Genomic DNA, 124,995 nt, shown 5'->3' with positions numbered 1-124,995 from the left:
CAGCACACATGCCGAGTTCTTGATAAGTTAGATATTTAGCACATACAAAAAAAAAGTTTTGATGTAAACTAGTTTCTTACACAGATTTTTACCTCCTTGATAGAAGTTAAGGTTTAGGAAATATATATTAACAAATCTGGTGGCTAAAATAGTTTCATATACAGTACTTTCGAACAATAGCACTTGGTTACAAAAAAACACCACAGTGAGGATTATTGGCACATTAAAAGAGAAATCATTTGTTGATGCGAAAATAACCAAAACAAATAACTGCCTAATAGATTCCTATGTTAAATCTACACCAATGTACAGTTTGTCCATTTTTGACATTTGTTGCGATTCAAGCCATTCCTGTAGACCAAGCCACATGAAAACTGTACACAAGGCGATGAAAAGTGTTAGGAAATCACAATTTTTCAAATGGCAAAATGTGACTGATTTAAATCCGAAGACCCTTCAGAATCTTCTTATAATCTATAGCTACATTTAAGCTGTAAAGTTACCCGCAATATCACACTTAAAAAAAAAAAACCTGATAAAGCACATATGTCAACGGAGATTCTCAATCATCCATGTTATGGTGGTCCCAAAAGTGTTTTTTTTTTCTCCCTTCAAAAGGCAACTGGACTTTGTTTTTTCTTGAAGTCGTTTCGCTTCTCATCCCAAGAAGCTTCTTTAGGTTCTGATTGAAGTCAGGATCAGAAGTGAGTCAGAACCGAAGAAGCTTCTTGGATGAGAAGTGAAACCTCTTCAAGGAAAAACAAAGTCTAATTGCTGTTGGAAAAAGCACATATTGTGCAGTGGTGGGATTCAAGTAATTTAACAACCGGTTCTCTGCCCTAATGATTTATTCCAACAACCAGTTCACCAAACTGCTCAGAAAGTTAACTGGTTCTCCCGAACTGGGCAAACTGGCTGAATCCCACTACTGATATTGTGCCTACCTATTCCTGGCCAGAGATGCATCCAGAGAAAAGACAAAAGAAAAAAAAATGCACAGATCAAAGTGATGGTTAAAGTGCTTCTCAGGTCTGTAATCTTCATATCAAAATAAAACTTTATAACACATTCTTTCCGACTTCTTAAACACTGATTTTATTATCTCTCTCGATTTCCTCTACATAACTTGGGGTCTTCCAGTTATAGGCAGACCCTGGAATTTGCTGGTCAGCCCATGTGATTAACACCACACTGGGGGGGAAAAACTGCTTTACATTTTCCAAACAAGGGGTCAAATAGAAGGATGATCAGGGATACAAGCAAATCGGCACTTTTAGCAGTTCGGCTGAAAGTCACAGACCCGTGATGGCGACTCTGTGGCACGCAGAACCATTTGTGCCGGCATGCGAGCCGCAGGCAAACTTACCTCACTGTGCATGCGTGCGCCTCACAGCTGCTTTTCGGCCTGTTTGAGGCCTTTTTCGGCCTCCCAGAGGCTTGAGGAAAGCCCTTGTGGGCCGAAAAATAGCCCTGTTACGTCACTTCCTGTATTTCTGGAAATACCGGAAATGACAAAACGGACCCATTTTTTGGCCTGCAAAGCCTGCAGCAGCCTTCTTCAAGTCTCTGGGAGGCCGAAAATCAGCTAGGAGGTGCAGTGCAGGTAAGGAGGGTTTGCGCGCGTATGGGCAGGGGACATGGTGTGTGCGTGCATTGCCTTCTGGGGGCTGGCACGCGAGTGCGCGCAAGCACGCACAAAATTTTTGGCACAGGAGCCCAAAAAGGTTAGCCACCACTGTCACAGATGCTGTAGAAAAAGTTATCGAATGGCATCTTCAAGTTTACATCCAAAGATGCTGTGGTTGGCATTTGACCATTAACTCTCTGCTGCCCATAATTAAATTCAGTCTATCAGCAATTTCTTAGAAGTTCAATTTACTTTTGGAAGGAAAGGGTAAAAGACAGAAAATCAAAAGCTTAGGAATGACAGATAATGTCTCTCTTAAATTTTCCCTCTGTTATTACTGTCTGGACCAGTGTTTTTCAAGCTTGGCAATTTTATGATGCATGGATTCACCAGCCAGCACAGTGGAGATGAATTCTGGGAGATGAAGTCCACACATGTTAAAATTTTTGAGGTTGAGTAACTGTGGTCTGTAGATTGGAGGCATCTGAATATGCTGGACAGCTCTTGCTGTCTCTAGGAATCCTGGGAACTGTAGTTCTTGCTGTTCCGGAGCCACAAGTTAAAACGACAAATCCCAGTTCAACTCCCTAAAATAAATTCACAAATGTTCTACGATTGGGTTCGGAAGATTGAAATAAGTCTACCTGAACTTCAGTGTCTCCACCAAAAGCACACTTTCAAAAGGGACAAGAATAAATAACCTGGGCCAATAAAAAATCAAATGAAATGAAAAAAGTGCAATAAAAAAGATTTTTTTTTAAAAAAAAAAAATCAGATCAAATGCATGCTTGAAGAGAGGGCAGGAATTGCTTTGGCGTTCTTTGCAAAAACGGTGTGGATTTTTGCAAATATTGGGTGGGATTTTCTTTTTGCAAAAGATTTGTGTTTGAATCTTTCCAATCTTAAAAATGTGGTTGTTGTCGTTTTTCGTTTAATGACCCCGTAATCCCTTGAAGGGTGGAGTCTGGGCAACTGAATGGAGCTAGCAGAGTGTTTTACTGGCCAGACGCCCTTCCTGTCGGCAATGCGGAGTTTTGTTCAGCAGATATAATCTCATTGTGCTCAGAGAGAGAAATATCTGCCTCTACCCACGATCAAACTCACAGCCTTCCTGATTGTGAGGCGAGAACTCCATCGCTAGGTTACCATACCACTCCAATGTAGCGGGTTAAAAATCTGCCGCTCAAAATAGCTGAGCCTACCTATTTGTGATAAATCCTTCCAAAACAAGCTTTTGCAGATAATCACATTTTACAGACTGAGGCAAATAGCCAAGAAAATAATGCACAGGGCCATTCAAAAAAGCTGTTGGAACGTTGAAACAAATTGAAGGATTTTGATAAATTAAATGGAAGAGTATAGAATTCAACTATCTAATTTGGAGTTCATTTAACCTCTGTTACATTCTGGATATAACAATATCTGGTCCTGTATAGATAAAGGTGAATATGATGCCTGCGGGCGATTTAAGAATTTTATTCATCAAGCAGATCTTCCCATTAGTAGATTGTATTTGATAGATCGAGACAAATGATAAATAGAAGCAGCAGCAGAAATATTTAGATGTTCTCTACTAGCACATCACTTAATGCTATTGTGTCTTTTAAAAACGGACTTCTAAATCCAACAGACTTCTAAAAATAATTAAACATTAGAATTGTTGTGCTTCAGCTTGTTCGTAACGTTATTAAAAATAAACATTTTTGGTCTACAAAATTAATTCAATATACTCTTTTAAGTCTACTCTATTTAGAATCTGAGATCTGTAACGTGTAGCTTTCTTCAACTTAAAAGTACTGCATGCAAAATATAAAGAAAATCCTTGCTAAATAGAAGTATTCCACCTTTATTCATTCGTGTATAAACATAGATTCCAAAAATAAAACACCCAATTTGTATAGGGCTTATTTCAAGTATTCATTTCATTTATTTAAGTATTCATTTATAAATAACTCTGGTTACGAAGGATAATTCTTAGCATAAAGGACTAAGGCAGGGTTAAACGATAAAGCAATATTGAAAGGAAGATGTTCCCCCAGGGATCCTGGTTAGAATAAGGGGGCAATGGACCTTGTGCTCTTTGTTAGTGAGTTGAAATATACTTGTTTTCAACTTCTAACAGGGGGAGGATAAGGGAGGCATCAGACTTTAAAAAAAAAAATTCATAAGGAGACAATAAGCTTTCAAAGGATGCATGACTTGAAACGAAGGCCAGAAAAATTAAAACAATCATTAATACTTTTCGACGCACAGGAGCTTCAACAGAGTCTAGAAAAACAAGAAAGTCAACATAAACAGGAACGTAATTTGCAAAGCGCAGCATGCGGCTTTCTGACAATATTTCACGATTTCAATAACCGGGGAAGCCATGCAGAAAAGAACTATCGACGTCCCAAAAGAAGCAGAAGAGAAGAACATGGAATTATCGCATTTGGCTTTGCACCGAAATCTTTCAAAGGGGCTGATTTCCATGGATCCGTTTTCCCACGTGCCGGATGTCCTACTCTCTCCTCCCCCAGTTTAAGGCTTTAGGCAGGGAAACCAGTAAAAGGCATATATTTAAGGGCAGCATTTTTGTAACTGGACTTAACTTAGTTGTAACACCGGGTTGGCGAATTCCGTGTTGATGCCGCGAAAGGTCAGAATGCGACTGGCATGAAAGCAGAAACCAGTTTCATCCTAAAAGCAAACCTGGTGTCCTTTAGGTAGGAGGAAGGTGGCTGTTCTCAACCAGCTCCCCAAACATGACTAACCCTCTGACGTGAACTGAAAAGATTCCTTTATAAGGAGCCCTGGCAAAAAGTTTCTCTCTCACCACAGGGTAACAAGTCTGTCCGGCAGGGAAATGAATAGTTGTCTGCCACATCTATTCATCTCCGCCCCCTGCCTTTTATCCCCAGAGCTCAGGGTGGGGCTTTGCTAGCAGTGGTGGCTCTTCCGTCCCAAGGACCGGCCCATAGATTTCCACTGCTCTCCTCTCCTCTGCCTTCTGGACCCAGCTGTTCCTTCTCTTCCTCATCAGCCACCTCCAGACCTAGGGGATATTGACTCTCCGAGGGCTGATGGATTGCCCAAGCTCCGCCTCTGTCTCTCTTTCTCTCTCTGCCAGCTCTATTCCCTCTTCCCCCTCGGAGTTCTCTGGTTGCCTTGATATTGACCCTGACTCCCACACCGACTCCTCCTCTGATTTGGCTGCTGGAGGGGCTGGGAGCCGACAGGCCATAACAGTAGCTGGCAAGTGGGATAAGCACTGGGATGCAAGCCCTGCTCTTTTCTCCAGGCCAAAGGGGCGGAGCTTGGGCTTTCATCCTTCCTGTTCGTAGCAGCAGCTGATCTTTATAAAAGATGGGGAGGTTAATTACTTTAAGGCAACACTCTCTCTATATTTGAACTGGAACGGAAAAGCATTCTGAAATATCGAAGTTAGCTTTGATCCAAGAAGAACTATGAATCATAGGTAGGCATGTCTCTGCCCTTTCATTTTCCATAGTTTTGTGTTCGATACAATAAAATGCAAGATAAAAAATAAAGTTCAGCCAATAACTCCTTGACTGAATTTCCAGAAGGCTCAAAAAAAAAAAAAAAAGTCCAAATGTTGAAACGGAATAACAAGAGTTGCAAGGTTTCCAACTCTGTTATTCTGCATTCTGTTGAACAAATGCCTTTTGTTCTGCAAAAAATAAATCACCGCACGTAAAATCCGAAAACTCGGATGGACAGCAAAGTTGAACTGCAAGAATCTGACAACAAAATTATCTTGGGGGCCTCCATGCAAGAAAGTCTATCTCAACTTTCTTAAGAACAATGAAAGCCATCGCACTCCAGTTCATCCTTCTCCGTTCCCTCGCTATGCTTTCGCTCTAAACTGAGTCAATTTGGTTAATTCAAAGCCAAATTGCTTGCTTGGAAGTAATTCTGATGAGGTTCTCACATTGGCTTTTGAGATTTGCAGGACTTTTAAAAGAAGAATTTCTGGCAATCAAAGACTAGGAAGGCACCCGAGAGGAAGCAAAATCTTCTCCAAGGGCCTGGTAATATCCTAAGATCTCAGCTTTCCTTGTCAGTAGTGGGCTGCAACTGGTTGAACAACCGGTTCTGTGAGCGCACACTTCGCTTACCTTCTAGGTCAGCCCCGGTAAGTAGAACAGCTGAGGCGCGGGAATCTGTTGTGCCGCGCAAATCAGCTGAGCTGAGAAAGATGGAAATATAGGACAGGATAGGGCAGGGCCAGCTGATGGTCGGAACTATTGGTTCGCTAGAACCAGTCCGAACTGGCAGTAACCGACCGTTCCTTGTGCAAAGCAATGTCGGTGGGAAAGAATGATTTCTAAAGATAAGCGCCTCCACGGAAAGCAAGCTGCTTTCTCTCTGCACACAACGTCAGTTGTCTTTTTACGAGGAGTATTAACGTTACAATCAGTTTACAATTTCCACCCAAAAAGCTCCTGATTCTTTCCCTCTTTCTCTTTTACTCCTAAGTGGTGGGGTTACGTTTGTTCCCAAGTCTCGGGTTTTCAGGTTAACTGCTTTTATGAATCGCCTGGTTTCTGACTTCGTTGTTCTTTTTGACCATTTTAATTTTTCGAGCTGGTCAACTAAGACGCCACCTCGTCCCTCGACTCTCATCCTGAAGTTTCAAGGAGCTCAGCAAGCGTCCAGAACAGGAACCCTTAAAGACCTCAGAGAGTCACTTCCACTCTGCAAGCTCTTTCCTTCTTGCCAATTCTTCTCGGCGATCACCTAGTGGGTAAGAGGATGTGGGATTTTATTTCTAACCCCCCCCGCAAGGACATGGTTTAAAAAGAGGGAACCATTTCCACAGAGGCAGTAGGAAGGAGAAGCAGACCAGAAGCAGGCCAGTGAGGTCTCATTCAGAGCAGCTCCTTCAGCATCCTCAACCAAGGCTTTCGAAAGATCTAACCGATGGGCAGCCGAAATTTATTCCACGTCAGAGGCGTCGTTGTCGGAAAGGTGGTAATTACTTCCCTTCACCCGGATGTACTCAATATACCTCCCGTCCTCCGATTTGGGAATGCCGCATGTACATAGCGAAGTCTCAAACAAGCACTCAATTTCCTCCAGTTTTTTGCCTTTGGTCTCTGGAAGGCAGCTGTAGAGAAAAATGAGTCCCACGAAAGCAAATCCAGCATAAAGAAAGAAGGCTCCTGGAGTTAATAAACAAACAAAAAAGCAAACAAACAAGTCAATCCACACAGAGTTAATATGTAGGGTTTTTAAAGAAAAGTTTTTCAGACAGTGGTTCTCAACCTGTGGTCCGTGGATCCCCTGGAAGGGGGGAGTCCGTGAAGACTTGAAGAAATGTGATGATTAAATCTTAAGTCTTGGGGGGTCTGTGGCCAGGGTGCTTGGCCACAAAAAGGTATTTAGAAGGGGTCCACGGTGAAGAAAAGGTTGAGAAACACTGTTCTAAGACTTCTCTTAAGATCCATATTTCAAAAATATTACACAGGTGGTTTCGTTCAAAGCATTACATAAAGTCAAGGACACCCCTACAAGCCTAATATTCATTCATTTATTCAATCAATTTCTATATCCACCCATCTCAGTCAATGATTCTAAGCAACTTATAAGTGTGTGTGTGTGTGTATGTGTGTGTGTTCTATACCTACACATCTCTGTCAATGATTCTAAGCGGATTACAATTGTGTGTGTATGTGCGTATTTACACCCACACATCTCAATGATTCTGGATGGCATCTATCTATCTATCTATCTATCTATCTATCTATCTATCTATCCATCCATCCATCTATCTATCTATCATCTGCCATCCAGAATCATTGACTGAGATGGGTGGATGTAGAATATATATATATTCCTTCCTTCCTTCCCTCCTTCCCTTCCCTTCCCTTCTTTCTTCCCTCCTTCCCTCCCTCCCTCCCTCCTCCTTTTCTCTCTTTTTCTTCCTTTCTCTCTTTCTGTTTCTCTCTCTCTTTCTTTTTCTTTTTCCCAGAATCATTGACTGAGATGAGCGGGTGTAGAAATGAAATGAATGGATGGATGAATATAAGTAATCTTCAGCTCATAGCGACAACTGGATGCAAAATTTCAGATGCTACATGAAACAGACATTGAGTTTTGCCCCATTTTACAACCTTTCTTGCCACATTTGTTAAGTGAATCATTGCAGCTGATAAGTTAGTAACCTGGTTGTTAAGTGAATATCGCTTCCCCACCGACTTTCCTCGTCAGAAGGTTGTAATAGGGGATCACGTCACTCCGAAGACGTTGCAACCGTCATAAATAGGAACCAGTTGCCAAGTGTCTGAATTTTGATCATGTAACCATGGGGATGCTGCAACAGTCATTAAGTGTGAAAAAAAAATCACAAATCACTTATTTCAGTGCTGTTGTAACTCTGAACCATCACTAAATTAACGGGTTCTAAGTTGAGCACTACCTATATATTATAGCAAAAAATATTAACAATTGTGGTTAGCCGGCAGCAGGTGCAGAGGGCTGAGGAGAGCGAGGACTCACAATGAGGGGCCAGGACCATTAGGAAGTGAATACCAACTTAAGATACTGGAATGTCCATGAGGCTGAGTTTCAGAGTCTTCAGAGATTGTGGGGGCTGACAGCAGCGATGAGGAGGTTCCCGAGGAGCATGTGCCAAGTGTGTGTGAGCGCAGAGAGCAGCTACAACAGCATGGGTGACTCGGGAGTAAGGCTGCAAGGTAATGGCCCCTCCTTCAAGAAGATAAAAGCCAGCTGTGAATCAGACGTTCTTTGCAGGAAGCAAAGAGGTTTTGAAACTCAGCCTCATGGACATTCCAGTATCTTAAGTTGGTATTTGAAGACTCTTGTGTTGTGAAATATTTCTAATCTGTGATTCTTGGCAGATTAGCACAGTTTTGGTGAGGATTGTGCTTATCAAAGTTAATTAGTTTGCCGCATCCTTTTAACCGGGGATTCGTAAGAATCATTAAAAGGTTTCTGTTCCCTTTGGTTCGTGTTTGTTTTATTGGACAAGGGTTTGGGTCAGAACAACGTTTTAAAACGTGTTAGAAACATTTTGAAACAATAAAGCAACTTTGGTTGCCTAACCAAATAGCTGAAAATGAGAAAAGAAAACCCCAACGAATCCAAAATCAAAATTGTTCTGGGTCTTGTTTTAAGAGGAAAAAATTAAAAAAATATATTACCATAATAGGTCAGATATTCAGCTGTGTGCAAGAAGGTCAATGACACCAAGACGTTGAAAATCCAGTTGACACCGGAGGAACATGCATTTCCTGTACTTCTCGCCCAAAGGGGATAAATTTCAGAATTGATGGTCCAGGGCATCGGCCCCATTCCTTTCAATATGGAATTGAAAAAGAACCGCTTCAGTCATTTAAATTTTTTAATACATTTTTTATTTTTATATTTTAAAAAACATCTCTTTTGGCGAGCAGTGTGGTTCCAGGTTTTTACATTTCAATACAAACATGACCCTAGTTACATATTTATCTTTCATATTCAATTTCATATCACATTATTTCTTATTCTATTTTCCTTTAAATATTCTCAAATATTATATTCATTACACTTTTTTTATTGAATTCCAGTTCGTATCTTATTTCATTTTTCTTAAAATATTCTCATGTCGTTTTACAATGTTATCTAAGATTCTTATTTCATTTCTATATTCATTACTCATATTTACTTTTATCTGTCACATTTGCAATTTTGTTGCATAGTTATTCCATTCATTGTTCATTAGATTTCATCCTAATTCTGATAATTCAAAAGTTGTCCCCTTTAATTGTCGATTCGAGCTTGCCACCCATTTACCTTATACATTCCCTCAATATATTCCCTTTAATTCATTATGAAGATTTACCATAGTGTAGTCATTTTTTAATTACCACATTCTACATTGATAACAATAATCTCCTAACTACTACATATCACACATGCATAAATAGATGATTTATAATGTAATTGAGAAAAAGAATACCACGTGGAATCTGACTTAAAGTCATTTAACTTTTAACAGAGTATTTTTAAATGATCTACCTGTCAGGATTCTGGCAGTTACTCCAATTAAATCATGAGCCTCGAGCCACACTCCCAAAACTAAAGAGGGTTTATTTGAAGTAAACATTCTACATCCAGCACTAACCTGCGCATAACCAACTCTGAGATACGTAATTCACTGTCACCCTTTATCCTGCTTTTCCCCCCACCCCTCTGGGTGTATCATCCAACGAAACACGTCCATAGCCAAGAGTCATCAATCATGCTCTCCAGTTAGTTTTTTACACAGCAGAAGCTTCAGTCATCTAATCAGTCTTTGAAGAAAATATGAATGTAATGTGCTTTCGATTCCACACTGTTGCCTGCTCTTTGAAACTCCCCCCTTTCTTTCTGTTGGCAACTATAAAATGTGTATAGAAAATGTTTTATTAGTTGACACTACCAAGATGGAAAGATAGAAATGATTATCATAGGTAGAAGGTGCTCCGAATTAATATTTGCCTTCTGTATAAATGCACGATGTGACGAATGTTCACCCTAATATCGGTGGTTCTCGACTTGCGACCAGAGTTGAGTCCCAAATACAGTTGTTAAGCAAATCATATGGTCATTAAATGAATGCAGCTCCCCTCCACCCCCCAACCCTGCTGTTGTGTCTACTGTTGGGTTGAAAGGAAGATTCTTAGTCTACAGTAAAGTATATATGACTTTTTTTCTTTATTCATTCATTGGTTTTTATCCACCCTGGAATTGATTACACTCATGGCTTGAAAGCAGAATCTCCTTCCTTACCCTATAAAATAACAATTCTAGATGGACAAGGAGACAGTGTATTCAAATTAAAGGCAGGGCAACCAGTGCTTCCAATTTTATTTTCCCAGAAAAGTTTTTTAAAAAATCACAGACATCTTAAGATTTTTCACCAGGGTTACTGAGTTTTCCCAGCTGATAAACAGCCAATTTCTTTTGGTTAAGGAAAGTCAAGTCCGTCAAATTGGCTTACCTGGAGCAAAGAAAACCAGGTACAATAGGAGTCCCAGCAGCGCGGTCCATGAATAGGGCGTTGGACAGAAGTTGTAAGCCCAAAAGAGGTCTTCAGTTTTGAGTTTGGTTTCATTGGAGCATCTGCAAGATGGATGAAAGAAAGAAAGAAAGAAAGAAAGAAAGAAAGAAAGAAAGAAAGAAAGAAAGAAAGAAAGAAAGAAAGAAAGAAAGAAAGAAAGAAAGAAAGAAAGAAAGAAAGAAAGAAAGAAAGAAAAGGAGGAAGGAAAGGGAAGAAAGGAGGAAGGGAGGAAGGAAGGAAGGAAGAGGAAGGAAGGAAGGAGGGAGGGAGGAAGAAAGAGGAAGGAAAGGAAGAAAGGAAGGAGAAAGAAAGAGGGAAGGATGGAAGGAAGGCAGAAAGAAGAAAGAAAGAAAGAAAGAAAGAAAGAAGAAAGAAGAAAGAAAGAAAGAAAGGAAAAGGAGGAAGGAAAGGGAAGAATGGAGGAAGGGAGGAGGGTGGAAGGAAGGAAGGAAGAGGAAGGAAGGAGGGAGGGAAAGAAAGAGGAAGGAAAGGAAGAAAGGAAGGAGAAAGAAAGAGGGGAGGATGGAAGGAAGGCAGAAAGAAAAATGAGAAGGGAAGAAGGGAAGGAAGAAAGAAAGACAGAGAGAGGGAGGGAAGAAGGAGGAAGGGAGGGAAGGAGGAGGAAGGGAGGAAAGGAGGAAGAAAAAGAAAGAAAAGAAGAGAAAGAAAGATGAAGGAAGGGAAGAAGAGAAAGAAAGAAAGGAGAAAGAAAGAGGGATGGAAGGAAGGGAGGATGGAAGGCAAAAAGAAAAATGAAAGAAAGGAAGAAGGGAAGGAAAGAAGAAAGACAGAAATATTTGAATATAAATGTAACACTCATTTGCAAGAACACAAAATTAGAACAGACTCAATTCATGATTATTAAACCTAACTCTTGTCCTGAAAGAAATATGAATAGTTTCTCTTTACAAGTAGATAATGGATCATTGGGCATGTTCAGTGTAAAATCTCTGGAACAATATCAGAAATATACTTTTATTATGAAATTACTGAGGCAGTTAAAAATCATTATTCCCAGTACTTAATTCCAAAGGCAATTATGTTGTTGTTAAAGTGATGTTTATTTTCTTTTTCAATTGATAGGGAGGCATTTCTGAATTCTGCAACCAATTTAAATCGAAGAACCGAAGGCAAATGTAATTCTTCTGGGATCAACAATTTGGGATTGTAACTCTTCCAACTTCGAAGGGGCTGCTGGGGGACTATTCTCCAAAGCACCAGAAGGGCAGGACAAGAAGCAACGGATGGAAACTAAAGGAGAAATTAATTGTTAATTAAAACAATTAATCAGTGGAACAAGGATGGAAGGAAGGCAGAAAGAAAAATGAAAGAAAGAAAGGAGGGAAGGAAGGAAGGAAAGAAGAAAGAAAGAAAGAAAGAAAGAAAGAAAGAGGGAGGGAGGAAAGAAGGGAGGGAGGGAGGGAGGGAGGAAGAAAAAGAAAGAAAGGAAAGGAAGGAAGAGAAAGAAAGAAAGCAGAAAGAAAGATGAAGGAAGGGATGAAGAGAAAGAAAGAAAACAACTTCCCTCCAGAAGTTGTGGACGCTCCATCGCTGGAAGCTTTTAAGAAGAGATTAAGAAGAGTTATCTCCCTGAAATGGTATAGGGCCGTGATGGCGAATCTATGGCACGTATGCCACAGCTGGCACGCAGAGCCATTTGTGCCATTTGTGCAATGCGTGTGCCTCACAGCTGATTTTTGGCTGGTTTGAGGCCTTTTCTGGCCTCCCAGAGGCTTGAAAAAGCCTCTGAAGGCCGAATAGGCCCATTTCGTCACTTCCGGTATTACAGGAAGTGACGAAATGGGCCTATTTGGCCTGCAGAGGTTTTTTTCAAGCCTCTGGGAGGCCAGAAAAGGCCTCAAACCAGCCAAAAATCAGCTGTGAGGCGCAGTGCAGGTAAGGGGGGGTGGGGGGATTGCGCGCACATGCACAGAGGGCGTGGCGGCGCACGCATTGCCTTCTGGGTGCTGGCATGTGAGCACGCACACAATTTTTGGCACAGGAGTCCAAAAAGGTTAGCCACCACTGGTATCGGGTCTCCTGCTTGAACAGGGGTTGGACTAGAAGACCTCCAAGCTCCCTTTCAGCTCTGTTATTCTTTGCCATTGATGGCTGTATCCTATAGATCAGAGGCCTGCAACCTTAAACACTCAAAGAGCCATTTGGACCCGTTTTCCACAGAAAACACTGGGAGCCACAAAACCCAGGTGGGCATGGCCAACTCAACGTCACTCCCCACCCAGTCATATGACCCACCCAACCCCGCCGTGCCTACCCATGTTTTGTGGCTCCCAGTGTTTTCTGTGGGAAATGGGTTTCTCTCCCCCTCCCTCCCTCCCATTTCTGTTTTTTTTGTGTTTTACCTTCTCAGGCTAGGCAAGGAGTGATGGAGAGGGGAGGGTGAGGGACGTGGCCAGCCAGTAGTGGGATCACCCAACAGGGAGCCAGAGCAGAGGGTCCAAAGAGCCGCATGAGGCTCCAGAGCTGTGGATTGCTGACACTGTTGTGGTTCGCCGGCAGCAGGTGCGGACGGCTAAGGTCTCGGAGAGCGAGGATTCAGATGAGGGGCCTGCGTGTGATGCAGGGATGGGGCCAGGACCATCAGGGAGTGGAATGTTGCCTTCGGAGATTGTGGAGGCTGGCAGCAGCGATGAAGAGGTCCCCGAGGAGCCTGTGCCCAGTGTGCATACACTCAGGGCTGCTCGAAGGAAGGAGAAGCTGCAGCAGCATGGGCGACTCGGGAGTAAGGCTACAAGGTAATGGCCCCTCCCTTAAGAGATAAAAGTCAGCTGAGAGACTGGAGTGCTTTGCAGGAAGCAAAGAAGTTTTTGCACTCAAGCCTTGTGAACGCTTGGACTCTCTTAGTTGGTGTTTGGAGACTCTTTGTGTTTGAAATATTTCTTGGCAACTTTATCTCGTGTTCTTGGCAGCCTTGCACCACCTTGGCAAGGCTCATTCTTATCAGAGACAATTAATTTGAAACAGCCTTTTACCCATGAAGGAACAGAATTCATAAAGAATCATTCAAAGATTTTGCTGTTACCTCTGTTTCGTGTTTGTTTCCTTGGACCAAGGTTTGGGTCAGAACAGACACCCACTATAGACATTGTTGTAAACTTCCACAAATAGCAGCGCATTTTAAAAAGGCCCAGTTCCTTCCCTTGATCATCATGGAAAGCCAAATTTTCACCTTGACGTAAAAATTAAAATGCGGACAATGGGACAGCAACTTTGCGGCGTAAGAGTTAAATTCAGGATTGCTTTTTAGAATTTATTTTTTTTCCCCACAGGTGCGGAGTGATGAATGCAGGCTGATTATCCCTCCTCAAGTATCTTGAAAGAAGCAAAAAGAATACTATAATTGGCCTAGTACATTTTGGAAAGTGCCTTCAGCTGCCCACTCTTTTAATGTTTTCTTGGGAACATAGCAGATTTTTTTTTTATTGCTCCTCGGTTTATCATCTTGCAGTTCCCGTAGGGAATCGAGGCACTGAACAGCTGAACTAAACAAATATTCCTCATTAAAATGGACACTGTGTGTGAAACGCATTCACACAGTAAGTCCAGAACTTGTGAAGATGCCGGGCTGCCACACACAAGAGGAGGTGGGGGGTTCAACTTATTCTCCAAAGCCCCTGAGGAAACAATGGCTGGAAACGGATCAAGGAGAGAAGCAACCTGGAATTAAGGAGAAACTTCCTAATGGGTTTACTGCTACTAAATGACTTGCTCAGTTTATAGCTAATATAAAAATATCATTAAATGACCTAGTAAATTAATATAAAAAGCATCAGAAAGCAGGACAAGTAACAATGGATGGAAACTAATCAAGGAGAGAAGCAACCTGGAATTAAGGAGGAACTTCCTAATGGACAATTAACTGGTGGAACTGCTTGCCACCAGAAGTTGTGGGGGCTCCATCACTGGAGGTTTTTAAGAAGAGATGGGACAGCCATTTGTCTGAAATGGATGGTATAGGGCAGTGGTTGCCAATCAGTGGCCATGGCCCACTGGTGGTCCGCAGAGAAATGTCATCCCCAGAGCACCCCCCAAAGCAATTAATCCAGGCTGCGTGGGAATACAAGGCTATGCCACCCACATGGCCCGCGGGAACCCTCCCTGCCCACTCACTCTTTACCTGGCAACCTTGCCTACTAAGTTGCTATTTTTCCTCCCCCCCACCCGACTATCAGCTGTTCTGCTGTGCCGGAAGATTTGGATTAGCTAGAAAGAAGGAAATCGTTGGATTTCTTACTTTCTAGCTAATCTTTAGATCTTCGGCTCTGCTTTTAAGCAGAGCTGAACCTTCCTTAGGACTGAAGCAGTACAGACTCAGGTAGCCGATGGCAGAAACACAGATCTCTAAGTGAATCTGTGATTCTGTGAGCAACTCAATCTGCCTGCCAGCTTTGCCTGATTTTGGGTAAAAGTTGCTCTATTTTTTTATTTAAAAAATTCAATATTTATATAAATATTTATAATATTTACATACAAGCCATGCCCAGCGAAGTCAAATGACCACCAGGCCACACCCACAAATTAGGCCACGGCCACAGAACCGGTTAAGAGATTTGAATCCCACCCCTGCCTCTGTGTTTGTGTATATGTGTGTGTGTGTGAGAGAGAGAGATTCTCTCTCTCTCTCTCTCCCTCCCTCCCCCCCCCTCTCTTTCTCTCTCTCTCTCCCCCCAACATCAGAAAGCCACCATCAGTCAAAAGTCATATTAGTGGTCCCCAGGATTTAAAATTATGAGTTTGGTGGTCCCTGAGCTCCAAAAGGTTGGAAACCCCTGGTATAGGGTTTCCAGCTTGAGCAGGGGGGTTGGATTAGAAGACCTCTAAGGTCCCTTCCAACTTTTGTTATTCTTTTATTCTTCTGCCAAAGCTCCTGAAGGGCAGGACAATAAGCAATGGATGGAAACTAATCAAGGAGAGAAGCAACCAGAAGTGGTGAATGCTCCAACACTGGAGGTTTAAAGAAGAGATTGGACAACCACATGTCTGGAATGGTATAGGGTCTCCTGCTTGAGCAGAGAGCTGGACTAGAAGACCTCCAAGGTCCCTTCCAACTCTGTTATTCTTTTGCCAAAGCACCTGAAGACAAGAGCAAGAAGCAACAGACAGAAACTAATCACAAGGAGAGAACCAAGCTAGAAGTAAGGAGAAATTTCCTGACAGTTGAGAACAAATAAACCAGCTTACTTCCAGATTCTGTGAAGGGTTTGAAGAAGAGGCTGGACAGCTGTTTGTCTGAAATGGTATAGGGTTGGATCAAAAAACCTCCAAAGTCCATTCCTACTCTGTTACTCTGTTATTTCGTTATCTGGAATAAAGTTCTGCGTGTAAACTAGGTTGCATCAGCAGAGGGATAGAATCAAGATCACGTGAAGTGTTAATACCACTTTATAAGGCCTTGATAAGGCCACACTTGGAATCCTGCATCCAGTTTTGGTCGCCACGATGTAAAAAAGATGTGGAGACTCTGGAAAGAGCGCAGAGAACAGCAACCAAGATGATTAGGGGACTGGAGGCTAAAACATATATAAAGAACGGTTGCAGGAACTGGGTATGTCTAGTTTGAGGAAAAGAAGGACTAGGGGAGACATGATAGCAGTGTTCCAATATCTCAGGGGTTGCCCCAAAGAAGAGGGAGTCAAGCTATTCTCCAAAGCACCTGAAGGCAGAAGAAGAAACCATGGGTGGAAACTAACCAAGGAGAGAAGCAACCCAAAATGAAGGAGGAAATTCCTGACAAGAACAATTAATCAGTGGAACAACTTATCTCCAGAAATTATGAATACTCCAACACCAGAAGCTTTTAAGGAGAGGCTAGACAGCCATTTGTCTAAACATGAAGATTTTTTCAGAGCCTTATTACAGTGGGGGCTCCTGCTTGAGAAGGGGATTGGACTAGAAGACCTCAAAGCTCCCTTCCATCTCTGTTATTCCATTACTCTGCTTTTCTGAATGTTTTGCACGCAGGGTTAACCCTGATACACACACACACACACACACACACACACATTCTGTTCTGTTTGGCCTTTGTAGAGTTAATATATGCCTGCATATAAAAATATTATCCCCCCCCCTTAAGCTCTGAATTTGAATATGATCCCATGTTGGTATAGTGTCGGTCGTTTGATGATTTCGAGGGGTGCAAGTTGGCTCCCAAGGCCAGAGATATGCTATGCAAGTAGCAATACCAGGCAGCTGGGAAATAAATTTAGACAGAAAATCAAACCTATATACAACAGTGTTAAATATTGTAACGAGGAAAGAGCCGTGGGACACGCTGCAACCAGCGAAATCCCATCTACAGAAGCTTGGCCAGTACCCGAGAGAGCTCAGAGGTACTTGTGAACGGAAAGTGTTTGTAAAATCCCACATTAATATTCCTCCGAAGGGCAGGCCTTGGTGTACCCAAGACTTTATGTAAATCGAAACTTCAATGAGGCCATTATGATGAATTGTGGATGACAGAAAGTTGGAAGAAAACCCAAGGATGCATTTATTTCTATCACCCGTCTAAGCTGTGGTCCTTGACTCACAAACGCAACTGAGCCCAGATTGTTGGGGGCAATAGGCTGTCTCTCTAAAGCGCTTATAGAGAGTTGGAAAGCACCATAAAGCAGTATATAAGAGCTATTGCCCTTCTTTCCTTCCTTCCTTCCTTCCTTCCTTCCTTCCTTCCTTCCTTCCTTCCTTCCTTCCTTCCTTCCTTCCTTCCTTCCTTCCTTCCTTCCTTCCTTCCTTCCTTCCTTCCTTCCTTCCTTCCTTCCTTCCTTCCTTCCCTTCCATTCCATTCCATTCCATTCCATTCCATTCCATTCCATTCCATTCCATTCATTCCCTCCTTCTCTTATTCCCTTTCTCATTCTCCTTCCTGGTGGCACAGTAGTTAGAACGCCATATTGCAGGCTAATTCTGCCGACTGCCAGCAATTCGATCCTCACCAGCTCAAGGTTGACTCAGCCTTCCGTCCTTCCGAGGTCGGTAAAATGAGGACCCAGATTGTTGAGGGCATTATGCTGACATTTGTAAACCGCTTAAAGAGGGCTGTAAAGCACTGTGAAGTGGTATATAAGTCTACGTGCTATTGCTATTGTCTCATCTATTGAGTGGCAAGTGCAAGAGACATTTTAGGAAACACGTAGTCTGAAACATTTGTGCTCTCTGAGCTTGGCTGTTTGCTGGCAGATATTTTATTACACAAAAATAGGAAAAATCTGTACTAGTGAGGGTGGGGCTTGTTCTCCATATTCATACAGTGGCTTGCCCCGGCAGAGTTGGTGGCATTCAATGGCATTCACGTCTTGCTTTCTAGATCACAGCAATCAACCTAAATTTAAAATGGAAAAATACAAAATGCTCTCCTGTCTCTTAGTTCCTTGTCAAAAAAAAACCCTCAGTGTAAGTGAATGAAAGTTGGTAAAAGGGAGTTGCAATTCTTTCCCTGAACTATTTCCCCTAAGGATTGCCCCTAAAATAAGATGCTTTTAAAAAGAAAATAACCCATCAGCAACTGTTCGCTAACTTTAAAGTGGTGCCTCGATCCTTCTCAGGTTCTTAATTGCTTTGCTGATCTTGTTTCCAAGATCAATTCCCAGCTTCCTGTCTCCCAGGATCAAAAAGTCAAAATTGCAGGCAGTTGTTTTCCAAACTTGTCACATTTAATTAGCTTCTCCTCTTTAACTGCTGCTGCAATCTCTCCCAAAGTTCAGAGCTTCTGAGCATATTTGTTAAGAGCTGTCAGAAACGGACAGGTCAGAATTTAGCAATTTCCCTCCCAACCTATATTTAAAAAAAACAAAAAACAAAAACTCTGGAGATCGTCAATAAGGTGATGTTTCAGTTTTAAATCAGTGTAGCTGTTGAAAAAGCTGACCTGAATCTCATTATTATTTTGGAATAATCTATATATATAAAAGTGAAATACCATTCACACATTAGCACAAAATCTCCAGAACCGTAAAGCCTACAAACTTGAAATTTGGCATGTATGTTCCTCTTGGCTTCTAGGTGCTCACTAAGAAAGGATTTTTCAAAATGACCATCAGAGCATTAGTATTTCCTATATTATTATTATTAACATGCTCTGATGCTAAGGAGTTCTACTCCCCCTCCCCACCTGAAAAGAAATCTCTTCCAAATACAAAACACCAGAGGAGTTTCAGTTTCACAGCAGCAAGCAGATTTAGTACAGATCAGTTGAGCTAAGCCACGCCCAGGCTCCTTGTTGTCTCCTTCTTGCTCACACAGCAATTACTGTTTCACTTTCCAAACAGCCCTCAACTCTTTCACACACTGACAGGACGCTAGTCAAGATGAATACTGATGGATGCTGGTAGGCAGAGGCAGAATTTCCCCCCCTTATTTTCCTCCCCAAAAAGTAAGCCCGACCACATAGTTTCGTAGAGAAGCAGAGGTATCAAGCTAGTATATTTATATATCTTAAAAACAAACACATTCTAGTATTTTTCACATTTTGCTGTATTTCTGAGTTGGCGCAGAAAGAACATTCTTTGTTGTGCTTTTTTGATGACATTTGATGTTAGGTGTCCAGTTTAGGTCTTGAGATACGATAGAACCTAGAAATTTGAAGGCCTCTACTGTTGATACGGTGTTGTCTAGTATTGTAAGAGGTGGTAGTATGGGAGGGTTTCTCCTAAAGTCTACCACCATTTCTACGGTTTTGAGTGTGTTCAGTTCCAGATTGTTCCAGTTACACCACGAGGCAACTTGTACAACCTCCCGTCTGTATGCGGATTCGTTGTCTCGAATGAGATCAATCACTGTTGTGTCATCTGCAAACTTCAGAACTTTAACAGATGGATTGTTTGAGATGCAGTGATTGGTATAGAGGGTGTCATGCCCCTGTTGGAGTCTGATTCTGAGGGGGAGATTGAGGAGCTGACAGGGAGGGGGAGTGTGGCTCCAGTAGCTGTGGAAGAAACTGGGGAAGGGCACAGTCCAGCTGGGCATTCAGAGGAAGACCCAGGCCCAACCCCTCTTCATCCTAGGGTACGCAGGGAGGAATGGAGAAGGGAGCAATGTGTGTTACGGGGGAGAAAAGGGCCCTGATTCCCTTCATTAGCTGCAGCTGGGAAAACAGGATTTAAAAAGGGCATTTGAGCACAGCACCTTGCTGGAAGCAAAGCATGAATTATCTTTGTTTGTCAAGTCTTATCTGGGTTCTGGCGTCCTCCCAACTGTGTGTGTTTCGTTGTCTTCTGAAGTCTGCAATTCCTTATCCTGCCCTGTCTCGTTAATTGCTGCAGCGTGGTTTGTGTTGGTTTTTATTTATAATCTATATGTACGTTCGGTTCGGATTGAATTTCTTCCCTTGAAAGACTGTTCTTGGGAGAGATTTTTCTCCAGTCAATATAACGGGACATTGGGGGCCAAGTTGGAGGAATGAAAGGGACCTTACCTACTTTTGTGACTTTGTGACTTTTGTGCCACGCCCCGGGTCATCACAGAGGAAGAAGTGGAGAAAGCACACAGCCTTCGGGGGGGCCCTGTGCTAATTCTACAGGTATCAGATGTGATTCTGCCTAGCTTCACCTGCTGCTTCCTGTCTGTTTGGAAGATTATGATCCACTTACAGGTGTGTTCCATTGCTAGGCAATGGAAGTGTGACTGCGGTCACAATGGTGTCATTTTCATTAGCTTTGCTTTATCGATGTGAAGTTTGCTTCGTACTAACCAGTGAACTGTTTAGCTTTCAGTGCACTTATCTCAAATTGATCCGACAGCAGCGCGGAAAGGGTGGATAGGCCCCGCAAATAAAAATAGCATCCCATAAACCAAGGTTTTTAACCCCCTTTTTATCGCCTAAAATCTAGCTAAGATTGAAGGGCTTCTTAGGCCCACCGAAGCTAGGAATGTAATTCCATGTAAGGCAACAAAAATAAATGACTTTTTTTCCACCTGTTTGATTTCCCCAGAATTCTATTTAGCCAACTTATAGCTGCTTAGACACAGAGGCACATTTACTCATGTACAGGCAGCTCCTCCGACTTCCGACAACTGAGCCCCAAAGGCGTGTCTGTCATAAATATGCATCCATCATAAATATGAGTTAGAGGCCAAGTGTCTTGATTTTAATCAGGTAACCTTGAGGATACCGCCATGGTCGTTAAGGAGGAAAAATGGCCGTCTTTTTTTCAAGTGATGTTGCAACTTGGAACGGTCACGAAACGAACTGTTGTAAGTCAAGGATCACCGGCACTATGCAGGTAATCTTTGACTTACAACAGTTTTAGTGACCGTTCAGTCGCAACAAGCACTGAAAAAAGTGAGTTGTGACCATTTTCCCCACACTTACGACCACTGTAGAATCCCTATGGTCACGTGATCAAAATTTGGACACTTGGCCACTGGCTTTTATTTACGACGGTTGGAGTCTGACTCAAAGCCAAGCCGCACTAAAAGCCTCCAATACAGGAAAGACAATGTTGCCAGCCAATCAAGACAAAAAAAAGCCACAAAACAGACAGAAGATATTAGAAACACCAATCAAGCAGAACACAGCAAACTCCAAGACCAATAAACACAGACCAAGACTCCCACCCAATCAGGATGAAGAAAAAACCATTCTGGCACAGCAGTAGGCTAGCCCCAAATTTAAAACAGAAATGGCTGTGAAAGTCTGACTCACAGACGAACACAATACAGAAGCCTGATGATGGCAGATGAGATTCTGCCGAAATGTTGCTACAACTTTAAAAGCACAACTATAATGACGTGGGAAAATACCCGAACAAAGCTAAATACCATATGTATATGTGTGTGTGTGTGTGTGTGTGTATCTATGTATGTGTGTGTGTCTGTCTGTCTGTCTCTGTGTGTGTGTGTCTGTGTGTGTGTGTGCATATATATGTGTGTGTGTGTGTGTGTGTATATGTATATATGTATATATGTATATATGTATATATGTATATAGGTATATATGTATGTGTATGTGTGTGTGTGTGTATATATATATATATGTATGTATATATATATATATATATGTGTGTGTGTGTATATATAAATATATATATATATAAATATATATATAAATATAAATATATAAATGGTTAGTTAGGGTAGTTCTCGACTTACAAACGTTCGTTTAGCAACTGTTTAAAGTTACAACAGCCCTGGAAAAGGTGGCTTATGATCCTTCTTCGCACCTTCTGCTGCTCCCCTCTGGGAGGAGGTTTCGAAGTATCTGTAGAAGAATTACTAGATGCTGGAACAGCTTGGTTCCATAGGCCAAGGTAGGTATCTTGTAAATTTCCGGGATTCTTTCCCCAGATATATGTGTACATTCGAACTAGACTGGGATGTTTCTCTGGGTCATCTATGTGTGTGCGTATGTGGTATGTGCATAAGAGTGATCTTTTGAGAGCTGAATTCAAGGAAATTTCATTTTAATCTATGCTGATTGATGTACATTTAAAATGACAATAAAGTGATGGCTAACCTTTCCACCATCGTGTGCCAAAAGTGTGTGTGCACGCACACGCGCATGCCTGCACCCATAATGCACGCGACACCCCCCACCTCCTGCGTACCATGACCCCCCTATGCACCTCTGTGTATGCGTGGCAGATACCTGACAATCAGCTAGCTGGCAGGAGGCACGCACGCATGCACAGTGGACCTGATCCGGGGCAACGGCTCGCGTGCTGGCAAAGATGGCTCTGCATGCCACTTCCGGCATGCGTGCCATAGGTTCGCCATCATGGTTCTATTCTATTCTACTCTATTTTATTCTATTTTCTATTCTATTTTCTATTCTATTTTCTATTGTATTTTCTATTGTATTGTATTTTGTACTTATTATTCTATTCTATTTCATTCTATTCTATTTTTTATTCTATTTTCTATTCTATTCTATTTTCTATTCTATTTTATTTTATTCTATTCTATTCTATTTTATTCTATTCTACTCTATTTTTCTGTTCTGTTGTTCTGTTCTATTCTACTCTATAGGTTTATTCTATACTTTTGCTCTATTCTATTCTATTCAATTCTCTTAGAACTTAGAACTAAGGAAAAATTTCCTGAGAGAGCAATTAATCAGTGGAACAACTTGCCTTCAGAAGTTGTGAAGGCTCCAACACTGGAAGTTTTTAAGAAGAGATTGGACAACCATTTGTCTGAAATGATATAGGGTTTCCTGCCTAAGCAGGGGGTTGAAGACCTCCAAGGTCCCTTCCAACTCTGATATTCTATTCTGTACTGTTCTGTACTGTTCTGTTCTCTTCTAAACCTCTAGTATGTTCTCTTCTCTTCTATATATCTATTCTATTCTATTCTATTCTATATTCTGTTCTATGTTCTATTCTATTCCTTTCATTTCCATTTCTATTCTTATACTTATTTTTTCTTTTTCATTCTATTTCTATTCCTATTCTATTCCTATTCTATTCCTATTCTATTCTATTCTATTCTAAATTGTGGGTGGCTCCATCACTGGAGGCTTTCAAAAAGAGACTGTCTAACCATCTGTCTAAAATGGTCCAGGAACTCCTCCTCTAGCAGCGAATTGGGACTAGACTAAGACATCTGAGTACCCTTCAAACTCTCTTATCCTGTGTTCTAAGAAGCGTCTTCAGTTCTTGGCTGAGAAGCAAAACATTTTCAAAAAAAAAAACCAAGAAAGACCTGTTGCCTTTGGGGGGAAAAAAAACAACAACTTTCGGGTCAACCATGTCCTGGATGATTGAGAATCTCCATAGATGTTTTTCTCTGATTTTTTTTTAATTTATCTCAAATTGTATCCAGTCCAAAGAACGAAAATTAAATTGTATTCTATATTATTGTCATTTTTTTTTCTATGCTTGAGCTTTAGTTTTTTTTCGCCTTGGGTACAAAAGAAGAATTCTTCCATTAGCCATTACAGAATGAAATTTCTTTCTACCAGAACCGACCTCCAGAATTTGAAAAATGCTATTAGATTCCAAAATGAATTATTCACCATCTTCTGACACAATACTAAAACTCTTTAACATCTCATGGAAAACATGAAATACTACCCTTGACCCATCAAAAAATAACCTTTTCACGTGGTTGAACCAATGACAAGACTTCCAGTGTGCATTCTATTATACCTTTAAAAAAAATTAAAAGTTTAATTGCTTGCACTGTAGCTCCTTGTTTCTCCTTCACAATCAGCTGAAAATGCTATGGATATTTAATAGCACTATGTGGGGGAAGAAAAAAAAAAACACTCGCAAATTGCAATGCTTTCAATAACATATAATCAAAATTATCCTGCATTCAGCAAACGTTTCCTGTGCATCTAATTAAAACTTCTGCACTACCACGTCAAGAGATTCTAGTCTTTCTTCTTTGGTGTGGCCCTAACGAGGACTGACTGACTGAGGAAAAAAAATCATCCCGAAGGTTATTTAATGATTGAAATGAGAAATACAAAAAGAATGACCAAAGCGTCCTGCAATAGAGAAAGGGATGCAGGTGGTCCTCGACTTACAACCTCAATTGAGCCCGACATTTCTGTGGGTAAGGGAGGTTTTGCCCCACTTTATGGGGCAAAACTGGCTACAGTTCTGGCTACAGTTGTTAAGTGAGTCACTGCAGTTGTTAAATTAGTAACACGGTCGTTCATTTGAACCTGGCTTCCCCATTGATTTTGCTTCTCAGAAGGTTGCAAAAGGGGATCACGAGATCCATTCCTTTCTATTCCACATTTTCTATTCTATTCTGTTCTGTTCCATTCCACATTTTCGGTTCTGTTCCATTCCACTCCGTTTCATTCCATATTTTCTGTTCTTTTCTGTTCCATTCCATATTTTGTATTCTATTCCATTCCATATTTTCTGTTCCATTCCATATTTTCTGTTCTGTTCCTTATGTTCCATTCTGTTCTGTACCGTATTTTCTATTCTATTCTATTCCATTCCATTCCAATTTTCTGTTCTGTTCGGTTCTATTTCTTATTCTATTCTATTCCATTCCATTCCACTCCACATTTTCTGTACTGCTCTGTATGTTCTGTTCTATTTCTTATTCTATTTCTTATTCTATTCCACCATTCCATTCCATTCTACTCCACATTTTCTGTTCTGTTCTGTTCTATTTCTTATTCTATTCTATTCTTACCCCTACTCCAATAATAAATTTGATAGATAATTAAATAAATACTGTGAAGATTTACTTCTGAGCAAATGAATGCTAGTGTCATGACTGCTATGAAAACCCCCACTAAAAAAGTGGCATTGAAGCAGTCAGGATTTATTTAAGCAAGATTACAAGAGAGATTGTGTGCAGCATATATATGTACTGCATAGCTAAAGCAATGCATTTATTTCTCTCTATCTGAGTAAAACCTGCCTTAAAATTTAATCTAAGAGCACCATGGAGGAGCACATATCAAACTGCAGTTTTATACAGGGGTGGGATTCTACCAGTTCGCATCTATTCGCTAGAACCGGTTGTTAACATTCTAAGCAGTTCGTAGAACCGGTTGTTAGAAGAAATTACTGGTCTAATCCTGTAAGGAAGGCAGGAAGGAAATATTCTGGTGTTGCTTACAGAAACTGCCTCTCCGTTAACCCTTATTATATTCTTGGCAGGACTAGCACTTCCTGTCTCAGGAACTTCCTTGGAGTTTTCTTCCTCTCCTTTGCTGGTACTTTGCTTGTGTGGAGTGACCATTCAAAGTTACAATGGCGCTGAAAAAAGTGACTTATGTCCATTTTTCACACTTACAACTGTTGCAGCATCCCGACAGTCGTGAGAGGCCAGGCGAGGAGATGCATGCCTCGATGTGAGTGATATTGAGTTGGCCACACCCAGCCAATAACATGACCACCAAGCCATGCCCATCAACTAAGCCACGCCCACAGAACCGGTTGTTAAAAAATTTGAATCCCACCCCTGGTCTTATATAAAAAAATGTTAATGCTGGTTTTTTTTTCTCTACAGATGATATAGAATCACAGTCACCAGAAACAATAACTCAGTAATAAAATTAAAACAATCGATCACCTTTTAACATAATAACAATGCTGGAGTTTCCTGTACCTGCAGCAAACAGACTTTGTATTGATGAAAGAGTTCTTTAAATAGCAGCACTAAACATTGTAAAATATATCTTCGATTGAAAAGGAAGTCTTCTCTGAATTTTGTTACTCTTGCATGACTTCAACGTCAAAGGTAATTAAAAAAAAATTATCTGTCCATCTATCCCCAGTGTGGGTAATTAGCAATAAAGAGGAAACACACTAAAAGTCAAGACATCATCAAATAAGTTGGCAAGTCACAAGATTGCCATGTGCAAAGGCTGCTTTCGGTGCCGTTACTGTATAACACGCCTGCATTAATCATACATCAGCCTTTGAGATGTCTGATTAATTCATATAAATATTAAAAGAGTCAAACATAAAAGCAGTTATATCTTCTTTATATATATATAAAAGCGAAATACCATTCACACATCATCACAAAATCTCCAGAACCGTAAAGCCTACAGGTGTGAAATTTGGCACGTATGTTCCTCTTGGCTTCTAGGGGCTCACTAAGAAAGGATTTTTCCAAATGACCATCAGAGCATTAGCATTTCATATATTATTATTATTAACACGCTCTGATGCTAAGGAGTTCTACTCCCCCTCCCCACCTGAAAAAACATCTGTTCCAAATGCAAAACATAAACAGAGGAGATGAGTTTCAGTTTTACTTTCACAGCAGCAAGCAGCTTTAGGGCAGAACAGTTGAGATAAGCCATGCCCTTGCTATCTCCTTGCTCACACAGCAAATAGTGTTTCAGTTTCCAAATAGCCCTCAACTCCCTCACAGGAAGCTAGCCAGATGAACACCGATGGATGCATTTCTTACAAAATTAAGCCACACAAAAATAACTTACCTGCCCCAAGCGGCTTCCATTGTCGATTTCTTGCTAACCAGAACACAGGACGATTCAATGACACTTGACTTGTTCAGTTTGTAGCAAAACCCACACATTGGATCCAGCATGCAGCCGTTACAATTGCTGAAACGGAAGAAGGAAAACTCATCAGAATAAGCCAGCCTTTTAAAAGAAAAGTGTTAATTAAGTAAGAATGGGAGTTAGCTGGTTTCTCAAAAGGACAAGCCAGAATCTTAAAGAGTCATCAATGACCTCACTTCACTTTGGCCAAAGTTATAACTCAAGTAATTTTTGTCATATGGAGAATATTTCTATAATTTCAATGAATCAATCAATCAGAATAGAACTAGAAGGGACCTGGGAGGTCTTCTAGCCCAACCTCCTGCGCGAGCTATTTTGGTATTACTCTTGCTATTTCTTTTAATTTATTAAAAATGATAGCAAAGAAGAAAAAAAGACATTGAAACTACACTGCTCAAAAAAATAAAGGGAACACAAAAATAAGACATCCTAGATCTGAATGAATGAAATATTATTATTAAATACTTTGTTCATTACATAGTTGAATGTGCTGACAACAAAATCACACAAAAATTATCAATGGAAATCAAATTTAGCAACCCATGGAGGTCTGGATTTGGAGTTAAACTCAAAATTAAAATGGAAAAAAACACAACAGGCTGATCCAACTTTGATGTAATGTCCTTAAAACAAGTCAAAATGAGACTCAGTAGTGTGTGTGGCCTCCACGTGCTTGTATGACCCCCCTACAACACCTGGGCATGCTCCTGATGAGGTGGCGGATGGTCTCCTGACGGATCTCCTCCCGCACCTGGACTAAAGCACCCCCCAATTCCTGGACAGTCTGTGGTGCAACGTGGCGTTGGTGGATGGAGCAAGACATGATGACCCAGATGTGCTCAATTGGATTCAGGTCTGGGGAATGGGCGGGCCAGTCCATAGCATCAATGCTTTCGTCTGAACAGGAACTGCTGACACACTCCAGCCATATGAGGTTTAGCATTGTCATGCATTAGGAGGAACCCAGGGCCAACCACACCAGCATATGGTCTCACAAGGGGTCTGAAGATCTCATCTCAGTACCTAATGGCAGTCAGGCTACCTCTGGCGAGCACATGGAGGACTGTGCGGCCCCCTAAAGAAATGCCACCCCACACCATTACTGACCCACTGCCAAACCGGTCATGCTGGAGGATGTTGCAGGCAGCAGAACGTTCTCCATGGCGTCTCCAGACCCTGTCACATCTGTCACATGTGCTCAGTGTGAACCTGCTTTCATCTGTGAAGAGCACAGGGCGCCAGTGGCGAATTTGCCAATCTTGGTGTTCTCTGGCAAATGCCAAACATCCTGAACGGTGTTGGGCTGTAAGCACAATCCCCACCTGTAGATGTCGGGTCCTCATACCACCCTCATGGAGTCTGTTTCTGACCGTTTGAGCAGCCACATGCACATTTGTGGCCTGCTGGAGGTCATTTTGCAGGGCTCTGGCAGGGCTCCTCCTGTCCCCCCTTGCACAAAGGCGGAGGTAGCAGTCCTGATGCTGGGTTGTTGCCCTCCTACAGCCTCCTCCACGTCTCCTGGTATACTGACCTGTCTCCTGGTAGCGCCTCCATGCTCTGGACACTACGCTGACAAACCTTCTTGCTACAGCTCGCATTGATGTGCCACCCTGGATGAGCTGCACTACCTGAGTCACTTGTGTGGGTTGTAGACTCCGTCTCATGCTACCACTAGAGTGAAAGCACCGCCAGCATTCAAAAGTGACCAAACCATCAGCCAGAAAGAATAGGAACTGAGAAGTGGTCTGTGGTCACCACCTGCAGAACCACTCCGTTATTGGGGATGTCTTGCTAACTGCCTCTGCTTTCCACCTGTTGTCTATTCCATTTGCACAACAGCAGGTGAAATTGATTGTCAATCAGTGTTGCTACCTAAGTGGACAGTTTGATTTCACAGAAGTGTGATTGACTTGGAGTTACATTGTGTTGTTTAAGTGTTCCCTTTATTTTTTTGAGCAGTGTATAATGGACGCAGATCCAATTAAAGATAATAATTTCTGAATTATACAGAATTAGTTGGACAATTAAGAATGGAGAAAGAGAGAGAGGGGGAGAGGGGGGAGAGAGAGAGGGGAGAGAGAGAGAGAGAGAGAGAGAGAGAGAGAGAGAGAGAGAGAGAGAGAGAGAGAGAGAGAGAGAAGAAATTTGGAATTATTCAACGTTAAATATGATGGGCAAATAAATACTGTATATCCCCATCACAATACAGATGGGAAATCAGTGAATATCAACACTGAACTGGCAGAGCACATGTGTTGTTTCTAAATTTCTTTCCACGTGAAAGTCACATGCACAATTTTAAAACTGAGTATTTGGAAACCATCTGCAAACGTTCATGTTTTATTTTTTTTATTTTAACACAGGTTGTTATTTTCATTGCCTGCTCAGTGTCCTATAACTTGAATGAAATTGCTTTTTATATGCAAAAGTGAGGGCAATCCTTGCCTCTTGGTAGCCCAGCTGACCCATATCTGGTGCCCTCAAGGTATGCAGTACAGGTTTAGTGACCATTCGAAGTTACAAACTGACCCATTAAAAAAATAGAACGTTTTCCAAACTTATAGCTGTTGCGACATTCCCGTGGTCACGTGATCAAAATTCAGAAGTTTGGAACTGACTCATATTTATGACGGTTGCAATGTCCCTGGGGTGACATGATCCCCTTTTGTGACCTTCTGATGAGCAAAGTCAATGGGGAAGCCGGATTCACTTAACAACCGTGTTACTAATTGAACAACGGCAGGGATTCCCTTAAACGACTGGCAAAAAAAGGTCATAAAATGGGGCAAATCTCACTTAAGAGCTGTCTCGCTTATCAGTAGAAATTTTGGGCTCAAATTGTATATGTGAGGTATGCAGGAGTGGACTTCAAAAATTTTAGCAAGCGGTCCTCTGGCCAGTTGCTGGGTGGGTGTGCCTATGGTGGGTGCAGGGGTGGGTTTCTACCGGTTCTGTCCACCTCTGTAGAACCGGTAGCTCTGAAGAGCAGCAGACATAGAACCGGTTCTATGTCTGCTGATGTTTTTGCCCACCCACCCACCTGGGCTCTTACCTGATCTTTATTTCCTGATTTTTCAACTTCAGCTGCCGAATGAGGCACAGCTGCAGTTAAAAAAGCAGGAAAAGAGGCTGGTTCAAAGGCTGCTTCTCTGCAAGCAGCCTGCTGATGGCGAGTTACAGGCGCGCGGCTCCCAGCTTGCAGGGAAGCTCGTAAATCCCAAGCCGGTATTTAACCCAGTCGTATCGCACGCATGGGTGGGTGTGGCCTAGTCGGCCTCCTGCACCATGGCGGGGCGTTTTCACCCTCCCGGGCTCCGGAGGATTTCCTCAAGCAGTAGTGGAGGGTGAAAACGGCCTCCACAGGCCCCTGAGGCCCTCTGGAGTTCCTGGGAGGGCGAAAACAGCTTCCCTGGGCTCCAGAGAACTCCTGTTTCTGGCTTTCTGGAGTCTCAGGGAGGCCCATTTTTCTCCCTCCCTGAGCCTCTGTGAGGGCCCTGTACTCTGGCATGCAAAACAGGCCAACGTGGAGACTCCTGGGAGGGCAGGGCGGGGTGGGACCAACCAGGGGTGGGATTTACCGGTTCGCCGAACAGGCTATTAAAAATGATAAAATTAGTGACTTCTGGTCGCGCTTCCGTCGATGATGGACCAGAGACCGCAACTGTGCGCGGCTTTGATCCGTGCTTGCCCTGTTGGTGGGGTCCGTGAGGGACTGAAAACATCTGACCCACCTTGTAGGGGTGGGGGAAGAGGGGGAGATTGCCAGCTGGGTCGAGGGAAGCCACATCTCCCCTCCCTGGCTTGGTATACTCCCCTATTAGACAGGGAAAAGCAGCAGTTTAATGGCTGCTCTGAAGACGGGAAGCTGCCGGGACTTAAGTTTGTGCTGGAGCGGTGAAGTGGTGAGCAGCATGTAACTGGATAAAAGACCTTGAACATTCTTTTGGACAACCCCAAAAAGCAGAACGAAAGAGCCCTCGTTTGGAAGAGTGGTAGTGGCGAATGGGAAATAAGAGGGAAATATAAGGTAAATAAAAAAACCGGAAATAAAAGGACTATATGAAACCAGAGATTAAATTTGGAATAATATACAGAATTGGGCACTAATTAGGCATTGGATAAAATGCTGGACTTATCTGGAATGGACAAAATTTAATGTTAATACTACGGAAAAGAGAATTTTTTTAAAAGGATAAATTTAGCTACCGGTTCGCCAAAACCGGGGTGAACCTGTAGCAGCCCAACCCTGGAGGTCTGGGAGTTCTGGATGGTAAATGTCATGCCCCTGTCGGAATCTGACTTGGAGGAGAAGCCAAACAGTTGACAGGGAGTGGGGCTCCGTTGGCTGTGGAAGAAACTGGGGAAGGGCAAACTCCAGCTGGGCAGAGCAGGGGAGAGGTAGAACAATGGAGAGGAAATTCAGAGGAAGACCTAGGCCCACCCACTCTTCATCCTAGGTCATGCAGGGAGGAATGGAAAAGAGAGCAACATGGGTTGTGTGGCTTATGGTGGAGGAAAGGGCCCTGACTCCCTTCATTAGCTGCAGCTGGGAACGCAGTGTATAAAAAAGGTAAGCTGCATGCATTAAGCTGTTGGGAGCAAACATGACTTTATCTTGTATTGTCGTGGCTTATCTGTGTTCCTGGCGTCTTCCCAACTGTGTGAGTTTTGCTGTGCTTTCAAGTTTGAAATTCCTGCTCCTGCCCTGCCAAACTACTTCAGTTTGGTTTGTTTGGATTTTAAGTTACAGTTTGTGTGTACCTTATTTTGGACTGAATTTTCTACAGTCAAAGGCTGTTCCTGGGAGACTTTTTCTCCAGCCTGAAGAAACCTGGACATTGGGGGCAAAGTTGGAGATAATAAAGGGACTCTTATTGCTTATCTGACTGTGTTGCCTTTGTGCCATGCCCTGGGTGATCACAGTAAAACCTGCTTGCTTTCATTAACAACAAAACCAGTTTTTAGCAAATATTTCTAGCTATTATCTCTGATCTAACAGAAGCAGAGAAAACCAAGAGCAGAATAATATGTGAATAGGATGGGAAGTTACGGAAATACATCCAGGCTTTTGGAAAACAACTATTGCAATTACTCTGCTTTCTTTAATTTAAAAAGCTTTCAGTTTTTGACTCCGGGCAGTTCATGTTTTAAATCTTTTGAAACCCTCTGGATGATAAATAATTTGCAGTGTTCCAGAATTGGCCATGTATTTTATTGATGCTGTGACTATCTGATCTAAATTTCTCTGAACCTTCTATATATATAAAAGTGAAATACCACTCGCGCATCATCACAAAATCTCCAGAACCATAAAGCCTACAAACTTGAAATTTGGCACGTATGTTCCTCTTGGCTTCGAGGTGCTCACTAAGAAAGGATTTTTCGAAATGACCATCAGAGCATTTAGAGTATTTCCTATATTATTATTAATAACACGCTCTGATGCTAAGGAGTTCTACTCCCCCTCCCCACCTGAAAAGAAATCTCTTCCAAATGCAAAACACAAGCAGAGGAGAGTAGTTTCAGTTTTAGTTTTAGTTTCACAGCAGCAACCAGCTTTAGTACAGAACAGTTGTGCTGAGCCACGCTCAGGCTCCTTCCTGTCTCCTTGCTCACACAGCAAATACTGTTTCAGTTTCCAAACAGCCCTCAACTCTCTCACATACTGACAGGACGCTAGCCAGATGAATACCGATGGATGCTGGTAGGCAGAGGCAGAATTCCCCTCCCCCATCTTCCTCCCCAAAAACTAAGCCCAACCACAAAGTTTCGTAGCAAAGCACGGGTATCGAGCTAGTAGAAGGATATTCAAAAATATCTTTTTCTCCTAAAAAAAAAAGGTGTTTTGTATTTATTTCTAAAATATCAGGCGTGTAAACTCTCTTTTGTGTTGAAAACTGGCCTGCTCCCATCCAGCGTTTTCAATTAAATTAGAGGTCTAATAAAGAGAGACATGCTAAAAGCTAGGTTAAGTCCTGCAACCCCAAAACAGCTTTTTACTGCTTAGCTAATTTCAGGATTTATTGCCAAGTCATCCTTCAGCTTTACGCCATGAACTTCCCAATCAAATTTTAATTACATGTTGATGAGAGCAAGGGAAAATGGCTTCAGCGTGCATTTTAAGGCTTCTTCTGAACACCTCTGGGTCAAATCCTTATTTTTTTTTAACCATAAGCTTTTCATTATAAAATGTGTTTTTAGAACTCAGAATAACAGAGCTAGAAGGGACCTCAGAGGTCTTCTAGTCCAACCCCCTGCTAAGGCAGGAAACCCTATCATTTCTTCAAATCGTTGTCAAGTCTCTTCTTAAAAGTCTCCAGTGTTGGGAGAATTCACAACTTCTGGTGGCAAGTCGTTCCACTGATTAATTGTTCTGACTGTCAGGAAGTTTCTCTTTAATTTTGGGTTGCTTTTCTCCTTGATTCGTTTCCATCTGTTGCTTCTCATCCTGCCCTCAGGTGCTTGGAGAATAGCTTGACTCCCTTCTTCTTTGGGGCAGCCCCTGAGATACTGGAAGACTGCTATCATGTCATGCCTAGTATTTCTTTTCCCTAATTTTTTTGTCCTCTGGAAAAAAAGTGACTTGTGACCATTTTATAAGAGCCGTGGTGGTGCAGTGGTTAGAGTGCAGTACTGCAGGCTACTTCTGCTGACTGCCAGCTGCTTGCAGCTTGGCAGTTCGAGTCTCACTGATTCACAGTTGACTCAGCCTTCTGTCTTTCCGAGGTCGGTAAAATGAGGACCCAGATTGTTGGGAGCAATAGGCTAACTCTCTAAGCTGCTTATAGAGTTGGAAAGTACTGTAAAGCAGTAGATAAGTCTAAGAGTTATTTTCCTTCCTTCCTTCCTTCCTCCCTCCCTCCCTCCCTCTCTCCTTCCTCTCTTACTCCCTTTCTCATTCTTCTTCCTGGTGGGGCAGTGGTTAGAATGCAGGATTGCAGATTAATTCTTCCCACTGTCAGGAGTTCAATCCTGACCGACTCTAAAGGTTGACTTAGCCTCCCATCCTTCCGAGGTCAGACCCAGACTGTTGGGGACAATAGGCTGACATTCTAAGTTGCTTATAGAGTTGGAAAGTCCTTTAAAGCAGTAGATAAGCCTAAGAGCTATCGCCCTCCCTCCCTCCCTCTCTTATTCCTTCTCATTCGTCTTCCTGGTGGCGCACTGGTTAGAATTCAGTATTGCAGGCTAAACTCTGCCCACAGCCAGGAGTTCGATCCTGGCTGGCTCAAGGTTGACTCAGCTTTCTGTCCATCCGAGGTCGGTCAAATGAGGACCCAGATTGTTGGGGGCAAGAGGCTGACTCGGTAAAACTGCTTAGAGAGAGCTGGGAAGCACTGGAAAGCGGTATATAAGTCTGTTGCTAGTGCTATTTTCATACTTACAACCATTTCAGCAGCATCAAAATTCAGTTGCTTGGCAACTGCTTCATACTTATGACCGGTGCTGTGTCCCAGGGTCACCCAATCCCCTTTTGACAAGCAAAGTCAATGGGGAAGCCAGATTCACTTAACAACTCTGGCAAGAAAAGTAAAACGGGGCAAAATTCAAAATTCTTGCTTAACAACATAAATTTTGGGCTCGATTGTGGCTGTAAGTTGAGGACTACCTGTATTCTCTTCTATCGATTGGATGAATCTTATGTAAAGTAAAAAAAAATAAAGTGAGGTGCCCAGAAGCACTCCATGTTTCTCTCCTGGGAGGAATTCCTTTGAAAGACCACGTTGATTTAGTAACAACTAAATTGTATGCAATGGTACAGTAATTTCCCCTAAGAAATCAGTTCAGATTCAACCAGAATAGTTAAGCCTTGCCTGAGAAGTTTGTCACTAATATAAGGTCTAAATTTAATGTAAATTTAGTTTAATTGTCTTTTAACGACCCCATAATCCCTTGCGGGGTGGAGTCTGGGCAACTGAATGGAGCTAGCAAGAGTGTTTAATGGCCGGATGCCTTTCCTGTTGCCAGTGTGGAGTTTTGCTCAGCAGATGTATTCTCAGTGTGCCCAGAGAGAGAAATATCTGCCTCTACCTAGGGTCGAACTCACAGCCTCCTGATTGTGAGGTGAGAGCTCCAACTCTAGGCCACACATCACTCCTATTAAATTTTATGTCATGGAGACTATATCAAGACCGCCTCATAATGAAACAGTCAAACTGCATCAAAAAGCAACTCAGTAGAAAAACAATGGACAACTAAATTCTTTTAGGTAGACAGCAATTCATAAGCCTTTACTGGCTTGTATTCATGCCAATCCATAATGTTTACGAAACTGCATACAGCTCAAGCTAATTTCAGCATATTTTAGCAATTACCATCTATGTAGGTACCGATTTTTCCTATTATGTGTTGTATTATCAATAAATTGTATAGCCCTATTAGTAATACCAAGGCTTACTTCCATCCAATGAAGAATAATCAGTCTGACATAGTTGTGAATCCAAGCTTTATTTCTCTCTCTTTCAACTTCATTAATGGATGGCAAACTAAAATCATATTTACGTATGTTGCTAACTGATGTTATGGATGTAATTTCAACAATTCTTGCGGATCCATTAAGATTGCAGGCTTAATTTCTCTGTTGATTTGCTCCATAATTGGAGGTAAAGGTACTTTTAATCATCTGTAGATGATGTTTATAATTGAGGAGTTCACATCTAAGGGATTCCTGCAATTTGCCCTTAAAACAGCACACCTTTGAACAAAACGCAGGCATGAAATTGCTTTCCTAAATTGTGCGGCCAACTTATCACCTGGTTGCTGATTCTGTTTTCGAGCTTAATTTAGTAATGCTGAAGCAATCACGTACCGCAGGGACACAAGAAGCACAAAATGAGAATTATATACTAAGCTTCCTTTAAAGAAATATCATGGAATATTGTAGACTACATTCACAGGGAGCGGGAGTGTGGCTCTGTTGGCTGTGGAGGAAACTGGGGAAGGGCAAAGTCCGGCTGGGCAGAGGTAGAACAAGGGAGAGAGAGTTCAGAGGAAGACCCAGGTCAACCCCCTCTTCATCCTAGGGCACGCAGGGAGGAACGGAGAAGAGAGCAACGTGGGTTGCGTGGCTTAGGGAGAGGAAAGGGCCCTGATTCCCTTCATTTGCCACAACTGGGAGGAGAGTTTAAAAGAAATGCAGGCTGCGTATGGCAGCTGCTAGGAGCAAATGTGAGTTTATCTTGTGTTGACTTTGCTTATCTGTGTTCCTGGCGTCTTCCCAACTGGGTTGAATTATGGCCATTCCTTCACATCTGGAATTCTTGCTCCTGCCTGGTCAGACTAATTACCTCATTTTGCCTTGATTGGACTTATAGTTTTTGTTGACCACATTTTGGACTTGATTCTCTGCAGCCAAAGGCTGTTCTTGGGAGAGTTTTTCTCCTGCCCAGAAGGTAACCCAGGACATAAGGGGAAAAGTTGGAGCTAATAAAAGGACTCTTATTGATTAACTGACTGTGTTGCCTTTGTGCCACGCCCCTTTGGGTCATCACAATAATTTAGCGGGAAGCAAGATTGCATCCTAAACTACTTAAGAAACTAGCAGAGAGACTCAGAACGATTCTGAGCGTGCTGAAGAAAAAAAAACCTTCATGGAACAGCAATAACATGAGAAGAGAAATTAAGCTAAGGCAAAAGATATACATGGTTAAAGAATTACTGTTTTTTGGAACTCTTTAGGAATTTTCTACAAAAAAATGTTCTACCAAACAGCTTTGTAACTATTGAATCAAAAACTGCAGCTTTGAGTATTAGGTTAAAAGAGGTCTTTGTTTTATCATTCTTGGGTTGTTATTACCTCCACTGTGGACACAAAATTAGGATATGTTTTTTTCTAATATTTGAATAGTGCCAAATAAAATATTCAAAGAGATACCAAGAGTGCTCCTGGATTCGTCACTTCCAGAAAACAATGAATCCTTCGGGAGTTCTGCACCCAAAACACTCGACTAATTGTACATTCTTAACTAATGTGAACATTCTGTCAGCTTTGGAAGCCATATTGACACCAAATGCTTCCACTCTGCCACATTTTTGAGCCTGGGAAAATGGGAGGGGGGAATTTCTTGGCGCATACGTGGTTAAGACATAATAGCATTCTTCTTCTCAGTCAAGGTCAGGTTATTTCTGCACCTGGGTGAGGGGATGTCTCAAGTTGGGACGGATGGTGATTGGGACATGTGATGCAATGATGGGTTCAGGGGGTGGGTTTGTAGTTTTTACTTATTGCAAGGAAACCCGGAACTTTCAGATTCAGGATTCCCCAGATGTGCCTGTCATGCCCACTGGAATCTGACTCGGAGGAGGAAGCCAAACAGCTGACAGGGAGTGTGGCTCCGTTGGCTGTAGAAGAAACTGGGGAAGGGCAAAGGCCGGCTGGGCAGAGCAGGGAAGAGGTAGAACAAGGGAGAGGGAATTCAGAGGAAGACTCAGGCCCATCCCATCCTAGGGCATGCAGGGAGGAACGGAGAAGAGAGCAACATGGGTTGTGTGGCTTCCCTTCATTAGCTGCAGCTGGGAACACAGTGTATAAAAAAGGCAAGCTGCATGCAGCAAGCTGTTGAGAGCAAACATGACTTTATCTTGTATTGTCGTGGCTTATCTGTGTTCCTGGCGTCTTCCCAACTGTGTGAGTTTTGCTGTGCTTTCAAGTTTGAAATTCCTGCTCTCGCCCTCACAAACGAATTACTTCAGTTTGGTTTGTTTGGATTTTAAGTTACAGTTTGTGTGTACCTTGTTTTGGACTGAATTTTCTACAGTCAAAGGCTATTCCTGGGAGAGTTTTTCTCCAGCCCAAAGGTAACCTGGACATTGAGGACAAAGTTGGAGATAATAAAGGGACTCTTACTGCTTCTCTCATTGTGTTACCTTTGTGCCACGCCCATTACAGTACCAGTTTACTATCCAAATAAAACAGAACTTTTGAGAAGATGACTGTATTAAAATTATTGGCTGGAGTGGAGGTTTTCTGGAACGCCGACACATTCATTATACCGTATTTCATTTTAGAACTACTGTAGAAACCTCAAAAGGTTTAAGGAGCAAGTGAAAATGACCTACCTGTATTTTGTGCAGGTGGAATTTTGGCCCGACTGGCTTTCGGGGTGAAGAGTGACCTGTGGAGAAGCTTGAGCTGACAGCAAAAAGCCCAAAGCTAAAACAACCAGGGCCACAGTTGTGCCTATAAAACAACAACAAAAACTAGATCAGCTTCATTCCAGAACACTGTACAGAATTCACACATACACATATGTAGGTAGTCCTTGACTTACGACCATAATGGAGCCCACAATTTCTGTGACTAAGTGAAACGTGTGTTAAATGAATTTGCCCCACAATTGTTAAGTGGATCTCTTAACTTAATCACTCTAACTAACAAGAAATTCTCTGCTCTGAATCACATCAACTTCATTGAGGCTGTCAACCTACCCATCTATTAACTATCCTGCCTTATTATTTTTTTATAAAGAAAATTCCAGGCAGCAAACATACCCAGTTGACTTTTCTGACTAAGGCAGGACTATAACTTTCCATCTCCTGGTGATTGGCCCAGTTACCCAGCCGGCTTTCGTGGCTAAGGCGGAACTAGAACTCCCCGTCTCCTGGTGATTGGTCCAAGGTCATCCAGCCGGCTTTCGTGGCTAAGGCGGAACTAGAACTCCCTGTCTCCTGGTGATTGGTCCAAGGTCACCCAGCTGGTTTTCATGACTAAGGCAGGACTAGAACTCCCCGTCTCCTAATTTCTAACCTGATGCGTTAACCACGAGACCAAATCTCTACGGTCCATTTTGCAAGTGGGCTCCTGTTTCTTCCCGCCCATTCTTACAATGGCGCAGGCATACCTGCTAAACTTCCCAAGGTAAGTTTGCGCCGACCGACTTTTTCGACAAGCCAGACTCCCACAAGCGTGAAAATGAAATTAGTGAACGCGGTCAGGGCGGCAAGCCAGATGGCCAGGCGGTCATCTCGGACACCAGACATCTGCATGATGGTGGCACTGTAGTACCTGAAAGGCAAACAACCTTCTATGTGAAGTACATTCTCCAATTCAGACAACGGCGAAGCAACAGATTGCCTTTGTTGTGGAGGGAAACAACAAAGAAACGGTTCTTTTCGGTGACGCCAATATTACGCTCCATCCATCAAGACACAACAAATTTGATCCTTGGAAGATTCTGGCACTCGAGCAAATCAATGTCTCTCTCTCAGCATCCATTCTACGGTTATTATTTCAAGCAATTAGTGAGCATAAGACCGGAAATAGATCTTCAGAGAGAAACTGGGGGGGAGGCATACTGTAGTCATGCAAAATGTGATTTCGTGCCTTCCCCGGATTTAAAAGCATTTCTGAAACCGGCATCTGTATTCTTCACCGTGGCAAATCAAATTAACTGGTCTGAAATAGGAATAGAGAAATGGAACGAGTTCTGACTTAGGTGGCAATAACCATTGAAATAGGGGGTTTTATATAAGTTTGTTTGTTTGTTTCAAATGTATGGCTATCTCTCCATCCATCCATCTTTCTATCCTTCTATCCATCCTTCTATTATCTCTCCATCCATCCATCCATCCATCTTTCTATTATCTCTCTATCTATCCATCCATCCATCCATCCGTCCATGTATCTTTCTATCCATCCATCCATCTTTCTATCCTTCTATCCATCCTTTTATTATCTATCTATCTATCCATTCATCTTTCTCTCCATCCGTCCATTCCTCCATATCCATCCATCCTTCTATTATCTATCTCTCCATCCATCCACCCACCCATCCATCCATCCTTTCTATCTTTCTATCCACCCATCCAACTTTCTATCCTTCTATCCATCCTTCTATTATCTATCCATCCATCCATCCTTCTCTCCATCCATCCATTCCTCCATGTATCTTTCTATCTATTTATCCATCCATTTTTCTATCCATCCTTCTATTATCTCTCTATCTCTCTCTATCCATCCATCCATCCATGTATCTTTCTATCCATCCATCCATCCATCTCTATCCATCTACCCATCTTTCTATCCATCTATCTATCCATCCATCCAACCACCCATTCAACCAACCATTATCTCTCTATCCATCCATCCATCCATCCATCCATCCATCCATCCATCCATCCATCCATCTTTGTCTCCATCCATCCATTATCTCTCTATTCATCCATCCTTTCATCTGCCAATAATTCTCACCAACTTCAGCCACCCATTAAAGTTCTCCTGAATATATACCCCATCCATTTTTTTAGTCCATTTGCTAAATATACCCTTCTGTCACAAGACTCCCTATGCTGGTTTAAGCTTACTGTAGTAGATATACTGGGAAAAAAAACCTGAACAATTATTGTATCTGGGGAATTATCATTCACAGATTTAGCATTTCTAGTTTATTAGATAGCTTGATGGTGGCTATCCAATTACCCAGCACAGTCCAACATGCAGCCAGCTTTCAACCAGGAGCATTTCCAAAATGTAAAACCCCAGAAAATGCTTCTACATATGGAAACACAGTTACTACCCTTTTATGGTCTCCAGTTCCGTCCAACCTAATAATATGTTTGGAGTTATTATCAGCTACAACCGGTCCCTGAACAGTTAATATGTCTACTAAAGATGTTTTCTCTTTTGAGATGTAATGCTAAAAATAACAGAAATTGCAAACCTATGATGATATTTCCAATGCTTTCCACTTGTTTACATATCACGTTGATTGGATGGCATATCTTAATAATGGACTAAATGAAAGGAAGAGTTTAAAAATAGAGATTGAAAATGGCAAGCAGTATCCACAATGACATCAACTAAGGGTTGAAGACAATGCTCATGGCATTTAAGAAGTGATCTGGTACGGGGGGGGAAAACCTTCTTGAGTTTAGAAATATCTCAGGTCAGTGATATCCAATCTTTTGGATTTGTGGACTTCCAGAATTCCTCAGCCAGTAGGATAGCTAAATAAAGATAGGTAATAAAGGTAGATAAATGATAAATAATGGCTGGATGGAGAACAGATAAATAAGATAGCATAGATGGGTAGAGAAGATAGATAATATAGATAAATAACATATAATGATAGAAACATAAATAATGGATGGATGGTTGGACAGGTAAATAACATTGATAGTAGAGATGATAGATAATAAATATGATAAATAATGGATGGATGGAGGACATATAGCATAGATAGGTAAAGAAGATAGATAATATAAATAATGATAAGATACATAAATGATAGATAAAAAAATCAATGGATGGTTAGACGGAGATAACAGTGATAATAAAGAAGATAGAAAATATAAATGATAAGATAATAAATGATAAGATATATAAATAATGGACACATGGTTGGACAGATTGATTGCATTGATAGAGATGATAGATAATAAATATAAACAACAATGGATGGAGGACAGATCTATTTATCTGTCATAGCATAGATGGGTACAGAAAATAGATAATATAAATAATAGATAATGATAGATACATAAATATTGGATGGATGGTTGGACCGATAGATACCTTTGATAATAGAGACGATAGATAATAAATATAGATAAATGATAAGATAATAAATGATAGATAAATAACAGATGCATGGTTGGACAGATAGCATTGATAGTAGAGATGATCGATAATAAATATAAATGATAAATAATGGATGGATGGGAGATAGCACAGATAGGTAGAGAAGATAATAAATATAGATATAAATGATACATAAATGATAGATAAATAATGGATGGATGGTTGGACAGATAGATAACATTGATAATAGAGATGATCGATAATAAATATAGATAAATGTTTGATAATAAAGGTTGGAAAATAAATGTTAGATAAATGATGGATGAATGGATGGACGGATAACAGATTTCATGGATAAATGCAAGTTATGTAAGAACCTGTAATGTGAATGAATGCATACAGAAAGAGTTAGAAAATGACAAAAGGAATGCAATAACATAATATATATATTATAATATAATATAACATAACATTATATAATATATAATACAATACAACACACACACACACACACAGAGCTATCCAAAATGGTAATGTTTTCCTGGTTCATAGATAAAGTGTATAAGAAAACCTTGTTTATATGTGAGTCTCAGAAAAGAAAACAGTGATAAAGATCCCTGATTATTAACAGCTGGGGTTGAAATACAATTGGATTTATCCCCACACGGGAAAAGAAAAAAACAGCTCAGCGAAGGTAGAAAATGAGGGGTGGAGAGACCGAACAGAGGAGGAAAGACTATTGAGAGGCCGAATAAAACAGTCGGAACACCTTAGAAACACATTTTTACAGGGCTTAATGACATAATCAGCTTGGCCATAAGATTTGATAACCAGAACATAGGATTTCTTATGTTGGTGGTTTCGATTCACTCTTTTTCTTCCTTGCTTTTTTTTTTTACAAAGCATGTTTCCTCCCCCCCCCCAAAGTTGTTCCACACAGATTTTAAAAAGAATAAAAGAGCCTATCTTGTCTGCAGACTCATAAGACTAAGAGATAAAAAGCAACAGATTTGAGGCATTGATTCCAAAAACATTTTCCCAACAACCAGATGTCACAGCAGCAGCTTTGCAAATCTCCCACTGCTTTCAGGAAAAAAGTGCAACAGCAATACATTAAAAAAAAAAAATACCAGAAATTCATAATCTGAACAATATATCATCAATACTAGGCTCTATATTGGAAAGTACAACCTCTTAACACCTAGTGTAATTACACGCATCGAGATTCACTGAGTTGTTCCCCCTTGGGATAAGCAAGTTATGAGAAATGCAGGAAAAGAATGAGAAGCAGTGAGCGAAAGAAATTGAAAACAAGAGGTTAGAGAGAAGGAGAGGAAACTTAAACCTACTTTACTAATACAATTCATTATATGTCTCCATGTCTTTCTGCCCTGGGGCCCATCAACAGTGTGCAGCAGCAGCCAAAAACACCAATGCAATCCTAAATTGTGTTAACGGAGGGATACGATCAAGACAATTCCTTGTCTTAAGGAAGCTACTCATACAACTCTATAAAGCCTTTAGTAAGACCACACTTAGAATACTACATCCAGTTTTGGTCACCACACAAAAAAGATGTTGAGACTTTAGAGGCACCAAAACCTGGTTTTGTTTTGTTTTTCAGATAAAGAATTCATTCAATCTATCCATCCGTCCTTATTCACTCATAGACCAATAGATAAAACTCCCAAATTACAATGAAGTATTATTTATTAAACCAATTTATATAGCTGCCCAATTTGTGCCTGGGTGACTCCAAGGGTCATACAACATTTAAAAATTTAAATGATCCATCCAAAAAGAAAACTGTTAAAAGATAGAGCGGAGTAAAGATAAAAATGAGGCAGGGAAAATGTGAAAGAAATTGAGAAGTTTCTCTCCTTTTTAAAATAATATTGAAAACCAGGATCACTCACTGGCTGAATAGTGCTCAGTTCAGAATAGATAAAAGAGTAAAAATTTTTTAAACAAGATAACTAATAATTTAATCATGGAACTCCACTGAAGATATACTGAGGGCCACCAATTACAAAATGTTGTTACGTAAATACAAGAAAATTCAGTTTTACGATCTTTCTTGCCACAGCTGTTAAGTGAAGTTCTTTAAGTTTGTAAATCGGCTTAAATGAATCTGGCTTCCCCCATTGACTCTGCCCGTGAAAAGGTCGTAAAAGAGGATCACACAGGATACCGCAACTGTCATAAGTACATGCCAGTTGCCAAGCCTTTCGAATTTTGATCACGTGATCATGGAGATGCATTGTATCCCAGCCTGCGCAGGGATACAGTAGCCATTTCTATTTTAAAGCCCTTTCATAATTCAGTTTCTTCTGATGCTGTCAGGAAATCGTAGTCCCGTTTGATTTCACACAGTTGCCTTGGCAATGACAAATGCTACAAATCCAGTATTACAGTTTCTCTGCCCAATTTAAAACACGACAAACCCTCCGAAGTTAAATCAAAAGGTTCCTTTTATTAGGAATGCTGGCGGTCCCGCAAAAAGTTTCTTTCGCAGACTAACAAGTCCTGCCATATCTATTCATCTCCACCCCCTGCCTTTTATCCCCAGAGCTAGGGTGGGGCTTCGCTAGCAGCGGTGGCTCTTCTGTCCCAAGGACCGGCCCATAGATCTCCACTGCTCTCCTTTCCTCTGACTTCTGTGCATCTGCGCATCAGGCACTGGATCCAGCTGTTCCTCCTCTTCCTCAGCAGCCACCTCCAGTCCTACTCTTCTGTCCCAAGGACCAGCCCATAGATCTCCACTGCTCTCCTCTCCTCTGCCTTCTGCATATCAGGCACAGGAGCCAGCTGTTCCTCCTCTTCCTCATCAGCCACCTCCAGATCTGGGGGCTGTTGACTCTCCATCTGAGGGTTGATGGACAGCCCAGGCTCCGCCTCTGTCTCTCTCTCTCTCTGCCAGCTCCATTCCCTCTTCCCCCTCAAAGCTCTCAGGTTGTCTTGATGATGATTTAGACTCCCATGCTTCTTCCTCCTCCTCTGATTCAGCTGCTGAAGGGGCTGGTGGCCAATAGGTCACAACAGGGGGAGAGAACTCCATTTCACTCTTGTACACGGTTTTGGGAACAATGGAATAGAATAAGACAGAGAGCGTACTTTGCTTTTTAAAAAATAAATAAGTTCCGTTGGAAGCTTGTCGGAGCGATTTAAAAAAAAAAAAATCAAATGAAATTTGTCCCGCAGAACAGAATACAAGCCTTGTGCGTAATGAGTTGTTCAGTTCTATCACAGCAAAGGCCACTGGGTCCCACGCTTCGTGGATGGCTTCACTTTTATTTTCGAGGATGTGCAAACAGGTTTTACGGGTGAGAAAACCGACCTATCTGGAGAGGCAAGCTTTATCCATCAGAGCGCGCAACAAGAATAGATCGTACCCAAAGATTAAAAAAAAGGAGGCAGCCCTAAATGGAAAGGACTGAGATTGATGTTGGGTCACCTTGTGGCTGATTGATTCCACGAGATTCACACACACACACACACACACCCCCGAGGATAAAGTCTGTTTTATCTGTAGCCTGTCCAAGGGAAGGCATTTTTCTTTTATAAGGCCAAATTCATTCCTTCTGTCAACTCATAAAACATTTCTATGCCTGTTTTAGAGTTGCCATGAACGAGTGGGAGAGAAAATTGAAGGAGCAGTGCAGCAGTCTAAAACCGAAAGTGCATTCCATTCTTATCTTGCACAGATTGTAACTAAGCTACTGGAATTTCTGTCGTGAAAATCCCTAATTGGAGAATGTGATTGGTGACTCTTGGCTATGGACGTATTTTGTTGGAGAATATGAATTATGATACACCCAGAGAAGTGGGGGGAAAACAGGGTCAAGGGTGACAGTGAATTACGTGTCTCAGAATCAGCTTCATACGGGTCATGTCGACATGTTCGCTCCTAATAAATCTTTCGAAGTTTTTGAAGCTTGGCTCGAGGCTCATGATTTAATTAGAGCAACTGCCGGAATCCTGACACCTTCCTTCCTTCGGACAACACCGGCAGTCCTCGAGTTAGGACCACAATCGAGCCCCAAAGTTTACGTTGCTGAGGGGGAACGTCGGTTAAGTGAGTTTGTCCCATTTTACGACTTTTTGTGCCACCGTTATTAAATGCATCCCTGCATCTGTTAGGATAGTAACCCGGTTGTGAAGTGAACCAGGATTTTTCCATGGATTTTGCTGGGCACAAAAGCAGATCACGTGACCCTGGGAAACCGCAGCCGTCGTAAATATGAACCCCTTGCCAAGTGCCTGGATTTTGATCAGGTGATCGTGGGGATGCTAAGCGGTCATAAGTGTGAAAAACGATCCTAAGTCCCTTTTTTCAATGCCATTGTGACTTTCAACAGTCAGTTAACGGTCATGACTGTGAAAAGCGGTCCTAACTCACTTTTTTCAGTGCCGTTGTAACTTCAAAGAGTCACAAAATGAACCATGTTGAGGAACTACATGTGAGTTTCTGCATGCCTTGCCTTTTTTGCTTATCCTGCTCCTTCTCAGAAACCCAATTGTTTCTCCTAAATTGGCTTCTGTTTCTTCAGTTTTTCCTGCCCCTTTATAGTGTTCTTCCAAGGATGCGGAATAGAACAGCAATTAATATATTAAGGAAATGGTAGAATCATGAATAGGTATCAGATTTCCCTAAATCTGGGGGGTGGGGTGGGGAAACAAAGAGAAACAGAACCCAACAGCGACTGTCATTCACCAACTGGACAACAATTCACCTGGAATGTTTCAGGTAGCCCTCAAAATTACGACCACGATGGAGCCCAAAAATTTATGTTGCTAAGCAAAACTTTTGCTCAGTGAGCTTGCCCTGTTTTACGACTTTTCTCGCCGCAGTTATTAAGTGAATCATTGCATTTGTTAAGTCAAGTGGTGGCTAACCTTTTTCGTCTCCCGTGCTGAAAATTGCACTCGAGTGTCAGCACCCAGAAAGCAGTGCGCACGCGCCCCCATGCCTGTGCATGCACACACACACCCCATGCTGTGCATCTCTGCACATGTGCATGTGACCCCCCCGTGCCATGCGGCTCTATGCATGCACATGTCTCCTGTGCAACCCCCCCATGCGCACCAGATAACCGACAATCAGCTGTTGGGCGGGTGGCGCGCACTCATGCGCAGTGGGGCTCTTCTGGGTGATCTCTCGTGTGCTACTTCCGGCATGTGTGCCATAGGTTCGCCATCACGGTGTTAAGTGAATAACCTGGTTGTGAAGTGAATCTGGCTTTCCCATGGATTTTGCTGGTCGGGAGGTCGCAAAATCGGATCACGCGACCTCCGGGACACTGCGACCATCAGAAATATGAACCAGTGGCCGATCATCTGAATTTGGATTAGGTGACCCCGGGGAGGGTGCAACGGTCATAAGCGCGAAAAACAAATGTTGCTTTTTTCAGTGCCGTTGTAACTTCGAACGATCACTAAATGAACTGTTGTTAAGTCGAGGACTACCTGTATGGGGTCTCCTGCCTGAGCAGGAGGTTGGACTAGAAGACCTCCAAGGTCCCTTCCAACTTTTGTTATTCTGTGATTCCATTATTCTGACCTGCAAGAAACAGCAATGTTTCCCGCAAAGAGCTGGAAAGAGCATTTTTGTTAAGGTAAAAGTCACACCTGGCCTTGGGCTTTACGTTATATGTTGCATTTTGTTAGGAATGATAGTCATCTAACAGTTGGGTTGGCAATATATAAACCAGAATAGTCATTTAATACTGTTGTATCTTTAAGAGAATACTGTAATTGTGATTGGCTTGAGGTTTCTCCAACGGCCATAAGATGGAGCCAGAAACCTGGTTTGTTGTTCTTGCATTTTCTGCATTTCCCTTTTGCCTGATCGTCATTCTGCTTGAAGTGCTGTGAGTCTTACAACTGTTCACAAACTCCGTTTACTGAACTTTGTTTATGATACCGGTAAAGAAAAGGACTTCGTTTTTGGATTATCCCTAGGCTGATTGTTTTGAATACTAACTGCTTTAACCGTGTATGATTTGGACTGTTTGTTGGACTTTGTTTACCCGTTTACTGGAAGTAAAACTTACAATTTACTATTCAGTGTATCTGTGTGCTGATTATGTGTTATTCATCACCATTCTCATTATGTTTCCCTGAGTGCACTCATTCTCCAAATGGGGAATACCTCAACACATTTATTTAGAAACATCAGGGGCCATTCACGCTCTGACAGTTCCTTCCCCGCTGGCTATAAAGTCCTTCAACCAATTTGGAACATATGTATCAGGCCCCCCGTCGGAGTCTGAATCTGTGGAGGAAGATGAGCTGGAACAAGAGACGACAGAGATCGAGTGGGCAGCTCCGTTGGCTTTGGAGGAAACTGGGGAAGGGCAGAGTCAGTCCAGGCAGGGCTTTTCTGAATTAGTAAGACCTGCGGACAGGGACGAGCAGGAGAGACAGTAGAAGAGCAACAACCACCCCCTCCTGATCCGAGAGCACGGAGAGAAGAGAGACGGTGAGATCAACGCAGACTGAGCTGGCTACGAAGGAGGAGAGTGCCTCGCCCCCTCCCCCCTTCACAAGGCACACCTGGGGACTGGGATGTAAGGAGGTGCTGGTGGGAGGGGCATTTGTTGGGAACAAGCACTGAATTTGTGGAGCTTCGTGTGCACTTGCCAACGCCTGGAGATTGCTGTGCTCTGTCTTGTAGGACTCGCCCAGTTTGCTTGCTTCACTGAACTTCTTGCTGTGGTTACTGTTTGGCTAACCTGGCTTCCTGGACTGCTGGCCCTGGTTACTGTTTGGCTAACCTGGCTTCCTGGACTGCTGGCCCTGGTTACTGTTTGGTTAAACTGGTTTCCTGGACTACTTGCAGCTAGAGGCTGCTGAAGGTGCATGTGAGAGCTTTGCTCCAGGACTTGTAGTAAACGTGGGGATGTTTGGGGGGCAAAGTTGGAGAAGTAGAGGAGAGTTAGACCTGTTCTCTGGCTGTGCTGTTTTCGTGCCACGCCCGGGGTCATCACAAAATCGTTGAAGAAACAGACATCTTGCGATCCCCAGAACTAAAATTATATTTATTATACTTACTAAGCTTTCGTCAGCCTCTGCTGACATCGTCAGAGTATTAAACTACCATTACAGAGATCTATAACAGACAAGAATAATGAAGAACGAGCCGGGCAGGCCACAAGATCATGGGCAAAGCAACAAATTGCAATAGCTGACAGGTTAACATCACTTCTTAGAGATAAGCAATTCAAGCTGGGTCTGGTAAGGGAGAAAACAACAGGAGTTAAACCTCCATCAATCAACATGACTGAAGCAAAAGCAACAGAGTTAATTATAGGTGGGAGGCGGTTGGAAGAGCCTATTGTGCATGCAAGGGCTAAATTGATTCATGATATATAAAGGCATAGATCTCTGTAATGGTAGTTTAATACTCTGACGATGTCAGCAGAGGCTGACAAAAGCTTAGCAAGTATAATAAATATAATTTTAGTTCCGGAGATCGCAAGATGTCTGTTTCTTCTCTTATATTCATACATACATACATACATACATACATACATACATACAATACACACACACACACACTTTATATCAAAAAGTTACTTTAGTACTTCGCATTGTTAAACCGTTTTGACAATGTTTTCCATCTCTTAAACTGAAAATAAAGGGCGGAATTCTCTTTTAAAAAGTTGAATGATACATACATGACTGTGTTAATACCTGCCAGCTGTTGGAACATCTGCAAACTACAACCCACAATCAGCTGCCTTCGGGTTGGAGGATAGGTCAGCATTCGGTAAATCACCGGTCCAGCTTCAAAAGAAAGAAGAGAAAAAAGTTTTACATTCATTTACGGTTTCAACCAACACCACTTTTCAAATCTTCTTGATATGCAGCTAGTCCTCATTTAAAAAAAAATTAAAACCACAAGCACATAAAGTCACCCAACACTTTGGCATTACCACAGGAAGTTGGGAAGGCATGTTGAAATGACAATACAGGTAGTCCTCAACTTACAACACTCCCACTTAGTGACTGTTCGAAGTGACAGCAGCATTGAAAAATGTGAATTAGGATGGTTTTTCACAGTTAAGGACATTTGCCACCTCCAAAGCTGACACTTCTGACAAGACAAGTCAATGGGAAAAGCCAGATTCACTTAACAACTGTGTTACTAATTTAACAACTTAACATAGCTGTGGCGAGGAAGGCCGTAAGCTTGACACATAGGGAGAGGAGGAATAGCCAACAGGGAGTGAGAGTGTGGCTCCGGAGGTTGTGGAGGAAACTGGGGAAGGACACAGGCTGGCTGGGCTTTCAGAGGAAGACCCAGGCCCATCCCCTCTTCCTCCTAGGGCACGCAGGGAGGAACGGATAAGGGAGCAACATGAATGGCGTGGTCTATGGGGGAGGAAAGGGTCTTGATCCCCTTCATGTAGCTGTGAGGACTGTTTAAAAGGACAAACTGCGCATGGGCCAGTTTGGAGACAAAGAGTGAAAATATTTCTAATTTGTCAGTTCTTATCTGAATTCTGGCATCCTTCCCAGTGTGTGTATTTCAATATCTGTGGACGTCTTCAAGCCCTTATTCTGCCTTGTGTCATTAATTGCTTCAGTGTGGTTTGTGTTGTTTTTTCCTATTTATAATTTATATGTATTTTGAGTTTGAATGGAAGTTCTTCCTTTTTGCAAGTTCTTCCTGTTTGTGGGGGAGTTTTTTTTCCAGTCAATGATAATTGGACCTTTGAAGCCAAGTTGAAGGAATTAAAGGGACTTCATCTGTTTTTGTTGCTTTTGTATCCCACCCTGGGTCATCACACTTTCTGACTTTTCAAACGAATAAAACATAGGTAATGCTAGGCCAGTTAATCGAAGTTAAAGAATAGAAAGCACCCACACAAAAAGAGAGGCTCCGGTGCATTTCAATGGCTTTTAGTCATACACGAGTAAGCAACTACAAGTTGGCCGATTCACAACTCAAAAGACAAACATGAACAGAGAGGAAGTATTAGAAGGAGAACTGACAAACTAATAAAAATGAAATTATGTTGTTGTTTTTTTACAGTGCCCTGATACAGAATGTTCAACGGATGCAGCATCTCATGGTACTGTAGTAAAAATAAGCATTATCACCACTTTAAAAATCGTAAGATTAAAATAGCTGATGGTGTAAATTACAAGTGTTCGTTGCTGCTCTAAGTTCAACACGGCAATGCCGAGGAACTGAATTCTTCTATAAATGCTTCACTTGTGCTTAGCAAATCTTAGCCTGGTCATACCAGATAGCAAGCATAACGTTGTTTAGACTAGCCTGAATCTTTGCGTTCCAGCTATTGCATTACAAATATATTAAAAGTTATTTCTAACGGTGTTCGGTAGGCAGACTTTCAAGGCGACGTACAAGACATTTGGAAAATATTTGCAGGAGAAAATATTGGGCAGAACCTAGGGGCGGAGTTAAGAGAGGGATTAGCCTAGAATCTCTACATGGTCACAAGTTGAATTAAGTCCAAACTCCCTTGAATTCCACTGATCCTTGTCTATCTCTTAGCAGATGCTGCACTGTTATTTTAGAAGATTCCTGTGCATGGGCTTTTAGCAATGAAGCTGTTTCATTGATCTAGTCTTTTGCGACGGATATTTCAAACCACAATCTCAAGAAGCAGAAACCTGAAAATAGAGCCGTCTCTCCGTCTTTTACTAACCAATAAACTCTAAAATATTTCCTCCTTGCTTAAGTACCACCAATTCTGACAATTAGGGTCTCAGAAGAGAACATGGGTGAATTCTTTTGTACCTGGAGCTTTACTATACAAAATATTATGCATTACATTCTACCAAGTCACCTGTATTCATGGGTGTCCCTGCATGGGATAAGAAAGGACTGCAGATTTTATTGTTCTAAAAATATTTTCACACACACACACACACAAAATATTTTAAAACCTGGAGAGAGTACATAGGAAAAATGTTCTTCTTATAGGCTCAAATATAGGTCAGTATTTGAAGGCAAGCCATTACACTGATTGGTTGTTCTTATTGTCAGGTAATTTCTCCTCAGTTCTGGGTTGCTTCTCTCCTTGATGAGTTTCCATCCGTTGCTTCTTGTCCTGCCTTCAGGTGCTCTGGAGAATAGCTTGACTCCCACTTCTTTGGGGCAACCCTTCAAATATTGGAATACAGCTATCATGTCACCCGCTAGTCTTTCTTTTCTCTAGTCTGGCCATACCCAATTCCTGCAACCATTTTTCATATGTTTTGGTCTCCAGTCCCCTAAGAAAAATATCATTTCTCTTCACCAGTGGCGTCAAACTCAAGGAACTCCAGGCTGCACTGGAAATAGCAAAGGACCTACCCATGGTGCCTCTGCCAGTAAAAAAAGAGTTCAGGAGGGCTGTACACGACCCTCCCAGGCTCAATTTCATTGGCAGAGGGCTGCAGGAGGATCCCCCCAGGCCTGCCCGTGCCACCACAGGTGCCCCCGACACAAGTGACGTCAAGCTGGCCATGCCCACTCTGCCCCCCCCCACACCCCCGAGATCAAACACAACCCTGATGCGGCCCTCAATGCAATCAAGTTCGATACCCCTGGCTCTACACATTTAAATGATTCATAACCATTTGCAACTTTCTTCCCTGTTTCATTAAAATGTAGAGACTTTGATTTCCACGACTGGCTGTGCCAATGTTCTAATGTGCCGTAATTCTGTCAAGTACTGTCAAGCGTGGAATTACAAATTGCAAATGTAATAACTCCATTATTCCACTGTGGCTCTGGATTGGTTCTGGTATCAGTGACATGGCTGCAAACAAGAGCTTGAGCATGGGTTTTGTGGGGAACAGATAGGGGAGAAGTGCATTGTGCTCATCTCCTTGTTTCTTTGCAATTATTCAATGACAAAAATAATGACCAAAGCTCGTTAAAGAGAGAGAACCAACCTAGAAGTGAGGAGAAATTTTCTGACAGTGTGTTTTGGTTAGCTGGCAGCAGGTGCAGAGGGCTGAGGAGAGTGAGGAGTCAGATGAGGGGCCAGAACCATTAGGGAGTGGACTGCTGCCTTCAGAGATTGTGGGGGCTGGCAGCAGCGATGAGGAGCTTCCCGAGGAGCCTGTGCCAAGTGCGCATGTGCACAGGGCTGCTCGCAGGAAAGAGCACTGCACCAGCACGGGTGACTCAGAAGTAAGGCTGCAAGGTAATGGCCCCTCCTTCAAGAAGATAAAAGCCAGCTGTGAATCAGACGTTCTTTGCAGGAAGCAAAAACATTTTGAAACTCCAGCCTTGTGGACATTGCAGTATCTTAAGTTGGTATTTGAAGACTCTTGTGTTGTGAAATATTTCTTATCTGTTATTCTTGGCAGCCTCGCACAGTTTTGGCGAGGTTCGTGCTTATCAAAGTTAATTAGTTTGCAGCATCCTTTTAACTGGGGATTCGTAAGAATCATTACAAGGTTTCTGTTCCTTTTGGTTCATGTTTGTTTCATTGGACAAGGGTTTGGATCAGAAGACAGTGAGGACAATTGAATCAATAGAATCAGCTTCCCTCCTGAGGCTGCGAGTGCTCCATCTCTGGAGGTTTTCAAAAACAGACTGAACAACCATTTAACCCGGATGCTTTAAGGTGGCTTGCCTTGAGCAGGGGGTTGGACTAGAAAATCTTCGAGGTCCCATCAAGTTCTATCATCCTAATGCATTCCATTACATAAATAACAGCCTGTTTAGCCACTCAGGAAAGAGAATGATAAAGGAGGTTTTCCCATATTCTTCTACCGTCCTCCTCTACGATTCAGAAATATCTAGCTGAGGTAAGTTGTTCCTAAGACCGTAATTAAGCACACGCTTAGTCCAAACAACTCTTGTTTTATTTCAATGCTGGGAATTATTTTCATTCCCAGCATGTAATGAATCCAAAATAATCCCTTGAGATAAGCACCCACCTTTCTCTCCTTTGAATTGCTGCCAACAACTAAAGTGCCAAATTAACTGGAAAAAAACCAACCGAAGTACAAAGCCCACACAGAGCTTCAAAGTTTAATCTGAACAGAGTGAACGACTTTGCTTCCTGCAAAGGTTTCTCTACCTTTGCTCTTTTTACCTTAGGGGAGGGGCAATCCCCTCCAAGCCTTACTCCCAAGTTGCCCCTTTTGTCTCAGCTGCTCTTGCCTTCTGGCAGCTCTGTGGAAGCGCGCACTGGAACAGGCTCCCCTTGTGCCTCTGCCTCACTGCTGCCAGACTGTGGAGGCTCCGGAGTCAGCACACAACTCCCAGATGGTCCTGGCCCCATCTCTGTATCGGATGCAGGACCCTCATCCGAGTCCTCCCCAGACTCCTGGACTGATCCCTGTTCTTCCCCACTGTCTGATTTCGCTGCCGTCTGCACAGGCTGCCAGTGAACCACAACAAAAGTGAAGTACCAATCTTTAGGGGGCTCAAGGCTAAAACATACGAAGAAGATTGCAGGAATTGGGTATGTCTAGTCTAATGAAAAGAAGGAGCAGGGTTGACATGACAGCAATCTTCCATTATTTGAGGAGCTGCCACAAAAATAGAAGGGGTCAACCTATTGTCCAAAGCACCAGAAGGCAAGATAAGAAGCAACGGATGGAAACTGATCAAGGAGAGAACCAACCTAGAAATCAGAAGAGAAATTTCCTGAAAGTGGGAAAAATTAACCAATGGAACGACTTTGCCTTCGGAAGTTGTGGGTGCTCCAACACTGGAAGTTTTTAAGAAGGGACTGGACAGGCACTGGTCTGAAATGCTATAGAGCACAGGTGTCAAACACAAGGCATGCGTGGGCTGGATTCGGCTGGCGATGTGGTCAGATCTGGCCCGTGGGGTGGCCATCTTGGAAATTATATAGGGGCCGGCCCGCCTGGCTTTGGCTCAATCTACCCAATGCGAAGAGGAAATATGCCAGCATTTTGGGGAGTGGTGTCAAGCTGGCCACGCCCACCTAGTCAGCCATACCCCATGAGTGGCGTCAAGGTGGCTACGCCCACCCAGCCCCCCAAGGTCAACACAGCTCTAGCGCGTCCCTGAATGAAACTGAGTTTGATGCCCCTGGAGTAGAGTCTACTGCTTCAGCAGGCGGGGTTGGACTAGAAGACCTCCAAGGTCCCTTCCGATGCTGTTTTTCTGTTACTTTCCCAGTGCTGTTTTGTTTTAAGCGACTGAGCATAAGAGACGTGATCATTAAATAACGGGAGGAAAAAAAATAAGTTCTTGATGCCTCATCAGCGGAGCAATTGTTATAGCTTTCAAGAGTTGATTAATTCATTAGAGGACTCGAACCCAACCCGTTTACCAGATGTTATTGCAAAGATGGTATCTCTCCCATTTTTTTTTTATTTAAAACATAGCCTATTAAGTTAGTTAGTCATTTTTTTCTTTTTGTTCTTCACAGCTTAGAATGCAGTCCTTAAACAACCTTGCTTTGGAGATTTCAATTATCGTGAACTGCGTGATTTTAAGTTCATTGCCCTCTCAAAACTAATATATATAAATAAATAAATAAATACCAAACTCCCCAATTGCCTTGGCGCACATTGCTGTTCTTGTTGCTAAGATACGTTGGAAAGGGATTTTGTGAAAAAGTGTGGACTGCAATGAGCTCAGGAGCAAATTTTTCGGCTGCTGAGAATATCCTCCACTTCCCCCCCCCCCGCACTTAAAAGCAAACCCTGTCAAAAATTCAAAAAACATGTTTCGAAGAATTATTAAATCGTTTCGCTCATATAGGTCCAGCCATATTCTTTTCGCTGTAAAATGTTTACCTGGGGGAGGGGGGGAGAGAAGGAAAACCTCCTGGCCATAGCTACAAATCAAAATAACAGAGTTGGAAGGGACCTTTGAGGTCTTCTAGTCCAACCCTCCCGGGGTCAAGCAGGAAACCCTGTACCATTTCAGACAAATGGCTGTCCAATCTCCCCTTAAAAACCTCCATTCACGTAACAACTGTGGCAAGAAAGGTGGTATAAAGGGTCGAAACTCACTTAAGAGAAAATTGTGGTCGTAAGTCGAGAACTACCTATATTAAATAAAAGAATTATTTTTAATATTTACACGTATTTAGGTAGTGAGTGCTCCATTTATTTTGCCCAGGTACTCCATCTAAACCTTGATTTTAAAGAAATGACAGGAGAAGTTAAAGGTCTACTAATATCACTTTCTTGGCTAAATTAAATGGTTTAACCTACCCTTAAAATCTTTGCCTTAGCAATTATCAATCTGGCCACAACGTTCAAAGAAGTTTCAAAACTCATCTGACAATGTTTGGATTTATATCTTCTGTTGACTCCATGAACCTCTATATCTAAAAACTTTAAAAAATATTATCAGAGTTTCACATCTCAAGAACAGGAGTACACAGAGGCAAATTTATGCTCAAGCTATACTGAAAAGATTGTATTTTCCATTATCCCCATAAACTGAAAAACTATATTATTTTAAAAAATGTCCAAATCAAAAATGTATTTTAAAAAATAAACTATCTGCAAAGAGACAAATAATTATTGAAGTCATATCATTGTCACTCAATACAGCAAAATGTGAAAGATACCAGAGTATATTTGTTTTTAAGATATATGTGATCGGGCTTAGTTTTTGGGGAGGAAAATAAAGGGGGGGGGGGCAGGAATTCTACCTCTGCCTACCAACATCCATCAGTATTCATATGGCTAGCATCCTGTCAGTGTGTGAGAGAGTTGAGAGCTGTTTGGAAACTGAAACGGTATTTGCTGCGTGAGCAAGGAGGAGACAGCAAGGAGCCTGGGTGTGGCTTAGCTCAACTGTTCTGTACTAAAGCTGCTTGGTGCTGTGAAACTGAAACTGAAACTCCTCTCCTCTGCTTGTGTTTTGCCTTTGGAAAAGATTTCTTTTCAGGTGGGGAGGAGGAGCAGAACTCTTTAGCATCAGAGGAGGAGGAGGAGAAGGAGAAGGAGAAGGAGAAGGAGAAGGAGAAGAAGGAGAAGAAGAAGAAGAAGAAGAAGAAGAAGAAGAAGAAGAAGAAGAAGAAGAAGAAGAAGAAGAAGAAGAAGAAGAAGAAGAAGAAGAAGAAGAAGAAGAAGAAGAAGAAGAAGAAGAAGAAGAAGAAGAAGAAGAAGAAATACTAATGCTCTGATGATCAGTCTGAAAAATCCTTTCTTAGTGAACACCTAGAAGCCAAGAGGAACAGTCCTCTCTGGAGCTCAGGTGGGCCCTCTAAAAGTCATTTCTTTCTCTTGAAAGAGTTCAATCCAGGTTTCTGATATCTGTTTACAATATAAGTAGTCCTTGGTTAATGACGGTAAAGCCAGGCATTCTGTTGCTAAGTGACATGTTCCTAAAACTTAACGTCATGCTAACACTGTCAGGCTCCCAGAATTATTTCTCTTTATTAACAGACTTCCAATCTTAGCCTGTCCTTTTCATCAGTACATGTAGAAGCTCTTCAGAAAAATTGTCACAGGAATCCTACATCTAACAACCAAGGACCCTTTGCCTATCCAATGTCCTTTAGATGCTGGAATGACTTAATCACCATCTATTTATCCAGCTGAGATATCTGAGCCATAGTTCAGCTTACCGATAGTTCTCAAGCTAACAAGTCCAGCCAGCCAGAAGATGAATAGTTGTCTGCCACATCTATTCATCTCCACCCCCTGCCTTTTATCCCCAGAGCTCGGGTGGGGCTTCACTAGCAGTGGTGGATTTTCCGTCCCAAGGACCGGCCCATAGATCTCCACTGCTCTCCTCTCCTCTGCCTTCTGCGCAACCATGCATCAGGCGCTGAACCTAGCTGTTCCTCCTCTTCCTCATCAGCCATCTCCAGACCTGGGGGCTGTTGACTCTCCATCTGAGGGCTGATGGAAGGCCCAGGTTCCACCTCTGTCTCTCTCTGACAGCTCCATTCCCTCTTTCCCCCTCGGAGCTCCCAGGTTGCCCTGACTGCTGACCCTGACTCCCATGCCTCCTCCTCCTTCTCTGATTCGGTTGCTGGAGGGGCCGGCGACCGACAGGACACAACAATGACTTATGACCATTTTTCACACTTATGCGTCCCTGTGCTCATGGGATCAAAATATGGATGATTGGCCAACTGCCTCATATTTATGACTTGTAATTCAGTGGCCCACATAGTCTATGCTTTCTCCTAGAATGAAGAAATTTTTTAAAAAATATAGCCCATTTTAAAATCTAGATCCAAGTTCTAAATTTTCAAGAGAAGGCGGGCCCCAATCAAGCCCCAAATTTTTCCTGCTAAGCAGGCTAGTTGTTAAGTGAGTTTTGCGACCTTTCTTGCCACCTTTGTTAAGGGAATCTCTGCAGTAGTTCAGTTAGTAATAGGGTTGTTAAGTGTCATGCCCCTGTTGGTCTGAATCGAGGAGGAAGATGAACAGCTGACAGGGAGTGGGAGTGTGGCTCCGTTGGTTGTGGAGGAAACTGGGGAAGGGCAAAGTCCGGCTGGGCAGAGCAGGGGAGAGGTAGAACAAGGGAGAGGGAGTTCAGAGGAAGACCCAGGCCCACCCCGTCTTCATCCGAGGGCACGCAGAAAGGAACGGAGAAGGGAGCAACGTGGGTTGCGTGGCTTACAGGGGAGGACAGGGCCCTGATTCCCTTCATTAGCCACACGTGGAAAGAAAGTTTAAAAGAAATGCAGGCTGCATGTGGCAGCTGTTGGGAGCAAACATGAGTTTATCTTGTGTTGACTTGGCTTATCTGTATTCCTGGTGTCTTCCCAACCATGTTGAGATTGCTGTGCCTTCTGGAATTCCTTCTCTTGCCCTGCCGGACTAGCTACCTCATCTTGCCTTGATTGGACTTATAGTAACAGTTTTTGTTGACCACGTTTTGGACTTGATTCTCTGCAGCCAACAGCTGTTCCTGTGAGAGTTTTTCTCCAGCCAGAAGGTAACCTGGACATTGGGGGCCAAGGGACTCTTATTGATTAACTGACCGTGTTGCCTTTGTGCCACACCCCGGGTCATCACATTAAGTGAATCCGGCTTCCCTCATTGACTTTGTGTCGTTAAGTGTTGTGAGAAATGGTCGTAAGTCAATTTGTGGTGCTATTGTAACTTCGGTCACTAAATGAAGTGTCGCAAGTCAAGGACCAATTATATTAGATCAAGGCGGTCAGCCTGCTGCTTTCAAAGGTTAGTTTTATAAGCTTTTTGCAAGCAATTCAGGATTAGGAAACCTACCTTCCTTTCTTTAGCAGATAGCCAGGAAAGAGGGAAGGCAGGAGAGGGAGGGAGGGAGGAAAGGAAAGAAGAGAGGACAAAGCAATTGTCAAAGGAAACAAATCTATTTTTGAGCTGTGAAAATTGCTCCAATCGCAAGAAAAGACTTGAAACAAAACCCTCATATATTCAAAGAGCTTTGCCTTGACCCTACCCGCAAAACACACTGGCTTTGTTCCAAGTTTAACACAAAACACAGGGACACACTTTAAAAACAGCATTGTCCCAAACGTTCCGTAAGTCACAAGCCCAGCGCTGCTGCATTGTTTTATACATTTTCAATGACTTGGTTTTTTTAAAAAAGGAATATTTTCCAGAAGAACCAGTAAATTAGCAGAAGTCGGGGAGAAGCAGAATTAACAGGGTTGGAAAGGACCTTGGAGGTCTTCTAGTCCAACCCCCCTCCCCCGGTTCAAGCAGGAGACCTTACACACCATTTCAGACAAAAGGTTGTCCAATCTCTTCTTGAAAACTTCTCATGATGGAGCATCCACAACTTCTGGAGGAAAGCAGGAGGTTAGACTAGAAGACCTCCAAGATCCCTTCTGTGATGACTCGGAGTGTAACACAAACGTAACAAAATCCAAATGTCCTTTAATGCCTCCAACTTGGCCCCACTGTTCAATAATTCTCCGTTGGAGATAAAATGTACTCAAAAATAGTCTTCAACGAAGGCAATACAGTCCGAACTTAATGAGCAGATGAAGGTGAAATAAAAAACTAAAACAAACTACAGTGAAGGAATTTCCACAACGGACCAGGCTAAGTAATTACCAAATTCAAGGAGATAACAAGACAGAGTCTGTTGAAACGACGCCAACCAAGATAACTTCAGCGCAAAATAACACACGCTTTGCTTCTGGCAACGCTGTGTTGTAACTGTCTCTCTTATATACTAGTCTCCCCAGCTGCAACCAACGAGGAGGATCATGGCCGCTTCCTCTCTCGTAAGCCAAGTTGTTTCCTTCTCCGTTCCTCCCAGCGTGTCCTAGGATGCAGAGGGTATGGGCCTGGTTCTTCCTCTGACTGCCCAGCTGGCCTCTGCCCCTTCCCCAACCTCCTCCCCAACCTCCGGAGCCACACCTCCACTCCCTGTAGACTGTTCCTCCTCTCCCTCAGAGTCCAACTCTACCAAGGGCATGACACCTTCCAACTCTGTTATTCTATTCTATTCTATTCCATTCTATTCTATTCTATTCTATTCCATTCTATTCCATTCTATTCTATTCTATTCTATTCTATTCTATTCTATTCTATTCTATTCTATTCTAAAGTCATTCCACTGATTGATTGTTCTCACTGTCAGGAAACTTCTCCATAATTTCGTAGTCACAAATGCCACATTTGATGACTTGATCTCTGAAGCTGTTATGTTAACTCAACAGATACTATATTTTCCATAGCATACAAAACCCAGCAGAATCTGGTGGTTCATGCTGCATTCACAAGTCCATGCAAGTCATCATTTGACACTTCAGTTTCCAATTCCTAAACCTGCATGGTTTTATATATAATGTATAGACTATAGAATAACAGAGTTGGAAGGGACCTTGGAGGTCTTCTAGTCAACCCCTGTAGGAGACCCTGTCCATTTCAGACAAAATGGTTGCCCAGTCTCTTCTTAAAAACCTCCAGTGTTGCGTCCACAACTTTTGAAGGCAAGTTGATTAATTTTTCTCCCCCTCAGGAAATTTATCCAGACACATAATTATGTGTGTTAAATTTTGCCCACATAATATTGCCATATTTTAGCTCATTACCGAATCTCTTTTTCTAACAAAAGTTCAAAATGTCTGCTTATGATACATTACAAATCAGGGTTGTTGTTTTTTAACCTTTGAAGCAGATATATGCCTGGAGGAATAAAGAAATCGTCGTTTTTACTATTTCAATTAGCTGTCCTCTTTCTAAGACTGTACTTAAGATATCAACATTTTCTTACTTTTCCCCCCCCTTTTGCGAACATTACAAATGTTAAGGCCAGTGGGGAAAAGAATCCTGTTGTCATAACAACAGGAGATAAATACGAGGAAGCCATAACACCTTTGAAGCAAAATGTGAATAAAACTATTTTACCCAGGAATCTGTACAAGGATGTATTATTTACTGCCAATTGCATTTGTTTTGCTAGCACATCAAAGTCCTTTTGTTAGCAATTATTTGCTCTGGTTAAAAAAGGTGAATATATGAACCCGAAGATGCTTTTTTTCAAAAGGCAACTGGCTTTTTCTTTGCTTTTCCTTGAAGATATTTCGCTTCCCATCCAAGAAGCTTCTTCAGTTCTGATTTCTGACAGAACTTCTGACAGAACTGAAGAAGCTTCTTGGGTGGAAAAGCGAAACGTCTTAAAGGAAAAATAAAGTCCAGTTGCCTTTTGAAAAAGCACTTTTGGGACAACCTGGATGATTGAGAATCTTCATAGACAGATGTGCTTTATGAGTTGTTGTGTTTTTTCTTTAAAGTGTGTGGTATTGCAGGTAACTTTACAGCTAAAATGTAGCTACAGATTATAAAAAGATTCTGAAGGGTCTTCAGATTTAAATAATCCAGTTGCCTTTTGACAAAAAAAACACCTTTGGGACAATCCTGACCTGGATGAATGAGAATCTCCACAGATATTTGAATATATGAACATGACCTAATTATTCACTAATAACTGATCTCAAAATACAGCCTCCGATTTACAAGCTACAACTTTATTACAGAAGTTTTTCCAAGATGACTGGCAAAGTGGCAAATGCTATTACCTAGATTTATGTCGCTGGTAGTTTAATGTTCAAGAGCAGACATAAATTGCAAGCAAAAATACACAGAGCTTGAGAATTTTGAATTCCTAAAGAATGCTCTGTTGCTACTCAGACATTATTCCTCATCTGTGTACTGTCAACAGTGCAGCTGTTCTGAGAGTTATGCACTTCGTAAGCTGTTTTATATACCTAGAGTAATAAAAGAGGAAAGAACTCTGCAAGCAAGAACAATGATTTGATTATTGAGAAAGGGTGAACGTGGATGCTAAAAACTTACATAATTTGCATCAATATGGAAATACTGTGAATCCTAATTTTAAATAAATGACAGGGCTGCCTGGCTGGCTGAATCCAAAATATTTAAGTCTTTGTTAGCCTTTTAGAAGATTATAAAAAAATTATTTTAGAAATAATTAAGATTTCTAAATGACAGCTGGTCATTTGCATTCTTTTGGTTTGTAAGAGGGGTCCAAGAGGCCATCTATGTCAAAACTGAACAGCCTCCTCTCAACAGAGTGGGAGGGATACAATATGATTTATCTCCAGTCTACAACATAATCCTTTCAGCAGTTCCAAGAAGGTTCCACAGCCATTTGCACTATTCAGGTGACCCTGAGGACACAGACAAACCTCCAAGTGGCTTCAATGACGCTTTAAAAGGATACAAATGACCAGCTTTGTCTGCAAGGAGTATAAATCCTTCCCTTCTCCACCATCCATTCAGAGCCGAAGCAGCTCTATATTATCTCCATATTATCTATCTCCAGTCTACAACACAGACCTTTCAGCAGTTCCAAGGCGGCTCCACACCCATTTGCACCCACTCAGGTGATCCTGAGGGCACAGATTAAACCTCCAAGTGGCCTCAATGACCCTCTAAAAAGGATGCAAATGACCAGCTGTCTGCAAGGAATAGAAATCCTTCCATTCCCCACTATCTGGTCAGAGCTATAGAAGCTTCTTGGCCGAGAAGCGAAACACCTTCAAAAGAAAAAACGGGAAAGTCCAGTTGCTTCCTGAAAAAGCACCTTTGGGACAACCATGACCGGATGATTGAAAATCTCTACAGACTTTTAGCTATACAATTTGGGATGAACACCCTTTGAATGGGGTGGGAGTAGGAATGGATTTCCAGAGGGGAAAAAAATTGCAGAATACAGGATACAAATGACCAGCTGTCTGCAAGGTGTATAAACCCTTCCGTTCCCCGCCATCCAGTCAGAGTGGAAGAGGCTTCTTGGATGAGAAGCGAAACGTCTTCAAAGAAAACCAGAATGTCTAGCTGCCTTTGGGACAACCATGAGCTGAATGACTGAAAATTTCCAGACATTTAAGAAAACCACCATTTTGTAAGACAATTTAAACAGGCGCAATTCTGCTTTAAAATGCATGCCAAAGCAACTTATTAAAATTCTGCTGTGCAAGTCACTAACCGTATGTGATGGACGATAAAAATTCAGCCTACCTGTCCCAACTTCCTTTTCTTCCTCGTCAATGTTATTCTTAATGCTGTCATATTCGTCGTCGATCGTTTGATTTCCCCGCATCCGGGAGAGAATTCTCCGTGCTTTTTGAGTCTGTCCTTTCTGAATAAGCCAGCGGGGGCTTTCGGGAAGGAAAAGGAAACCAACGAATTGTATGACAGCTGGAACTGCTGACAGGCCCAGCATATACCTACAGGGAGAGAGATAAAATTACAGGTTTTTGTTTTTTTTTAATATGGGCTTATTAACATTCTCTTCCTAGAATAGGGGTGTCAAACTTCAGGCCCGTGAGCCAGATACGGCCCAGGATGTGGTTGGATCCGGCCCAGAGGGCCATCCTGGTCTACCCAATGCGAAGAGGAAAGATCGGGCCAGTCTGGCTTTGGCCCAGTCTACCCAGTGCAAAGGGGAAACATTGGGCCAGTGTGGCTTCGGCCCAGTCTACCCAATGTGAAGGAGAAACTTCAGGCCAGTGGGGCTTCGGCCAAGTCTACCCAGTCCAAAGGGGAAACATTGGGCCAGTGTGGCTTCGGCCCAGTCTATCCAATGTGAAGAAGAAACTTCAGGCCAGTGGGGCTTCGGCCTAGTCTATCCAGTACGAAGGGGAAACATCGGGCCAGCGTGTCTTTGGTTTGGTCTACCCAGTGCAAAGGGGAAATATCAGGCCAGTGTAGCTTTGGCCCAGTCTACCCAATGTGAAGAAGAAACTTCAGGCCAGTGTGGCTTCAGCCTTGTCTACCTGCAAAGGGGAAACATCGGGCCAGCGTGGCTTTGGCCAAGTCTATGCAGTACGAAGGGGAAACATCAGGCCAGCGTGGCTTTGGCTTGGTCTACCCAGTGCAAAGGGGAAACATGCCAGCAATTTGGGGAGAGGCGTCAAGCTGGCCACTCTCCGTCGGCCACTCCCACCCTGTCGGCCACACCCACCCAGTCAGCCATGCCCCCACACCTCCCCCGAGGTCAACCACAGCCCTATGGGTCCCTCAATGAAATTTGAGTTTGACACTCCTGTCCTAGAAGAACAGCAAGAGTTTAGTTTTGGATATTTTTTAAGAGAGTCCCTACAGGTAGTTCTCTGCTTATGGCCACATCTGAGCCCCAAACACCTGTGATTAAACGAGACAGCTGTTAAGTGAATTTTGCCCCATTTTACGAAATATAGTTGCTGTAAACACAATTTATTTCAGAAGTGTAACTTGCCTCTGTCTACAATGAAAAGAAGCGTTGCGGTTTCATTTTTTAAAAATTAAAAAATGAAATCAAATTCATACCAACCTCCATCCGCCCTTGGGAAGGTAGCTGAAGGCGCCATCTACCACACTGGCAAAGAACTGCCCACCTGTGATGAAAAGTGTATTTATAGTCACTAAGCGGCCTCTCAGGTGAGGTGGGGCCACTTCTGCAATGTAGACAGGGACCGTCATCGAAGCAATGCCTGCAAGAGATGAACGGTAACCATTAAAATTACTGTCAATTATTTAATTTACACAAATTGCAATTAAATTTACATTCAACATTTAAAATCGCAGGCATGTAAAGTCACCTAAAGCCTTGGAAGTTGGGAAGGCATGTTGAAACGATAATACAGATAGTCCTCGTCCTGCAACAGTTTAGTGACTGTTCGAAGTTGCAACAGCACTGGAAAATGTGACTTGTGACCATTTTTCAAAGTCACGACATTTCCAGCATCCCCATGGTCACGTGATGCAAATTTCGATGCTTGGCAACTGACTCATACTTATGACCATTGCTATGTCCCAGGATCCCCATTTGTGACCTCCTCACAAACAAAGTCAATGGGGGAACCAGATTCACTTAACAACCGTGTGACTAATTTAACACCTGCACTGATTCACTTAACAGCTGTGGCAAGGAAGGTCATAAAATGGGGCAAAACTCACTTAACAAATGTCTCACTTAACGACAGAAATGTTGGGCTCATATAATGCCCTTCTCAGAGTCTGAATCCGAGGAGGAAGACGAACAGCTGACAGGGAGCAGGAGTGTGACTCTGTTGGCTGTGGAGGAAACTGGGGAAGGGCAAAATCTGGCTGGGCAGAGCAGGGAAGAGGTAGAACAAGGGAGAGGGAGTTCAGAGGAAGACCCAGGCCCACCCCCTCTTCATCCTAGGACACGCAGGGAGGAACGGAGAAGAGAGCAACGTGGGTTGCGTGGCTTACGGGGGAGGAAAGGGCCCTGATTCCCTTCATTAGCCACAGCTGGGAAGAGAGTTTAAAAGAGATGCATCCTGAGTGTGGCATCTGGGAGCAAACGTGAATTTATCTTGTGTTGACTTTGCTTATCTGTGTTCCTGGCATCTTCCCAACCATGTTGAGTTATTGCTGTGCCTTCACGCCTGGAATTCTTGCTCCTGCCCTGCCGGATTGATTACCTCATTTTGTCTTGACTGGACTTATAGTTACAGTTTTTGTTGACCACATTTTGGACTTGATTCTCTGGAGCCAAAAGGCTGTTCCTGGGAGAGTTTTTCTCCAGCCCAGAAGGTACATTGGGGACAAAGTTGGAGCCCTACTGATTATCTGACTGTGTTGCCTTTGTGCCAGGCCCCGGGCCATCACAGCTCAATTGTGGTCGTACATCGAAGACTATCTGTACTTTAGAAAAGCATTAAAATTCTATGCCTGTTAATTTCAACCTGCTGAGCACAGCTCTAAATAATTCATTTCTTCCTGAGAAGGCAAACATTTCATATTTTGAATCATATACAATTTTAATCTTCTTTTGATCATGAAAAACCCATTTTGAGTATGCTAAGCTGCTGGAGAAGAAGAAGAAAAAGAAAACCAAGATCTCTTAATCCCTCACTGCCAACTCTGAATTAAATGGACAAAATTAAAAATGTTTGTGATTGACACCTGTCCAGGCATCATCAAGTAATTCCTCTCCAACAAACCCCCCATAGGCCACAACCCCCTACACAAAAAAACCAAGTATTTTCCACCGATATGCGCCCCCCCCCAACCCTAACCCCTCCCCCCCCCCCCCCCCCCCCCCCCCCCCCCCCCCCCCCCCCCCCCCCCGTGACCCAACCCCCACCGAGGCACCAGCCACCCCCCCGCGGTACACCCCCAAAACGCCCCTCCCTTTTTTCCAACCCCTACGTAGCTATTAAGGCTACATTAAAGTATTATAATATTCATAACAGAGACAGCTTGGTCTAGGGCAGGGGTGTCAAACTCATGGCCCGCGGGCTGAATGTGTCACGCACTGGCCACACCCCCTGGTTTAACGAAGAGGGAAAGTCGCAATACGTCACGTGACAATGTGAGTTTGACACCCTTGGTCTAGCGGTTAAGGTACCAGGCTAGAAAATAGGAGACTGTGAGTTCAAATCCTACCTTAGCCATCAAAGCTAGCATGGTGACTCTGAGTCACCAGGAAGTTGGGAGTTCTAGTGCCGCCTTAGGCATGAAAGCCAGTTGGATGACTCTGAGCCAATCACCAAGAGATGGAGAGTTCTATTCCCACCTTAGGCATGAAAGCCAGTTGGATGACTCTGAGCCAATCACCAAGAGACAGAGTTCTACTCCCGCCTTAGGCATGAAAACCAGTTGGATGACTCTGAGCCAATCACCAGGAGACGGGGAGTTCTAGTCTCATCTTAGGCATGAAAGCCAGCTGGGTGACTCTGAGCCAATCACCAGGAGATGGAGAGTTCTACTCCTGCCTTAGGCATGAAAACCAGTTGGATGACTCTGAGCCAATCACCAAGAGACTGAGAGTTCTACGCCCGCCTTAGCCATGAGAGACAGCTGAGGGACCCTAGACCAGTCCTTTTCCTTCAGCCCAGCCCACCTCACAGGGTTGTCATGGGGAAAAACAGGAGGATATATCTATATCTATTTCATTCATTCATTCAACGAAATAAGTTGCACACACATATTTATTAATATAATAATTGTCCTTCAGACCAAAAGGAAATGGATGACCACCATGAACAGAAGTAAATAGATTAGATTGTGCCCAGTTGCTATGTGTTTTTATTTTTGTTTTGCTTTTTTACATTTTTATTTATTTTTTGTATGCTGCCTAGAAACACCTGAAAGAAGGGCAGCTATATAAACTAAGTAAATAAGCAAACTTGAATTAGAACAAGCATAGTGATATTTTAATGAGACTTTAACCTTTCAGCCCCTTCAAAAATGTCAGATTTAATGTTATTAAAACCAAATTTTAGCTTAGCTAAGACATCCATAAAATTTAAAAAAAACCAGTAATAATTAAGGAGCGTAGAGCCTTATTTTAAGAGGACCCAAATCTTAGATATAAATATATGGTTCCCACATTAAACTGAAACTAACATTAGACTTCTTCGTTTTAAAGTACCTTTCTGTGTCTTTTGATATTTTTACTGTGACGATGCCAACAATAAAATATTTTATTGGTATATATCTGCATATATAGTTTACCCCACTAGGTAAGTCATATATGTGAAAATAAACTTTAATCCTTAGAAAATCAGTGCTTGTTCCTATCATTGGAAAAGATCTAAGAACTAGCAATCAAAACAACAGTGTTTATAGTTTATTTTCAATTTTAATGACTATGCTGGGGAAAAAAACCCCAGCTGTATTATCTGTCCTAGCAGCAACCTTTGGACAAATACACACACACAAATGTACACACATATAAACATAACTGTGTTCAGGAGGACAGTAGACATACTATTCGTTGCCATGGTAACTAATCCTTTTCCAAGACCGATAATGCAACTTTATAATTTAGCCCGTCAATGACACGTGTCACTTTGTATTCAGCTGCCAAGAGGATTTGCTTTTACAGAATATATTTATATTCTACAACATCATGAAGCAAAGAGATCGAAAAACTACAGCTAAGTACATATTATACGAGAACATCCTTTTTTTAAAAAAAAAAAGTATATATAAAGATAGAAAACTATATTCCTCCTGCTCTCTGAATCTTTGCACCTAAAATACATTTTTGGAGATTTAGCATGCTGAGAAGAATCTAGATTTGAAAAGGAATGAATTATAACAAACCTCTTCCGGCTCTTTACAAAAAAACAAAAAAACCCTTTATTGTTAAAATTATTTTCACCTATAACTAATTGCATTTTCAAACGTGCTTTGACCAGAAGCTAAAATTGTCATTCAGATTCTGTATTCCAGCCTCAAAATTTGTACAATTCTCTTCAAGCTCTAAAACAGGGGTGTCAAATTCAAGGCCTGCAGGCCACATCTGGCCGAGTGCTTAAATCTGGCCTGCGGGGCTCGCCTGGAAATATTAGACCAGCCTGCGAAGCCTCCGCCGGTTAAAACAGGCCTCACAGGGGCCTCCACACGGCCCATTTTCACCCGAGATAGTGCTGCAGGCCATGGAGGCCAAAAATGAGGCACCAGGAGGGGGGTACACACTAGAGAACCGGTAGTGGTAATTTTGACTAGTTCGGAGAACTGGCAAATCGCACCTCTGACTGGCCCCACCCCATCTATTCTCTGCCTCCCACTGAGTCTCAGCTGATCGGCTGGGTCTTCTCTGGTTGCCCTGCACAGGAGAACGGAACTGGAAAGCAGGTTAGTGGGTGGGGAGGGAATGGGGATTTTGCAGGAACCTTCCCCTACACTCTCACTAAGCCACGCCCACCAAACTGGTAGTAAAAATGTTTGAATCCCACCACTGGGCATAACCCTAACATATCTCCCCCCGTTCCCCCCCCACCAGCCGGCCCGCTGAGGACAACTGCAATGCAGATCCAGCCCTCGAAGAAATCCAGTTTGACACCCTTGCTCTAAAATATTGAATTTCCCCGGCAAAAAGTTTCTCTCTCCCCACAGGCTAACAAGTCTGTCCGGCAGGGAAATGAATAGTTGTCTTCCACATCTATTCATCTCCACCCCCTGCCTTTTATCCCCAGAGCTAGGGGTGGGGCTTCACTAGCAGCAGTGGCTTTTCCCAAGGACCGGCCCATAGATTTCCACTGCTCTCCTCTCCTCTCCCATCTGCACATCCACATGTCAGGCACTGGAGCCAGCTGTTCCTCCTCTTCCTCATCAGCCACCTCAAGACCTGGGGGCTGTTGACTCTCCATCTGAGGGCTGACAGACGGCCCAGGCTCCCCCTCACCCTCCCTCCCTTTCTCTCTCTCTCTCTCTCTCTCTGCCTGCTCCATTCCCTCTTCCCCCGCGGCGCTCCCAGGTTGCCCTGATGCTGACCCTGATTCCCACACCTCCTCCTCCTCTGATTTGGCTGCTGGAGGGGCTGGCAGCCTACAGGCCACAATACCCAGCAACCACAGATTGGTCTTGCCAGAATGCATTTCTTACCAAAGCAGGGTTTAAGAAGCAACGGCAAGGTTAAGACTTTAATCATTCCTGCAGAGAGCTAATAATTTGTGGGAAGATAATTAAGGCAACCTAGACATTTTTTTCCATCACTTACAAATTGACTTGTAATGCTTTAGGTGTATTCAGAAATGGACGATATAAAAAGGTACTCAAAAAATAGTTAGGCTACCTGGGGCAAGAGCAATTCATTTGTGCAGGAGCTAAAGGTTCTTTCTGGATCTGGCTGCCAGAGACCAGGATTATAAACTAAAATCTGGTGGCAGGAGATTATTTTAAAGTCCCTACAATAGATAGGTAGATTATGGACTACTAGCTCAATACCCATGTGGTCAGGCTTAGTTTTGGGGGAGGAAAGTAACGGTGGGAATTCTGCCTCTGCCTACCAGCATCCATCGATATTCATCTGGCTAGTGTCCTGTCAAGTGTGTAAGAGAGTTGAGGGCTGTTTGGAAACTGAAATAGTATTTGCTGTGTGAGCAAGGAGACAGCAAGGAGCCTGTGTGTGGCTTAGCTCAACTGTCCTGTACTAAAGCTGCTTGGGGCTGTGAAACTGAAACTGAAATTGAAACGTCTCTCCTCTGCTTGTGTTTTGCCTTTGGAAGAGATTTTTTTTCAGGTGGGGAGGGGGAGAACTCTTTAGCATCAGAGCGTGTTAATAACAACAATAATAATAAATACTAATGCTCTGATGGTCAGTCCGAAAAATATTTTCTTCGTGAGCACCTAGAAGCCAAGAGGAATATGCATGCCAAATTTCAAGTTTGTAGGCTTTACGGTTCTGGAGATTTTGTGATGATGCGTGAGTGGTCTTTTGCTTTTTTTTAGATATAGATTTGCACATAACCAACCTTGCTTGCACACAACTAATCCAAAGGGTTCTATCACCGGATGTTGGTCCATTCAGAAACTGGAGTGTAAAACTGACATCAATTTATGCATGCCTTCAATCCGAAGTGGTTGTCTTTGGTCTGGGAAGGCCTGATAACGTTTGATTTGCGAGTGAAATATCCGTTTCTTTCTTCCTGCCTTTTCTTTAATCCACTGTATAGACGAGTAAGCTCAATGAATTTAATTGGAGGGCTATTCTGTTAGACAATAGATAGGTTACATTTATATACCTGTTTTGTTATGCAGTATATTAATCTTCCTTTGGGGGGAAAAAGACTACCTTTAAATAAAATTAAGCATTACAAAGGGAAGCTTTAATAAAGTCAGCATCCCCAACCAGCTTTTTCCATATTATGTCAGTTTCACAAATTTAATTTCACAAATATGGCAGAGCCCTAATTTTTTTTTTCTAGAGATGTCTCTTTTAATAAAGCAAAATTCAAGCTAAATTGTAATGAAAACATTAGGTAGAAAAACAAAGAACTATTAGATTACGGATCTGCCATATCTCGCACACATACAAAAATGGGTTATTTTTTTTCTTACTGCTTTTTAGGGTTATCTTAATTTGAACTTTAAAAAGTACAGTTAATCTGTATATTTATTTATGATGCTTAAGCTGTTAGTTAAGCTCCCTAGTGCCCTCTGATGGACTACAGTAAATATGACTAATATTGAACTATTAAAAAGATTAATTAGTATGGTTGTTTTTTTTCACTGTATATATATATATGTATGTATGTATGTATGTATGTATGTATGTATGTATGTATATATATGTGTGTGTGTGTGTGTGTGTGTGCATATGTATATGTATATTCCATAAGGAAATACCAGTCTTTCAGAATCCAAAAGAAAAATATATATTGTTTCATATTATTTCTGTGCTTATATTTGGAGTTCTGCTGAATGATAAAAATTAAATTACCTTTGGGTACTGGAGGGCCTAGGCCAGTGTGGCTAACATTTTTGGGCTCCTGTGCCAAAAATTGTATGCGCACTTGCACGCTTGCGTACCAGCACCCAGAAAGCAATGCGCCCCCCCACTCCCCCTACGCATGTGCACGCAATCCCCACCCACTCACCCCCGTCACCCTCTTATCTGCACTGCGCCTCACAGTTGCTTTTCAGCCAGTTTGAGGCCTTTTTCAGCCTCCCAGAGGCTTGAGGAAGTCTTCTGCAGGCTTTGCAGGCCGAAAACTAGCCCTGTTTCATCACTTCTGGTATTTTCAGAAAAACAGGAAGGGATGACACGGGGCTAGTTTTCGGCCTGCAAAGCCTGCAGAAGCCTTCCTCGAGTCTCTGGGAGGCCAAAAAAGGCCTCAAACCGGCTGAAAATCAGCTGTGAGGCGCACACATGCGCAGTGAGGTAAGTTTGCCTGCAGCTCTTATGCTGGCACAAATGGCTCTGTGTGCCACCTGTGGCACGCATGCCATAGGTTCACCATCACGGACCTAGGCAATTTCCACTCGAATAGCAGACGCTTCCTATTAATACAACTTACGACGGCAACTGGGTCCAAAATGTAGGTTGTTAGGTGTGAAATTTGAGTTTTGCCCCCTTTTAATCGACTTTTCTCACCCCATTTGTTAAGCGAATCACTTGCAGTTCTTAAATTAGTAATACAGTCGTAAAATGAATCTGGCCTTCCTCATCGATTTTGCCTGCCAGGAGGTCGCAAAAGGGGACGCTGCAACCGTCATAAATGTGAGTCAGTTGTCAAGCATCCAAAGGTAAATTATGTGACCACAGGAGGTGCTGTGACAGTCGTAAGTGTGAAAAGTGGTCCTAAGTCCTTTTTTTTTTCAGTGCGGTGGTTAACTTTGAATGGTCACTAAACGAACCGTCGTAACTCAAGGACCACCTGCTATTGCAATTTAGTTAGCTCCCAGCCTTCTTCAGCTTCTGGATTGTCGCTTAAACAAGGTGAAATCAAACTGTAACCTGTGAAAGAAAATAAGTCAAGAAGCCTTTGGATGAATCCATTTATTTTCACTGACTTTTAACGGGCAATGAAAGCGGTTTTTATCAGGGTGGGTTCATCAAACAAAGCAAGGCTTAGCATGATGTTTTGAGAATTAGGAAGACTGCAACAGACAAGCCAACCTTGGCTGATTTAAGGGTAATCAAGGTAATGACTGGTTAATATTTGACTGGGCAGCCACTATGAAATTCCAGAGCTCTAAAGCAGATTTGGTGATTTAAAATGGAGAAAGAGGCAACGGAAAGATAACAGCCGTCGCCAGGTATTTTAGATAAAGCTGAAATATCCATTTCCTCGTGGCTTAAATTTGTTCATACGTATATTTTAAAAAAAGCAGAATGTACAAATGCCAACTCAGTGCCATGTAAACATGGTGCCAGCCAGCTGTTAACCTGGAACCACAGAGCTCTAGCAAATAGTGAGCTAATACCAAAATGTTTCTTATTGTTCTGACCTAGGCTTCCCAAGATCATGAAGCCGACTTCCTCGTCCCGACAAAACCCCTTTTTATTTAGGTTAAAGGGAATTCCTCTCCAGCAAAGTCCTGGCCAACAATCTTTCAAGAGATTTCACAACTACAGACCTTATCAGGCTTGGAGAGTTGCCAGGCCGATAGCTTCCAAACGCCACTCTGTAGCAGACAATACTTGGCAAAGAGCCACGAACAGATCTTCACCCTAATTAAATGAACTAATTGTCTCCTGCAAACCCCATTCCCCCTTCGTTCCTCTTTATTCCCTCTGGGAGGGGCCATTCACCGTCCACCTGTGCCTTTACTCCCGAATTGACCCTTGTTCCTTAATTGTTCCCTTCTCCTGGCAGCTCTGTGCACGCGCGCACTGGGAACAGGCTCCAGCTGTTGTTCTGCCCCACTGATCTCCGACTCCGAAGGCAGCTCATAGCTGCCCTGGCCCCTGATGCAGAGCCCTCGTCAGAGCCTTCTCCAGACTCCAGGACTGGCCCATGTTCCTTCCCAACCTCCTCAATGTCCAAGTCAGCCGCTGGCCACAACACTTATTTCATAGACGACAATAAAGTACCATTGTGGAGACTTTTCTGCAAGCAATAGTCACCTGTCTTCCATACAATACAACTCTTTGATTATTCAATCGATTAGTTTTAATTTAATAAATCAGCCAGGATACATCTTAAGAATCAAAACCATCCTAAAAAATAGTTGGAGAGACATTATATTTTTTCTGCATAAGTATAGTTGACACTTGGCTTTGTTTTATGGCTGTTAGCTCTACCCAAAGATTAATGTGAGATTTCTTCCAAATTAATTTCTTGCTACCTGGCTTAATCCGAGTGGCAAAGCTTTCGTCTCCAAAATCAGAATTCTCTGTATTTTTATTTATTCTTTTTTGCTTTAAGGTTCCTGTGACTCATTTGTACAAAGATGCAAATTGTCTTCTACTAGGTCAAGAAAGGTGAAAAACTTGGCAAAAACACAGCTGAATCCAAATCTTCGTTTCTCATCTTACATAACGTTCCTTGCCTTGTAAGCTTGCAGGAAACCGGCTAATTTCCAAGACAGCCGTGTCATTTTAATTCAGCATTATATATTGATTTGTTTTTCTAAATACTTTGCTTCCTCTTGGTTTCTTGCATTGGATATCATCCCCTCTCTTCTGCATTGGCTGTTTTCCCTGTCTGCTGCCCGTCAGATTCTCCATTTTAAAGTATTTTGACATTGCAATTAACAAGTAATGTCAGATGGGTGACCATGTTTTCCCCAAGGATCAATAACCAACCAAAACATGAGGTTCTCATTTTTTCTCTCTCTCTTTAAAACAAAGTCATTAGGAAGATTTGTGATGACCCGGGGCGTGGCACAAAGGCAACACAGTCAAATAAACAAGAAGTGTCCCTTTAGTATCTCCAACTTTGCCCCCAATGTCCAGGTTACCTTTGGCTGGAGAAAAAACTCTCCCAGGAACAGTCTTTAAAGTGGAGGAAATTCAGTCCAAAAACAAAGTACATACAAACTGTAAATAAAAATCCACACAAACCATGCTGCAGTAATTAACTGGACAGGGCAGGAGAAGGAATTGCAGACTTGAAAGGCCAGCAAAACACACACAGTTGGGAAGATGCCAGGAACACAGATAAACCTCGAGGAAACCAGATAATTCACAATTTGCTCCCAACAACTTTGCTGTGTGCAGCTTCCTCTTTTAAACACTGTGTTCCCAGCTGTGGCTAATGAAGGGAATCAGGGCCCTTTCCTCCCCCGTAAGCCACACAACTCTCATTGCTCCCTTTTTCATTCCTCCCTGCGTGCCCCAGGATGAAGAAGGGGTGGGCCTGGGTCTTCCTCCCTATTCCCTCTCACTTGCTCTACCTCTCCCCTGCTCTGCCCAGCCAGCCTTTGCCCTTCCCTGATTTCTTCCACAGCCAATGGTGCCACATTCCCACTCCCTCTCAGCTGCTCGGCTTCCCCCTCTGAATCAGATTCCGACAGGGGCATGACAATTTATTTCCCCCTTCTGTTCATTCTGTCTCCGTAATCCATTTTTATCCGCATTTGAATTTCTCCAAATTTCCCCATTATCCTGTCAAGTCCATGTTAAACCATCATTAATAAATGTTATTTTCTCCATGTCCATCTCCCCCGGATTTCTTTTAGGACGGTTAGAAAAGGCACACCAGTGAACAACGGCACACAGAATTTTGAATTTTTCACTATAGGTTAGTCCTCAAATTACATTGGTTCGTTTAATGACCGTTCAACGTCACAAAGGCACTGAAAAAAAACTTGACTTATGACCGTTTTTCACACCTACAACTGTTATAACAAACCCCATGGTCAGAAGATCAAAATCCAGACCCTTGGCAACTGATTCACATTTATGACGGTTGCAATGTCCCAGGGTCACATTTTGCGACCTTCCAACAATCAAAGTCAATGCGGAAGCTGAATTCATTTAACAGCTGTGTGACTAATTTAATAACTACAATCATCCACTTAACAAATGTGGCAAGAATATTGGGGGAAAGACTCAACGAATTTCTCACTTAACAAATTTTGGTATCAATTGTGGTCATAAGTCGAGGACTACCTGTACGCTGCAGATGTAAGATTAAGCTTGCTAATTGCTAAGCCCTTCAATAAAAATAAATGAACGGTGGTGCTTAATTTCCATCATGACTAATTTATCCCACAGATTTCAGGTACTTGTAAGCGTAGCTTGATCGTTCTTGACAACTAATAAATATGCAGAGCATAAAAAAATTATTCCTCCATCTCCAAAATCAGTCAGCATCATCTTCTTTTAATGACCCCATAATCCCTTGGGGGGTGGAGTCTGGGCAGCTGAATGGAGCTAGCAGAGTGTTTACTGGCCGGATGCCCTTCCTGTCACCAATGCGGAGTTTTGTTTGGCAGATATATTCTCAGTGTGCTCAGAGAAATATCTGCTGCTATCTAGGAGCAAACTCATAGCCTCCTCATTGTGAGATGAGAGCGCCACCTCTAGGCCACTGCAACATTCTCCATCTCCAAATTCAGTGAGCTGCTAATATTCACATGTATTTACCTGAAAGTATCTTACTTCCTATAAAACAGCCACCTATATTAGAGTTGTACTATAGATAGTCCTCGACTTACCTTTGGTTTAGTGACCATTAGAAGCTACCATGACACTGAAAAAAGGACTTATGACCGTTTTTCACACTTACGACTGTTGCAGCATTCCCATGGTCACGTGATCCAACATTCAGACACTTGGAAACTGGCATGTACGTATGACAGTTGCAGTGTCCCGAAGTTACATGGTCCCCTTTTGCAACCTTCTGACCAGCAAACTCAACGGGGAAGCCAGATTCACTTTACAACCATGTGACTAGCTTAACTGCAGCGATTCACTTAACAACTGTGGGAAAAACGGTAGTAAAATGGGGCAAAACTTATGTCACTGTCTTGCTTAGCAACAGAAGCTCAATTGTGGCCATAAGTCAAGGACTATCTGTATGGAATAATGAATGAATATATGTGAGGTTTCTACTGTATAGTGTATTTGTATCAAAAGACCGGGTGCTTTCAACTTATTGTAGACAGATGCTACAAACGCATTTTTGAGGGATCAAATCTAACTAGTTTCTTAAGAGCAAACGAATTGTGATTTTTCAAAACAATTAATACGCTGCCTGTGATCCACTAAATTAGAGTTTGCCAATTTTTCTGGCTTGTCCATGATTCATTCTAATGCCAACTTAATGATCATTTCTCAGAAATAAATATTCAGAGAAAATATTCACTGGGCTGAAAAGTCCTGAAATCAATCAATCTATCTACCAATCTATCAATCCATCCATCCATCCTATTCTCTCTCTCTCTCTCTCTCTCTCTCTATCTATCTATCTATCTATCATCTATCTATCCATCCATCCATCCATCTATCATCTATCTATCTATCTATCTATCTATCTATCTATCTATTTATAAAAAGCGAAATACCCCTCATGCATCATCACAAAATCTCCAGAACTGTAAAGCCTACAAACTTGACATTTGGCTTGTAGGTTCCTGTTGGCTTCTAGGTGCTCACTAAGAAAGGATTTTTCAAAATGACCATCACAGCATTAGTATTTCCTATATTATTATTAACACGCTCTGATGCTAAGGAGTTCTACTCCCCCTCCCCATCTGAAAAGAAATCTCTTCCAAATGCAAAACACAAGCAGAGGAGTTTCAGTTTCAGAGCACCAAGCAGCTTTAGTACAGAACAGTTAAGCTAAGCCACGCCCAGGCTCCTTGCTGTCTCCTTCTTGCTCCCACAGCAAATACCGTCTCAGCTTCCAAATAGCCCTCAACTCTCACACACTGACAGGACGCTAGTCAGATAAATACCGAGGCAGAGGCACAATTTCCCCCCACCTTATTTCCCCCCCAAAAAAACTAAGCCCGATCATATAGTTTCATAGCAAAGCACGGGTGTCGAGCTAGTTGTTTAATAAAGACATATCTTCTGTCTTCATATGCAATTTGATATTAACTTAGCGTCTTGTTATTTAACAAAGTCCTTAACATTAATGTGACTATGAGATGATACAGAGATCTCGACTTACAACAATTGAGCCCAGAATTTCTGTCGCTAAGCGAGTTTTGTCCTTTTCTACAGCCTTCCTTACTGGAGTTGTTAAGCGGGTCTCCTCACTTCTTAAGTTAGTAACACAGTTCTTAAGTGAATCTGGTTTCCCCCTTGACTTAGCTTGTCAGAAGGTCATAAAAGGGGACCACGTAACCTCGGGACAATGCAACCGTCGTAAGTACATGCCAGTTGCCAAGCCTCTGAATTTGGATCAGGTGACTGTGGGGATGCCACAACAGTCATAAGAGTGAAAAACGGGCATAACTTGCTTTTTTTTCAGTGCCGTTCTAACTTTGAACGGTCACTAAATGAATTTATTTATTTTTTCAGTGCGGGACGGTCACTAAATGCAACCTTAAACACTCAAAGAGCCATTTGGGTCCATTTCCCACAGAAAACCCCGGGAGCCAATAATTTAACAACCGGTGTGACTGGGTGGGTGTGGCCAACTCAACGTCACTCACGCCCACCCAGTCACCTCCTGCTCTGGAATATGGAGCTGAGTCTCCATCCCACGCCATCACCCTTACCTTCTCAGGCCAGGCAAGGAGGGACGGGGAGGGGAGGGTCCAGCCAGTGGTGGGATCAGCCGACAGGGAACCGCAACGGAGGGCCAAAAGAGCCGGATGTGGCTCCAGAGCCTCAGGTTGCAAACTCTTGATTTAGGGAATTTATATTGCTGCCTATTCACCCAGGGAGACTCAAGGAGGTTTACAGAATATAAAACCCCGTATAAAAACAATAAAACTAATAAAAGAAGAGTCATATAATAAATTAATACACTAAAATCACCCCCGCCCCAGCGACATCACATGAGCGATTTGATGGGTTCCATCCCGCTCTGGGTTCCCCAGACCTGCTGGCAGAACCAGGTCTTCAGCGCCTTCCGGAAGAGTGTTAGAGAGGGGGCCGTTCTAATCTCCAGGGGGATGATGTTCCAGAGAGAGGGAACCACCACGGAGAAGGCCCTTCTTCCGGGTCTCACCAGATGTATCTCCTTAGAGTGATTAACCTTTTCAGCACCAAGTGCCAAAACATAGCAAGTGCGCGCCAAAAAGGCACTGAGTGTCAAAATGTGACAATTCACCTATACATACATATCTGACTACCATTCATCAGCAGATAAATGTGGTTCCAATGTTTTTCCTTAAAAAAATAATACATTCTAGATTCACCCGATTGCTATTTTTTTGTTTCAGTCCAATCTATTTTACTGAATTGTTATGAGGATAGAAGAGAGAGAAAAAACAATATAAGCTCTTTTAAATTGCTTGAAAAGCAGAACAGTTATCGCCTCTAATAGCATCATTTAGTTTCTCGCTGAATGTAACGGTGCTTATTACCACCTTAGTATATATACAGTAAACAGCAAAATGGTAAAACTTAAATATTACGACTATGTGCAGTTCTCAAACCTTAGGCTAAACTCCCAGGATTTAGGTCATTTTTAAAATATAATGTAATGAATATAGGCAATAATCCCATTGACCAGATTGAATTAAATTAGAATCACAGAATTAAGCAAATTTGAATATTCTCCTGAGCTTGTGTATTTTTGTTTTTACTGCTTGAAATGTGGCACGTGATTAAAAACACCCAAAGATCAAATAAAAGTCCCAAAAAATGGCACATCTATACCCTATTGATAAATTAACCCTATGAAACCAACGTCTTAGAAGTATTTTGGGAATAAATATGAACTGAACAGAAACAGCATTTAAGGAATATTTTACATAAGATATGAAAGATCCATTTTCAGGTATCATTTAAATTCTGACGGTATGAAATCCCAATGCTTCGGTAGTACTTATTGCTGGATATGCTGTGATATATTGCAATAAATGGAAAGGATGTTTATTTGCGGTTAAAGTTTAAACAAACGATAAACACCTTCTTTACCTACAACATTGACTGTGAAGGCAGATCACAGAGTTAACCAATTGTTTAGATGAGGTTAAATTTTTCCCCAAGGTATCAAAAGAACCACCTGGATTTTAAGTGGTGCTCTGGATTAGTTCATGAGAAATTCAAAGATCTACAGCAGATTATTCAAAGCACTATATAGAATAGAATAGAATAGAATAGAATAGAATAAAGAATAGATAATAAAGAATAGAATAGAATAAGTAATAGATAATAAAGAATAGGATAGAATAGGATAGAATAGAATAGAATAGAATTCTTTATTGGCCAAGTGTGATTGGACGCACAAGGAATTTGTCCCGGTGCAATATGTTATACAGAGCACAAGCAGTTTAAATTCTAAATAAAACTCCGTGGATAACCAAAAAATGAGTAAAACAATCTTTCAAACAAATGGAAAGCAATGCTATCAAGATCCAAGCGATTTATTTCAGATGACATTTCCGTTCCTTTAAAATGGCCCTTGTGGTGGATGAAAATTCAAGAGACAGCCCCCCCCAAAAGAAAGAAAACCAGGCTTTTTTTTTAGAAGAACGGGAAATTAAAAGGCCAGGCAAGCTGAACGGTTCTTTACAAACACCACCGAACTCCCGTTTTAATTCCACATATTCAACCAACTGACCGGGGAGCTTGACTGCCTCCCTTCTATCACCGATCCATCTCAAGAAAAGTTGATTTGGGTTTCCGAAGCCACAAAAAAACTGCAAGTAGGCAAGATGCATCGGCAGCAGTCGCTGGAGGTCTTCAAGAAAAGATCAGACAGGTTATTTGCCTGGGGTGCAAAGCGCCTGCCTGGGACAGCAGGCTGGACTAGATGACCTCCAAGGTCTCTTCCCAGCCCTAGGAATCCTTTTGTCTATGTCTCCAAGGGGGCTAAGAAAATAGACCGCATTTGTGTGTGTGTGTGTGTTGTGTGTGTATAAAGCTGAAAAAGGCCCGTCACTGCATACCTTTTGGGGAGGGGGTCTTGCTTTAAAACAGGGGTCCCCATATCGACCCCGTATGGGTTGATGGGTTTATCCCATAAGTCAATAAATGTTTGGGGCTAAAAGGGGATTCAGTAGGTGGCTGACAGAAGGTCGAATTTATATCTGGGGGGCTCTGAAAAGCTCTAATCCAGGGGAAACCAACCTTTTGGACTTCAGGGACCACCAAACTCATAATTTTAAATCCTGCGGACCAAAAACCCTGGGAAAATCCCCCAAAAAAGTCTGCAGGAAGATTCCCCACCCCGTTTTCCTACCGATCGATCATTCTTTACCGTCTCCAGCTCTGTTCTCACAGAGAGAAAGAGAGACTTTTGGCTTCATGCAAGGAAAGCAGCAGAAGCAGCAGAAGTCTTTCTTTCTCTCCCCCAAACTCTGCCAGAATTGAGTCTTTGCCGGCACAGCCTCTTGGAGCAGGAGGCCTTGCAGGGTCCCAAAGACTCATTTCTGGCGGAGTCTGGGAGAGAGAAAGACTTTTGCTGCTTTCCTTGTGTGCAGCTAAAAGCAGAAGAAAGAAGCAGAAAGAAGCACCCGGTGGCCAGGCCAGGCGTGTGGAGCAAGTCCCCCCCCCCTGCTCTTTCCCCCTCCCCTCACTACCTCAAGTTGTTCGCAATGCAAGTGGCGCAAGCCTTGTGTTCCCGTGGGTCATGTGGGTGGCGCAGCCTTGTGTTCCCGCACAGCCTGGATTAATTGCTTTGGGGGTGACATTTCTCTGCGGACCAGCCAAATTTTCTCACGGACCACCAGTGGTCCCTAGCCCACTGGTTGGTGACCACTGCTTTAGGGCACACCCCATAGCCCTGAAAGGGAGCTGGCCAGCAGCAAGAATGGCTCTGATTGCCCAAATTAATCTCAAAATGAATCTCCGTAATGCAAGGAGTTTAAAGTTAGTGCTTATGGGCATTATTTTCAAATAATAAAGGCCGGGGAGAGAGGTTTCAATTAGCCGCTAGAAGCTTCCTTGGTGAAGGGTTTGGATGAACCAAAGTGGTCCTGAATTTTGCTCCTGCAAGAAGAGGCAGGAATGATGGGATGGGAAGTGCACTCTGGGTTTTCTTTACAGACACTTCGGTACTCAAAAGTAGACAATATCACCAGTGGTAGAAGGAAGAAAGGTTTGCTCTTGGTTTGTCTATCATACAATCCCACTCTCTTCAAGCACTGATGACGTTACCTGGTTTGGGAATGAAACGTCTGCAAGAAAACAACCAAGCTCAGAGAGTATCAAGGACCCCACAGTTCCCCCCTCTCCTCCTCCTCGCAAACCACAGTCCCTACTAGTACTGATGATGTTATCTAGTTGGGTAATGAAATGTCTGCAAGAAAACATCCGAGCTCAGAGAGCATCAAGGACCCCACAGTCCTTCTCCTCCTCCACTTATCCTTCTCTTCCATCCACAAACCCCACTCCCTCCTAGCCCTGATGATGTTCCCTAGCCAGGCAATGCAACATCTGCAAGAGAACCACCAAGCACCCCTCATTTCAGCTCTAGAATCTGAATCCAGCTGGAAGGGACCTTGGAGCGCTTCTAGTCCAACCCCCCTGCTAAAGCAGGAGACTCTAGTCTATACCATTCCAGACAAGTGACTGTCCAGTCTCTTCTTAAAAACCTCCAGCGATGGAGCCCCCCACAATTTCTGAAGGCAAGTTGTTCCACTGGTTGATTGTGAGGAATTGTTAATTGCTTGCAATTGTTAATTGGTTCATTGTTAGCAACTGTTAATTGGTTAGTTAACCGGTACATTGCTAACCATTATTAACCTGTTCATTGCTATCAATTGTTAACCATTATTAACCTGTTGACTATTAACCATTATTAACCGGTTCATTGCTGTCCATTACTAATCATTATTGACCTGTTGACTGTTAACTATTATTAACCACTATTAACTGGTTCATTGTTAACCACTATTAACCAGTTCATTGCTATCCATTATTATTAACTAGTTCATTGCTATCCATTAACTATTATTGACCTGTTGACTGTTAACCATTGTTAACCACTATTAACCGGTTCATTGCTATCCATTATTAACCGGTTGTTTACTATTATTAACCGCCCCCCGCGGGACCTACCTATGCCCAGCCCGACCACCAAGCGCCCTCCGAGCAGCGTCTCCTTATCGGGCGCGGCGGCCAGCAGGACGGCGCCGGCGGCGAAGACCAGGCTGGCCAGGAGGATGCAGGCGCGGCGGCCCCACCAGCCGTTCAGGGCGCCGCCCAGCAGAGCGGCGAGGGCGGCGGCGCCCACCGTGCCGGAGACCAGCAGCTCCTGCCAGGTGGCGTCGAGGCTCAGCTCCTTCTTGAGCAGCAGCAGAGCCCCGGACACCACGCCAGTGTCGTAGCCGAAGAGGAAGCCGCCCAGCGCCGAGAAAGCCGCCACCACGTAGACGAAAGCGGCCGGCTCGTCCTGCTGGAACTGCCGCCGGGCCGCCCGCTCCAGCTCCGCGCAGTCGTCGCCGCCGCCGCCGCCGCCCGACGAAGAAGCCTGGCTGTTCAGGCTGGAGTAAGACTCGACCGCCGCGATCAGGGTCCGCTCGCCCAAGCCGGCGGGCGGCTGCGGAGGAGGAGGAGGCGGCGGCGGCGGCGGCTGCCGGCGCCGCTTCTCCCCATCAGGTTGCTCAGGCTCCGCAGCGTGTATTCCACATTGGCTTTGCGGGACATCGGGCCGCAGCGGCCGGCCGGCCGGGCTGCCTTCCTCCGCGGCTGGCTTGCAGCGCTCCGGAGCCGCCTTTCATGCTCCGGCCACGCTCTCGGACTGAAGGGGACGGGCGAGCGACGCGGAGCGCAGCGAAGCACCCCCTCCGCTCACCTCCGAGGGCGCCGCCCTCTCACGCCCGGCGGGGAGGAGCAGGAGGTAGAAAAAAAAAAAAAAGAAAGGCGCCGCGGGAGATGATTGGTCGGGGCTGCTGAAGGGGCGGGGCCGAGGGTGGAGCCAAAGGGGCGAGGCTTTTGTCTCCTCCTCCTCCTGCTTTCGGCCCTGCGAGTTTGGGGGGAAAAAATGAAGTCTCTGTCTCACAATTGGGTTGCGATGATGTTTTTATTCCTTTTGGCCATGCCCGTTGTGGTGGCCGTGGTTGTGGTTGTGGTTCCATTCTTTCGGGTCCTGTCAGAGAGATGGTGAGAGGGGGAGGGCGAATAACGGATTAGGATCGTAATAAAAGTGAAATCATAAGAAAAGACTCCCAAAGTTTCGTCTCTCTATGGAAACGGGAATGGGCATGCGCGGTAAGGGCCGGTGAAGCGGTTTGGGCGGGTCTCGCGTGCCAGTCCTGCCCTTTTTCTGGAGGCAAAGCTTCTTGGCTGGGAATTACGAAAAGTGGGAGGCAGGAGGGAGGGAGGGGAGGAAACGTTTGAAAGAAGGGAGTTGGGGGGTCGTGAGGAGGTTTTTTCCCCCTGGAGTATGTTTGGGACAACTGGATGAGGGAAGGGATCTTAGAGGTCATCTAGTCCAGGGCTCTCCAACCTTGGCAACTTTAAGACTTGTGGACTTCAACTTCCCCTCCCCTTCCTCCTTCCTCTTTCTTTCCCTTCCTCTCCCCTCCCTCCCTTCCCTTCCCCTCCCTTTCACTTCCTTCCCTCCCCTCCTTCTTTCTTCCTTTTGTGCCATTTGTGGCAACCTTACTTCACTGCACATGCGCGCACCTCCCAGCTGATTTTCGGGCCTCTTTCGGCCTCCCAGAGGCTTGAGGGAAGCCTCTGCAGCCTTTGCGGGCTGAAAAACGGGCCCGCTTCGTCACTTGCTGTATTTCTGGAAATACCGGAAGTGACGAAACGGGCCCATTTTTCAGCCTCCAAAGGCTGCAGAGGCTTCCCTCGAGCCTCTGGGAGGCCAAAAAAGGCCCGAAAATCAGCTGGGAGACGCATGCATGCACAGTGCAGGTAAGGGGGTGGCGTGGGATGGAATCATGCGTGCATGCGCAGGGGTGTGGGGGGCCACGCGCATTGCCTTCTGGGTGCTGGCATGCAAGCGTGCGCACAATTTTCGGCACAGGAGCCCAAAAAGGTTAGCCACCGCTACTCTAAAAGGATGTAAATGACCAGCTGTCTGCAAGGAGTATAAATCCTTCCATGCCTCACCATCCAGTCAGAGCGGAAGAAGCTTCTGGGACGAGAAGCGAAACGTCTTCCAAAGAAAAATAAAAAGTAAAAAATGCTTTCTTGGTAAAATCCTGCACTTATCTATTCTGTAATAAGCAGAAGGGGTCAGCCCCAAAAGTCGATCCTTGAAATGACCAGTGTTGTGATCACATCTTATTGTAAGCCAAAGTTGTTAAACCCCAGTTTATGAAAGAAAAAGTTGGATTTGCATAGCATAACTAAGTTACCTTTTGTCTAACTGGGTTACAGAGAATGAATCACTAACGATGGGGGTTGCATAACATGCTCAAGTCAGAAAACAGGGTTATTAAATCATTTTGACATGATTCATAGAGTCTCCAAAACGAAAACAAGTATTTAAATCTGAATGCAACAGGCGAACCTAACCAATAAGTCTATTTGGAATGATATAATTATAATATATCATTATAATTCCAAAAGGGAAATATCACCATATTTTTTTCCCCTTTGGAATTTCTAGCCAACATAGAGCAGAATACCTGGAGTCCTCGACTTATGGCAGAACTCAAAGTAACCAAAAAAAGTGACTTATGACCATGTTTCACACTTACGACCATTGCCGCATCCCCAGGGTCACGTGATTTGCATTTGGATGCTTGACAACTGATTCACATTTATGACGGTCACAGTGTCCCCCAGGGGGGTCACGTGATCCCCTTTTGCGACCTTCTGACGAGCAAAGTCAATGGGGAAGCCAGAATTCACTTAACAACCAGGTTATGTCATGCTCCTGTTGGAGTCTGAATCCGAGGAGGAAGATGAACAGCTGACAGGGAGTAGGAGGGTGGCTCGGTTGGCTGTGGAGGAGGCTGGGGAAGAGCAAAGTCCAGCTGGGCAGAGCAGGGGAGAGGGAGAACAAGGAAGAGGGAGTTCAGAGGAAGACCCAGGCCCACCCCTTCTTCATCCTAGGACACGCAGGGAGGAACAGAGAAGAGAGCAACGTGGGTTGCGTAGCTTATGGGGGAGGAAAGGGCCCTGATTACCTTCATTAGTCACAGCTGGGAAGAGAGTTTAAAAGAGATGCAGGCTGCGTGCGGCAGCTTCTGGGAGCAAATGTGACTTTATCCTGTTGTCATTGCTTATCTGTGTTTCCTGCGTCTTCCCAATGTGTGAGTTTTGCTGTGCCTTCAAGTCTGGAATTCCTGCTCCTGCTCTGCCAAATTAATTACCTCATTTTGCCTTGATTGGACTTATAGTTACAGTTTTTGTTGACCACATTTTAGTTACTCTCTGAGAATATATCTGCTGAACAAAACTTCGCACTGGCAACAGGAATGGCATCCGGCCACTCAAATGCTTTGTTAGCTCCATTCAGTTGCCCAGACTCCGTCCTGAAGGGGATTATGGGATCGTTAAATGAAGATGATGATTAGATTGCAACCTCACCGCACCCTACAAGAAGTGACCTGCGGCAGACCCAATAAAGCAATTTAGCACCTCGTGGTTTCCTTAAACCCTTTAATCTTTTCCTTATGAGTTAGCATTACGAAGGATTACACAGCGTATCATTCGTCCGTTCTAATCCCCCCCCCCCCCAGCATTGTTTGGCTAAGTGGCGAGTGAGAGAGCATGTGTTAAATCTCCGATAGGCTCTCTTGTTTCTGTTTCAGAATTTTCCGTGCCTTTTTCCTAAAAGCAGTTATTCAGCGGGATTTTAAAAACTGCAAATCCTATGAAGATAAATGCCGGTAATATTTGTTCTGATCAGCAGGCCTCTGAAGATTAACGATGGTTATTGGAGTTATAGGTATTAAGCTTGCAACGGTAAAATTATAAGGTAGAAAATGGGAGAAGGGTGGTTTTGTGTGTGTGTGTGTGTGTGTGTGTGTGTGTGTGTATGTGTGTTGGGCCCAAAGCTTTTCTGCAAATACGTGCAAAAAGAGAGTGGGATGTATTTCTGAGACCGGCAGTATTGTTGTAATTTAATGCAAGAAAGATCAAATAAATCTGCATAATAGAATCATGCTTAGTATTTGCTTTGGAAAAGAAACCAGCACAAAGAACAAGAACTTTTTCCTCCTTTCTACCATTATAAAAAGCCGAACAGGGCTTGTGTTTGGAGGAATTGTTCTGTTCCTGTAGGGGGAAAATCCAATATCTAAAAGGACCCCACAGCCAGAGTTATGAAAGTACTAATGTAGCCCTGACATGGAATTATTCATTCCCTCCTCTTGTGAGTTTTTATACATATATTTTAAAAAAAAAAAATCCATTAAGAGCTACCAAGCTGGGCCATTCTCTTGGAGAATCCCCTGTGATGGTTTCAGAAGATGGCAGAGTTGGAAGAGGCTGTCCACTTAAGTCGGAACTTTACACACCAATGGCCCTCTGCTCTTGACCTTGAACAGGTCCAAGGAAAGGGAATCCCCCAATTGCTGGAGGGGAGGGGAGGGAAGAGGAAGGGGAGGGGAGGGAAGGAAGGAATGGGAGAGGAAGGGAAAGAAAGAGGAAGGGAAGAAGGAGAGGGGAGAGAAGGGAGGAGAAGAAGGAGGGAAGGAAGGGAAATGAAAGAAGGAGGGAAGGAAAGGGAAGGAGGAGAGGGGAGGGGAGGGAGAAGGAAGAAAGAAGGGAAGGGAAGGAGGGGAGAAGAAGGGGAAGAAGGAGAGAGAGAAGGGAGGAGAAGGAGGGAGGGGAGGGGAAGGAAGGGAAGTGAAAGAAGGAGGGAAGGGGAAGGAGGACAGGGGAGGGGAGAAAAGGGAAAGAAGGAAGAAAGAAGGGAAGGGAGGGAGGGGAGAGGAAGAGGAAGAAAGAGGAAGGGGAAGAAGAAGAGGGAAAGGGAGGAGAAGGAGGGAGGGAAGGGGAAGGAAGGGAAGTGAAAGAAGGAGGGAAGGGGAAGGAAGAGAGGGGAGGGAAGGGAAGGAAGGGTGGGGAGATGAAGGGAAAGAAGGAAGAAGGGAAAGGAGAGGGAAGGGAAGGAAAGAGGGAGAGGAAGAAAGAGAAAGGAGGGAAGGAAGGGGAAGGAGGAAGAAGGGAAGGGAGGGAGGGAGGGGAAAGGAAGGGAAAGAAGGAGAAAGGAGAGCGGAGGTGAGGAGAAGTAAGGCGGAGGGGAGGGAAGGGAAGAAAGGGAAAGAAGGAGAGAGGAGGGAAGGGAAGGGAAGGGGGAAAGGAAGGGAAAGAAGGAAGAAGGGAAAGGAGAGGGAAGGAAGGAAGGGGAGACGAAGGGAAAGAAAGAGAGGGGTGGGAAGGAAGGAAGGGGAAGGAGGAAGAAGGGGAGGGGAGGGAAGAAGGAAGAAAGAAGGGAAGGGAGGGAGGGGAGAGGAAGGGAAGAAGGAGGAAGGGGGAGAAGGAGAGGGAGAGAAGGGAGGGGAAGAAGAAGGGAGGGGAATGAAAAGAAGGAAGATGGGAAAGGAGAGGGAAGGGAAGGAAGGAAGGGGAGAGGAAGGAAAGAAGGAAAAAGGGAAAGGAGAGGGAAGGGAAGGAAGGAAGGGGAGAGGAAGTGAAAGAAAAAGAGGAGAGGGAGGGAAAAGGAAGGGAAAGAAGAAGAGCGGAGGTGAGGAGAAGTAAGGGGGAGGGAAGGGAAGAAAGGGAAAGAAGGAGAAAGGAGGGAAGGGAAGGAAAGGGAGGGGAGAGGAAGGGAAAGAAGGAGCAAGGGGAGGGAGGAGTGTGGAAGGGAAGGAAAGATGGAAAGTTGCTTTTACAGAGACGGGGGGGAATGTAGGCATTTCAAAGGAAAAAAATTAGATAAGGCTCAGGAATTAAATGAGATTTCAAGACGGGCAAAGGATGAGCTTGGCCTTCACACAACCTTATCTTGACCTCACGAGGTTGCCCTACAGCTTGGTTGAGTCACAGAGAAGCCCCCCTCCTCACAAACCGTCTCTGACCAAAATACTACGCATCCCTCAATTATGGAAAGGGCAAGGAAAGGAACCAGACAAGGGGTTGCGTATGAAGGATGGAACGATAAAACCCTCCAAGTCCAGATGCAGAGAATAAAAATGGATTAACCTTCTCTCTGATGCCATCGGGGATAGGATCACGAAAGAGAGAAAACAAAAACCGCCATGTTTCTCCATCCTTATGGAGATACCTGATAAGAAAAACCAGCTGGGTCATTTTCTTTCTGCCTGTGGAGAACAAAGCATCGAATACCTGAGCATAAAAATACAAGATTCCTTTGGGAGCTTTAAGGGGAAAAAAAAAACCCAGTCAATTAATCACAGTATTTAAAATACCATCAAAAGTCGTAGGCTGGACATTCATGAGGTTTCAGCTTGGAGTAACTTTGTGATGACCCAAAGGAGCGTGGCACAAAGGCAACTCAGCCAGAGTAAGTATGGGTCCCTTTATTAGCTCCAACTTTGCCCCCAATGTCCCGGTTACCTTCTGGTCTGGAGAAAAAAACTCTCCCATGAACCTGCAACAGCCTTTGGCTGCAGATACTTCAATCCAAACGTTGTAAACAGAAAACTTTAAATTATTAATCCAACAAGGCAAAATAAGGTAATAAACCCAGCAGGGCAAGATAAGGAGCTCCAGAAGTGAAGTAACATCAAACCAGTTGGGAGGATGCCAGGAACTCATAACAGCAGCCCACACAAGATAAAGTCAACGTTTATTCCTGACAAACACCCCTCCCAACTGCCTCTCCTTTAAACACTAATTCCCAGGTATGCCTAATGAAGGGAATCAGGGCCCTTTCCTCCCCCGTAAGCCACGCAACCCAGGTTGCTCTCTTCTCCATTCCTCCCTGAGTGACCTAGGATGAGGAGGGGGTGGGCCCGGGTCTTCCTCTGAACTCCCTCTCCCTTGTTCTCCCTCTTCCCTGCTCTGCCCAGCCGGACTTTGCCCTTCTCCAGTTTCCTCTACAGCCAACAGAGCCACCCTCCCACTCCCTGTCAGCTGTTCATCTTCCTCCTCAGATTCAGACTCGAACGGGGGCATGACAGCCTTGTATCCTGGTAACCCAATCAGAATATGGGTAGTTTTATCACAATTAAAGTTCAAATTTCTGTTGCTAAGAGAGACAGTGGTTAAGGGAGTTTTTGCCCCATTTCAATGACCTTTCGGACCACCGTGGTTAAGTGAATCACCGCAGTTGTGAAATTAGCAACACGATTGTTCTTGACTTTGCTTGTCGGAAGGATGCAAAAGGGGATCACAAGACCCCAAGAGACTGCGACCGTCATAAGTATGAACCCGTTACCAAGCATCTGAATTTTGATCCCGTGGCCATGGTAATCCTGCAACGTAAGCATGATGACGGTGTTGTGGCCTATCGGCTCCTGGCCCCTCCAGCAGCTGGATCAGAGGAGGAGGAGGAGGCAAAGGAGTCAGGGTCAGCATCAAGGCAATCTGGGAGCTCAGAGGGGGAAGAGGGAATGGAGCTGGCAGAGAGAGAGAGAGAGGGAGACAGAGAGAGAGAGAGACAGAGACAGAGTCTGGGCCATCCATCAGCCCTCAGATGGAGAGTCAACAGCCCCCAGGTCTGGAGGTGGCTGATGAGGAAGAGGAGGAACAGCTGGGTCCAGTGCCTGATGCACAGATGCTCAGAAGGCAGAGGAGAGGAGAACAGTGGAAATCTATGGTCCGGTCCTTGGGACAGAAGAACCAGGTCTGGAGGTGGCTGATGAGGAAGAGGAGGAACAGCTGACTCCAGTGCCTGACACGCAGAAGTTAGAGAGGAGAGCAGTGGAAGAGACAGGTCAGAAGGTGGCTGATGAGGAAGAGGAGGAACAGCTGGCTTCAGTGCCTGACACGCAGAAGGCAGAGGAGAGGAGAGCAGTGGAAATCTATGGGCCGGTCCTTGGGACAGAAGAATCAGGTCTGGAGGTGGCTGATGAGGAAGAGGAGGAACAGCTGGCTTCAGTGCCTGGCACGCAGAAGGCAGAGGAGAGGAGAGCAGTGGAAATCTATGGGCCGGTCCTTGGGACGGAAGAGCCACCGCTGCTAGCAAAGCCTCACCCTAGCTCTGGGGTGGAGATGAATAGATGGGGCAGACAACTAATCCTCTCCCTGTCGGATGGACAACCCTAACCCTGTGTTGAGAGAGAAACTTTTTTCTGGGACTGCCGGCATTCCTAATAAAGGAATATTTGAGTTAATTTCAGAGGGTTTGTCGTGTTTGGGAGTTGGGTCAGAACAAATGGTCATAAGTCACTTTTTTCTATGCTGTTGTGACTTTGAACGAATTGTTGCAGACTACCTGTACATAGGGACTTCCTTACGCTTTACAAATCATAAGAAGGAAGATTGTGGTGGAAATAAAATGGGAAGGAAATACTTTCGAGGAGACCGGCTCTACTGCTCTCTCCACTCTTGATTCAGAGATATTTTGTATTTTCTGAACACAACAACGCACCAGAGAATAGACGGAGGATGTGTGTATATGACAGCGGAGTATGGTTTCTGCTAGGAAATGGAGAGAGCAGACCTGTGTCAGAATGACCTTTAATATTTTTGTGTTGCAAACAAACTCCCTCCAGAACAGCAAATAAGCTTTCCTGTAAAAAAAAAAAAAAAAACCTAGCATTTTTTCTTGACTTCTATGAGAGGAAAAAACAAACAAATGCAGGAAAGAGCAACTAAGATGATTAAGAGCCCAGAGGCTAAACCACATGAAGAATAACAGATTAACAAAGTTGGAAGGGACCTTGTAGGTCATCTAGTCCAACCCCCAGCCCAAGCAGGAGACCCTACACCAGTGATGGTGAACCTTTTTGTTGTGGTGTGCCGAAAGTGCGTGTGCTCGCAATAGTGCGCAATAGTGCACACGTGTGCTGGCCCCCACAATAGCAATGCACACCGCCCCCTGCACATGCGCATGCAACACCCCCGCCTCACCCCCTTACCTGCACTGCGCATGCACGTGCCCCCCGGCTGATTTTTGGCCCATTTAAGGTCATTTTTGTCCTCCTGGAGGCTCGAGGAAAGCCTCTGCAGCCTCGGGAGGCTGAAAATGGGCCCCTTTCGGCACTTCTGGTATTTCCGGAAGGCCCGTTTTTGGCCTCCCGAGGCTGCAGAGGCTTCCCTCAAGCCTCCAGGAGGGTGAAAAATGCCTCAAACTGGCTGAAAATCAGCTGTGGGCTTGCGTGCCAGCACTAATGGCTTTGCGTGCCACCTGTGGCACACGTGCCATAGGTTCACCATCATGGCCCTACACTGTTTCTGACAGATGGCAGTCCAGTCTCTTCTTGAAAGCCTCCAGGGATGAAGCTCCCACAACTTCCAAAGGCAACTTCTGTTACATGGGTTGATTTCTACACACACACACACACACACACACCCAATTCTCTTCTATTATTAAGAATGTTAAATTTCTGGCATTTTGATTGATGCTTTCTATGTCCCTAACTTGAATCTGAAAGGATCGTTTTGATAGGCCGAGGAGTCGTACGGCTAGTCCCGAAATGTATATTGTGAAGTGAAACATTTGTTAAGTGAGTTTTGCCCCCCGTTTAACGACTTTCCTTGCCTCGGTTGTTAAGTGAATCACTGCAACTGGTAAGTTAGTAATATTGTTGTTAAGTGAATCTGCCTTCCCCACTGATTTTGCTTGTCGAGAAGATCTTGTAATAAGTTGTTTTTTGGTAGCTTTCGGAAATTTCTACGTTAGGAAGAATTCGATCTCTTTAAGCAAAACCAACCAACTAATTATTTCAGCAGCAAGGCGAGCTGATCCTGCCTTCCACTGCTGTATATAATTTATGAGTGACATATTAATAAATTAAATTATTTGAGCAGGATTTGCAAATGGAAGAGACACGGCGTCTGTCATATCCTCTGGACCAGAAATGCCAGATGTAATTTTTGTTATAAATATAGCCCAATTAATTTTTTTCCATGATTAATACGGTCGGGTCCTGTGCTTTTATTATTTTCAGGCACAGAAAATGGCATCCCAATGCCATTTTTGGCTGGTAAGGTCGTGGATTGACCGGCTCAAGAAGAATTTTAATTTTAAGCAAAATTAAACGAAAAACTGTACAACGTGAGGGTGGGAAAATAACACAACGTCTCGATATCAGTTCATAAAGCGAACATGAAGCTAAACATAATCACCTTGTACGTATTTTGATCTGCAAAAATTGGATTTTTTTTGTTGAAGTATCTATTCTATTAACTGTTCTGACGAAGGCTTCCGAGACCGTAATTACGCACACATTTATTTAAAAAACAAATCTTCTTTTATTGCAACGCTGGGATTTTTTTTCATTCCCAGCCAATAATGAATCTCAAACAGTTCCTCGAGATAAGCACCAGCCTTTCTTTCTTGTGAAGTGCTACCAATAACAGAAGTGTTAAATGAACTAGAAAAGAAACCAACTGAAGTACAAAGAGCTTCAAGAATGAATCTGAACCTGACGAACGACTTTGCTTCCTGCAAAGGTTTCGTCATCTTTGCCTGACCTTTATCCCTTATGGGAGGGGCAATCACCTCCCAGGCTTACTCCCGAGTCGCCCTTTTGTTTCAGCTGCTCTCGCCTTCTGGCAGCTCTGCGCACGCACGCACTGGGACCAGGCTCCCCTGGGTCCTCTGCCTCGCTGCTGCCAGACTTGGGAAGCTCCGAAGACAGCACCCCATTCCCAGATGGTCCTGGCCCCATCCCTACATCAGATGCAGGATCCTCATCTGAGTCCTCTCCAGACTCCCGGACTGTTCCTCATTCTTCCCCACTGTCCGATTCCGCTGCTGTCTGCACAGGCTACCAGTGAACCACAACATTAACGTAGTGTAAATGTACTCTAACTTTGAGATAACCAGTGAAGGAGAAAGTAGTAATAAATCCCACTTTAATTCAATTATGATTTACAGCGTATTATTATTCTAATTAAGCTTTGCATTTCACGGTCTTTGACAGATGTTGGAGAGAGAGCAACAACTGTGTGGAAACACGGATTGTGTTACAATGCAGCCATCCCACTACACAAGATAGCTATCATAGGTCTCTTCTGAAACAAGAGGTTATTATCAACCGTTACTTCAAAAATCAGGCGTATTCATGGACCTATCTGTGAAAAAAAGATTGTGCCTGGAAGTAGCAATCAAATGTTCATAATTAGATTGTTCTTGGAACAATCACCCTAAGATTGATTTTCCTACATAAGAAGTACTACCTGGAAATTTAGACACTGTTGCTTCGATCAGTTATTACATACTTGGGCCTCTTCCAATTGAATCCAACACATATTTATTTGCATTTAAGTCTCACCGAATTTGTTTTCAATGAGCTATGGCTTCCAACTGGTCTTAAAGACAGACCCTTGAAGAACAATATCAAAGGTTTCTTTCTACCGTGTTTTCCCCAAAATAAGACCCTGTCTTATTATTTTTCTTGCCACAAAAAAGGCACCAGGTCTTATTTTCGGGGAATGTCATCCACTGACTAAGTTCACTTGCACGCATCGCCCCACCCCCTCCCGGCCTCCTTTTCACTGTCAAAGGCCTTCAGGAAAGCCTTGCCAGCCTCAGAAGTAGTAGTTCCTCGGAAGAAGTAGTAGGCCTTCAGGAACTACTTCTTCTGAGGCTGGCAAGGCTTTCCTGAAGGCCTCTGCAGCTGATAACAGAGCTCTGGATCAAACTTTGCCAGCTTTGCCAGCTGCAGAAGAAATGGGCTGGCCAGGCAGGTGTCGGGGTGTGCGAGGCCTGGTTACAACTGTCCCAAAGTAAGTAGTCTTAATTAGGGCTTATATTGGGTGCATGTGTAAAAATCAACTAGGACTTACTTTCAGGCTAGGTTGTATTTTCGGGGAAACGGGTAAGTTGGTAAGGATGGCACACCCTTCATTGATAATATAGACTATTGAGGCAATACACAAACTAGTTTCATCTTTACTGGGAACGGCCAGATGTACACAATCAGATTTATTTCCCTGTGGTTCAAACCCTCTATTGAGAAGTGAACGCATGGACCATTCTGCTTTAGGTGTCATGCGTGAAAGATCAGATCCATATGTGAAGATCAAACTAAACTGATTTATAGATCCAATCTGGGTTGGTCACCAGGACCAGAGGTTTAGTCTTCTGAGCTTTCAGATGCCTGCTGGAGCCCAACAGAGAACTTCTCTCTACTGGTATATGTGCTTTGGTCTATTCTATGTGTCTGATTTATATGGTGCCTTCTGACTGGTTGATTGGTGTGTTGATGGTTGGAGATTGGCTGTTGTTTCCTTGTGCTACCAAGCCCTTGGCTGCTAAGTATTTAATAGGCTGACGGTAATTCAGCACTCCTGTTAACTGAGAAGGGGCCCGTTTCCCAGGCTTCAATAATTTCCCTGGCTGTTTTTGTACCTGCACAGCCAACAATCCTAGTAGCTGTGAAATTAAATATAACTGATTTATTGCTGTTTATCCCTGTGCATAAGAATCTTGTTAATTTACAGTTAACACCTGCTATGAGTTAGATAAAGATCAATGAAATTCAAGGGAGGTTGGACTTGGTCCACTTATGGCTATGTAAAGTTTCTAGGCTCAACCCTCTCTTAACTCTGCCTCCCAGATTCTGCCACTCCTTCTCCTATGTCAGATGACTAGAGAGCCTGTAATTTTGGGAGCTGATGACATGGCTGTTTACCACTAGCTATTTACACCTTACCACTGGCTATTTTTTTTAAATTTATGGCTATCTCCATAATTTTTATTGCATCAATAAAGGCAAGGAGCACAAGTTTTGTCTTACTCACTGTGTAAGATCTTTTTTTTCCATTACAATCCAGAACCATGAGTGTGCTTTGGGTTTCAATTTTGTTGAGCTACAGCAGAACTCCGAAGAAAGAATATGTTTATTTTTCAGATATGAATTTTTTTTTCTATTCCATGCATATCCCTAAAATTAGTGCTGGATCTGGTTTGTTATGTTTTGACACCTGGCATCATCATCTTGCTGTAATTTATTCCACAGATTTTATACAGGCTGGATGTTGTTAATCCCTACTTAAAAACTAATTACATGCTGCAGGCAAATATTCTCATTGTTGCATCTTTATAGACAAATGTCATTGGATAATTATTCGCATATGAGTTATTAAGAGATGACAGTTTGCAAAAAGGTGTCTGATATTTTGCAAGTTAAAACCATTGTTGGAAGCCCCCCCACCCATTTCCAGAAGAATGAAATATTTTGGGAAATATTAAAAAGGCAGAATATTGTATTTCCCTAAATAAGAAATGGAGAAACATGTTTTAGAGGCATAAAACAACCCCCATCTTTTCTTAATAGCCCACAGCAGATGTCAGCACTTAAGAGATAATGAGCTTATTGAAAGAAGATAAGTATCTAGATAGCTCTATTCATAAGCAAATATCCTCACCCAAAAGCCAAAGTAGGACGAAAGCCATTAAGCCACAATAGGAATTGCATCATCCCCAGAGCAGTCCAAACTTTAACCAAACCTGGGAACTCAGACAAACACTCAGATTTGCATTTCCTCTTTTGCCTATAGAGCCAGCTATGACCCCTACACGACCCCATAGGAATCTCACAACAGCCAATAGAATATATGTTCTTGCTCAAGAACAGGAAGCTCAACTGCAAAGCCCAAAAGAAGGTATAAAACCCACCCACTCTCTCTATTTTTGTCAGCTGCCCAGAGCCACAAACCCATGTGGTTCTGTTCTTCAATAAACCATCTTTCCAATCAGCCTCCACATTTCCAGTGTCTTTGTCCTGGCTTGGAACTGAGCCAGATGGATCTCTTTTCCTACACCATCACAGTCAATTTCATAGACTGTAATTTTTAATATAGCATTCTCTTACTTCTGCTGTCAAGATGGGCTTTGAGTTGTCCGTACGTAGGGAAGCAACTTCAAATGAACATCCCAGGTCTTTTCAAATGTTAACAAGGGCATATTGCACTGATTTCATCAAAAATACAGATTGGGAACATTTGTTTTCCTTCTGTTAATTCATATTTCTTTGATGATTCACTGAAAGCATAATTCAGATCAGTTTTGGTGGAATAAGCTGTGATTATTGAAGTCTACTGTCAGACAGCTGCTAACCCCCTGGCTTAATTGATGGGGAAAATTCACGCAATTTCTTTGAATTATGAAGCAGAACAAAGGAGGGTTTTGCAGCCAAGTCAAGAGCAAGACAAACCATCCTTACTTAAGAGTAAATAAACTCAGAGGGGCTCTTTAATCTGCTATATTGGGGATGTTATGGAAATCCAGCTAATCAAAAACCTTTTTCATGTTTCGACTCAGATAGATCTTTCTGCCTTCAGAATGAATAATGCTTTCTTTTCCAACTTCAAGAGGGGCAAAAGTAAGACTATAAGGAACTGCTACCCCCCAAAACATGTAGTATTTCTTTTAGCATCTTTCCGAGCACATTTCAGTTAATTGAAAGAATTGATTCCATTGTGAAAGCCAAATCTGGCCCTAGCTCCTGCCTCAGTTTAACTTCCCAATAAGCAACTGGGTCAAAAGATCATTTAAAAGCAGTTTATTAGGGTACCCAGAAAAAGTGGGCGTGTCTCAATGAAAAAAAGGAAGAGGCAACCCAGAGCCCTATCTTACATTCCTTTTTTATAGTTAACACAACAAAGAAAACACAAGAGAAAAGTTGATTGGATAGAATAAAAGTAACCTCCCCTTTGTATAGGAAATGACTTACAGGTAGTCAAACATGTTACCTATTTGCATCTCATAATATCACACGTTACTTAAAATGAGGAAGCAGCATAATTGTAAGAAAAAACGTTGTACTAACAAACTGTTTTCTTATCTGGAGCTAGTCTCCAGCTTGTTTATGAATTTAAGAATGTTAAAAGCTAACAAACCTGAGCATCATTTTAAAAGAGAGAAAATAAATCCAATTAAAATGCAAAGTTAGTTAACAAATTACAAATTTGGGGGTCATTTGACCCCCCCAATTGTCTGTATCTACCCAACGATTACATGCCAGGATTAAGAATCTACTTCCCTCCACCCAACCTGGCAGGAAATGGTCCACAAATATTTGAAACTAGCCGATAACCCGGTGTTGTCTGGGTATTTATTTATCTCAATCCTATATTAGACAGAAAAATCCTGTAGTCGGGACTCTCGCTGTTGTACTGTCTCTCTCGCAGCATTGCAAGTCTTCTATTCCTCTGCTTGGGAGTTTGTTGTTTACGGTGGTGTTTCATTTTTTTATTGCACTTGGCCAATTGCCTGACATATCCTTGGAGGGCTGAGAGGGAGCCCCCTTGTGGAGTACTGGAGTACTGTGAAGCCATTACCATGGCAAGTCCACTGTGCTGTATAGTAGAAGCCATTTTAAGGCACACACATACACACCGAGGGATGTCTTACCCAAACAGTATTTGCTTCCAGAGGGCAAGTCATCTGTTTACCAAGTTTGGTTGTAATTGCTTGAGGAGTTCCAGGGTTATGCTGGCACATACACGCACACAGGGGTGGGATTCAAAAATCCCAGCAACCGGTTCGCTGCCTGGTTGCTGGGTGGGCAGGGCCATGGTGGGCGGGGCCTACCAGATCTTCCTGTTTCTGGCTTCCGGTGGGCCTCCAGAGCCCGGGGGAGGCCATTTTCGGCTACATACCTTTCAGAGTAAATTTCTTCCGTTTCTCCAGCATAGAGTCTCTCTTAAGCTTCCAGGTGGAAGGAAGTGAGAGGAAACAGCATGGCATATATTCTTTTTTCTTTCATAGCCAGCGTCTCACAAAAATCGGATTTTTCTTTCCTAATTGAGAAAAATCTGTCCATTTCCCCCATACCGAGCTGCCCGTGGAAAGAGTTCGCCATTGCAGACACCCACTCAGCCATCTGGTATGGAGACCAAGAGAAACTGTTCTCCCTCAGTAAAACAGGCTAAAAGTCCATAACATACAAAAAGGGGAACATGTAACAAAAATAGAATTAAAAAGAATAATATGCAATAACTGAAAGGAACAAAAAGGAGAACCTGGAAAGGGTACGTTAGATACAAGGAGCAGTCAAAAGCTGGACTTTTAGGCATAAATGTAAATAAATTTAAAATAATTTAAAATAAATAAATAAAAGTAAAATTTAAAACATAATCGGTGGCCGTTTTTTAATTGGTTTAAATCTCGAACAATTAAAAAGGGGAATTGTCCTATTTTAGCCAGAGTTTTGTGCTGGACAACACTGAGGGGAAAAAAACGTGAAACAAACTTATCCTGAGTAGCTTTATACAGACAGTCCTTGACTTATGACCACAACTGAGCCTGAAATTTCTGTCATTAAGTGAGACACTTGATAAGTGGGCTTTTGTTGAGGTAATTCCCCGTTAGGAGAATGAGCGCACACAGGGAGATGTAGTGAGAGTGGTAAAGAATAACACACAACCAGCACACAGATACACTGTATAGTAAAATGTAGGTTTTTACTTCCAATAAACGTTTAAGCAAAGTCCAAACAAATCCAAGTCATTCACGGTTAAAGCAGTCAGTTTTCAGTCCAGTATCAAAAACAGTTCAGTAACAGACTTACATCAAATCCAAAAATAACGATGATCAGTAACAGTCAATAGGAAAATGTAGGAATGGCAACACTCTCGGAAACAACAAAACAGAACAACCCAGGTTTCTGGCTCCATCTTATGGCCGTTTGAGGAACCACACCCAATTACAATTTTAGCATTCTCTTAAAGAGACAGTATTAAAATGTCTACCCTGGTTTATATATTTTCCAGCCCAACTAACTGTTAGGTGACTTACATTCGTAACAGCTTTGTCCCATTTTAACCAGCTTCTGGCCAGAGTTGTTAAGCGAATCAGTGTAGTTGTTAAATTCATCAGACTGTTGTTAAGTGAATCTGGCTTCCCCATGGACTTTACTGGTTGCAAAAGGGGATCTGCGACTGTCATACTAATTAACTACAGTGATTCACTTAACCACTGTGGCAAGAAAGGTTGTAAAATGGGGCAAAATGACATATGCCTCACTTAACAACATACGTTTTGGGCTCAATTGTGGTCATAAGTCATAAGTCCCTGAAAAATATATGTCTGTGGTAAACATCACTCCAATAGAAAGAAAATGCAGGGACTTAGAAACGCAGGATAAACATTCTTTCAAGGTCAATAAGTTTACATTTTGGTTGAGCAATGGGGTTTTCATTCAATTGCACACAGATGTTTCATGGCATCTAGGGAGAAGAGGAATGCATTGATAGCATCACACAAACAACCTGTGTTATATAATTGCATCAGCTGCATCGTGACATAGAACTCAAGTCATGCACATTGCAAAATTCACATCATTTATGCAACATCTTCCAGATGTGCAGGATGTCATCTTGGGTTATAATATTTCCCCCCCCTCCAAAACCAGATTGTTGCAATCGAGTTGAATTCCAGACATCCATAATAGGTACAGAACAACTTTTGTTTGTGTTCTGTCAGGCTCCAAAATCGAGAAAGACATGTGGTGATTTTTCCAAGTAGATTGCTTTATTGTTCCAGCACCTGTAGACAGAATCTTGCCAAAGTGAAGCACTCTTCTACCTATGAGAAATGGCCACATTGTGCACTGTTAGGGAAGATCTCTCTTCACCCTCTTTCTCTCACGCAAACTGTCTGAACTGAGCTGCCTCTTACTCCTTTGGAATGCACCCCTCCTTCCTGGGAATCCAGACTACGTTCCATCGCAGTTCTGCCATCTGTTTGTAGATTTCCAACCCTTGCAAACATAATCTCCTGCTATCTCAGGCCAGTTGTTTTACTCCAGCAAGTTTACCTGGAGCTCCTGTTCCTGTCCAGGGGTGTCTTCAGCGTGTCATCAAATTTTCACGTGATGCACATGTGTGATGCACATAAAGAACAGGTGTAATTTGATCGCACCACAGCAGGGGGAAATGTTTCCCCCCGCATCCTGAGAGCATCCCTGCTCTTATTTATGTTGAGAAGCAACCAACCTGACCAGGAGGAGGAATCAAGCTGGGAACTAGCCTGGTATCACTGTGTAACTACAAAAGGGTTAGGACTAACCCTAACTCTAAGTTTCTCGGAGCCTCATCTAATTGTTCCCAGGTGTAGGCTGCCAGACTCGGCAGATTCCCGTAGTACAGGTTGAACATAATAAAGCAGTTAGCTTGACCTCTGCACTGTGTGGGTTTATTTGTTTACACCTGACAATCTTTTTTTTTTATTAATTTTTTTATTGGTTTTTAAAACAAACATAAACAAACAAAACATAAAGACATCAAGCTATCTTCCATATATATATACATACAGTGTGCCGCTTGGTTTACAAATTGTTTTGTGCTTCCATTTCATAGTCTTCAATTATATACACTGTATATAATCTCGTATTTTTAATCAAATATTAAATACATTAATATCATTATTAATCAATCATTTGACTATACTTTTATTCATTCATGTTTTACAAAATGATCATATTTTACTTAATTTGTTTTATGACAATTCATATTATCATCCCAGATCTATCCTAGAATCATTTTGTAGATATAATAAGAAAAGAAAACATCTTTATATATTTATTATTTTCTAAAAGTCTACATATTTCATTACTATATTTTATTGTCTAACCATTGATAGAATAGATCCCAAATTTTATAAAATTGTTTATCATCTTGTTCTCTAATTTCAAATGTCAAATCTACTCATTTCAGCACATTCCAATATTTTCTTAATGATTTCTTGTGATGGTATTTTCTCATTTTTCCAGTTTTTAGCAAATACAATCCTAGCCACTGTTAATACATTTACAATCAGGTATTTCAAGTCTTTACTATATATTTCAGGTAAAATTCCCAATAAAAATATCTCTGGTTTCAAATCTATATGTTTTTTGTCATTTTTTCCAACCACGTGTGGATTTTAGTCCAGTATTTTTTAGCATCCACACAAGTCCACCACATATGGTAATATGAGCCAGGTGTCTGATGACATTTCCAACATTTTTTGGATTTATTCTTGAACATTCTTGCTATTCTTGTCGTGGGAAAATGCCACCTGTAAAACATCTTATACAAATTTTCTTTATATGCTGTTGACATTGTCATTTTATAATTTTGAGACCACAATTTTTGCCATTTTTCTAGATCAATCCCGTATCCAAAATTCTTCCCCCAAGCAATCATAGTTTCTTTAACTTGTTCTTCTTCTAGTTTAATTTCTAATAAATATCCATACAATGTTTTAATCACCTTTTCATCAGTACCTGTCAAAATCTTATCTAAATCAGTCAGTTTATCATAGAAAACTTCTGTTTTAGAATCTTTATCATACCTTGAATGTATTTGCGCATATGAAAACCAATTCATCTTTATACCTTGTTCCTCTAGTTTTTGTATAGATTTAAGTTCACCCTTTTCATTCAATATTTCACCATATTGTTCCTTTTTGTATATTATAGGATAAGAAAATGCTTCAATAGTCGATAGCCAGACTGGAATTTTCAAATAACATTGTCTTTAAATCTTCTCCCAGTTTAACCACAGAGACTCCCGTATATAATGTCTTCTAAAGTACCCCTGTGTTTTAGTTCCTTTATACCATAAAAAAGCATGCCACCCCAACAACAGATCATGTCCTTCTAATGTTAACAATCTAGTATTTCTTAATGTTATCCATTCCTTAACCCACATCAAATTTGTAGCTTGGTAATACAACTCCCAATTAGGTAAACCAAATCCTCCTCTTATTCTAGCATCTTGCAAAAGTTTTAACTTTATTCTCGCTTTCTTACCTTGCCATATATATTTCAACACAATTTTATTTAAATCTTCAAAGTAGTCTTTCCCAAGCCTAATTGGAATTGTTTGAAACAAATATAAAATTCTGGGTAATATATTCATCTTGATTGTTGATATTCTCCCTATTAATGACAGTTGTAAATTTTCCCATTTCATCAAATCTAGCGCTATCTGCTGTTTAAGTTTGATATAATTATTCTCTTTTAGTGTACTGCATCTTGCTGTCAAGTATATCCCCAAGTACTTGATCTTATTCGTGACCTGAATTTTCAATAGGTCTGCCAGTTCTTCCTTTTGTCTTGATAGCATATTCTTTGTCAAGATCTTTGTCTTATCTTTATTTATTTTCAAACCAGCCACCTTTCCATATGTCTCTATCTTTTCTATCAATTTTGATGCTGTTTCTAGTGGGTCTTCTAAGATAAAAACCAGATCATCTGCAAATGCTTGCAACTTAAATTCTTTCTTTTTAATTTTCATCCCCTTTATATTCTTTTCATCTTTAATATTTCTATTTAGCACTTCCAAAGTTAACACAAACAACAGAGGTGATAGTGGGCACCCTTGTCTTGTTCCTTTTCTTATATCGATAGAATCTGTCAGTTCTCCCTTTATCATTACCTTTGCCGTTTGCTTATGATATAGAGCTTCTATTGCTTGAATAAATTTTCTAGCAAAGCCCATCTGTTCCAGCAGTAATAACATGAATCACCAATTCACATTATCAAATGCCTTCTGTGCATCTAGAAATATCAGAGCCATTTGTTTTTCAGGATGTGCCTCATACTATTCCAAAGTGTCCAAGATTACTCTCATATTGTCTTTAATTTATCTCTTTGGCAGAAATCCATTTTGATCAGGATGGATAAAATTATTTAAGTATTTTTTAAGTCTTTCTGCCAATATTGAAGCAAAGATTTTATAATCTGCGTTTAGTAGGGAAATAGGTCTATAATTCTTGATTTGTAATGGATCGGTCTCCTCTTTTGGAACAAGTGAGATATAAGCTTCTGACCATGATTTAGGTATCCTCTTCTTTAACATAACTTCATTCATAACTTCTAGCAATGGAAAGTTCAATGATTCTTGTAATGTTTTGTAAAATTCTGCCGGAAGTCCATCTGGGCCTGGTGCTTTTCCATTATTTTGCTTCTTAAGTGCTTCAGTTAACTCCATCATCGTTATATTGCTTTCTAACATTGTTTCAATCTCTTTAGGTATCTGGGGTAAATTAGCATTCTGTAAATACTGTTTAACTCTTTCCTCATCAATATTCTCTTGTGTGTATAGTTTCCCATAATAGTCTCAAATGATTTCCTTCTTCTCTTTACTACCATAGAAAACTTGGCCTTGATCATCTATTAATTGCAATATTTTCCTTGATTCTTTCTCCTTTCTCAATTTATATGCTAACCATCTACCTGGTTTATTTGCATCTTCAAAGTAGTTCTGTTTAGCACCTCTAATTTTTTGTGCCAATTCTTCTTTTTCTATTAGACCCATTTTATGTTTGGTTATATCCATTTTTAACTTAATGTCCTTTTTCTGTGGCATTTTCTGTAGCTCTTTTTCAAGTCCTTTATACTCATCCTCTAATGCCTTAGAGGCTAATCTTTTCATGGTATTTCTTTTCCTTGTATAGTCTATTATCAAGCCTCTGGCATATCCCTTCATTGTATCCCATACATTCTGGATTGATGTATCTTCTTTTTTGTTTTCTCTAAAAAAAAAAAAAAGGCCAGTTCTTTCTCCATCCACTGTGTGAAGTCTTTTTCCTTTAAAATAGTATTATTTAACATCCATCTAGATCTTCTTCTTTGTCCTTTCCATTTAATTGTCATTGGATTGTGATCTGCCCAAGTACTTGTTTCAATATTTATTTCTTGAATATTAGTTAACAATTCTGTTGACATCCATATCATATCTATTCTGGACCATGATAAGTGTCTATTTGAGTAAAAGGTGTATTGTTTAGTTTTAGCATTTCTTTCTCTCCATGTATCTTTTAAGTTTATTTCATCTACCATTTAAAAAAAAGATTTAGGGAGAGTCTTTCTATTTTGCTTTATTGTTTTCTGTGCTGTATAGTCCAGTTTATTGTCTACAATTCCAATTAAAATCTCCCATCATAACTATATCAACATAGTCCAGTTCAATTATTTTCATATGTAATTTTTTATAGAATTCTTCTTGATTGTCATTCGGGGCATAGATTGCAATCAGGAGTGTTTTCGTATTATTGTCCATTATTTCCACCATTAATATTCTTCCGTCATCATCAGTATAAATCAATTTCGCTGGGATGGTCTCTTTAATATATAAAACCACTCCTCTTTTCTTACATTGTGTCAAGGAAGTAAATATTTTCCCTAATTTTGGCTGTATCAATAATTGTTCATATTGTTTTTAATATGTACTTCTTGTAGGCAGATTATATCAAATTTTAATTTCTCTAATTTATGAAAGGTTTTCCTTCTTTTAACGGCTGAGTTAAGTCCATTTATATTAATTGTAATCAATTTTTTCTCTTCCATGGTTATATTTTGTAGTTAGGTTTGACAGCTCTCGTGGATCTTGGTTCACGTTGTTCTTTGGCTTCCTCCTTTCCACCTACTGCACCTTCTTCTTTTTCAGTCATCATTTGGGAGTCCTCTTGGAATTCAATTAGTGAAATTTCTTTTTCTGCCTCTTCCTCCCCTCCAAAAAATTCTGTGTAAAATGATTCAGCTTTCTCAATTGAGTCAATTCTATATCTCTGTTCTTGCCATGTGAACATTAAACCTTCTGGAATCAGCCATCTATAAATCACCTCTTTTTTAAGTAGCAATTTGGTCAAGAATCGGTATTCTCTTCTCATCTCTCTCACTCTTCTGGGTACTTGTTTCAAGACCACAATCTCCTTATCTTTGTATTTCAATGTTTTCTCTCTTGCCACTTGCAATATTTGTGGTTTAATGGCTTTCTTTCTAAATCTGATGTGGACTTCTCTTGGTAAGCTATTTCTCATCGCATATCTTGTGAAGACTCGATAAACCTCATCTATTCCATCCATCATCTTCTCTTCAGTTATTTCCAAAGCTTGAGCCAATATTTCTATCATTATCTCGGCTAGATTTTGTCCTTTTTCTTCCTCTATGTTTTGGAATCTAAGATAAAATTCTGATCTGTCCATCTCCCATCTCAGCATACCACTTTTATCTTGTTCAACCACAGTTAATCTGTTATCAATGTCTCCAATCTTCTTGTCTCTTTGTTTATCTTCTTCTTCAATTTTTTGGAGTCTCTCATCATACTTCATCATCATTTGTTGGATGTTCTCCACTTTTTCATCGGTTTTCCCTGTTCTTTGTTCAATATTCTCTATTCTCTTTTCAATATTCTCTGATCTTGTTTGAATATTTTGAATTCCTTGCATAATCATCTGCAGGGTCACTTTTTCTTGTTCTTTTTCTTGCCTTAACATTGTCTGTATTGAACGTTGTCCTCCAGATGGTGGAGAGGAAGAAGTAGAAGTTGAAGAACCAGGAGCTGTTAATTTCCTACTCATTTTGAGCAATTCAAAATCTTCAGGTTCTTCTAGACCTTAATCCAATTGTGAAATAACCAATTGCAGTTCCAAATAAAAATAGTAGGAAAAAAGAAGCCAAATAGTAATAATAATAAAAAAGAAGAAAAAATTTCTTCAGGTTCTTGGTTAGATGACAGTAAAAATTCAAAAATGAAGGAAATGACCATAAACACACCATAAACACACACAAAAAAGAAAAAGTTGTAAAATCCTAAAATAGGTGAAAAAGTGAAGAAAAAGACTAAAAAAAGAAAGGAAAAATTCTTCAGGTTCTTCATCCAATTAAGAGGTCTCAAATATAAAAGGATGCATAAAAATAAACCAAAAAAAACACCCAATATGGAAGGTAGATGGGAAGACAAAAATACCAGGAAGGGAGAGAGAAAAAAAGGCTACTCCCTTAAAAAGAAAAGTAAGGGAAACATTAATACTAAAGCTTTTCCTTTAAAATAAAAAGCAGGTGTAGAAATTTAACTTCCAAAGACAAGAAAAACAAAAACAAAGACAAGTTCCAAAGAGCCAAAAATCCAAATAGCTATTACAAAAAAAAAGTAAACTGATGAGGGGTAGCACAGTTTAGAAAGAATAAAAAGAGCACACTGCACTTTGTTTAATTATCCAAGGCTCTTGTTATAACTCTCTTCTCCAAAGACTTATCACCTTTTCTTTTCCTAAGCTTCAACACCAGACTCCAGCTGTTGATAGAAACCCAGAAGAGCACCTGCAATAATACTCTCCCATGCTCTTCCCTCTATCTTATCAAACAGGCAATGTCCTTGAAAAAAAGTCTCAGTTCTTTCTCAGCTTTGTCTGGTCAAAAGAGAAATAGAATATTTCCAAGCCTCTAGTTGGCAGTGTTACAAAGTTTCTTCCCCCCTCCTTTTCCAAGCAAACTATAATAAAAATTAATTAAAAAAAGAAAAAGATATTTTAAAAAAATAACTAAAAGGAAGTCTCTGGCTTAGAATATTATAAAGTCAAAAAGGAGAAAAGAAGAGATAAAAAGAAGAGAAAAAAACCAGTCCAGTTTCAAAATATAAGATCATGTGTAGAAAATCCAGCAATGAGAAAAAAAATAAAAATATTACTTTGACATTCCTGTTTAAAATCGCCGCTTAATCACTTCTGTCAAAACTTTTACAGATTCTTTCTTTCCCTTAGGGTGTCCTTTCAAGTCTTAAAATAAAGAAAAAGTTCTCACCAAACCAGCACAATCTCTCTTTCCATTCTCTTTCGTTTTGGAGCTGTCCCAACTTCAGCAGCTTTAATGGCTGCCTCTTTGCCGCTGGCAAAAAGAGCTTCTCCTGGATCTACCAGGGACTTTGCGATATCCCTGGGATCGACAGGATGCTGGGATCGACAGGATGCTCTCTTTACATTCACCGTCTCTTCGGGATGGTTTAGATCCACTTGGACCGTCCAGGAGCAAAGACATCGGCAGCGATCTCAGACCTCCAGGATCGCATGTCGTATCGTCGCGACGCCAGCTCTGCCCTCCCTCACCTGACAATCTTGTGCATGACAATCTGAGAGCTATTGTCTTCACCCACACTCCTCAACTTCCCTTTACCAACTGTCCAGTTTTTAAGTGTCACTGTTTAATTGTCACATTGATCTTTTCGGTTTTAACATCCTGCCAAGAGCTTTCATCTATCATGTTCGTAATGGATATTTTGAAGATATTTTCTTTTAACCCCTTAGCTGTTTTAATTCCCCCTGATTTTTCAAGCGTCAGCTTCAAATCTTCCTGTTTTATATATCCACAACTTCAAATACCACACAACGAAGGGCTCTGGCTCACTAATCCTAACTCTCTTCCAAGCAGTCACCAATAGCCTCACTTGAGGCTGCTTAGCCTGACCTTCTTCTGTGACATTAACAGATTTCATTCATGAGGGAAATTGGTTGTGAGTTTTGCCCCATTTTACGACTCTTCTCGCCACTTTTGTTACGTGAATCACTGCAGTTGTTTAGTCACACAGGGAGTCTGTCTTCCCCATTGACTTTGCTTGTCAGAAGCTCGCAAAAGGGGATCATTAGACCTCATTGGTTCTCCATGAGTAAAGGAAGCCAAGAAGGCCTAATCATCAATCAATCGAGGGTCATTTTGATGTTGGTTTCTCATTGATTATTAGTTAAACCCTCTTATCTCTTTGGGTTTTTTTGCATATTCAGATGGATTTTTCTTCCACACCACAATCAGCCCTGGCCTTGCCTTTTCCATGAATTCTTCCACCCACCCACCCCACTTACAATCAGGGGTGGGATTCAAACATCCCAACAACCGGTTCTCTGCCTAGTTGTTGGGTGGGTGTGGTCATGATGGCCTTCCGATAGAACTTCCAGGAGGGCCATTTTTTGCCTTCCCCAGAGTCTGGAGGCTTCCCTTGGGCCTCTGGGAGGGCAAAAACGGCCTCCCCCGGCCCTCTGGAAGCTGGAAACAGTCCTGTTTCCAGACTTCTGAAACTTCTGGAAAGGCCATTTTTCACCTTCCCCAGAACCCCAAGGCTTCTCTTGGGCCTCTGGGAGGTCACAAACAGCCTCCAGACGTCCTCCAGAAGCTGGAAACAGGCCCATTTCTGGACTTCCGGGAGAGCCATTTTTTGCCCTTCCAGAGCCTCTGCGTGGACCCTGCACTTACCTGCATCCAAAATGGGCCGCGTGGCGACTCCTGGGAGGGGAGAGAGGGGTGGGTGGAGCCAGCCGGTTGGTTGAACTACTGGTTCAGCGAACCAGATGTAAATTTAACATCCAGTTCACCTGAACCAGTCCGAACTAGCTGAATACCACCCCTGCTTACAATCAAGCATAAGAAACTCCCTTTTTCACAATCCTGTAATCCCTTAATTTGTGGTAGAGTCAGGGCTACTGGATGGAGCTGAGCGTTTACTGGCTGGATGCCCTTCCCGATGCCTATGTGGAGTACGCAGCAGATACTGGTAGTACTCGACTTACAACAGTTCATTTAGTGACTGTTCAAAGTTACAATGGCACTGAAAAAAGTGACTGTTTTTCACAGTGATGATTTTTGTAGCATTCCCCCACGATCATGTGATTAAAATTCAGAGGCCCGGCAACTGATTCATACTCACAACTATGGCTGTGTCCCAGGGTCAAGTGATCCCTTTTTGCGACCTTTTGACAAGCAAAGTCAATGGGGAAGCCAGATTCACTTAATAACCAGGTTACTAACTTACGAATTGCAGTGATTTGCTTAACAACCAGGACAAGCAAAGTCATAAAATGGGGCAAAACTCACTTAACAAATATCTTCACTTAACAACAGAAATTTTGGACTCGATTATGGTCATAAGTCGAGGACTACCTGTATTTTTTCTTTGTGGCCTAAGAGAAAAATATCTACCCATCCTAGGTTTGAACTCTCAACCTTCTGAATGTGAGGTGTCTTCACCACTAGGCTATCACACCACTCTAGTTACAATCAATACTAACGGGTTATTATATCTGTTCAAGGAAGGCATCTATCTCATTTATGATTGTATTTATGGATTTATTCAGGAATTGGTGTTCTAAACTCAACAGTTCCGTTATATGAAACCGAAAGGCAGGATTCAGCAAGAATGCCGTAATCAGATTTATGAAATCTATTTTTTTTTAAAAAGGGTCTTTTAAAATTTACTGAGTGTTTTGAACCACTAGGAGGCATAACCTTCTGATTATTTTCAGCTATTATAATTTCAACAAGCTGTAGAAATGATGGTTGTGTAATAAAATGCCTCATTCAGGTTTCATCTGTAATGTTTATTGAGTAATGTTTTAAGTGCACTCAGTTTTTTTTACAGAAAATTACGAAATTACGGAATTATGGAAAATTACCGATTACGGAACCAGAAAGCAGGTTTCATAACAGGTAGCATATTTTGTTTATTTTGAGGTGGGGAAATGACATTATTTCCCACATGTTTATAAAAGCCTCTCTGTTCTCCAGTCCTGTGAGGCTATTATAACCATCAACTGCAAACAAATTAAATAACACACAAGTGCAGTGTGCAGAAATTGGAACTGCAATTCAAGTTTAAAAAAATCCTTCTGAAACACAACCTACATGTTGAATGGACACAAATATGCAGCACTGTTGATACACAATAACGCAACGCAAAATTAAACACAAAAGCAAATATTTATTGACTCTAGCTTGAATGGAATTCAGAAATCCAGGAGTAAATTTAAGATAAGCAGTGAAAGCCAAAGCTGCAATTTTTGCACACGTCTATCTATCTATATAAAAGCGAAATACCATGCATCATCACAAAATCTCCAGAACTGTAAAGCCTACAAATTTGAAATTTGGCCTGTATGTTCCTCTTGGCTTCGAGGTGCTCACTAAGAAAGGATTTTTTGAAATGACCATCAGAGCATTATAATTTCCTATATTATTATTATTACCACGCTCTGATGCTAAGGAGTTCTAGTCCCCCTCCCCACCTGAAAAGAAATCTCTTCCAAATGCAAAACACAAACAGAAGAGAGGAATTTCAGTTTCAGTTTCACAGCACCAAGCAGCTTTAGTACAGTTGAGCTAAGCCACGCCCAGACTCCTTGCTGTCTCCTTCTTGCTCAAACAGCAAATACTGCTTCAGTTTCCAAACAGCCCTCAACTTTCTCACACACTGACAGACGCTAGCCAGATGAATACTGATGGATGCTGGTAGGCAGAAGCAGAATTTTTCCCCCTTATTTTCCTCCCCCAAAACTAAGCTCAGCCACATAGTTTTGTAGTGAAGCACGAGTATCGAGCTAGTTCCAAATAAAAGTGCCAAAGGTTTAGTGCCAGAGAGATGTGTAGTAGATGACACACTAAATATCAGGACTATCAGGACCATGTCAATCTGTTAGATGTGTTCACTCTGTCTGTAAATTGGCTGCTGTGCTCAAAATAAGCCAAAAGTTTAAAAGGCATATAATTATGACATTACATCAACCCTTGTGCTCAAGAAATGATCATTATGCACAGGATTGCATCTGACCTCTTCAAAAGGTCCAAGAGTAACACAGCCTGCATTTAAATATTAGGCTGTAATTTCAGCGCAGAAGTTGGTAAACCAGCCACATAAAGTATGTGTTGTCTACTTTCCTGAATCCTTTCATTGTTATAAAAAAAACCACCCTGATATTCAGAAGATTGATATCATTAAATATAGTAAAATTATGTGATGGCCAGAATGGATATTGATAGTGCAGGAAAATACACAGTCTTTATCTAACGTTTATTCGAGAATTCTGGACATGTTTATTATGATTCAAAACAACAATGGTTGCAGGATTTGGGCCTAGCTTGATAAAAAGGACTAGTGACATGATAGCAGTCTTCCAATATTTGAGGGGCTGCCCCAAAGAAGAGGGAGTCAAGCTATTCTCCAAAGCACCTGAAGGCAGGACAAGAAGCAATGGATGGAAACTAATCAAGGAGAGAAGCAACTTTAGAACTAAGGAAAAATTTACTGACAGTGAGGACAATTAACCAGTGGAACTGCTTGCCACCAGAAGTTTGGACGCTCCATCACTGGAGGTTTTTAAGAAGAAATAGGACAGCCACTTGTCTGAAATGGTACAGGGTCTCCTGCTTAAGCAAGGGGTTGGACTAGAAGACCTCCAAGGTCTCTTCCAGCTCTATTCTGATTCTGATCCTGAAGAGATCAAGAACATGCAAGAATTCAGTTTCTGAGGACTGCAGATTGACCAAAGTTTTACCGTAGCCGTAATAGTTTGTGCTCAATGAAGCCCAGCAAGAAAATGTTGAATTGTAGCGGGGTGCACGGCAATTGGAAGTCTGGATCAAGTGCGGAAAAGCAAAGAAAAGCACTAGAGGTATTCCTCGATTTACAACCATGATTGAGCCCAACATTTATATCACTAAGTGAGATATTTGTTAAGTGGGTTTTTCTGCATTTTACGATTTTTCTTGCAGAGTTTGTTAAGTGAATCACTGCCATTAAGTTAGTAACATAGATGTTAAGTGAATCCGGTTTATCTGTCTGTCTTATCTATCTATCTATCTCTATCTTATCTTTATCTAATCTATCTCTCTTATCTTTATATATCTAATTTATCTAATCTTATCTCTATCCATCTAATCTATCTTTATCTATATATTATCTTTATCTATATATTATCTTTATCTAATCTCTTATCTTTATATATCTATCTAATCTTATCTCTATCCATCTATCTTATTTTTTATATCTTATCTTATCTATCTATCTATCTATCTATCTATCTATCTATCTATCTATCTATCTATCTATCTCTATCTTTCTCTATCTCCTCCTATCTTTATATATCTATCTAATCTCTATCTATCCATCTAATCTATTTTATTTTTATCTATCTTTTTATTATCTTTCTCTATCTCTATCTTATCTTTCTCTAATCTCTCTTATCTTTATATATCTATCTAATCTTATCTCTATCTATCCATCTATCTTATTTTCAATCTATCTATATATTTATCTATCTCTATCTTATCTTTCTCTATCTAATCTTATCTCTATCTATCCATCTATCTCTCTAATCTTTATCTATTTAATCTACTCTATCTTATCTTTATATATCTATTTAATTTTATCTCTATCTGTCCATCTCTCTTATCTTTATCTCTTATCTTTATCTATCTCTAGCTTATCTATCTCTATAATCTATCTCTAGCTTATCTTTATCTATATCTTTCTCTATTTATCTAACTGATCTCTATTTTATCTTTAATCTATCTCTTATCTTTATATAATCTAAATCTATCAATATCTCTATCTTATCTTTATCTGTCTATCTCTATCTCTCTATCTATCTATCTCTAGCTTATCTATCTCTATAATCTATCTCTAGTTTATCTTTATCTATCTATATCTTTATTTATCTAACTGATCTCTATTTTATCTTTATCTAAACTATCTCTTATCTTTATATAATCTAAATCTATCAATATCTCTATCTTATCTTTATCTATCTCTATCTCATCGCTCTCTCCTTCTGTCCTATCTCTATCTCTATCTTTATCTAATCTATTTAATCTCTCTCTCTTATCTTTATATATCTAATCTATATCTATCTATATCTCTATCTTATCTTTATCTATCTAGCATTCATTCATTCATTCATCTGATTTTTATCTAATCTTTATTATTTTTATAAAGAGCTCAGGAGGGCCTCATAGCTAAATACTCCTCCTATTTTTCCCACAACAACAACCCTGTGAGCGACTGGCCCAAAGTCATCAAGCGGGGCTTTCCTATATTATCCCTTATTTAGACCAGGTGGAATACATTTTGGAGGCTTTGATGAAACAACTGGCACTGTCATATTGCAGACATTAACAGGGCTCTTCTGTTCGAGGGTTGCTACTTCAGCAACCAGGAGCACTTTTTCTGTCTGGCGATTTGGGGAGAACACGAGGGAAGCTTCTTTGCCCCCCCCTCCCAAAGGGGAAGCGGGGTGTGGGAGTGGAACAGCCAGAATGAAATGCTGTCCTGCAACCTCTCGCTCCCTCCCTGAAATGCTTTTCCTAACTCAGAGCTTTGAGCTGTCAAAGAGAACTGGCATTATTTTCTAACAGCAGTTCTAGCAGTTTAATTCTTGGAGGCAAAGGGGAAGGGAAGGGAAGAGAAGGGAAGGTGGGAGGCAGGAAGAAAGGGAAAGAAGAAAGAAAAGGAAGAAGAAAGAAAAATGAATAAAGGAAAAGAAAGAGAAAAAGAAAGAGAAAAAGAAAGGAACAAAGAGAAGAAAAGAAATATAGAGAGAAAGAGAGAGAAGGGAGGGAGAGAGGGAGGGAGAGGGAGGGTGGAAAGAAAAAGAAAGAAAGGGAGGGGAAAGAGGGAGAAAGAAGGAAGGAAGGAAAGAAAGAAGTAAAGAAAGAAGGAGGAAGGGAGGGAGGGAAAAAAAGAAAAAGAAAGGGAGGGGAGGGAGAGAGCGAGACCAAGAAAGAAAGAAGAAAAGAAAAATAAAATGAGAGAAAGAGAGAAAAAGCAAGGAAGGAAAGAGAGAGAGAAGAAAGGAAGGAAGGAAGGAAGGAAGGAAGGAAGGAAGGAAGGAAGGAAGGAAAGAAAGAAAGAAAGAAAGAAAGAAAGAAAGAAAGAAAGAAAGAAAGAAAGAAAGAAAGAAAAGCAAGGAAGGAAAGGAGAGAGACAAGAAAGAAAGGAGAGAAGAAAGAAAGGAAAGAGAGAGAAGAAAGAAAGTGAGAGAGAAGAAAGGAAGGAAGGAAAGAGAGAGACAGAAAGAAAGAACGTGAAAGAAAGAAAGAAAAGAAAAGAGAAAAACTTTCCGGGGACCATCCTCTGTGCCCTTTCCGCACTCCTCTTCCCCATTTGCTCCCGGGCTCCGCTCGGCAGCCGCCCCCGCTCGGCCTCGGGCCGCGGAGCCGTCCACCCGTCCCAGCGGCTTCCCCTCCGCTTCTCCCTTTCCTTCCTTCCTCCCTCCCTGCCTCCTCCTCCCTCCAGCCGGGGAGGAACTCTCCGGGCGCCATCTAGGGCTCCTTCCTCCGCCTCGCCCGACCCGACCGGGCTCCAGAGGAGGAGCGCGGGGCGAGCGGGCAGGCCGAGCTGGCCTGAGGAGACTTTGTTTTTTTTCCCCCCCTCAGGCAGGCGGGCCGGCCGGCCATGGCCAGCGGGGCGCCGGGCCCGTCGTCGTCGTCGTCTGAGGCGGACGAGGAGCGTCGGGCGGCGGCGCTGCAGAAGCTGGTGGTCCGGCTGCGGAACCTGCAGGAGGGGAAGCAGCTGGAGAGCCTCTTGCAGACGCTGCAGGACCTGCTGGCCTTGGCCGGCCTGCCCAGCGGTAAGGGGGCGGCCGCCTCTGACTCCCCTCTCCGAGGGTCCCGCGGAAGGGACGGGAACAGGACTCTCAGGCTCCTCTCCTCCTGCTTCCCCCTCAGGTGCCCGGCTCTTCCGCGACGGGAGCGTCTACGTGCCTCTGCTGCTGGTGCTGGTGTCCTACCTGAGGGTGGGGAGAGTGCAACAGGTAAGGCAGCTGCCCTCCTCCCCTACCTCCTCTTTGTAACTCTCCTTCGATCTTCTGTCTATCTCCTCCTTTTCCTCCTCCTCCTCCTATCTTTTTTTCTATCTTCTCCTTCTCCTTGTAAGTCTCCTCCTTCTATCTTCTTCTCCTCCTCCTCCTCCTTCTATCTTCTCCTTGTTGTAAGTCTTCTCTCTCTCCTATCTTTTTCTTCTTCTCTTATCTTCTTCTCCTATCTCCTCCTCCTTCTATCTTCTTCTCCTCCTCCTCCTATCTCCTCCTCCTATCTTCTTCTACCTTCTTGTAAGTCGCTTCCTCCTCCATCTCCTCCTCCTCCTCCTTCTATCTCCTTCTATTCCTATCTCCTTCTCCTATCTTCTTCTCCTTCTCCTATCTTCTCCTATCTCCTCCTCCTTCTATCTCCTCCTCTCCTTCTATCTTCTTCTTCTTCTATCTTCTTGTAAATTGCCTCCTCCTCCTTCTATCTTCTCCTTCTATCTCCTCCTCCTTCTATTATCTTCTTCTATCTCCTTCTCCTTCTATCTTCTCCTTCTCCTTGTAAGTCTCCTCCTCCTCCTCCTCCTCCTGGACAGCCACAGGAATGGAATAGGGTCTCCTGCTTAAGCCGGGGTTGGACTAGAAGGCCTTCAAGGTCCCTTCCAACTATTCTGTTATTCTCCTTGTCCTTCTGTGCCTGTCTACTTTCTCTTTCTTTCCTTCTCCTCCTCCTTTTTCTGCTCCTTCTCCTTCGTCTCCTTGTAAGTCCCCTCCTCCTCCTGGACAACCGCTAGAATGGAATAGGGTCTCCTGCTTGAACAGGGATTGGACTAGAAGACCTTCAAGGTCCCTTTGAACTCTGTTATTCTGTTATTCTCCTTGTCCTTCTGCTACTGTCTACCTTCTCCTTCTCCTCCTCCTCCTCCTCCTGCCTGCATTTGCAAGCTCAGCATTATTTTATCTGCTGCATCAAAAAGAGAGAAAGAAAGAGAGAGAGAGAGAAGGAAGGAAGGAGAGAGAGAGAGAAAGAAAGGAAGGAAGGAAGGAAGGAAGGAAGGAAGGAAGTCTCAGGGAGATGGAATGTGTCACAATTCACTTTCTATTCCATTTGGGGCAAAAAAAAATGATGCTTTGACATAATATTGACTGTGAAACAGAACTTCTGTTTTTTAATTATTATCTTTTAAAATAGGCTGCCTCTGTACCCTCCTTACAGTTTGAAGAGATGCATAAAATAAGAATCTAACAAGTGGCTTTGGGACTGCTGTTTGATGAGAGGCATGTTGCTATAAACAGTGGCCTAACTGTGGGGAAATATCATAAGGAAATAATTTCTCTTTTAAACCAAAACCTGATTTAATTACCATAGTAAAACAGTAAGACATAGGTAAAATGTCCCACTATAAATGTTCCTTAAATAAAAATAAACTACAATTGGACAGGATGTTAACAGAAAGCAAAGCCATTTGCTTGCATGTGTGTGTGTGTGTGTGTACACACACACACACACACACACACACACACACACACACACACACATACTGCTCAAAAAAATAAAGGGAACACAAAAATAAGACATCCTAGATCTGAATGAATGAAATATTCTCATTAAATACTTTGTTCATTACATAGCTGAGTGTGCTGACAACAAAATCACACAAAAATTATCAATGGAAATCAAATTTAGCAACCCATGGAGGTCTGGATTTGGAGTTACACTCAAAATTAAAGTGGAAAAAAACACTACAGGCTAATCCAACTTTGATGTAATGTCGTTAAAACAAGTCAAAATGAGGCTCAGTAGTGTGTGTGGCCTCCACGTGCCTGTATGACCTCCCTACAACACCTGGGCATGCTCCTGATGAGGTGGCGGATGGTCTCCTGACGGATCTCCTCCCACACCTGGAAAAGCATCTCCCAACTCCTGGACAGTCTGTGGTTCAACATGGCATTTGTGGGTGGAGCGAGACATGATGTCCCAGATGTGCTCAATTGGATTCAGGTCTGGGGAACGGACGGGCCAGTCCATAGCATCAATGTCTTCATCTTGCAGGAACTGCTGACACACTCCAGCCACATGAGGTCTAGCATTGTCTTGCATTAGGAGGAACCCAGAGCCAACCGCACCAGCATATGGTCTCCCAAGGGGTCTGAGAATCTCATCTCAGTACCTAATGGCAGTCAGGCTACCTCTGGCGAGCACATGGAGGGCTGTGCGGCCCCCTAAAAAAATGCCACCCCACACCATTACTGACCCACTGCCAAACCGGTCATGCTGGAGGATGTTGCAGGCAGCAGAACGTTCTCCACGGTGTCTCCAGACCCTGTCACGTTTGTTGCATGTGCTCAGTGTGAACCTGCTTTCATCTGTGAAGAGCATAGGGTGCCAGTGGCGAATTTGCCAATCTTGGTGTTCTCTGGCAAATGACAAACATCCTACACAGTGTTGGGCTGTAAGCACAACCCCCACCTGTGGACGTCGGCCCCTCATACCACCCTCAGGGAGTCTGTTTCTGACCGTTTGAGCAGCCACATGCACATTTGTGGCCCGCTGGAGGTCATTTTGCAGGGCTCTGGAAGTGCTCCTTCTGTCCCTCCTTGCACAAAGGCGAAGGTAGCGGTCCTGATGCTGGCTTGTTGCCCTCCTAGGGCCTTCTTCATGTCTCCTGATGTACTGGCCTGTCTCCTGGTAGCGCCTCCATGCTCTGGACACTACGCTGACAGACACAGCAAACCTTCTTGCCACAGCTCGCATTGATGTGCCACCCTGGATGAGCTGCACTACCTGAGCCACTTGTGTGGGTTGTAGACTCCGTCTCATGCTACCACTAGAGTGACAGCACCGCCAGCATTCAAAAGTGACCAAACCATCAGTCAGAAAGCATAGGAACTGAGAAGTGGTCTGTGGTCACCACCTGCAGAACCACTCCGTTATTGGGGATGTCTTGCTAACTGCCTATGCTTTCCACCTGTTGTCTATTCCATTTGCACAACAGCAGGTGAAATTGATTGTCAATCAGTGTTGCTACCTAAGTGGACAGTTTGATTTCACAGAAGTGTGATTGACTTGGAGTTACATTGTGTTGTTTAAGTGTTCCCTTTATTTTTTGAGCTGTGTGTGTGTGTGTGTGTGTGTGTATATATTTGTGTGTGTTTTCTTAAGTTTTCACGGGTACTTACATGTATGATATTCAGCTTTGTTCGGGTACCTAGAAGATGAACAGACCTATGGAACAGCTGTCCTGCCCTACATAAGAGGTACTACAGACAAAATCAGTAAGATACTACACAGGCACCACATCAACACTGCCTTCAAAACAGACAGAAAAATAGCAGCCATCCTAAGAAACCCCAAAGATAAAATTGACCTGGAAAACCAAGGCATATATGAAGTCCCCTGTGCATCATGCCCTCCCACATACATTGGACAGACCAATAGAAGAATAAGTACCCACCTGGATGAACACAGAAATGCAGTAAAAAAGCTGGAACACCCTTCCTCACTAGTCCAACACATGAAAGCCACAGGTCATAGCATCAACTTCAATGGCACCAAAACCCTAGCCACTATAGAAAACCCCAGCCACAGAATTATCAGAGAAGCCATAGAGATTGAAAAAAGACCTGAAAGCATGAATAAAAGAGATGATTCCACCAGACTGTCAATTATTTGGAAGCCTGCACTCACAAACAAAAAAATCTCCACACCACAAGCCAGGCAAACACCTGGGCACAAACAGATCCCCCCGATACCTCCAGCTCAAACACACCCCAACCAGGCACCCAGATGAAACCTAGCTTCCTAACAAATGATAGCCATCCATTTACTCGGAGCCAAGCTGCACTAAAAGCCTCCAATACAGGAACACAATGTTGCCAGCCAACCAAGACAAAAAAAGCCACAAAACAGACAGAAGATATTAGAAACACCAATCAAGCAGAACACAGCAAACTCCAAGACCAATAAACAGAGACCAAGACTCCCAACCAATCAGGATGAAGAAAAAACCATTCTGGCACAGCAGTAAGCTAGCCCCAAATTTAAAACTGAAACAACTGTAAAAGTCTGACTCACAGACGAACACTATACAGAAGCCTGATGTTGGCAGATGAGATTCTGCCGAATCGTTGCTACAACTTTAAAAGCACAACTATAATGACGTGGGAAAATACCCGAACAAAGCTGAATGCCATACATGTAAGTACCCGTGAAAACTTAAGAAAATATATATACATATATACATATACATACATATACATACATATACATATATACACATACATACATACATACATACATACATACATACATACATACATACACACATATATATGTTACCAAAACACGGCACAACGAACAAGGAATCGCATGCCTGGAGTGATGTTTTTAATTGAGGGAGCAGTTGAAACACAGACGCTTAAAAAAATATGTAGTGAGAGACACACAAAAACAAACAGATTTCAAGACAGAAACGAAGTGGCTGGCATCCATTTTGTTCTGTCCAGAACTCTGTGGGTGTTTACACTTGTTTTTTGTCACAGTAAAAAAATGACTCCACTGTCAACCAGAAACCCACATTATTTCAGGTCAGGAACAAAACTCTATTTTATAATTATTGCTTGGGATTTGATGCCTTCTCCCTCACGCATTAGATGAAACAGGACAGTTTGTGTTAAGTGTGATGTCCTGGACTTGCAACAATTTGTTTAGCGATCGTCCGAAGTTACACCGGACTCACTGTACTTTACTTTAGTGCTGTTATTTTATTCTATTCTTGCATTACAAGCGAAGAAATTGACTTATTAAAAATTTACTGTCTGGGAAATAGATAACAGATAATCAGAGTTGGAAGGATCATCTAGTCCAACCCCCTGCCCAAGCAGGAGACCCTACAACATTTCTGACAGGTGGCAGTCCAGTCTCTTCTTGAAAGCTTCCAGGGATGAAGCAACTTTTGTTCCATTGGTTGATTGTTCTCACTGTCAGAAAGTTTCTCCTTATTTCCAGGTTGAATCTCTCCTTGTCCAGTTTCCATCCATTGTTCTTTGTCTGGCCTTCGGGTGCTTTAGAAAATAGCTTGAACTCCTTCCTCTCTGTGGCAGCCCCTCAAATATTGGAAGACTGCTAAATCTTTAAGTGGGACGTAAAGGAGGTTGGTGAACTGTATTTTTATAAACCAAACATTTATTTTCTGCTTTTTAGGTGGGCTGGACACTTCTTTGCAAACTGATTAAAATATGCCCAGAAGCTCTGATTCATTTAACAGCTCCACAAGGCATCGGAAAGGACTGGGAAGTTCTCGGTGTCCATCAGTAAGTATACTGTATTACACACAGACTCTAGCACAGCCTGTTACTGCGGAAGAATAAAATATTATCTTGTCTTTGAATATGAATACAATGGAGCTCAAAATGTCCATTGCTAAGCAAGAGTGAGATTTACCCCTTTCTTGCCACGGTTGTTAAGTGAATCATTACAGTTGTTAAGTCAGTCACATGGTCATTAAGTGAATCTGGCTTTCCCCATAGATTTTACTTGTCAGAAGGTCGCAAAGGGAGATCTCGTGACTCCCGGGAGGACATTGCATCCGTCATAAATACAAGCCAGTTGCCAAACGTATGAATTTTGATCACGTGATCACGGGGTCATAAGTGTGAAACGGTTGTAAGTGTGAAAAACATATAACTTAATCAGAGTTGGAAGGGACCTTATAGGTCATCTAGTCCAACCCAAAATGACAGATTTTCCAGCAAGCGGGAGACCCTACACCATTTCTGACAAATGGGAGTCCAATCTCTTCTTGAAAGTCTCAAGTGATGAAGCTCCCACAACTTCCGAGGGCAACTTCTGTTCCATTGGTTGATTGTTCTGTCAGAAAGTTTCTCCTTATTTCCAGGTTGAATCTCTCCTTGTTCAGTTTCCATCCACTATTCCTTGTCTGGCCTTCAGGTGCTTTGGGAAATAGCTTGACCCCCTCCTCTCTTTGGCAACCCCTCAAATATTGGAAGACTACCCTGTCTCTCCTGGTCCTTCTTTTCATTAGACTAGCCAGTTCCTGCAACCGTTCTTCATATGTTTTAACCTCCAGTCCCCTCATCATCCTGGTTGCTCTTCTCTGCACTCTTTCTAGAGTCTCAACATCTTTTTTATAGTGTGGTGACCAAAACGGCAGTATTCTAATTGTGGTCTTACTAAGGCTTTATAGAGTGGTATTAGTACTTCCCTTGATCTTGATTATATCTCTCTGTTAATACAACTTACGATTGCATTAGCCTTTTTGGCTGGTGCTACACACTGCTGGCTCCTATTTAGCTGGTTGTCCACAGAGACTCCAAGATCCCTCTCACAGTTACTGCTATTAAGCCTGGTTTCTCCCACTCCGGATGTATTCTAAAAAACACTCCTAAGCCACTCTTTTCAGTAATTTTGTAACTTAAACAGTCACTTAACGGTTGTAAAATGTGAAAAGCAGTCCTAAGTTCTTTCTTTCAGTAACTTTTCAGTAACTTTGAAGAGTCACTCAGTGAATGTTGTAAGTCCAGGGTTGTCTGTGCACATAGCCCAATCATCTAGCTCAGTGATGGCTGACCTTTTAGTTGTCGCATGCCGAAAGTGCACATGTGTTCCTGCACCCATAATGCAATGTGCACGCGCAACCCCCGCCCCTGCATGTGTGCATGCGACCCTCCCCCGCATGTGCTGTGCACCTCTGCATGCACATGCAACCCCCCCTGTGCATGCCCCCTGCGCATGTGCGTGCATCTCCTGTGCACGGCCCACCCCCGTGAATGCGCGGTAGCTACCTGACAATCAGCTGGCTGGTGGGAGGGGCGCACATGCATGTGCAGTGGATCTGTTCCAGGCGATGGTTCATAGGTTCGCCATCACGGGCCTAGCTGAAAATCTGTCATTTTGCTACTGAATTTTGGCAGCCTGATCTCCAGTGTGTTGTAGGCAGTGGTGGGATTCAGCCGTCTTGCACCACTTCGGCCGAACCGATTGTTAAATTGCTGGCCCCTCCCCTCCCCACCCCGCCACTTCCAGGAATCCACACGTGCCTCATTTTGGCTCCCAGGTAAGTGCAGGGAGGCCTACTAGGCCCAAAACGAGGCATGGGAATGTGTGGCATGGCTCCCCCGCGACCCATTTTTGCTCCCAGAGGGGTTCAGGAGGCTGATTGCTGCCTGTCACACACCCCTGGCCACGCCCACCATGGCCATGCTCACCCAGCTAGTCATTAGGGCAGAGAACCCGTTGTTAAATTATTTGAATCCCACCCCTGCTTGTAGGCAGGGGTGGGATTCTACCAGTTCGCACCTATTCGGTAGAACCGGTTGTTAACATTCTAAGCAGTTCAGAGAACCGGTTGTTAGAAGAAATTACTGGCCTAATCCTGTAAGGAAGGCAGGAAGGAAACATTCTGGTGTTGCTTACAAAAACTGCCTCTCTGTTAATCCTTATTACATTCTTGGCAGGACTAGACTGCCTGTCTCAGGAACTTCTCTGGAGTTTTTTCCCCCTCCTTTGCTGGTACTTGTGTGGAGTGACCATTCAATGTTACAATGGCACTGAAAAAAGTGACTTATGACCCCTTTTCACACTTACGACTGTTGCAGCATCCCCACAGTCATGGGAGGCCAGGCGAGGAGATGCATGCCTCGATGTGTGTGATGTTGAGTTGGCCACGTCCATCCAGCCAATAACATGACCACCAAGCCATGCCCACCAACTAAGCCACGCCCACAGAACCGGTTGTTAAAAAATTTGAATCCCACCACTGCTTGTAGGCCACAAACATCCTGTGTGTGTTAGCCAGGACTGCTTTTCAGATGAACACAACGTGAACAATGCATGGTCATAAAAATTTGCTTTTAAACTTCTTGGTTCCGCTTGTCTCAAAAACCCAATTGATGGAGAGGTTTCATCTGGGGTAGAATGAAAAACCCGACAGGTGGAATCAGCTAAAATTTGCCCAGGAGAAGGTCACCAGAATTAGTAATCATAATTAGATCGATGAAACAGTGGGTCACTTTATCAGTGGCTGCAGCAAAATCTGACAAACTTGATTATTCTACAACATGACGATTGAGTTGCCAAAATCGTACATTGACAGCTTTGCTGGAAGTTTGGGTTCGAATGCAGCAGAAATGACTGGGAACTAGGAAAAAAATAACGAAATATTGTGATTTGCAAATTGAAGTTGAGCAGTTATGGAGGAAGAAATCGGTTGTACCGATAGTAACAGGAGCCCTTGGAGCAGTAGAGTTGCCTAGATACATGGAAATTTTGGACTCATCGGAGCTGAATATTCTGAATATAGGTTAGGACTTGAGCTGTTAGGTTTTTACCAGTCCCAGACTGTGAATCAAATTGAAGGTTTAATAACAACAACAACAACAATAATTGTAGACACGCAGCAAGAAAAAAATCACAAAGTATCGGGACTTACAAATTGAAGTTGAGCGACTTTGGAAAAAGAAATCATGTGTTATCCCAATTGTGATTGGAGCCCTTGGGGCAATACCTGAAGGGCTGCCTCTCTATTTGGAAATTCTGAATTTATCAGACTTGAATACCCTGATTCTACAAAAAAACACCCTACTTGGAACAGCTTATATCCTCCGACTCTACCTGAACGGTTCCTAGGTCCTTGGTTAGGACTCGAGCTGTTGAGCTACCAACCAGCCCCAAAAGCTGTGAATCTTACTAAAGATTTAATAATAATAATAATAATAATAATAATAATAATAATAATAATAATAATAGACTGGCATAAACCAGTGCAGGTGGTCCCAGTGGTACTGGGCACACTGGGTGCTGTGCCTAAAGACCTCGGCAAGCACTTGAAAACAATTGGCGCTGACAAGATCACCATTGGTCAGCTGCAGAAGGCCACCTTACTGGGATCTGCTCGCATAAACCGCTGATACATCACGCAGTCCTAAATGCTTGGGAAGTGTTCAACTAGTGATTTGTGATACGAAACCCAGCATAGATATCTCGTTTGCTGTGTACACTGTCATTTTTTTGTGTATTATAATAATAATAATTTTACAAAACACATCAAGAAATTGTAGCTTCCTGCAATAACACCAACAGAACTGCAAAAAGCTGAGCTACTTGGAAAATTGTATATTTTAACTTGGTTGATACCTAGAATGCTGGCAGCAACCCATATCAACCATCAACGCCAGTCACTGGTATTTATGATACATTTTTAAATGTTCAGTTGACTGAATTTCATGGTTAATGAATAAAAGTTTATAACAATAATAATATTGTGTTTCCCGGAAAATAAGACTAGGTCTTATATTATTTTTTTGATCCAAAAGGTGCATTAGGGCTTATTTTATGTTTAGGTCTTATTTTCAGGGAAATATGATGCTAAATCTGGCTGATGATCTTAACTGGGGCTTGTTCCTGGGGTAGGGCTTATATTATGAGCATCCTGAGAAATGCTAGGGCTTATTTTCCTGTTGGATCTTATTTTCGGGGAAACGGTAATAATAATAATAATAATAATAATAATAATAATAATAATAATAATAATAATAATAATAATAATAATAATAATGGCTGAAGAGAGCATTTTTGATGAAAAGAAAGTTTCTCAGTGCTGAGAAAAATGTCAATGCTATTTTTGTCACAGAGACAAAAGAGAAGTGAGATTGTTTAACTTTCAGAAGCTGGGGCAGCTTCCCGTTCTCTGAGAGGGTGTTGGTTTGAAGGAATTACAGCAGGGTTTTTTTTTTTGTTTTTTGTTTTTGTAATCTCAGTCTGCCTCTGGCCTGCCTGAGACAGGGTGGGGTGAGGGAGAGAGCCAATTAAATCCGTCAGTAAGTGAGATACTTAGAATAAATCTGTGCAGAAACTGTCTAGTGAGCTTTTACCCTAAGAAAGAAAAATATTTGTTTTGTTATATTGTCTAAAGGGGTTCAACCCCAGTGAAGTTTCAAAGAATGTTGGGTTCTAGAATGAAATCTATCCAAAGGATTTCATTATTAGCTTCCTGTACACACTTCCTTGACTTATGACCACAATCGAGGCTAGCATTTCGGTTGCTAAGAATGTTGTTGTGGTTCACCAGCAGCCTGTGCAGACGGCAGCAGAATTGGACAGTGGGGAAGAACATGGGCCAGTCCGGGAGTCTGGGGAGGATTCGGACGAGGGTCCTGCGTCTGACACAGAGATGGGGCCAGGACCATCTGAGAGTTATGTGCTGACTCCTGAGTCTCCAGAATCAGACAGCAGCGAGGCAGAGGAACAAGGGGACCCTGTTCCCAGTGCGTGTGTGTGCAGAGCTGCCAGAAGGCAAGAGTAGCTAAGACAAAAGGGGCAACTTGGGAGTAAGGCTGGGAGGTGATTGCCCCTCCCCTGAGGTATAAAGGAAGTACAAAGGTAGGAAAACCTTTGCAGGAAGCAATGTTGTTTGCTCTGATCAGTTTGGACTCTGAAAGCTCCATGGTGAATTTGTTCTCTGTTTGGTTTTGAAAGACTAATTGGAACTTTAGTCATTGGCAGCACTTCAAGTCAGGTAAGGTGCGTTCTTATCATACATTTTTCGAAGAACTTTGGCAGACGTTCCTGGGACTATTTATAACTGGTTGAATCTCATTCCGGGCTGTGAATGATGATAATTCACAGCCATTGAACTAAAATAAAGGGTCTTGGATTTTATGTGTGTTTGTTGGTGTCTCAGGAAGCCTTGGTCAGAACAGTTGTGCCCCATTCTAAGACCTTTCTCGCTGCAGTGATTAAACGAATCACTGCAGCTGTTAAGTTAAGCTGTTAAGTACTTATGATGGTCACAGTGTCATGCGATTCCCTTTTGAGACCTTCTGACAAGCCAAGTCAATGGGGGAAGCCGGATTCGTTTAACGACTGGGTTACGAACTTAACAATTCCAGAGATTCACTGAACCACTGTGGCAA

General features: G+C 42.4%; 2 protein-coding genes across 4 annotated transcripts in view; one reads left to right on the top strand and one right to left on the bottom strand.

Moving 5' to 3' along the window:
• Positions 1 to 3,457: 3,457 nt before the first annotated feature.
• Positions 3,458 to 82,618, bottom strand: SLC2A13 (solute carrier family 2 member 13). Of its 2 annotated transcripts, none has more exons than XM_087967799.1 (10): positions 81,864 to 82,618; positions 63,858 to 64,017; positions 62,564 to 62,772; positions 48,835 to 48,943; positions 38,478 to 38,641; positions 37,696 to 37,816; positions 26,554 to 26,679; positions 10,614 to 10,735; positions 8,794 to 8,946; positions 3,458 to 6,792 (listed from the first exon to the last, which is right to left on the bottom strand). In XM_087967799.1, the coding sequence occupies exons 2-10, from the start codon at positions 64,004 to 64,006 to the stop codon at positions 6,566 to 6,568; spliced, it is 1,380 nt and encodes a 459-aa protein (XP_087823925.1). In that variant the 5' UTR covers positions 64,007 to 64,017; positions 81,864 to 82,618; the 3' UTR covers positions 3,458 to 6,565. The 2 variants fall into 2 exon arrangements, with proteins under 2 accessions (XP_087823925.1, XP_026532954.1); XM_026677169.2 differs by lacking the exon at positions 81,864 to 82,618 and adding an exon at positions 65,942 to 66,099.
• A 31,003-nt stretch (positions 82,619 to 113,621) lies between these two features.
• Positions 113,622 to 124,995, top strand: part of LRRK2 (leucine rich repeat kinase 2) — a 103,948-nt gene continuing 92,574 nt past the window's right edge. For both annotated transcript variants that reach the window (XM_087967784.1, XM_087967783.1), the window contains exons 1-3: positions 113,622 to 113,889; positions 113,987 to 114,072; positions 119,267 to 119,376. In XM_087967784.1, coding sequence (XP_087823910.1) covers positions 113,715 to 113,889; positions 113,987 to 114,072; positions 119,267 to 119,376 — 371 coding nt within the window. In that variant the 5' untranslated portion in view covers positions 113,622 to 113,714. The remainder of the gene's footprint in view (positions 113,890 to 113,986; positions 114,073 to 119,266; positions 119,377 to 124,995) is intronic.

This window comes from Notechis scutatus, chromosome 6, assembly GCF_049901735.1.
Source record: "Notechis scutatus isolate UNSWTSFEM ecotype Mainland chromosome 6, rNotScu1.2, whole genome shotgun sequence".
Classification (NCBI taxonomy): Eukaryota; Metazoa; Chordata; class Lepidosauria; order Squamata; family Elapidae; genus Notechis; species Notechis scutatus.
The sequence above is the reverse complement of the archived record's forward strand: the minus strand, read 5'-3'. Positions and strand labels throughout refer to the sequence as shown.

Excerpts from the sequence above, each read along its gene's own strand:
- SLC2A13 (XM_087967799.1), bottom strand. The coding sequence starts at position 64,006 with ATGACGGTCCCTGTCTACATTGCAGAAGTGGCCCCACCTCACCTGAGA. Across the intron at positions 37,817-38,477 it reads TACCTTGGGAAGTTTAGCAG|GCACAACTGTGGCCCTGGTT; the intron begins GTATGCCTGCGC and ends GTTGTTTTATAG. Across the intron at positions 8,947-10,613 it reads CCTGGTTTTCTTTGCTCCAG|GAATGGGGCCGATGCCCTGG; the intron begins GTAAGCCAATTT and ends CCATATTGAAAG.